Raw genomic sequence first — 144,179 nt, 5'->3', positions numbered from 1 at the left:
AAAGAAAAAACTGAAACTACAGCTGGCCCACAAATATTTTAATCTTTAAATTTGGCTTGCAACTACCAAAAGCCTGTAGTCCTCAGTCCCCTATCTCAGTAATTAAAAATAAATTTTAGTAGCCTGCTGTTCACCATGCACTTTGAACACAGCACAAAAGTGTGTACTCAAGAAATCCTGGTCTTTATGATCTATTGGTCTTAATTATTGCAGACATGAAACTTTGCTAGATGCAGCTAACTATGCTAAAGAGACATAGGAGAAAGTTACTGATGGTAGTACTAAAATACTTTTTTGAAAGCATACATTTTAACTCAAGTGCTGAAAACTTGAGATAAACTTTAACTTAAAATAGTGCTGTCATAGAGACCTTTGATAACAATGAATATTAAATCTTTTAAAGAATTTTAAAACTACTGCAACACACCAAGATATTGATGATTTATTAGGCATTTATGATGAAAACAGTCAAATGTTCCAAGACGAAATATTATAAGAAGCAATTTTTTTTTCAAAGTACAGCAAGCAGTAAAAAAAAGAGAATGATAAGTGCTTAACAGTGGTTCTCAGAATTATAAAAACTGTTTGTAGTGGATCACTGACAAAAATCTGCACTGTAATTCACTTAAATTTATTTAGGTAGATAATTTAAACTTTTTTACTTATAAAAACTTTTTTTTTTAACAATTTTAAACGTTAAGTAGTAAAATTTCGATTTGACTCCAGAAGTCTATCATATAGATAATTTTTTTTTGTCATCATCAACATTTTTTATTATTAAAAAACATATTTAAAGTAGCTTTAGAGTATCTTTTCAATGTTTCTATACTATTTAACACACCTTAAACTTAACTTTAAACTAAAAATAAACCTAAAAATGTGTACTTTTCAAAACCTGGAGGAAATTTTAAAAACCTGGAGAAATTTGCCAAACACATTTAGCAACATTATAGTTTATTGAAAAAACATCAGTATTTGCAAAAGTCAAACAAGCAAGGTTATTAACTAGCTACCTTTGAAAAAAAAAACTTGTTATGCATTATTTAAACATACTTTTTCACCTTTAAAAGTTTTTTCTTTGCGCTTTAAGATATATTATATGCATGCCCAGTAATGTTTACAATGCACAATCGCTTAATAATTGTTCTACTTAAAACTCAAGAGGTTTTTTGTTTTTAATTAACTCAGGCTGAATCAGGTTAGTTTTTATCATTTAAAATGGATTTTTTTATGATTTCATGATATTTAGCTTCTAGATTAGGGTTCTGTGAACTGTGTCCACATTTAAAACTTAGTTTAAACTAGTTTATAACAACGTTTTGCTTAAAACAGTTGTTTTTGACTTTTAGTGAAATTTTTTTAAATTAGTCTCTCCAGGAAATCTTAAACCAGAAGTACAGTAGACTACCGCTTAAGTACGCACTTTTTTTGGTACGCACCTTGCCTTAAGTACGCACTTACCTAGAATGACAAAAAATTTCTAAATTTTCTTAAACTTAGATTTTTTCTAAAGACTTTTCCATAGAATCATTTTCTGACACTTTCCATCCATTTTTATAAATTTTTCTAAAATTTCTAATTTTTTTTTATTCAAAATCTCATATTTAATCTCTAATTTATTTTATTTTATGCAAATATCTCTGAAAGAAAGGCTAATTTTAATGTGACATAATACAAAACTAATTAACCACAAAAACTAGTTATAATTTTTATAAAGTTAGAATAAACATATAAAAAGAAGCAACAACAACAAAAAACTTAAGTTAAAAAAAATTAATGAGCATCTTATCATTGTGCACTTATACTATAAATGTTTCTATTGATATAAACTTTCTTACAAAAACAGTCCTGAAAGGTTTTTCTTTCAAATAAAAAATAATCAAACACTTTTTAGCTAATGGAAAATTATGATAAATGTATTAACTAAACTAAACTTAGCTTGACTATAATTATGTAGAAACTTTTTATAGAAAAAATAAATCATTTTGAAATCTATTAAAAAATTTTGCAGATTAGAATTATGTATGAAATGTTATTTAAAATAAAAAGACTTGTTTATTTTGCTTAATTATTTGGTGGCTAGTTGTAAGAAAACAAACAACCAAATTTCATATTATACTATATTGTCAAAAAGTAGTACGCACTTTTTGGTCGGGTTTAATTTGCGTACTTAAGCAGTAGTCTACTGTATAGCTAGCCTTTTATAAAATATAGGCAAATTTTTTTAGAAGAAGTTGCTTCCAGGCAAAACTTAAAAAATATTCTTCTAAGGTAGCAGTTGTTTAAATCAATTGAAGTGATTAATAAGAAAATACAATTCTAATCAACAATAAAATAAACAATGAAAAGCACTAGTAATTACTAAATATCAAACTGAAGGCCTAGTTATATGATTTTACTACACAAACTTTTAAAAGTAGTTTAGGCTACCATTTGCTAAACCCTGTTTCACCTGTATAACATGAAAATAGAACATTTAGTTGGCCTAATCACTTTTTCTCCATGACTTTGAAAGTCAGTCTAATAGTAAAGATGTTTTTACTTTATGATGTTGGTTGATACTTAAACATAAGACAGTTATTTATTTTTTGTTTGATATTTTTGTAAGCTTTACTGTACAATTTTCCAAAAGCTTTGTTCTTTTTGTCCATTTTTGAAAAGCTTTTTATTATATTCCTCTTTTATAAGTTTTTTTAGGGTACTTATCAATAAAGAATTTTTTTCAAGCAACTTGTGAAGTTTTTAGTATAGTTATTTTAAATAAATTGAAGTATTTTAATATTTTTATAATAAAAAGTAACCTTTTTCTCATTTATATGTATCAATGTTTCAACTTAAAAAAATTTCATAATTTTATGAAGAATAATTAAATGCTTATAAAGATCATAGAATTTTCTAAATAAATAAAAATTAGTTGTATATTATAAGTAAAAAATATGAGATGAAAATATTACTATATTTCTCTTTTATAAGTTTTATTAAGGTACTTATCAATAAAGTATTTTTTTAGAGCAACTTATAGAAGTTTTTAGTATAGTTATTTTAAATAAATTAAAGCATTTTAATGTTTTCATAATAAAAAGTAACCTTTTTCTCATTTATATGTATCAATGTTTCAACTTAAAAGAATTTCAAAATTTTATAAAGAATAATTAAATGCTTATAAAGATCATAGCATTTTCTAAATAAATAAAAATGAGGTGTTTATTCTAAGTAAAAAGTTATGAGATAAAAATATTACTATAACAATTAGAGTGAGAAAGTATGAAAATGAATGTTTAAAAACTGCAGAAGGTAGTTTTTTTGATAAAAAAATAGTCTTTCTTCACTATTTAACTCCAGCTCCTTTAATAAAATACATATTTAACTTCCCAACTTTAATCTCTTTTATCTTAAAAAGTTACTTATTTTTTTAAGTAGTAACAAGCAACTTGTAGATTCTCTAAAAGTCAATAAATTAAGTCTTTGTTAAAAAAAATTGTTTTTTCCCTTGTTTGGCTAGGCCATACTTTTACACTGTTTGAGTTTTTAGTGTATACTATTTAGGTTTAAAAGATAACTGAATATAATTACTTGATAACTACTTTGTAAGAAAAATTCGTTTTTGAACCTAGCTTCTTTTTCATAACTGTTTCTCTAGTTCGGTAATTAAATTGTAGCTATATAAAACTAACAACATTTGCACAGTTAACAGAGAAAAAAGTATATTAGTTAAAAAAAGTACTGTACAAATTGTTGTTGTTGTTGTTGTTGTTGTTGTTGTTGTTGTTGTTGTTGTTGTTGTTGTTGTATATTTCAACAAACTTGTTTTGTTAGGATCAATATTAATTAAATATTAGCAAGTAAATTTTTTAATAACTACACTGTATTTATTTATTTTTATCAATTCTAATTAATAACATATCTCTATTGTTTATTACTGTTTTCAGATGTACAACTGAACGTAATCAATTTGTTAAGATAAGAAAATGGCTTTATACAAAACAACATCTCCTGAATCCTTGCTGTGCTCAGATTTCAATTGTCATCTTTCCACCAAGGACATGAATTACATCTTTTCTCATCTTCCATCACATTCAGTAATACCTCACCAAGTTCACACAAGCAAGCCTTTCAGCTTTTCCGAAGTAATTTCAACTCCACCTCTCTGTGCCGTGTCTCATGGCAGCATTAAAAGACCTCCAAAGACAAATTTTTCTAATTCTTCTCCAATGAGCTACAAGACCTCGCCAGCTTATACCGAGTTTGTAAATTATGACAAGACCAGTTTTGTTGAAAAGTCTTTCATCACCAAACCGCCTGCCAACTATCACATTGAAGTTGCTACGTTGTTTGGGTTGTCAAACAAAAGTGAACTTGAATGTAAATTTACTAATGCACCTACAAACAAGACTAGTAATACAAAAAAAGACAATATTAGAAACTTATCAAGAACCTTGAAAACTATAAGTCATGCTGCTGTTTATAATAAAGGAAAGAAAGTTTCTAAAAGACCAAAGTTTTTATGTAATAGCAAAACTATAGCAGAACAAGATCTACTATTAAGCGTAAACAGGTTTTTGAAGTCATGTAGAATAAAAGATGAATCTTTTTCTGTTTCAAGTTAGCTTAAATTTTGTTATTATTTTGATAATATTGAATAAAATTATAAACTATAAAATTTTTGTTTTAAAAAATACTGAAAATTTATTGTTTAATACATCTAACTTATAATCAAATACAATTTAGGAATTAATATGCTTTTACAGTTAAAATTTGTTTTAAATTTAAATTTCAAAATAGTTTATATATTTTCTAAGTAAAAGAGCTTTTATAGAAAAATATTACTAAATACTATAGTGTATTATTATAGATAACTAAACAAAAAACAGTTTTATAAGTAATTGTTTTAAAAGAAATAACTTTATCTAATGTGTGTTTACAAAAAGTACTACTGTAAAAAAGTTAATTAGTTTCAGTGCTTAGTTATATTTTATGCAAATTATGAAATGTTTTTTATTAAGAGCTTGTGTAAAAAGTATTTTTTTATTTAATATTTTTATACTTTTTAAATTATTATATTTTTGTACTTAACTTTTTTATGCAAAAAAAAGGGTCAAAATTGTTGAATATATAGTTTAAAAATACTTCAAATAAGTTTATACTAGCTTAATGATAAAAGAATGTACATATGCTGTATTTTTTTTTACGCACTTTGAATTTATTTGATAAATTTTAATTTTGTTAAATACTGTTTTTATTAGTTGTTGAATGATAAGTTTTTTTTTTTAAAAAATGATTTGATTTTTATTTGGTACTTTTAAACAGTTTTGGCACCGTTCCATCACATTTTTTAATAAGATAATTTTTGTTCAAGATACTGTTTATAACATAAGAAAAATAGTCATATTTTGTTTAGTCATTCACAAATTAAAAAATATATATCTAAAATTTTTATTTTATATTGTGACATCGTAAAGTTAAATTACTTGATTTAAAATTAAGATTAAATATATTTACATCTTTAGAATAAGTGCTTAGACTTGAACCAAAAAAAAAAAAAAAACTAAATTTGTTGTAAATTAAAAGTAGTCAGTATTTTTATAATTTGTAATTATCATGTTATAGTCAGCTGTACTTTACTAATCATAAGTTATTAAAAAAACATTTTCCTTATTAAAAAAGATATTTTTTTGTATATTTATTCAATGTTTCAAAACTAGAAATTAGGTAGTTTTAAACTCAAAGATAGTTTTTTTCAAAATAAATATTTTCATAGAACCCGACCTGTCGAACGAAGTTGGCAGTGAAACACACAGATACCTAACAAACATCATGACGTTGATGAATGAGAACTTTGCAAACAAATTAGCCAAAGAGCAAGGCTTAACAGAATTCGCAGATGCAAAGTCTCTTTTGCACAAGTCTAGAAACCTAAACAATGGAAGCCTAAATATGTCTTTACCGCCCTCTAATGTCAACATAATTTCTGTTGACTCTTGTCAAAACCAAAAAAACAATCCTAACAACAGCAATAATAGCAAGGATCATTTTGTAATCATTCATGTTCCTAATAACACAAAGCAGAATTTAAATAACTTAAAAAGTAAGTTTGTTGATATACATATTAATACTTATTCAATGAAAAACTAAACTTTAGAAAATATAAAGTATTTATTGTATTTAAACAATTTCAGACTTAGATTATACAGTTAGTAAAAAATAAATATGAAACTTTTAACCTTTGTGAATGACAAATTCGTTGATATACAGTCTGTAAAAATAATCTTAAACTTTTTATGTTATTCTATTTGTAAAAAAGTACATTGTTTAAAATCATACATTTAAAAAGTAAAAATGTAGCATATGCAGTTTTAGATCACTTATTGACTGGATATTAAAATACATTATTTTAGAAATTGAAATTTACTTTAAATCAGATGCTGACCAGTCTCCCTGCGATGATAGTGTTATCGATTTAGATGAAATGGACATAGATGACAACTTTTGCGAGTATGTTAATTGTATATTTTTTATTTAAAAGTATAGCTACTAATTCAAACAAACAACACGAAAAATACATAAACTTATTAGTATTGAAAAACAATTTATTTTTACTTTTGCATCATATTTAGTTTGTTATATTTAAAAATAAGTTTTAAAAGTTTAAAAGGTAAAAATAAAATAGTTGAGAAATTGCTTAAAATATTTATTTCAGTTAGTTTTTCTAATAAGTTGACATCCATGAGTAATGAGTTTTAAGTGTCTAAGTTAATAGTTGATTTATAAACTGCTGCTTAAATTATTGTTAAGAAAATCCTCAACAAATATTTTTTGAACTTTATACACAATATCGTTAGAAAAATAGTCCAATAAGATAAAAAAACAACTAGCTTCATTTATTTAGTGCTTCTTTGTTTTTAATAATAAAAGTATTGATTTGATTAATGCTCAGTTTTATGGTACTATATTAGGTAATTTTTACTTCAATATAACTATTTTTTAATTTCAACTTATATTTTTTATAAAGAGTGTGTTAACTTAAAAATTTACTGTACAGAAAGTAGTTAGAAAAATTAAAAATAAATTGTATGCCATGATATTAGTTTTTTAAATAAACTTCAAATTTCATAAAAATTTTTTTTTTCATTTTGATTAAGGATATTAGGTTCACTAAAAAACTTATAGCTGCTCAGCTATCATAATGACATTTTATTGTAAAATTTCTAAAAGGTTTTACCAAAATTTACACCAAAAAGTAAATTGCTCGTTATCTAACAACACTAACTGAATTAATTAATTTTTCTGAGTAATAGGTTAAACAGTGTAAGTCTTGTACATTATAGGTTAAGCTATTAAGTAATTTTTTCAAATTTTATTATTTTTTCAAAATAGTTACTGCGGATAGGCACTAGATGGTTCACATTACTTGTATAATGTATACTAAGTGTTGATTAGTTTATTGTATAGGGAAAACTTGAGTGTTTGCAAAATGAGTAGCTGTTTTCTAAATTTTATTACTTGTATAATAATTGATCCTTCGTAAATTTGATTGAAACTTAAAGCTACAACCTTTTATGTTTAGGCAAGTATTTAAAGTTTGAACAGTACTTTTAACTAATCAATTTACATCAGTATGTAACATGTATTACAATAATGCTTAGTTATGAGTTATAGTTATGTTTTCTTTAGTGCATAAGTGTATTTGTTAAGTACAAGATACTAAATTGATTAGTTTTTTTTTTTCAGCAGAGATATAATCGTAATTTTTAAACATAAGTATATACGCTTTTAACTTTCTTTTTAAACAAACACCCAGCTATTTAAGTTAGAATTTAGATGCTGAAAGTAAAACTTCAAGAAAATTTTAGAAACATAAAAAAAAAGGTTGATTTTTAGGTTTTAAATTTTTATTTTAAACTTAACATGTATATATATAGAGTATATTATAAACAATTTTTGTATAAAATATGAAAAAAAATTGTACTTGATTTACAAAATATATATGACATTTTACAGTTTCCAAATAATTTACTTATTTTTTTACAAGTATTTATACTTGTACTGCAAATAAAAAGCCATATACAGTAATAAATTAAGTATAAAAAACTATTTTTAAATCAAATTATCTGTTAATTTATAGTTGTTAAAGAATGTATTGATTTTTTCTTACAGATTTATAATGATCATAATATTAGATAATATATATAATATCAACTTAGATAATATAATTGTTTTTAGAATGGGTGAATACGGTGTCAAGCAACCTGATCTGAACTATTCTGAAAATCACAGCTGTAAGTTTAAATTTTGTTTAAAAGAACTGTATTTATGATTTTAAATGAACTTTAAGAATTAAAAACGTTTTGAACGACTTTTATAATAATAAGTTTCCAAGTATTTATATTAACTAAAAGATAGGTGTGTAATTAATAAATAAACTGTTAATTTAATGTACAGATAAATAAAATTAGTTTCTAATTCGATATCGTCTACAAACACTCATCAAAAATTTAAGTGCACGTGAATCCAACAAAGTAAAAGCTGTTGTTTTTAACCATAAAGTACCAACAATACCACCGCCAAAGTACTAACCGTATCACAATGCAATTAGCAACAAGCGCCGCTCGAAACTCGCTGTTGCGCACTGAAGTCGCTTTGAAGCGGCCCACAAGTCGCGATCGAAACCGAGTTGCGTCGTGTGAAGCCGAGAGAGCTCTCGTAAGTCGCCTTTGATGTCGCCGCCGCTTTGTTGCTCGCGCGCTCTCCAATTGATGTATTATTAATGGCGCACTGAAGCCGGCGCTTTGGCGAGGGAAGCTCGGACGGCTTCAATGGGATTTTGTGGCGCTTTGATCGATTTCCACTTTCATCTCTCATCTGCAGCTTTTGCAACTTGTCTTTGATATTCGGCCCGCGCTCACGGCGCTGTAATTGGTTAAACGGTTTAGACGCTAACAGACGTGTCCAAGTTGTTCTTTTTATACTATCTCGTGAGGTAAAGTTGAAATTTCGTTGTTAAAATTAGAACAGCATGAATAAAACTAATGACAGCATAAGTTCAGCTGGATATTTCTGCTGACGAATACCTAATAAATTAATACTCCACTACTTTTTAAGCATACAAGTTGCATTAATTAGTTATTTAAACTAAGCTACTTAATTGCTTTTAATTTTGTCCGTACAAATAAAAGAAGACATGGAAGCATATTTAAAAAAATTATAAACGTTTCAACAGTAATTATGTTTTACTTTATCAATCAATTTGCAGTGTCGACCGAGGTGGAGTGCTTCTACTGCCCTCAGAAGTTTGCCCACAAGGAGGACAGGGCCCAACACATGACCACCCACCTGTCCTCACATCAAATATAACTATAGTACAGGGTTGCCAAAAATCTGGAAATACCTGGAATTCTGGAAATTTTGAAAAAACTCTTGAATTTTGAACAAAAATCAATGAAAGTCTAAAATTTTTAACAATTTTCACATGTAAAATTACGAAACTTAGAGTAGATACGAAAAATCTATCATTTAAATAGCTTTTTTTGTTATATTTAGATTTTTTTATTACAGAACACATTTAAATTAGCATTACAGTATCTTTTCAATAATGTTATACCTTTTAAGACTTTAATCTTAATTTTATTTTACAAATAGACTAGAAAACTTAAATGTTCAAAAACCTGGAAAAAATTTTCAAAAAACTTTTGGCAATCCTGTATAGTATTTCCTGCCTACATTTGTTCTATTTATCGTGTTTATTGTTGGTGCTAATATCATGTTTCGTCAGGCTATTTGTGTTCAGATTATTAGTTTCAATTATGTTGTGTGTGTTTTGATTGGTTACTTCAAATTATGAACTCGGACACGCATTCATAACCACATTTTGTTGCCTAAGTGTTTATCAATGGATTTTTAAAGCGGTACAAAACTGTTTATACACGATTAATTAATAAGTTTGTCAATAGAATACTTTTTATAACTGTCTTAATTGATTATTAGTTCATATAAATGAAATCGCTCGGATTTTTCGCTTTATTTTATTGCTAAACTTTAAAAGTTTTGATACTAAATTCAAAATGACCCACTGGAATTCTTGCCAACTGTTTTTTTAAAGTTTTTGTGCTTTTTTTTTTGAGAAACTTAAACCGACTGAACTAATACGAGTTTTGTAAAATTACTAAAAAAACTATTTCATAGTCCGGCCTTTACTTTGACTAACTGTTTTTTTTTGCCTGATAACATTATTTTATGTTTGCAATCGTATTAGCAAAATAAAATATTATTTACATCAATTTACTGAAGTAAAAATTTATTAATCTAACACAGATTTAAAAAATATTATGTAAAAAGTTATAGTAAATTATTTTTAGTTGTACCTTACTGCTTCTTAATAAATTTAATTAATTTAAACTAAGATTTGGTATTAGTTTCAAACGATGTTAAATCTGTTTAAGATTTTGTAAAGAAACTTAAGAAAAAACTAAGTTTTTAGCAAGTTGAGTTTAAATGTATAGTTTGATTATAGCTGAAAAACAATACATCAGTCTCGGTCTATTTATGATAGTTAAATGTCTCAGTTGTTTTAAGTCAACAGTAAATTAAAATTTAGTTAAACAGTTTGCAAAGTAAAGTTAAACATACTGTAATGAAATTTTAAGTGTTTTTGTTTAACAAACAGTTGATAAAACTATTATCTTTAACCTCGTAAAAGTTTTGTATAAAGTTTGATAGTTTTAGGATATTTTTTAGGCTTCAGAGTTACTACTTTTATATCGAGTTTACTAACAGGATTGATTGAAAAAAAAACGTTTTATGATTTAAACTTTTTAATATCAAATAAAAAATAATTTCATCTTCAAGAAGTTTATCAACCATTTTTATCTTTAAAACTATAATAAAAATGTATCAATATGAAATAAATTATTAATCGCTAAAAAATAGTTTTGAAAATAGTGATCTGAAAACATAAAACCTACTAAAATAAGATTATTTTTATAGTAATTTGTTTAATCAGTATTTTCTAAAAAATCTTTCACAATAATCTCCTAGCACAGTGTTTCTGAACCTTTTTCTAGTGACGGAACCCTTTTCCAAAGTTCAACTTTTTCGCGGAACCCCTAATTTTAATTTTACATAAAATGTTTAATTAAATAAATGCTCTTTTTTAAATTTCGAAAGGCTTCGCGGAACCCCTGAGAGGCGTCGCGGAACCCCATTTCAGAAGCACTGTCCTAGTATACTTTTTTGCACCTCATAAACTGTCCAAAGTATATAACAAGTTTTAATCTGGTACTTGTAGTGCGACTATTCAAACTTTGACAACGACTAAAGATAAAACTTGTTTTTATAGATGTGTGTATTCTTTTAAGCAACAACAGTTTTTCTGTTAATAAGAACAGTTAAAGATTATTTCAACGTTATAAATTAATTTGAATTAATTGAACGGTCACATATAGATTTTTTGACTAATAAGTCAAGTATATATTCATACTTATTAAATTATGAAATAATTTTTTTCTAACATTCTGTCTGAACAAGTAGTTAAAGTATCCTTGGTAAATAGCTTAAGAATAACAAACAGTAATTAAGAAACACTTTAAAAATCTTCTACAAAAATTTAACTTCACAGGATTGGTAAAGTTTTTGTATTAATTCAAACACGGTTTAGTAGCGAAAAAAAAAAAAAAAAACAAGTGAATATTATAACTAAGGAGATTAAGTAAATACTCAAACAACCTTTTCATGCGACATCCATTTCTATGACTAAGAGTTTAGTTCTTTTTCTAGGTTATCAAGCGAGGCACGCAGTATTTTCTGGGATGTTTCAGCCTATTATTTTAGCAGAGATATCTTGTAATCATCAAAATTCGGATGAATAATGTAAGAGACCTTCTATTGCAACTTAGAATACAAAAAAGTCCACTAGATTCAAAACAGGCATTATAGAAGACTATATCTTTTTATTGAAAAATCTACGAAATTTTTATTTTTTATTTTTGAGGTTTTGGATGGTGCTTTTATATTGTTGTAGTGTAAAAAGCTGGTCTTTAAATGTATTTCTATCTTACCTAAAACTAGAGTCAAAATAAACTTAGTCTAGATATTTGAACTAATTTAAACCCTCTGTAGAACGAAAACAAAACATTACGAGCCTCTGGCTTACACCATGAGTTAAAACAACTTTTTTGTCGGCGGGAGATATTTCTCATGGATATATAATTGCTACTGAAAATTTTGCGTCTTTTATTTCTATTTGAAAACAGAAACTCTAATTGTGAGTATTATTTGTAAAAAAAAAATGATGTCTCGCTCTGCCAGCCAATTTTCGAATCTTTAAGGCAAATAAAGTGTGCGGCAGAATTTCTTTTATGTCATTTAGGGAAACAGTTTAATAACATTATTGATGATTTCCTTAATTGAGGTCTTACTCACAAAGAATATTAATCCATCAATATTTATAAATATATTTGGAGCCTTTTTTATCCTTTCATGGACAGCTTTAGTTATATTGTTTATGGTTATCAAAATTTTTTGATCCAGTAGATCACTGATCAAAATAAATCAAACTATATTTTAGTTTTTCATACAAAACTTAAAACTTATGTGTTACATTATACATTCGTTAAGATATTTTAAACCTTCATTAGCTTGAAAGTATATAAAACTTTATGAATTAATAATAGCATATTCAAATTATTCTACAGTACTTAAAAACTAATAAATAAAATTAAGGTCATGTACTGAAACCATTAATAATAAATAGGAATTCAACAATAATAATGGTGCACTTGTTCTGGGAAAACTGTATCCGTGGAGTAAAATTTCATAACCGAAATGTATTTTTGACACCAGATCCTTAGACAAAACATTTTGAGCTTTTTTTGTCGTTCAATAAAAAATAGCAGCTGAAACCGGCCATACTTTGCGTTCTCACAGAATTTGTGAAAAAACAAACAAACACAAAAAAAAAAAACAATGTAAGGTGAAATTGAAAAGTTTAATAAAAAAAGAAAAAACCAATAAGTTACAATAAAAAAAAAATCATAACAAAATTATTTAAGTTGAAATAAAAAAATAAAACAGTTTTATTGTGGTCGTATCATTTAGCAGACACGGTAAACGTCTGTCTGCATGAAATTAAAAGGCTTAAAACTATCACAAACTCTTCCAGAGTGTCAATCTATGTAATAATACTAAATTTTCTGTTTATTTGGTAAATTAGACTAAAGGCTTAAACCTTGAGCAAAGGTTCGTATAGAATTTTGCACTTCCGTTTTAACACAAGTATAGTAAAGAGTTTTTTTACAAGTTTAAGTCAATGTAAAATGTGTAAATGTTTTACCTTGATAAAATTAAAACATAGTTTTAAATAAGTTTTTAGCATCTGTTGACATTAAAAGTATACTTCAACGACAGCTTATGAATCAAACATACATAACACTGGTTTTTGGATTAAAATTTTTACTTAAGGAATTAAATAAACTGTAATAATAAACTGTAAAATTAACTGCAATCGTTCGAAGATCAAAACCAAATGGTCAACAAATATATAAATAAAATAATATTTTTTACGTATGTTTTATCAACATTTTAAATAGTTATAATGTAGAAAAACTAGATATATTTATCTTCGACAAACTTTTTACTAATATATACGTTTGAATATACTTCCTAAATTTGTTACAGAAGAAATCCTTTGGCTGAAGTTTAAGAAATAACTTTATTTCCAATAAGTTCTGCTTTCTAATCTTACTTTGTATATAGTTTATAAGTGGAATTACATGTTATTTGTCTCAATACTTAAAAGTTTTATCTTTATCACTAGCACAAGCGTAATTTTATGTAATAAATATAGAACATCAAGGGAACACTTATAAAGACAAATTCATGATGAATGGCATGCTCCTTTTGTAGATAAGGATTGGACAGCTATAGGTAATTTGACAAATAAATGTTGGTTAAAAAACAACTAAAAAAATGTCTATATTCTTAAAATAAAATAACTTAGCAAGATATCATTCGTTTATCAAAATATTTTTAGTTTTGCTTATTCAAATAGAGTATTGTTCATTTATTAAATGTATTACATTTATAGAAGAAGTAATCCCAAACTTTTAAAGACAGTGAAATACGTAGTTTGTACAAAGTATTAATGTAATATAAAAATTGTTTAGATTATTTACTAAAAGCTAAAAATTAAAATTAACTTAAACTGATAGATATTAAATTTTACTGTAAAATTGTAAACTTAAAGTTTTCCTGTTAAAATAAGGTAATCCAAGTGTTTACAACCTTTTTAATTTAAGTATCACAATTATGATTCGTGTATTTTGTTATAAAATAAAACAGTTTTTTATCTGAAAAATTAGTTTCATTTATCGTAAACGAATAAATTTTTTTTAAGTATAAAACTATGGTAACTTTTTTTTTAAATTAACCATGTTTTTTTGCCTTTTGAATAATCTTTAGGTGTTCTGCTTAATTTAAGTTAAGTTTTAATAGAGTATAATTGTTCTTTGTTCTAAAGAAAAACTATTTTATATAGCTTTTTTTTAAACCATAAAAGTTTGTACTACACTTTTGAGTCACATCAATAGCAGTATGATTTCAACTTTAAATAATCAAATTAATTTTACATTATTATTTAAAGAATTTAGTCTTTAAAAAGGTTTAATTTACCTACACTTAAATCAAATTGAAACAACTTGATCACTGCTTGACAAACTTAAATAATAATGTCTTGTAAATTTAAATTTATACTAAATTTTTATAGTTCTATTTAAGCTTCAAAATTTTGACATTATATGATTGAGCAATTATTCTAAAAAATTTAAACATAACATTTAAAGTGTTAAATTCTAGTAGTATCAATTTAAATTTTCATATCTAAGTTAAAATATTTTGTCATAATGGTTGTTTTAAGAATATAATAACTAAAATTATTTCATAACAAGACTTTAAACTATCCAACATATAATAGACAAGCTAACTTTAGTTCTAATATTTTTTATAAATCCAAAATAACTTTTATAGTGTATCTATATTCTATAGCCCATGTTTTACTCTTTTATAAATGAAATTGTTTCATGAACCTTATATCTATATATAGCATTTTTCATTAAGACTAGTATTAGTTCTGAGAAACACGAAAACGATATTTAAGATTTTTGTTAACCAACAATTTAAAAATTTTCATAGATAATCTTCAAAAATTTTAAAGATAGTTTATGTTTCTTAACTTTGTCAGTTAAATGCACTAAATGTCATTAATTCAATACAACTAAACAGGTGTTAAAATGGTCATTTTGTATTCAAAAGAAGTTAGTCCTCTGCGAATGAAAAAAGCTATAAGGAAGTACAAAAAGACTAAAAAGTTTTTTGAAAAATGTAATGATGACATTCAGAAGATCTGTGATGAAGCGTCTGATAGCGAAGCGAAAAAAGTCTTGACAACTGTAGAGAATCAATCAAAAGAACCTCTAGAGCCTAAAAGTAGCTTTAAGGAAGTATGCACGACTGATGAGAAATTGTTCATTATGTCCACTGATAAACTAATTGATGCTAAAGATAAACCAGCAGCAAAGCCCGAAAAAGAGTCTATGGAGAATAAAACAGGAGCATTAACAAAAAACAAACAACCCGTTGATAAATCGCAAACTAAAGTCAAACAAGCTGACCCTAAAGAGGTAATCACTACTGATAAGAATATAGCTGACGTCAAAAATCCGAAGAATGATAAGTTGAAACAGAAACGTCATGTGAAATCCATACTTGTTCTAAAATCAGCTTTAGAAAGGGTTGATGCTACGAAATTAAATCAAAAAGAGAGTTCAGTGGATCATAAAGTTAATAAACTCAAGTCCACTGATAGTTCTTATAAAGACAAGTCTGAAAACTTACCGAAGAAATTTCGTAGAAAGAATAAAAAGAAAAAGAAAAATATTTCAAATACTGAATTTTCTGATTTTAAGGTTAAACGAGTTAACCCGGAAATATCACCTAACGTCAAAGTCGAAACTGCTCCGAAAACATCGACTAATGATTCGAAAAATGGAGAAAAAGGCAATATTAACACCAACAATACTCCGGAAAAGGATTCAGAAAAGGTTTGCATTGTTCATGGGCTTAATCATATATATTTAGAATTTTTTTTTCAAGATATGCTTCAAAGTATCTCTGAAAATTTACTTCCTACATCAAAAAATGAAAACAAAGATGTTGATCATCCGCAAGATGAAAAATTTTCTGTGATAAAAAATACCCTGAAAAATAATAAACCGGAGGTTAGTAATTCTAAATCTAAAGATTTAAAACGCACTGCTTGGGACATAACTCCAAAAGCAACGATTCAATCGAATTCTAAGTTTGTCAACCAGCTATTTTCAAAATACGTTTCTGCGGACGAAAGTTCGTACAAAGTTCACAACGCAGTCAGCAGCATCACAACTAATTTCGTCAGAATTTTGTGCAGGGTTTGGTGGAACGCTGAAACCCAAGTTAAAAAGTTGAGAGCATCCGAAGCGGAAGAAATCCTCAAAGATGCTCAGCAGGTCACCATATTGCTTTCAATTTACTGCAGCATCATGCACGAAAGCTACAGTTCATTAGTGCAGCTTTGGAGTGGCCACCAAGTTTACATTGATTTTGATTTTCACAAAAGGCTGGATGAAAACTGCATGAAAGCAAACTGTACTTTGGCGAAGGCTTTGGGAGATCCGGTTTTTGAAGAGGAGCTTCGCAAAACTACGTTTGCCAGTTCAGTAGTAATGGGAGAGTATTTGAAGTTCGTTTATGACCTTTATTCAAAACTACACAAAAAAGCTGCTGAAGACGAGTGTGAAAATTCCAATGAATATCACTCTGTTGCATGTTGCAAAGGAAGTGGACAACTTTCCACATCAAACAAAAGCAAGTAGCCGCATCTTTTCTTTTTCTATAAATTTTTTATAAGTGATTTTGAATTATAATTTGTTGAATGTTTTTGTTTATGTTTAACTGTTGATTTTATTTATATTTTTGTACGCAATAAATAACAATAAGTGGAATTATATTTTTTTTTTTTGAGCATTCGGTTTTTCGATACATTATGAATTTGAAATTCTAATTTTTAAAAATAGCCTGATTCTAATTGATTAACCACATAAAAAATATTTTTAAATTGATTAAAAACCAAAACTATTTATACTGTAGTAACCTTGTAATCTTTTATAGCTTGAATGGTTAGCTAAAAAATTAGTTTATGCCTTATATAAAGCTATATGCCTTAAGTTTCGTATGTAATTAAAAAAACTTATTTACTCTACTGTAAACAACTACAAATACAAAAGTACAAAGTTTTTCTAATAAAATAAATTACTTTTCGCTTCTCTATTGTATAACCGTTGTGCAAATAATTCTTAACATTGGTAAAGAATTATCTGACGCTCGAAAATACAGTTTTAACATATCCAAAATAATCAAATGTAAGACTTAATTTGATTATTTTTTTATTCTAACCTAGCATGGGCCAGCCACTTTTTATTATCATCCAAATTTATCAAATACTTTTAAACAAGCAAGATTTTGTAACCGAAAAGTTTTCGCTATATAACGTTATTACGAATATTAAACTAAAACATAAACCTTCGTTAGCTGCACGATTAGTTAACTAAAAAGCGTGAACAGCTTGTGTTCCCATACTGTTTTGAAGCTTAAAAGTTCATACAGTCCTGAATGTTTTCTTCATTCATATTTTTGCAGTTTTCCGATCTCTGATGATAGCTAATGGTTAACAATTCGTTAAGTAAACAAGAAAAATCTACAGTAGTTGCATTTTATTTTTATACCTATAACAGCAACAAGTATTTTTACACCAATAACATGAATAAATAATTTATAGATATTTCTTAATTCAACTTCGATAAATATACAGAATTATTTAGATAATTCATAAATCTGTTTAAATTTCGACTGTTACATTAACTTAAATAAAATTAGATTTTGAAATTTATCAATAATTTTGTGTTTTGTTAATGTTTTGTTGATACTTGGCTCGAAACTTTAATTTTGGATAGATTTTAATTCCACTTAGCTAAATTTAAAGGTAAAAATATCTAAGATTTAAAAAAAAGAGCACTTAATTCAATTATTTTTTTGACTCCTTATATTAATTAAATAAAGTTTTGTTTTAAAATTACTACTAACTTTACCTAAGTATACACTGATAAGCTTGATTTATCGAATATGTGATATTTTAGTATTTTGTTTAGATTTCATGCATGAATAAGTTTTTAAATAACATTATAAATAAGCAACATTTTAATGTGCAGTTTACTATTTTATTTTACTTAAAGAAGTAGCAATTTTTAGTCATTGAAACTTGGTTGTAAATAAAATATTTAATTTGCATATCTTTATCAAAATAAACTCTTTACATTTCAGTAAAATGAGCTATCTTTTTTAGTTAAAACAAATAACTATATACGAATAACATGAAAAATAAATTTCCTTGGATTTTTTAATATTTTTTAATTATTTAAAACTTAAAAATATTTTTTATTTAGTAACACTCAGTAATAATTTTCATGTTTTTTAATTACTTAAAAGACAAGTTCAGTTATTTTGAAAATACCTTATTAGTATATATGTTAGCTCAGTAAGGTGTGCAAATTTCGTTTTCTAAAAAAAAATGATAGTTTTGCGGAGTCTGTAAAGATTATAACTGTATAAAAGAAAAATATGCTTACGAATAAAAATATCTTTTGTATGTACTTGTTAGAACATACAACTACAAATAGTATTGTACGCTTAATATATGTTATTTACTTTACGATTTTTGTTCATTACTATATGTTTCTATATTAATAAGTTGGAATAATACTTTTAATAAAATTATAAACATCGTAAGTCAAATAAAGTATTAATCTACTGGAAAAAAAATCTTATTTGTATTTACATGTCTGAACCAGGGGTGTGTCTAGACACTTTTCAAAGGGGTTTCACATAGGTTTTTGTTCTTTATTTGCCGCGCATTTCTTAGGTATGCACTGCCATTATTGTGGTACTACGCAAAATTTAGCCGAAAAACTCTGTGTTTAAAATGCTTTTTTCTGCTTATAAAAAAAACATATAAGTAGTAATAGAAAAATATTATATTTTTTATTCATTATAATGTATTAAATTTAGATAAACAAAAACTAAAAGAACCAAAACAAAGTTATGAACTTACAAATTGTATTTTAAAATTTGTTATTTTATTTCTTCAACTGTTACAAACATAACTAACTTATTTTATAAAAAATTCAGGGTTGCCACTCACTTTTTCAAAAATTTTTCCAGGTTTTCCAAATTTCTTCCAGGTTTTTAAAAGTACACATTTTTGGGTCTATTTTCAGGTTAAAGTTAAGTATTAGGTAAGAAACTGTTAAATAGTTAAAAAACATTGAAAAAATACTGTAAAGCTACTTTGAATATGTTTTTTAAAACAAAAAAAATTGATGATGAAATTTTTTTTTTATATGATAGATTTTTTGAGTCAAATCGAAATTTTTTGCTGAAAATGTGAAAATTCCAGGTTTTTTTAGTAATTTTTGTACAAAATTCCAGATTTTTTTTCAAAATTTACCAAATTCCAGGTTTTTTTTGCCTAAGTTGTCAAATTCCAGGTTTTTCCAGAATTCCAGGTAAAATGGCAACCCTAAAAATTAACCTTTTTATCAGGAAACAATATTATAAAATAATTAAAACTAGAATAAATTTTTACAAAGAGAATTTCAATTTTGATTTAAATGTTAGTATAGATGGAGTTCTTACAATTTCTTCTTTTAAATTTTAAGCTTTTTACATTTATATATCTATTTATAATAAGAATATTTTTTTCAAATAATTTAATCTATAAAATTTGAAATCTCACTAAATATACAATAACATATACAAAAATAAAACAACTTAAATAAAATTGAAATTTCACTTTAAAAAAATGTTTAGACTTATACAATTGAATTAAAATATCTTTAAATTAGTATTAAATGTTTGCCTGATGGTGCAGGGATTCTGATTATGGTTTTGAAATCTCTAAGACTTGAAAATTTCAAAGTCCACCTCAGTCAAAGACACAAACCAAGAATCAACTTTGTGGCCAACAGATATACAAAAATAGAACAACTTAAATAAAAATATTAAAATACCATTAAATGATAAAAAAATAAATTGCCAGGTGGTGTAGTAGATTTTGATTTGAAATAATGATAATGATTTCGAAAACTCTCTGATTTGAACTCTTTTTAAGGTTTAAAAGCTTCACAAAACATTATTATATACAATTAACTAAGTAAAATAAAACTTTAGTGATTATAATGGACATTTTTTAGGTAAAATTGTACTTACTAGTTGAAAAACAATAATTAATCAAAAGTTATTTAGACTAAGTAACAATTTTTAAATGGAAACTAAGAGCATCTTAGTAAAATGTTTTCTAGAAAAAAAATGCAACTTAAAAACTTTTACATACTATGAGTCACAATTAAAATTTTATTTAAAAAATATTTCAGCTGGGCAAAAACGAGCATTTTTTGTTAAGGAAACCTAACAATCTTTTAGTGTTAAAATTCAACATTCATTATTCAAAGTTCATCTAATAACCAAAACAAAGTCAATAAACAACGTTTTCAATGATAATTTTAATGAATCTTGTTTTCTTTTTTTTTCAGGGGGTTCACAGGAAACAGGAAACCAGTCAAAACACGCCCCTGGTCTGAACTGTTAGCATTTGATGTACTATGGGCCTTGCTTATGATAGTTATTGTTTATTAAGCTTTTTACTTAATAAATTTTTCTAAAGGTCTAGTTTATAAATATTAACAATAATGTATAAAATTAGATATTAACTTAAGAACTTAAAAAATCAAAAACTAAAAGTTTAGAAAAATTGAAAAAAAGTGAAAAAATTACATAAAATAAATCAAGAAGTACCTCCACTCAATAATTTTTTTTTTTAAATCGTCTTAAATTGTGCACAATGTTTTTTGTGATAATTGCCACATGTAAAAAAAAATTCCAGCTAATAAATCTTAGGTCGCACTTTTTGGGACTAATACAGTTTGCATTGGGGTGGTTTTCAGAAAGTCGGATGGTGCCAAGGACAAAGTTTTTGAAAATCATCTAAAATTTTACACAGATTGTTTTTGTGATATTCAAAAAAAAAAACTGAAAACTCAAAGGTCACTGTATTTATATGCACCCTTTTTGACCCAACTACTGACTTTTGAGGAACTAAGAAATTATGATATACTTACTGTAACATTATACTCAAGCTTATATATAAATTTTATATTTTAATATCTAACGATTATGTTCGTAACTATAAATTACAGTTTTTACTTTAAATGACCATTATGATATATAGAAGATGTGAAGCTGAAGCCTTTGCAAGTCAAGTATTAAATGATATAATTAATAAGGGTTTGTACTTAGGGAAATCACTAAAATGTAGCTAATAAATTAAGTTTACAAATAGTGATTACTTGGTCCAGTTACACATTAACAAGCCATACCAGACTGAAGTTACTTTGTTTTGTTTGTAAAGAAAGAAAAATATGTACACACAAATATGGCTTGGTGTGGATAAAGACCTTTCAGTTGTCTAGTCTCACACCATGTTGACAGCTTTGAAAACTCTATGAGTCAAACATACAAAATAGAAATTGAGTGGTTGATATAAAAACAGAAAAAGCAAATGTAAACAACTTTTTAGCTGTTTGAATTAAAAAATTAATTAAGAAATTTAAGATCTACTCGTTTACTATTACAATTTTTAATTACTTACATTTTAGTTATATATTCAAAAAACTAACTTATTCTATACTGTAATAGTTGGGCTTAATCTTGGTCTAAATTAAGACTTTATATTAACTTGAGCTTGTGTGTCTCTCAGCTCACAAAAATTCAGACTTCTGCATTGTAAGATATTTTTTGCTGATATTTTCTTTGATCTACATTGTTAACATTTAAAAGAATGACCAAAAAAATCTTAAGAATTTATGCTATATATTTTTGTCATTGTTAATTGATTTCACTCATTTTATGATTCAGTTCTGAAGTTGGTAAAACCTTAACTGCATAAAAACAAAAACTCATTTAAACTCATTTTGTATTAGTTTAAAATTTACTTTTGTTAATTAAACCTGGGTTTAATTATTTGATTAGTTTTTGTAATACAGTTGTTTCAATAAATATTGTACCATGATTAGGTTTTTTCCTGACAAAAAATGTTGAATAATATTGATGAACACTTTTTTTTTACAAAAAATTAACTTTGGCTTTTATATGAAAGCTTTAACAGGGTTGCCACACACTCAGGGAACTCAAGGAATTCAGGGAAACTCAGGGAATTTTCAATTTATAGAGAATCTCAGGGAAACTCACGGAATTTTGATTTTTTTTAAACTCAGAGAAATTTTAAGATTTTTTAAAAAATCTCAGGGAAATGTTTTTTCTAGATCTAGACTGAAATTTAGTTAATCCAGTTTTAAAATATGTGTATCATTCATGTTGACAACATAAACACAACTTTAGTGCTTCCTTCATGACATATACTTCATTATTTTTGTAAATTTTTTTTTATAATGATCTACAATGATCAAAAATTAACGAACAAGCTTCTTTTATCTTTTAAGTCATTTTGATTTTTCCAGAGAGACGTTTTAAAAATTAAACTAAAACTTGTCAAAAACGGGTTATTCTGATAGCCAGAATTAAGCAATCTTGGATTAGCGCTTTTTATTATTAGCAATTATTTTTATTCTCAACACAAATAGTTGCGTTATCATTTTATTTAGCTTTATATTTTAGCTTAAGATATTTATTTGGAATGTAAATAAAGTATAACTATTACAAATATTATTCTACAATTGTTGATCAGTATTTATCGTCGATAGTAATTAGAAGGTCGCATTGCAGGTTCAAAACCGATTAAAATCTTTTTTTTTTTTTTTTTGATTGAATATTAACTAAATTTAACTTTATGCAATTATTTATGTTGAGAATAAAAATAATTGCTAATAATAAAAAGCGCTAATCCAAGATTGCTTAATTCTGGCTATCAGAATAACCCGTTTTTGACAAGTTTTAGTTTAATTTTTAAAATGTCTCTCTGGAAAAATCAAAACGACTTAAAAGATAAAAGAAGCTCGTTCGTTAATCTTTGATCATTGTAGATCATTATAAAAAATTTTTTTTACAAAAATAATGAAGTATAAGTCATGAAGGAAGCACTAAAGTTGATCAAGTTTCGTTTATGTTGTCAACATGAATGATACACATTTTCAAAAGTTTGTACAAAACAATTAATTTTATTTATTTATAAGTGCTTATTTAGAAAATTTTAAGGCTTGTGGCTAGTTTTTCAATATTCTTAGAATTAACATTGTAATTATTTAATAAATAATATAATTTTTAAGGATTTGAAAAAAACTCAGGGAAGATTTTTTGACCCAAAGAGTGGTAATTCTGCTTTAATTACAAACTATAAGCCAGTTTTTATACAATTCATATATCATTAAACTTTTGAGATATTTTATTTTTTGCAAAAAGTTTCTGATACAAATGTATGGACTGCAAATATTTTGGGTCAATTTTCTCGGAAATTTTAAAAAACACTTAAAAATCTATCTCCTCCTTCATTTTTCAAGCAATCTTCTTTAAATTTTCAGGAAATGTTCCTTACATTAAAAAAAAAACTTAACTTATGAATTTTGATAATATTAAAAATATTTTTTGACAAGAACTTAAAAAAAAAGTCTAATTTTTTCAAATAAAAATTGTTTACTTAAAATTTTTTAGATTCACAAGCAACTTTTTTTGTTATTCTCAGGTTTGCCACTTTACCTGAAAACCTCAAAAAACCTTGAAAAACCTGGAATTCAACAATTTAGGCAAAAAAACCTGGAATTTGGAAAATTTTGAAAAAAACCTGGAAAAACTTGGAATTTTAACATTTTTCACATGTTCAGTAATAAAATGTTGATTTGGCTTAAAAAATCTATCATTAGATAAAAATTTTTGTCATCATCAATTTTTTTTTATTAAAAAACACATTTATAGTAGCTTTACAGTATCTCTTCAATGTTTTTATACTATTTAAAACAGTTTTTTACCTTAAACTTAACTTTAAATTAAAAACAGACCCAAAAATATGTACTTTTAAAAACCTGGAAGAATTTTGAAAAACCTGGAAAATTTTTTGAAAAAACTAGGGGCAACCCTGTATTGTATAAAGATTAGATTGTGAAAGTTTGAAGAAGATTGCTTGAAAAATGTAGGAGGAGATAGATTTTAAACAAAATAGTCTTTTTTTGCTGTTTTATTTTTCACTTCCTATAGGAAACCCATTATGCGGCCCGACTTTGACTGGTATGAAAAATAATTTGAATTTTTTAAAACCATAAAAAGCATCTTAAAGCTTAAAAAAAATTCTATAAAATAAGATTACATTGTAAAAGACATGACTAACCCCCCTATCGCCTTAAATTAATCTTTAATCTTTTATTTTAATTTTTTATCAAATATGTGCTAAGTTTAAATTTTTTTATCTGTAGTTGGGTTTGAAATTGATGTCAAATTGTTAAAAAAGTTACTATCATTAATGTTAGATTGAATGCTTACATGCTTAAGGCCATAGGGGGGGTCCACTTTGTTTTTTACAACTTGATCTTATTTTGTAGAATTTAATCTGAGCTATCAGACACTTTTAACCGCTTAAAAAAACTCAAAGTAATTTTTGAGATATAAGCGATCAAAGAAAGGGCGTTCAATAGGTTCCTTATGGAAGGCAAAAACTAAAAATGCGAAAAAAGACTATTTCACTAAAAATCTATCTCCTCCTTCATTTTTTGAGTAATCTTTCTCAAATTTTTACAGAATGTGTATCATTAAACTTTAAAGAGATCTATTGTAGGAATTTTTTTAATTTTGAGTAAAAAAAAAATTATTGTCAAAAAACTACCCTTTTTTTTAGTTTTTTGTGGATAAAATTTTTATTTTTCAAAATTTCAAAAATTCCAACATTCAGATTCTTCAAAATATTAAAAGGAACATTTCCTGAAAATTTGAAGTCTCTAGGTCAAAAAATGAAGGAGGAGATAGGTTTTTAGTGAATTTTAAAATTTCTGAGAAAATTGACCCCAAAAAATTTGTGGTCCATACGTTTATATTAGAAAATTTTTACAAAAAGTTAAATATCTCAAAAGTTAAATGATATTTTTGAATTCTATAAAAACTAGCTTATAGTTTGTACTTTAAGCTTTCATATAAAAGCCAAAGTTAATTTTAGTAAAAAAAAATGTTGGACCCCCCCATGGCCTTATAGATTTTGCCTTTAATACTTGCAAATAGCAAACTAAATTTTAGCATTAAGTACAAGTAAAAGTGTTTACCTAGTTAAGTAAAATTCTTGAAAATATTTTTCTTATTACAACCAAATAGTTTTTTATAATACAAAAAGAGTTGCCTAAAGTTTTTCAAGAATATTTTATTTAGAAAAAATCAATCCTGCTTGTTGTAAAAAAAATATTTTGTTAATTTTGTATAAAAACAGGATTTACCTAATTTTAAGCCTGTGTAGAAAAGACATACTTTTCATAAAATATAAATTTTTCTTAGTTTTGTTTTCTACTTCTTATTGAGCTCTTTAACTTTGATGGTCTATTATAGCTTCAAAATAACTTTAAATTTTGAAATACAATAAAAAGCAATTGAAAGTTTGGTTAAAATCTGAAATTTAATATGATGTTGTGAAACATATATTAAATCACCACTATATATAGGAGTAAACCTTACTAAACATGTGTACACATTGTCAAAACACTATGAAACACTTTATATTTAAAAGATAAAGAATCACTGCTATTGCCTACTAAATTAGATAAACTAAAAATCTTATTTATTTATTTAGTAATATAAAGTGCTTTAGCAGCCAATTTCATTAAACTTGAAATTGTTATATCATCTTATTCTTAGCTTAAACAATGTATGTATAATCTTTTAAAATAACTAAAAATAAAGTTGTTCATATATTTAAATTTTAAAATATTTCATATTACAATTAGAAAAACTAATGGTTTTTTTGAGTTAAAATTAATGTTTAAAATTTTTATTAAGCATGTATAATTCCATGTGTTTTTTGATTTAAAACTATTAATTTTCAGAATCTATATAAAATGAAAAGTTTTTTCTTTTTGTTCGGTCAAAAAAAACCAGGTGACCATTTGTTTGAATTTTCTATTGGAGAGCTAAAGTCTGTTGCTAAAACTTTAAACATTATTTTAAAAATAAAGGATAATGACTTGAATAATATTAACAATGCTTCTTATGCAATAGTAGAACTTGAAAGTTGTGACCATGTAAAAATGATGCTTCCAAGATTGATTTTGTGTAAGTGTGTAATTGAGTTGTGGGGTCAAGGGGCTTCTTTTCCTGATTTAAATAGGGACTTGGAACAAAATTTAAATGATGAAAAACTTTTGCTTTTAAACAAGAGCGTGTCATTTTGCATGAGGGTTAAAGGTATAATGAAAAAAGTTTCAATGGCTGAACAGAGACAAAAAATGGAAATGATCACAGACGAAGCTTTTCCAGTTAAAGGTAATGTTAACTTAAAAGCTCCTGATCAAGAATATTATTTATTTGAAGATTACACTGAGTTGAAAGATAACAATTATCCAAAGTTTTTGTTTTTTGGACGTTTAGTTGGTGAAGGACCCAGAAAATTGTTGGACACTTATGCTCTGCCAAAGCGTAAATTTATTGGAAACACCTCCATGGAACCTGAAATGAGTTTTTTCATGGCAAATGTGGCACAGGTAGTAAAGGGAAGTTTTGTCCTTGACCCCTTTGTTGGGTCTGGAAGCATATTAGTCTCAGCTGCTCATTTTGGAGGGTATGTGTGTGGAGGTGACATAAACTATAACATTGTCCATGCTGTTGGTAAATCATCCAAACATAATGTAATTAACAGAGCTAAAGATGAGTCAATTCTGACCAATTTAAAGCAGTACGGCTTGCAAGACAAGTATGTTGATATTCTAATTGCTGATGCAGCAAAGCACCCTTGGAAGACTGCTTTACCAATTTTTGATGCCATAATTACAGACCCTCCTTATGGAATAAGAGAAAGTAGTAGGAAGGTTGGGCACAAGAAAGAAGACATGAATGCTTGGGATGATTGCTCACAGCACTATCCAGAAAAAAAGCAGTATCATCTTGATCAAGTTTTCAAAGATTTGTTGAACTTTTCAGCTGCATCATTAGTTGTTGGTGGCAGGCTGGTTTACTTCCTTCCGGTAAACAGAAATAAGTACACTGATGATTTTGTGCCAAAGCATCCATCACTTACTTTGGTTGGAAATTATGAGCAAGTTCTAAATCATCACTCGTCAAGAAGGCTGATTGTTATGGAGAAAAGGACAAGTTCCGTTGAGTCTCATCAATCTTCAATTAATAGTGATTTTTATTCTGTTTCTAATTCTTTTAGAAATTTTTATTTTAATGGTAAATAAAAACTAAAAGTACTTCATAAAAGTTAAAATGAAGTACTCTTTGACACTTATTTTTATAACATGAAATAGTTTTTGTTGTATTTAAATTCCTTATAGTTAAGTATTAGGTAATTTTTAGGAAATATTTACTTAAACTAATTTAAGTTTAGTTTTATAAACAATTTTGTTAGATATCTAAAAGAATACAACTTCAAATTTAATTAAGAATACTAGAAAACTTTTTTATCAACTTCTATAGAAAAACAGTTAAATATTACCTTCTTTAGTTAAAACTCATTAAAAATGAAATTATGAAATGATGTAAAGCTTTATTAGTGTGTTGCCTTAGGCTGATATTTGTTTAATTTCAATAAAGTTTTCACAGTTTTTTTTTAACATACTGATTAAATTAAAAAAACATTACTAATTTAGAACCAAAATTAGTTTTTATTTAAATTACTCTTCTTGAAAACTATTTTTGTAAATTATTAAGTATAAGATTAAGACACTTGTTGGATTTTTGTATTATTTATGTCAATTTTTTTATGTAGCTTATTAAGTATAATGCCTCTGACTTCTATTCCATGGTCTGCTGCAAGTATAACAATTGATAATTTGATTAAAGAGTATCTTATAAAGCGGTCCTTTACCAACACATTGAAGTGTTTCGAGTCTGAGCTTTCATCAGAAAAAGAAAAAGGTTTTCGGGTGAGAAACACAATTTTATTTTATTTTGAATTAACATAAAAACAGATTATTTTAAATATCTCATAGGATTTCTGCTAATCAAGCAAGTTCTAAAACAGGGATTGGCAAGTAGTTGCTGCTCGGGCCAAATTTAAAGTTTCCAAAATCTTGGCGCGCTGCATTTTTAGTTGCATTAATTTTTTTTTGGTTTTAGTCACACTGAAGTAAATTTTAATTTTATTCAGTTTGTTATTTTTAATGACATTTAGCTATGCCAAAAAATGCCTATTTAATTATACATATTCATTGGAATAACATTTAGATTGACTAATATACTTAAGTCTTAAAAAACTTTGTACTATCTTAATCACTTAATCAAGTTAACTTACTGTCTTTATTATCTTACTTACAACTTAACTCTCTATAAAAACCGAGCTTGAAAACATTTATGGGTCACCTTATACATTTTTTTATATTATGAAACACTTTTTCTTCTTTAAAAAACATTAACTTTTGAAGACAGTTTTTGCGTTTTAAATAGTTTAAACTTTAAAAACAAATCAGTAATTAGTTAACTAAACAAAATTAATACTTATTTGTATCGTTAAAAAAATAAAAAATATTTTCTAACATAATTAATGCTCAAATACTTTAAAATAATAGCTTGTTAGTAATTTATTTGTCTTTTTCATGGTTGCCACTTTAATAGCAAAAATGTGTGAGTTATATCGAACAAGCCTAAGTTTATTAAAAGTTGAAAATGCTAAGAGCTTGCTGTTAATCCTTGTTAATTAGGAATTAAAAATGATCTACCTAATTAAAATATGATTGTTATAAAAAAGTACATTATGTTCAAGTAAACTGGAAAAAATAACAATTAATAAACTACACTACAGTCATAAAAACTATTCTGTGAATTTGAAGATTTATCAAAAGTGTTTGTAATGAAAGTTTCACACACCTGAGTTTTTGAAAATGTCTATTACAGGTCTAACTAATCTGATTTTTCAATTTTTGAAAATAGCCTGTTTGTTTGACTACCTATTCAAAATAAACTTCACGAAATAAAGAAATAACAAAATTTATTAACAGTAAAGCAATTATATAGAAAAAAATAATATTTTAATTCAGCTTGAAAGGACAATTAAGTTTCTTAAATACTTTTAACGGAAGAATAAACATTTATTAAGATATTAATTATCATTAAAAACTTATTTTTATTGAGCATTATAGCAATACTTTATCTGCCATAAAAATATTGCATTTAAAAAGAGTAAATGTAAACTTAAAAAACGTTAGTTAGAAGTTATTCGAAGAAACATAAAAAATTCCTTAAGTCAGTTTCAACAAAGCACATGATTATGTTCAGTAACTACAGACTGATAAGAAAAAGTTCTTAAGAAATTTATAAAGTAGCAGATGTAGTTACTGTGCATTACAATAATCATGGTTGCCACTGATCAAGCCGAGAAAAATTTCCTGACTTTTCCTGACTTTTTACCAAAATTTTCCTGGCTTTTCTAAATCATACTCTTAAATTAAACTTATTCTAAAATACATAATCTAACACTTGAAACTATATAAAGCTTTCAATGTGATTTTAATACAGGTTAAAAACAACAGTTTTTTGCTGAATTCTATCAAACTTCCAGTACATCACTTAAACCATCTGTGTATGATTCATGTTTGTAATAAACAGCTCTATCAGCAAAATACTTGTATTATCACATTATAAACACAGCTTGTCTGAAAAAAGACACAATTTTTTAGCATTTCCTAGCATAAAGGTATCTAGATAAATAAATGACATATAAGGAACTTTTACAATTTTTGTTTATATATCACAGATTCACTATGGAAGTGTCCTTGCTACAGATCATCAATACTAAAAAGCTTACAAAATCTGCTCGTTCAAGTAGGGTACTTGTTCAATATGTTAATAGAATATTTTTGCGTTTTATAAAGGATATTTTACTAATTTATACCAGGTGAAGGCATTGGAAATAAAATTAAATATTTTTGTAAATTTCTAGGAATTTTTTTTTGACTTTAACGAACTTTTAATCAATTTTTACCATTTGAAGGCTTTGGAAAACAAGGAATTTTGTAAATTTAAACTGACAAAATCTGATTTTTTTTTAATTTTATAAAATTTCCTGACTTTTCCTGACTTTTTTTCAAAACCCCCTATTTTTACCTGACTTTTCCTGACTTTTGTCATTTTTTAAAATTTTTCCTGACTTTTCCTGATACCCTGACTTTTCCTGACCGAGTGGCAACCCTGAATAATTCTCGTGATAATTTCTGTATAAGGTTTTACATACAGTAACAGAAGATTATACTGCAAAACCATACAAATCTGATTACCTACAAGGAATGTTATAGATAATAAAATTAAAATAGTTAATCATTGTACTTGAAAATTTCATTATTACCTGTTTAAAAAATGTTTTTCCTGTGAAGTATAAACATGAACAGGGTTGCCACTCGGTCAGGAAATCAGGAAAAGTCAGGAAAAATTTAAAAAAATGACGAAAGTCAGGAAAATTCAGGTAAAAATGGGGGGTTTTGAAAAAAAAGTCAGTAAAAGTCAGGAAATTTTATAAAATTAAAAAAAAATTCAGATTTTGTCAGTTTAAATTTACAAAATTCCTTGTTTCCCAAAGCCTTCAAATGGTAAAAATTGATTAAAAGTCCGTAAAGACTTTTTTAGTATTGATGATCTGTAGCAAGGACACTTCCATAGTGAAACTGTGATATATAAACAAAAATTGTAAAAGTTCCTTATATGTCATTTGTTTATCTAGATACATTTATGCTAAGAAATGCTAAAAAATTGTGTCTTTTTTCAGACAAGCTGTGTTTATAATGTGATAATACAAGTATTTTGCTGATAGAGCTGTTTATTACAAACATGAATCATACACAGATGGTTTAAGTGATGTACTGGAAGTTTGATAGAATTCAGCAAAAAACTGTTGTTTTTAACCTGTATTAAAATTATATTGAAAGCTTTATATCAGGGTTTCCCAAACTCATTTACTAAATCGCCCCCTTTTCAGTAACTTTATGAAACTGAGAAAAAAAAAACACTTGTTGAATGCTAAACTGTTTTTTTCACATTTTTAAGCTAAAGCAGAAAAGTCTTTTGATTGTTTTAAATGTTATACAGGGACTTAAAACGAAATTAATCAAATTAAACCAAATTACCAAAAACAATTTGACTTGAAATATATTTTTGCTCAGAAGGCCACATTTACCTAATTGCGGGACACAGAGTTTTCTTTTGCGGGCCGCATTCCACTCAAAAAATAAACGTGCTCGCGGGCCGCAGGTCTTTGTCACGGGTTACAGTTTGCCAATCCCTATTCTAAAATGATAGGCAAATACTTATACATAAATTATCTAAAAAAGTAACTAAAAAAATAATTGAAGATTAAAAATTTAAATAAATTAAGTTATTTGAGCTAGTTAATGATTTTCTATAACAAAACAATATAATACTTTACTATGTTTTCGAGCTTATTGCACTGTTTTGCATAAATTAAAAAAAAAAAGTTTTAAAATACATATACTAAGAATTTATGCTGTTATAAACTAAAAAGATGTGTAACTTAGGTTTAATATGTTTATGAGTTTTGCTGTGTTTTGAATATTTCTGAATTATAGGCAGACAAAGTAGTGCAGCAGATATTAACCTACGTGCATTCCTTTGATGTAGAACAACTTAAGGCTTACTGGAAACACTTACATGTAAAAGTTTTCACAAATGCCTTTGATGCTACGTACACGGAAACAATCAGTAAGCTAGAACTTAGAATTATGCAATTATATCTAGTTAACTGCATCAAGTGTAATAAAAAGGAAAAATGTCATGAGTTTTTTGAAAAGTATACAAAGGTAAAATTGTTTTTTATTGTTTGCAACTTTTGCATATTTTATTTTTTCTATAAATTTGATATCTTAATGAAATTTATTGAAGTATTGTTTTCGGTTAAAATTTCTAATAATGTATCAATTGTTATTTTTGTTAAGTTTAAAAGCAATAGTTATTTAATTTATATTATTTAGGAAATGTCAGAAGAACTATCTTTTTGGTACAAGCTTCCATATACTGCCAATCCTGAGTCAAGTAAAACTTTTGGCGGTTATTTTACTAAGGTTTGGAACGACACCCTACTAACCACTCTTCAAAATTTTATTTCTGTAGCTTTTGCAAGGTATAATCGTAATATAGACTCCTTATAAATTTGTTTATTTAACTTCTTATAATATTTTTAGACAGGAAGCTCCAAAGCTTGTTCAGTGCTATCATGAGTTACAGCAGAAGAATGAAAAGTTAATTGCAGAAAACAACAAACTCGTAAATCAGCTTGAATGTATCAAAATTTCACAACCTCATTTTGTTGAATCTTCGCTTAATAAAGAAAAACTAAATATTTATTCTGAGGCTCCTATTGCTGCTGTAGTACCTGCTAAATTGTGAGCACATGAAATAAATTTTATTTATATGCTAACTTTAAAGATGTATTACCCCATAGTTTTCAAGACTTTTTATCTTGACCATTTAATAACCCTTTTACTTTTTCAGTTCAGTTCTATTTAAACTTAAAAGTTAAAACACTAAAAAACTTCAACGAACCTTAAAAACTTAAATTACAGACCCGAACCTTCGTCAGCAGCTTCTTCTAGCAAGCGAAAACTTGGCTTTAACTTTAGTTTGGGAAAGTCAAAAACAGAAAAAAACTTAGCTACACAACAAACTAATAACAATTCAAGCGGTAAGTTTTAAATTACAAAAACTTAAATGTTTGTTGTACATGACTTGCAATTAGTTTGTTTTTAATAACAAGTGATTTTTGTTTATTTATTAATTTTCATAACTGTTTTTGAACTTAAAAAAATATTAAAATTAGGTTTTTAATTAAATTTTTTTGCTATGTGTTTAAGCTTTGATTTTAACTAACATCAAACGTTGAAAAATATATTACTACACTATATAGTGTATAACTACTTTATGTTTACTGTTTTGTTCCAAAAAATAAAAGTAGTCATCGATTAACAGATACAATTGAAGTTTACTAATTAAATAGTGCTTAATAATTTTTAAACTCAAAAATGTGTTAATTCATCTTTTTTAACGGATACTAGCTACAGCCATTGTTTGTATGATATTAAGTAATTCCTAATTAAAAGTAACATTTAGTTATCAGAATCAACTTTACTTCTTAAAGTTTTTATATGAGAGATAATGTTGAATTAAAATCTATAAGTGCTTATTAGTAAAAATAAAATATACCTAACCTGAAGGCTTACAAAGCAATACTCCAAGCTCATCCGTTTCAGCAGAACACATTTCACCCAATTATTTTAAACCAGCTCTTGATCCAATTTCTTCAATTAAGAGCAGAAAACAAATTGCCGAAGAAAAAAGAAGAGAATTGTTCAGAGCGTCTTCTAATAAGAACTTTGTAAGAATTTTACTTATATTTAAGTACATTTTTTCTGATAAATTTAAGTGTTTTTTGAAATAAAGAACAAAAAATTTTGAATTCTTTTACCGAAAAAGTGTTATGTTATATACGGAATTGACAACATTAAACAAATTATTTACAGTAAGTTTTAACTACTAACACTACTAATTTATGTTTTGTTTTCAGAACCGATCTCTTAGTAGCACTAAAAAAGAAAACAAATTTGAAAGTACATCAGCCTATGATGGAACTAATAGGTAAGAGTACTCTAATTTTGATATTAAAACAAAAATAAAAAATAAAAAATGATAGTATTTGCTAAATATATTAACTGCTAGAAGGAATAATTCTGAATCGAAAGAATATAAAAAGAAAGCTTCTATTAAGAAATTTGCAGTCAGTCAAAAAGATTTGTTGAAGACGGAAAACGAATTGAGTATAAAGCATTACATGTTAGTGAATTTCAAATAGTTTTATTTTATAAACAACTGCATTTCAGCAACATGATATTCTAAAGGTTCAATGAAACAATGGACAAGATAGCAGTTTTGTATGATGAAGGCTTCCTTCAAATGTGGAATCTCTCCGTTCTTAATGAACAAGTTCAGTTCGAAATAATGCCTTCGTTCGATTTCAAGTATAAAGTCTCTGCAATATCCTGGTATCCAAAATCACCAAATAAAGTAATTAAAAAAATTAGTCCTGCTTTTGTTTTCATTAAATACAGCTTAATTTTATACTTAATATTTATAAATGAAGTTATTAAATTTATTTTACAAGGATTACAAGTTGACCATTAAAAAAATAACATAAACGGTTACTTTTAGAAGAAATCATTTATTGTTACATTGGTAACAGTTTTCTTTTCAGTTATTTGTTTGAAACTCTAATTAAAAATGTATAAAGTGGAAAAAGTATTAAAGTTTTAAATTTTCCGAATAGGTATATTTATTATTATATTTAAATTGAAATCTTTTGAAAACCTGAAGTTAAGTCATACTGCATAATTTTTTACAAAGGTCATTCTAATTTTTCTATTAACCCTAGGTTTTTAATAAAAAAAGATTATCTTTGATTTAGTACAGTTATACCTCACTTATCCGGTCTTCACTTATACAGTTATTCGCTTATCCGGCCGATTTAGTCGAGAAGTATATTTGTTATTCGGCTAAAACCAATGCATTACTATAAATCATGGTTGCTCTAGAGCCACAAATCCTGGAAAAACCTGATATTTGAGAAATTTCAAAAAAAAACTGGAATTTTGAACATAAATCACTAAAAAACCTGGAGTTTTAAACAATTTTTACGTTTTAAGTAGTAGAGTTTTGGTTTATACAAAAACTCTATAACAATTTATCTGATTCCGTGAGTTTTATACTGAGAAACAAGAAAGTTTTTCAAACATACTTCCATTCTTTCTTTTATCCGAAAGAGTTTCTACATTAGTAAAACTGTTTACGATGTAGTTTACTTTCTTTAGATTAATATTAAACTTTACAGTAGTTTGTTTCGTTTATTTTTTGTAAGTTTTAATTCTTTGGTTTGTTGGAGAAGTTCAAAAAAAGTAAATAGATAATTAAGTGTACGTTTTATGATTAGCATTGCATATTCCGGCTAAAGACTAATCCGGCCTTAATTACAAAAAAATCTTGTCCAACATGGCCAGGGATAAGCGAGAAAGAACTTTACTATGTAAAATTTGTTTATAATTTTAATTTTTTAAAATCATACATGTATCTGCCTAATAACTTTAATCACGTTAGATTTTTCTAGACTAGGTATTCTCCTAAATCGTTTTCATTATCAAAAACTATCGCATTTTTTATAAGGTATCGTCCCTTTTTTATTGATAATTGGTATAATATTTCAGCCCTTTACTAGTTATTACTTGTTCCTAAGGGGTAGATATCGCCGAATATCTATTAATAAAACGTGCCATAAACTTATTACTTTGTTTTTAGTGAAAAATTGCTATAAGTTCAGCAGTTTTTTTTTTTAATTGAAATGTTTCTTTAGTTGTTCATCGGATCCGACAACGGGTACCTGAAGCTGTTCAACGTGGAAACCCGCCATGGTGTGAGCGAGTCGCTGATCATGAAGCAGTGCCGCAACATCTCCCACATCTGTTGCCATCCCATGAGAACTTCGGTGGCCGTCGCCTCACACGTCACCTCTTACCACTGTGACGTCACCAGCATGGTCATCGTGTGGAAGATTGTCGGTGAAATGGTTCGTGTTTTTGTATTGCTTGTCATCTTAGTTTTGGTCGATTCATTATACTATATTGAGTTATAATAAAGAGAAGTAGTTGTATGAAGTAAATAATTTATTCAAAAAAAAAGTTGTTTACGGAAAAGCGTTTTAGTTTTGATGATTTTATAAATGCCATATAAACTTATCATAAAGTTTGTTAAAATTTTAAGGAAACACACATTAAGGCCATAGGGGGGTCCAACACTTTTTTTTTACAAAAAATAACTTTGGCTTTTATATGAAAGCTTTAAGAACAAACTACAAGTCAGTTTTTATAGAATTCAAAAATATCAATTAGCTTTTAAGATATTTTATTTTTTGTATAAAGTTTCCGATACAAACATATAGACTGCAAATTTTTCGTGGTCAATTTTCTCGGAAATTTTAAAGTTCACTAAAAATCTATCTCCTCCTTCATTTTTCAAGCAATCTTCTTCAAATTTTTAGGAAGTGTTCCTTATATTAATAGGAAAAAACGTTACTTATGAATTTTAATAATTTAAAAAAATAAAAATTAAAAAAATAAAGTCTTTTTTTTTTTCAAAAAAAAAAAATTTTACAAAATTTTTTTTCAAGTCCAAAGTAACGATTTTTTGATATTATATAAAGATTAGACTGTAAAAGTTTGAAGAGAATTGCTTGAAAAATGTAGGAGGAGATAGATTTTAAACAAAATAGTCTTTTTTCGCTGTTTTAGTTTTCCCTCCCCATAAAGAACTTCTTATGCGGCCCGACTTTGACCGACATATCTCAAAAAATAATTCGAATTTTTTAAAACGATAAAAAGCATCTTGAAGCTTAGAAAAAGTCTATAAAACAAGATCAACTTGTAAAAAACATGGCTACCCCCCTATGGCCTTAACTTGAAAATAAAAAAGATATTGTTTTAGGTTTATTTTGTAAAGTATTTTAATATAAACAGACGATAAGTTACCGAGTTGTGAACGAAACGACCCACCGAATCACATCTCTCATGTACGACAGTAATGGAGAAATTCTTGCTTGTCTCGACGACTCCTCCATCTGCACTTTTATCGGTTTGTTTGCAAAAATTTGAATTGTTTGCTGTAACTAGATTAATTATCATAACTTACTGGAAAGATAACTAATCTTATTAATAGTTTACTAACTGTATCAATGTCAAATTTTCATTTATTATTAATTTTCAATAACATGTTTTGCATACTGTAGTTTAATAGCTAATTATTATTTTTTTATTGAAAACGAAATCAGGTTGTAAGTTATTATAAACATTTCGAAAGTGTATATTTGACAAGTTCTAGATACAGTTTAAGTAAAATTAATTAACTCAGGTGCAAACGGAGACACTATCAGATGCTTCAAAAATCCCGATCCAGTTCACAAGTTACACATTTTGAACGACAATTCAAAAGTTTTTTGTATATCTTCCACCGACCAGGTATGAAGTGTCTGAAATAATTCATGCGTGTAAAACTATTTTTTGTAGTATGACGTCATATACAACAATTACCATTTGTTTCTTCCAAATATATTTTATATACAAAACAATCTATATAATTACTAACTGCGCTACCGATTCTGAACCATTATTATTAAGTTGTTGCAAAGACAAATGTTTTTCTTATGAAGTATACATATTTAGAATGAACTTATTTACTTAAAACATTTTGCAAATTATAGTTTGGTTTGATAACAGATTGAAAGATATTTACTAAAAACAATAGGTTTTATTGCTGTTATGCTCAAGTTTAAATAAATAAATAAATATATATATATACATACATTACACTTGCTGGTTTTCTATATAAACTATGTTTTGTAAAAGGTTTCAAAGTTTTTTAGTTTTTTGAGTTGATAGTCTATACTAAATTTTTTTCTAAAAAGGTGATCATCAGTAGTTGGTCCAAGTTTGAAAAAGTTGACGAAATCGATCTGCAAAGTGAGATATCCCATGAATACCCCTGCGATTTTGTAGAAAACAAACAAAAAGTGTTTTTTGTTTACATCTGCTCTGATAATTTTCTTCATATGATTCAGGTAATTTTCCCCATCAAGTTTAATAATATAACATTTATGTTTTAAATGTTAATTTAAAAATATTTACAACTGTACTAGAAAATAATTTACAGATAAAGCAAGACAACATTAAAGAAAAATCAAAAATTAAACTTGAAGAAGACGAAAAGTTTTTGAAATTAAATTGCAGTTTGAATGAAAAGAAACTGGTTATTTTATACAGTGGTGAAAGTAGTGTAATTAACTTTTTGTCTGTTTATGTATAGTTGTTTATTCTACGTTGCTATTGTAGTCATTTAGAAAAAAAATCATAACCTATTTCAAACTACTTGCATATTAACCTATGATTTTCTGATGATATGTAATTAGTTTTTTATGTTGTTTTATGATAATTCTTCTTTTGTAAAAAATATTACAAGCTGTTCTTATAAACATTACCAAAACAAATAGAAATATTATTTATTACAGTGGCTTTTATTTTTGTGTCATTTAATATTCACCAAAAAGTAAAAAAAAAACAATGTACTTAAACTACAATAAAAGTTCAATGTCTTTCAGCAGTTTTTTGAAACCATTATTTAAAAAGCTTAAAGTTTTGTTTCGTTATACTTAGTCTTTTAAAATTATATATATTGTTTTTTTTATAGACTCTAGTCGAGTTTTGTATGAATGTCGTACTTATTATTTTATATACATTTTAAGATAATGATACTTCACTTCAAAGATTAACATCATATTTCTGTGTAAATTAAAGCTAAATCAAAATTGTTTAAGAGTATAAGTGTTATTTTTATTCGTTATAATCATACGTTTTCTACTTTGGGTTAATAACTTATTTAATCATGATTTTTTGGTTGCTGTGTTTAATCGAAAATAAATTATTAGTCTTTAGAAAAAAAAAAAAACCTATTGATCGTTTTAACTATTCTAATTCAGTCCAACCACTATCAATTGTAACCCACTACAATTTTTTAAAGTAGAATTTGCATTTAAGATTAAACGAAAACTCAATAAAGTCAATTTAAAAAATGTGTTTTGTTCAAAATCTTCTTAAAAAATTTCAACCCATGCTCGTAAAACATTTAAAAATCATTAATTTACTAAAGAATAATTTCCTAATTGAGTACGGTAGTTAATTTATAAACATTTAGCAGTATGTAAAGATCATAAATAATCTTCTCTAGCTTCTATTTAAATTGATAATGTTTACGTTAACAAACAAGAAATCTTTAAAAACTTTTTTGTTTAGAGTTTAGGCAGTTTTACAAAGGATTTTACCATGCATATATCAAACATCATTTAAAGTCGATTATCTTATACACGTGATTCTTTTATAGATTTATTAGAAAAACTTTGAAAATAATTCTTTGAAATATAAACTGAAGTACCCTGTTAAGAAAAAAAGTAAAAAATAAACCAAAACTATATTTAAGGTATTAAGTTTAATTTGTTAATTATAAAAGAAAATTTGTAAAAAAATATTTAAAATGTCTAAGAAACGGTAAACAAGTGTAGCAGGGACGTAGCTAGCTCAAAAAAGTTACGAATCTGCAAAAATTTAAACATCTGAAATGACGCGTGATAACGTCCTGGCGGGAACACAGCAACATAAGCTACCTCAAATGTTATTGAGTTTAATATGAAAATATGCAGTTATGTAAATACTTCAAAAATGGAATGTTGAAGTACGAGTGGTTACTGTATACAAGGTAATTTATTTTACTCTACACCCCCTATTACTCTTTATGTGCTGCCACTTGTGTTAACCCATAAAACTTTCATTGAAAATAAGTATAAAAAAATCACAATTTAAATCAAAAACCTTTATATTGTTTTCAAAATCAAACATTTAATGTAGTCAATAGATACAACATTAAATTATGCAAATTTTTGTAATATGAAATTGTATGATTTTGAATTTTGAAGAAAAAGCTGCAGCCTCCATTAGAATCAACTTTGCAATGCAGCTTTTTGACAAATTAAATCTTTAATGCGCTAACTGTATACAATTTAGATGTTTTTAACTCGTTTAGTTTTTACAAAACTGAAAGTGCTAAAGAGTACGTATATATTATGTCAAAATTATCTCTCAGGAGTGCATAACAAGTATAAATGAATACTAAAAGCAGTCATTTTAAGCTGAAATAAAAGCAAGTTTTTTTGCACATAAGTATACGTTTCTGCAGATTCGCATTGATAATATAATGTTTAATTTAGAACATTTTTAATTGTTGAAAAAAAAGTATATATATAACAGGGTTGCCACAGACTCAGGCTAATCCAGCTAGTTTGAAATTTTTGAAAAACCTGAAATAGTCTAGTTTTAACGGTGAGGTGTCAAAAATGCACGAAGGAAAACTTTTGCACGGGTTTAAACTTTGTTTGTTTATTTTTATTATTTTAATTTTTTTACCGCAACTTTAACCCCTACCCTTGGTCTGTAAGCATTTTTCTTCTTATTTCTTAATTATTTATTAATTTTTTGTTAACTTTCTATTTTTCTTAAACTATCACTGTTACTCCTTACCCTTGGTCGGTAACTTTTTTTTCTTAATATTTGTTGGTTTTTTATTTACTGTTATTACTTTGTTTTTTACTATCAATGTTACGTCTTACCCTTGGTCGGTATTTTTTTTTTAATATATCTGTATTTGCTTTTTTTCTCTTTTATTTTTTTAAATCTTATGCAAAAGTGTTTAGTGCAAAACTGACCCGTCTCCAGTTTTAACATTGCTGAAAAACTAAGACTAGTTTACATACTTTTCCTAGGCCTGAGGCTGTTTCTATGACTTTCATTTTTTCTTGAAAGTTATGCTTTTATTGAGTCCTTTCGTTGCTATTTTATGATATTTAGGTAGTCAAGATTGGCTAACATTGTGCTTTTCAGTTTTTGACTCATGAATACTTTTTTAAGTTTCCTTCAAACTCAGGCTAGCTTGATGTAAATTAGGCTAGTTTATGAACACTCAGGAAGGTTTTTTTACTTACAAGAGTAGCAACCCTGTTTTAATGTTATCAACGTAAGTTAGAATAATATTGTTTATTGAACGACAAAAAAAAAAACGCTCAAAAGGTTTGATTAATGGACCTGGTGTACAAAAAACCTTTCGGTTATCGAGTCATACACCGAAACAGTTTAACGTCATGCCCAGGACACTATTTATTTATTAAAAAAAGTTTTAAACCTTTTTTTCAAAAGAGTTTAAACATATGTTTTATCAGTAACTAACACTCAAATTAGTATATTTTGATAAATTAACAATACTAGTTATGGTATAGTGTGAGCCGAATTGTTATAAAATGATCCGATGTGCGTTATTTTAAAGTAGTTTGAAAGAAGCTGAACATCAGTAAAATTTACAGGCACAGTTTAACAAAAGATGAGCAAAGAGTAAATGCCAATATTTCCAATTTTTCCTAAAATATTACTATATTAAGTGAAATAAAAAAGTACCATTTTGATGATAAAAATGTGGTGTTTTAAGTGATATAAAAAGTTTAATAAAATAAAAAATTCAGAAAATTAATGAGTATTGAAGTTAGACTCAGAAAATTGAATCGGTAGTATTAAATTATGTCTTTTTGATAGTCTTAAGGATATGCAACAAATCATACAAAATAATTAGAGTGAGTACAATTGTAAAAAGACAATTTAAAACTATCTATTAAGTTTGTTTACGACTTCAGCTTCAATGATGACAAAAACTAACTACTATGAAATGGAAGCATAACGATAGAAATTTTCAGCTTCAAGAAGGTAAAACAGAAGATAAAAAAATACCATCCGAAAATCGACGAGTTGCTAAAATAAGACTATGTTTAGCAAAAGGGTTGAAAACATCAGTTGTGGTTCAATAACGGCCAATATAAGATCAAAATGGTAGGTAGAAAAAGCTAAAAGTAAGCAAAAGATTCAAGATAATACTAAAACTGACTTCTGTCATTCGTTGATTGTTATTATTATTGCAAGTTTATTGTCCATATGATGGACCTAGGCATCAAAACCTAGGCCACTTAAACAGAAAGACACATAACGAAATAAATCAAAAATAAAAATAACACAAAAAGTTTATTTTGTTTCAAACAAAGATAAAAACATATTTTAATATAATATGTATAAAATTTATATACGGACATAAAAAACAAAAATTTTAACCACAGACTTACACTTATTTACGCTTTGATGTAGAACGATCAACATGAAATATTTAAATGCATTGACTAACAAAAAAAAAACTAAAGCCTTAAACACATTAACAATATACTGGCCAGGTAAATAATCATTTAACATATTGAAAAAGTACTAATCATTAATAGAGGATAGGCGCTGTTAAAAAAACTGAACTATGGACTAAGCTAAGTCTCAGAAATAAATCATCGATTGATAAAAACGACTGATAAATGTAATTTTACTAACAAACATTTTATTTGAATAAAATTTTTTTAACTTTAATTCGAAATTATCTAACTTTTTTTGCAAGAAACTATCCATTTGGAAGTTTGTTCCATTTTCGAATTGAATGATAAAAAAGAGTTATACCAAGTCTTATTATTGAAATGATGTTTGCATGTATTTTTTTTGTTATTTCCTTTCAGTAAGTAATTTTTTCTATAAAGTTCAATAATTAATTGTATATTAATTTTATTTTCACCGTTAACTAGTTTAAAAACACTAATGAGGCCAAATTCGAGCCTCCTGTATTTTGAGGATTTAATATTACTTTTATTAGTCTATCAAGGTAAGACGTATAAGAAATATTGCAGCGGTTCAAGATTAATCTGATATATTTTCGTTGAACAGATTCTATATGATTAATACCTGTTTTTAAGTAAGGAGACTAGATTGGTGTGTCATACTCTAACTTAGGACGGATGTATATGAGAAATAACTTTTTAAGGATGTTTGTATAATGATGATGACTTAAAGCTCTTTAAAACTTGAAAAGATGTAGTTGATGAAATACGGAAAAGGTAACTATTATGGTCATTCCGTTTTAAGTTTTCAGCAACAAAAACTCAAAGATCTTTAAACATTTTAATTGAAGATAAGTTTTTATTGTTTATTTTAAATTCAAAAGTAGAGATACTAGTGTTTTTTGAATATTTAGAACATGATATTTACCAGTGTTTAAGTTTAATTTTCTTTCTTTAAGCCAATTGTAAATTTTATCTAAGGAATTCTGTAAAGTTCTGTTTGAATGGCTAAAGATTTTTGTGTAATCTGCGAAGAGGTTAATGTTGCTGGTTTAATCAACTTCTAAAGCTATATCATTCATGTAAATAATAAATAGTTGTGGACCAATAACCCCTCCTTGAGGGACTCCACTAAAATTAGGTAAATGTTTAAAAAATGTTTTGCAAATTACTACTTTTTGAGTTCTATGAATTAAAAACTCTTTGAACCAACTAACTAGACTGCTATAAATTTTGTATTGCGACAGTATTTTAATTAACTTAATATAGGAGACGGAATCAAAAGCTTTTTTATATGTGTATAGATTACTGTAGACTCATTCCTTAAACAAGACACCAAACAAGAGTGTAAGCAATCTAATAATTGAAAACAGGATGTTCGGTTAGGGGGAAAACCAAAATGTTTAGGTGAAATAGGTTATTCAAAAAAAGATTATCAAGTATTTTTATAGTTCAGAGATTCTGCAAAAGCTACTTGACAAAATAAATTAATGTCATAGATGAGTACATACATTTTTTACAAAAGTTAAAGTTCAACCTTATCTTGATATGTACTATAAAATACTTTTTTGAAATAATAGAATATTTTTAATAATTTCCTAACGTCTTAATAATTTTTATTACACTTATAATGTTGCTGAATTTAGTGTCTGTTATCTTTTTTGTATTGTGTTTGCAACACTAATTTTGTACATGCCCTTAAGTATGTGAAGAGCAACTTTTTAGCTTGCGTTCTAGATTAACTATAAAAAGTTTTTTGCGGCCGCACATGTTTTGTAAAGTACTCACAGGAGCGAAGTTTTGAAAAAATTTGCCGTAAAAACAATATTTTGATCAAAGATAGTATTGGAAACCCGTACGTTTTCCATTTCTTTATTAAGTAGTGTTAGCGCGCCACGTGTTGATTAACTAGGCTGCAAGTGGACTTTTATTGTTTTCCACTTAGTGCTATTTAGTATAAAAAATCAGGGTTGTATATCAATGTTGTACAAGTAAGTGTATTTGTGAATATAAGAAAATATACGTGTAAAACCATTGTTTTGTGATGTATTGAAAATCTTAAGCGAGTAAAAAAATAAGAACTTATACGAAAAGACTATTGAATTTAAAATATAACCGTATCTGCTGCAAATTACATGCAGATTTCAGAAAGTATAACTATGTGAGATGGTCAGCATAAAAATTAATAAAAGAACATATAAATCTGTTTATACTTACTTTCAAATCTAAAATAAGTATTTTAAGGTATCTATATACTTTCAGGATTTGCAATATATGTAATAATATAAAGTTAATTTAGTGAAAGTCTAATACGCTTTTATTCTAAATAATTTTTTTAATTTAAATTCCATATTAGTCAGTATTAGGGCCGTTATTATTCTTAATACATATAAATGACCTACAAAACAACACTGGTCTTAACATCCTCAACTTCGCAGATGACACAATGTTGTACAAAACATATACAAAAGACACATATCTAAATGACAGTAAAAATTTTAACATAGAACTTAAAAAGGTATCAGATTGGCTAATGGAAAATAAACTTAAATTAAATCTTAATAAAACCAGAAGCATGATTTTATATCAATCAAAAAATATTTTTTGGAAAAATAAAGATCCTAATGTAAAAATAGGTAAAACAGTTATATCAAACACAAATAGCTATAAATATTTGGGAATAATTATAGACAGAAATTTAAAATGGTCAGAACATATAGAAACTATAAAAACAAAATTACAAAAAACATTGGGTATATTATATAAAACCAGACACTTCTTAAATGAAAAAGCATTATATTTGATCTTTAATTCTTTGCTTATGAGCAATGTTAGATATGGCTTGTTGTGCTGGGGAAGAGCAAATAAAAAATGTATAAATGATATTAATGTTCTCATAAACAGAGCACTTAGATGCATACATTATAAGAAATATGATGACAGTGTAAGAGAATTAAAATCTCAGAAAAAAATATTAAATGTTGAGAGTCTGTATTTATATGAATTAGGTCTTTTTATGTTTAAGTTTAAGAACAATTTGTTACCAGATAACTTTAAAAATTACTATAAAAGTGTAAAAAATGTACATAATTATCATACCAGGTCTTCAGAAACAAATTTTTTCCTACCTAGATTCAACAGCAAAATAGGTCATAAATCACTATCCTTCCAAGGTAGTAAGTTGTGGACTAAGTTGCCATTAAGTTTAAAAAGTATAAGTCATTTTGGAAAGTTCCAGCATGAACTTAAAAGTTATCTTTTAAATAGTAATTCTCAAGGTCATTAGTGATCATTCCTACTCCCTATTTACTTTGTTTAAGGAGTTAATAGTACTTGTCATTTAATATCCAAATTTTTATAATTTTTTTTATATTTTAGTTTTTTTTTTGTCCTAAAGTTGGTTTGTTTGGTCACAGTAACATTGGTTTAGACTGGATTTTATCATTTTCTATCTAATTATTTCTAAGATTGTAGTTAAAGTTAACTATTTAGTAATTCATTTAATATCCAATTTTTTGTTTATTTTTTAATTTTTTGTTGGAAAGTAGATTTGTTTGGTTACATTAACATTGGTTTAGTTGAGATTTTAGCATTTTCTGTCCAGTTATTTTTAAGACTATTCCTTAAGATACTTTTTTTAATATATACTTTATTATTTTATATTTTTTATTGCATGAAAATGTAAAAAGAATAGTTAAAGATGTTTATATTTTAGCAGAAAATAAAGTATTTAAAAAGCAAGCTGAGATAACTGTTTCAAGCAAATTTATATTAAAGAAAAATCTCTTTTTGAGCAAAGTAAAATTATTCTTTTTTATGTTTACAAATGTTGTTTTCTTTCTATTATTTCAGTTAAGACTTAGACAAGTTTTTCAAAGAGAAAAGAGTTTTTTTTTTTTTTTTTTTTTTTTTTGATTGATTTAGTGGAGAGAAATTTGTTGTTGTTAATATCATTGTTGTTAAAATTATTATTGTTTTTTTTTTTTTGTAACGTACCTTCATGTTTTTATTTATAAAAGTTAAGTTCAGTTATTGTAAAAATCACTTCTTTAATATTCTATAAAAAAAAAATAAAAAATTACAATAGTTTATGTAGCTATTCAAATGTGAAATATTTTTATTTTCAACTTAAATTATCAAAAGAAAAAAAAAAAAAACTTTTTAGCACAAAATACTTAACTAAAATGATATATTTATTCTATACTTTTAATCTAGTTTAAGCAATTTTTTTTATGGATACAGCTTTATTTTACTTTGTTTGAATATTGCAGTTTTACGTTATTTTTATTTATTTTTTCTTCAATGTTATAGTTATATTTTACTGTTACTTACTTTTTGATAGGTTAAAATAAGTTGGTAGTAGAGTCGAAATTCTTAAACACACATAAAAAAAGGAAATAACTTAATATATATATTTTATTTTTCTTAAATTATATAACAGGGTAATTTATTTGCAAAGTTCTGGATTAATTTTAAAATTGAAATTTCAGATAAAAACTTAACCTTTTAACGTTAAGTTAGATATATATTTATGTGTATATAGTGTTAGATATATGAGTGTGTAAAAATTCTTTAATTTTTTGTAAAATTCTTTTTTTTTTCTATTTATTTTTCTTAAGAAAAATATTTAATGTTGTAAAGTTTAATAGAGTCTCTTTTTATAGAGCTTTTCGTTTTAGAGTTTAAATTTTTCATTTTTAGCTCATTATAATATTGATTAAGTTTGGGTATGCAACTCGATGACCGAGAGGTCTTTTTGCTATCCAGGTCATTGAACCAAAACATTTTTGAGCAAAAATTTTTGTTTTTTTTTCGCTTTTTGTTCAATAAACTAACTAACATATAAAGATTTTTATAGAATAAAGATCGTTTAAGATTAAAATTTACTAAACTATCTTTTTGTTGAAATAATCAATTTATAAATTCAAAAACAAATTAAACTTCTAAGTATTGTATTCATAAAGTTAAAACCTTTTATTTAAACTAGTGTTATAAAAAATTAGGCTTGAAATACATAGATAAATGTATATTAAATTCATTTTAACCATAAGCCTTATATCATACTTTCACTGTTCTAATTTGTTTTATAGTTTTTAAGTTGGTCATGTTTAACGCTAGTACGTACAGGGTATTTTACAGACATTTGACTATTTATAAATTCGGAAAAGTTTTCATAAGCTATTTTATTACAGGACTATTTTTTCTTATAACAGAGTTTTTAAAAAATTAGTAGGTATAATACGAATCATATCTAAACTTTTTTACCATTCAAAGAATGTTTACCATAAAAACTCAGAATCACAACAAACTAGTTAGATATTATGCTAAATTGGCCTAATAATAATACAAATTACTCATAGTATTAGAATTACATGACTTTTAGTAAACTTTCAATTTTGTTTAAAAAATGTGGAATTTTTTTTTCAAATAAGCTTGCGTGTTAAATTTTAATTGCTTACAATATTGACCATTAAAGTTTTTACTTTTAACTATTTTGCATGTTTGATATTTATTATGTTATCAGTAGACAAAATGTGTAAATATCTTAAAAACCAGTATTAGAAAAATAAAAAAAACGTTATGAGACAACAGTTTTTCTTTTAATAATTTTAAACAAACTGTTTTTTATACTTAGTAAAATGTTCTGTTTTATTCAACACAATATAGCAAATTGTGTTTTAACCATTCTAAAAGTATTAACTTATTAAAGTGTTTAGTAGCTGGTTGTTTAAATAATTATATTAACGCATTTATATTGTAAAAGTGATGTTATCTAGTTGTTATTGTTGTTAAATGATTTTTTTTATAATTTAAAGAACTGCTTCTAAACTATAGTACGTTACAAACATATACAAAGTATCTTGAAAGTTTATTTTTATAAGTAATATAAGAACTCTACTAGTTTTTATTAAAAGCAATGACTTAAGCTTTTATGTAAGTAGTTCAATTGCTAAAATTTTTATTGTAGCAGTTAAACATAAAAATTATTACGCATTGATATTTTATTTATTGTTTAAGTACTGTTGTTAAAACAAGCTTTAAAACTATTGACATCTGATTTAGGATTTAAAATGTTTAATACTAAAATACTGAACTAAACGATTTTTAAATGCATTGAGCTATAACGGCATAAATAAAAATTACTCTATAACCAAAAATCGACCAAGTTTTTTCAAAAAAGAAATCAATGCGAACAACAAAAATTGATACAACAAGGTATTTGCTTTCACAGTGACGAAATTAATTTTATTCAAAAACACTTGAAATAAAACAGGTTCACAGCTTTCTCTTCTTATTTGTCACAAGCACATCTATTTGAATTGGCTTCAACTTTGTATAAAAGTATTCTGCGTCACTCTGTGTCAGATTAAATATTTAGTATCTGGATCACTTCATTAAATGATAACACTTTAACTTTATTTTTACATATAGGATCTATGAGAATTAAAATAATCCAATCAAAAGCTCTTACCATAAAAAGCATGAAAAGATCTTTACCCATCGTGCCTTCGACAGCTTCCTTGACAGTTGGAAATGTAAGAACGAAGTACTAAAAAAAATTGTTAATTTTCAAGCTGTTAATAAATGTGTGCTACTTACATTTTTAAAACTCAATTTTTTGTTGTTGTTAACACTAAAGATACTAAAGGTTAAACTAAGTTAACAAAATTACTGACAAAAAAGGTTAAATTTAAATAAAATATTTATTTTATACTTTCCAAGCTCTAAAATGTTTTTAATAGAAATATAACAACCTTATAATGACAACCATGTACCTTGTGCACTGTGAGCCTAAAACTTATTAACAAAACAAATCAACTTATCACTGTCCATACTACTTAAACGATTTTTTATATATTAACATTTTACAAATACAACAGCTATTTAATACATGCATTGTATTGTATCTATCCTCAGTATAAAAAATGTGTTTTTTTCTTTATTCATTAGTGTTAATTTGTGTTTTTTATTTTCTCTGCAACAATTTAACAATAGTAACATACTTATTATTCTAAACGTAATCCTTCTATTTTAAAAATAAAATATTTTATTTAAAGCCATTTTAAACTGCAAGGCATATTTTGGGGTCCAATCAAAATTATATTTAAAGCAAAGCCGTTGTAAATGAAGCTTTTACAATTCTAGCGGTAGTAAATTTTTTTTCTACACTTAATTCACAAATATTATGAACATGACATTTAAAGATTAAGAAACCGTAGCATCTACTACAGGGGTCGGCAGGCAGTTGGTGGTCGCGGGCCAAATTTCTAGTTTCCAAAGTCTTCGCGGGCCGCAGTTTTAGTTTTAGTGACAGTTGAATAATCTTATGGTTTTAGTTTTAGTCACACTAGAGAAAAGTTTTACTTTTATTCACCTTATTATTTAAAATGACTTTTAGCTGTACATAGAATGCCTATTCAAATTAATATTCATTAGATTATGATTTACATTGACTAATAGACTTTAATAATTATGTACTAATATTGTTAATAAAATATGTACTTTCATAAGCACTTAATAAGTTAAACTTAATACTTTTTTAATTTTACTAACAACCTAACTCTCTATAAAAACCTAACTTGAAAGACAATTTATGGATTACTTTTATACATTTGTTATATCATCAACACTTTTTCATATTTCTAAGAATATTTACTTCGAAAAAAGTTTTTGCGAGTTAAATAATTTACACTCATTAAGAAATTTAGTAATTAGTTAACATAATAAAGGTAATAACTGTTTGTATTCCAAAAAGCTAAAACAAATGATATAACATAATTAATTCTCAAATACTTTAATAAAATATTTTGTTAGTAATTAGACTTTTAAATGGTTGCCACTAAAGAGCAAAAATGATTGAGATGTATCAAACTAGCTTAAATTTATTAAAATTTGAAAAAGCTTATAATTAGTTGTTAATCAAGCTTAAATACCTAGTTAAAATATCATCATTATCAAAAGGTACAAAAAGTGTAAGAAAACAAGAAAAAAATACAATTAATAAACTACACAACAGTCATAAAAACTATTCTGAGAATTGGGAGATTTCTTTAAAGTGTTTGAAATAAAAGCTTCACACACACCTGAGTTTTCAAGCTTTTAAAATAGCCTGTTTGTGTAGCAATCCAGTTAATATAAAGTTCACTACATAAAGAAATAACAAAGGTTATTAATAGTAATTAAAATACATGCCAAAAATATATAAGTCAGCTGAAATGGACAATTGAGTTTCTTAAACAAGTTTAACAAAAGTATAAAATTTTATTAAGTCATTTGCGAAGTAGAATTTTTTTTATTAAGCATGATAGCAATTCTTTATTTGCAATAAGAATATTGCATTTAAAAATATTAATTGTAAAATATAAGAAGAGCTACAAGAATAAAAAAAGCGTTAGTTAGGAGTTATTGCGAGAAACAATAAAAAAAAAATCACTAAAGTCATTTCCGACAAAACACATTATTATCTTCAGTAACTACAGAATAATCAGAAAAAATTGTTAAGGCAAGTAATAAAGTAGCAAAATTTATTACCTAAAATGAGTTATCGTTTATAATTGAAAACTTTTATAAAGAATTGATGTTGGCGGTAATGAAAAACTTTTGTTTATTTCTCCAATGACAACATGAAGTCGTGTTTAGCAAATGCATTAAGGTTATAAAGTCTCATAAATCAAATTAGGACTTTAATCAAACTGTTAACATGAGAGCACTGATAGAAAAACTATTTCTCATCTGAGAATTTTTATTAGAGATGTTTTTACTAACTTTGACATATTAGTAGAATTTCTTGGCTTAGTTCCAACGCGCAGCACAACAATCGGTGAAATTTTTCAAGTAAAGGTGCAATGTACCAATACGGAGTTTTTGGAAGTACAATTCCTTCTTTTTTTTTAGTATAAAGTTTAATTAAAGTTTAAAAAAATGTCTTAAAACATTTATCAGTATTAAAAAATACTGTAAAGCTACTATAATATATTTAAAAAACAAAACATTTATTTGGTAATTTTTTTTGAGTCAAATCGAAATTTCATTACTTTAAATGTAAAAACTGTTTGAAATTCCAGGTTTTTTCAAAATTTCTCAAGTTCAAGTTTTTTTCTAGAATTTTTAACGGTAAATTCACAAATTCAAAGCTTTTCCGGGATTCAACTTTTTTTGCAACACTGATTGTTCATTCTTTAATGTACACAATTATATAAATAATATTTTGAATTATATCAGCTGCAAGACTTAAAATTTAACATATATTAAAACTCAAACTAACACTGTGGATTGAGCAAAACATACATCATAAGTTTATTTTGCCACTCTCTCAAGCAAAAAAACCAGCCTGAGTCAATAAAAACATTCCTGATATTTTTGTATACAAAAAGCAATTCTAGCCAAAAACTTAAAAAATGGCTTAGTTGGCCTTAGATTTGAAGTCTTCAAATAGTGATAGTCTGAGTGTGTGGCAATGTTTAGTTGTTTATTTGCTTGAATTTAACTATTTTGATTAACAGTGTACAAACTTTATAAATATATCATCCCTTTATCAAGTTTATATTAAATAGGTAGCTCGAAAAAACAGCAATTGTGTGTATTGATATCCAAGGCATAAAAATTAACTTAGCTTGAAATAAACAATGTTTGAAAAATGGAATGTATACAAAACAAAAACTATATTAACTTATGTCATATATATTGTTTTAAATGTGTCTGTACAAATTTAGATATGACATGTATAAATAACAATGTTATAAAAGTATGCATAAACTAAACTTAAACTAACTAAAGTATTAAATAAAAAGTGGTTTAAAATATGAGCATTTTTTAAGTTTGTGTGCATAGAAAACTTATAAAAAATTAAAATGTGTCAAAACAAAAATCAAATGAACCTTATTTCTTATTACTATGTTATTTTAAATGTATATACACTAAAATATTACATTTACAAACAAAAAAATTATAAAAGAAACTGAGGTATAAAAAATATTGAAAAAGAATATCTAAGCTATAAAGAAATGACACTTTAGTTAATTACTGTGCATTACTTTTGTACAAAATGGAAAATATTTGCATTTAGTTTATTTAATAAATAGGTATTATATAACCAACTTATTAAATCCAAGCACTCTTGACACTCTTTTTTCAGATAATTACTTACTGTTGTAAAAAAGAAGTAATTATAAACTGAGAAACATATCCTGTTAGAACGCTAATCTGTCTTTTTCACATTTTTAAACTAAAGCAGTAGTTACTTGAAATTATTTTAAAATGTAATAGAGAGACTTAAAATCAAACTAATCAAATTAAGTCGAATTACCGAAAAAATTTAACTAAAAATATAATTTTGCTCAGCGGGCCACATTTACATTCTCGCGGGCCACAAAATTTTCTTTCGCGGGCCGCATTCCATTCAAAAAAATAACACGCTCGCGGGCCGCAGACTTACCCTTCGCGGGCCGCAATTGGCCCGCGGGCCGCAGTTTGCCGACCCCTGATCTACTATTTTGAGATTAACAAAAACCAAATTACGGAAACTTTGCTGCAAGGTAATACAATGTTAGATTAATCATAACAACCCAACTTATAACTAACATTTGATAAATTTGTTTTATTTAAAAAAAAAAAAAAAAAACCGTTTCAGTATTTAATTAAGTGCAACAGTATTAGTCATACGGTATTAAGTACTAGTAAGCATGTGTTTCAGTAATTAGTTACATTCATACCATTTTTCTTTAATTTGTCATATTATTATTGTTAGTTTATTAATTACAATTACTGTGTACTTTATACTTTAAAGGTGGCAATCAAAGTTCTCAACTTAAATAAAAGGAGAATGATCAATTATAAATTTTAAATTTTATTAACAATATATTTAAATATTATTATCTTATTTAAATAGAATATTTTAAACAACTGAAGATCTCGTTTGATTAGTTTCAAGCGAGTGATACATTGTATTGTTTTTAAAATTTATAATTGATATTACAATTAGCAGATTTTTAATTTGAATATCCGTTTAGTGGTGAAACCAGTAACTGCTAAAGCTAACAACAAATATGTTGTACAACATAAAACAACTATATAAGAAGATACGATAAATAGTGGTTAAAAACAGTATTTTCAACAAAAAAATACTGTAAGTTGTAGAACAATATTTTAACTTTTTAATATATGTATATATTTAAGGTTTAATAATATGCTCATAAATAAAAGAAAAAATGAATTAACAGAGTAATGTTTATGGTCAACTAAGGACTTTGGGTAGGATATGGATCCTTGAAATGGATAGATAAATAATTTTAACTTAAAAAAATAAATAATGCTAAAATAAATTCTAAAAACTATTTTATCATCAATTTATAGCATGGTTTTAGGTTTATGCTAAAAACCATATTCAGATCTGGTTAATTGATTTTCAATAAAATCAAACTATTATAGAACATTTATTATAGAATTTTATTTAGAAAGTGTCATGTGTTTTCTATTCTCCGACATTTCATATACTCACTTTACCCTCCGACTATAATTCTTCACATCTTTATGTGTTAAGTTCCAAGTTTAATTGGAAGCCTGTATTCAAATCACAGATAAACCGTGCTTTTTTACCCACTACGCCCAATAGAGCTAGAGGTCTTTTTACTGCAGTTTTATACTTAGCATATGACCACCTTGTTGTTTTATGTTTTACATTTTAACTTTCATATATAACACAGTTTAATTATTAAATACTTAAAATATCTGTATGGGATGTTTAATTTAAACACCCGACTGCTACTTTATAAAACAACAATCAATTATTTTAATAACTATTATATACAATATATATATAATTTAAGTCATTGTGATTTTATGTATGTCGTTGTAACTTAATTATCGGTCAGTGCTTTGTAAGCTTAATAACAAGTTTGTTTTTCTGTGCTTTGTTTTCTTAAATTTTAAATTTTTACATTTAAACTAAATCTGCTTCCTAATTGTACCTAACTTTGATTTTGTTATAATTTAGATTTATCATTACAAACATTTAATATATAAAGTATACGTTTTATCAAGTTCCTGTGACTTTTACCGTTGTTAAATATTATTGATTTACTAATTAATGGTTGTTGTTTCATTTTTATTCAAAATAGATTACACACTACTTTTCATATTAAAGCGCTTTACAGCTTTCCTAAGCATAAAGACTAAATTAACCAACTTTAAAATATAAATTAAATAGCTGTCTTAATCTTCATACATATTGTGACGTAATTATTGGATGTATTTTATTCAATCATTGACAACAGTATTTCTTTTCATTAAAATAAGTGGTTTGTTTATATTATGATTTGTTATTTTGTTGTGTATTTTAGTTCACTTTACTTAGTTTAGACTTAATAACTACAAATATTATATAGTTTTATAACAGTCGGATTAAACTTTAAGTATTTTACCTATTATTAACTATTAACCTGTAAAAATCTGTAGAAATTATTTAATTTTAATTTTAATTAAAACATGTATACACCAACTTTATTCTATGCTTCTATTGTTACATTACAGTAATTATTTTTTACAGGACCCAGTTGAAGTGTGTTGATTCGTTAACACACAGAAACATATATTGGTACAATAAAGGAAGATTACTGTATAATTTGTTTTTATTTACTTCCAGTGAACTTGCTTCACTAGGATCTTTTGTTAGCAAACGATTAAATCTATATTTTGAACAGTTAAAAATTATTTATTAATTTTACTAACAAACACTTTATTTAAATCACACTTTTTCAACTTTAATCAAAATTCTTCAACTTTTTTGTAAGAAACAAATTCATTTGGAAGTTTGTTCTGTACTTGAACTGACCAATAAAAAAAGAATTATGCCAAGCCTCATTATTGAAATGATGTTTGCATGTATTTTTTTTTGCTATTTCCTCTCAGTAAGTAATTTTTTCTATAATGTTCAATAATTAATTGTATATTAATTATAGTTTCACCTATAACTAGTTTAAAAAAGTAATGAGGTCAAATACGAGTCTCCTGTATTCTAAAGATTTAATATTAAGTTTTATTAGTTTATCAAGGTGAGACGTATAAGAAATATTGCAGCGGTTGAAGATTAATCGGATATGTTTTCTTTGAACAGATTCTATATGGTTAATATATTTTTTAAGTATGGAGACCAGATTGGTGTGTTATATTCCAACTTAGGACGAATGTATACGAGAAACAACATTTTAAGGATGTTATATCCGTAGACTTAAAGCTCTTTAAAACTGAAAAGATGTAGTTGATGCAATTCGGTAAAGGTGATTAATATGGTGGTTCCATTTTAAATCTTCAGCAACAAAAAATCCAAGATCTTTAAACGCTTTAGTTGAAGATAAGTTTGTATTGTTTATTTTAAAGTCGTAAGTAGAGATAGTAGTTTTTTTTTGAATACTTAGAACTTGGCATTTACTAGGGTTTAAGTTTAATTTTTTCTTTCCTTTATCCAACTGTAAATTTTACATGAGGAATTCTGTAAAGTTGTGCTCTATTGGCTAATTTTTGTAGAGGTTAATGTTGCTAATGAATCTTGAAGAGGTTAATTAGTAAAAACATATGCCAAAAAAGTGCATGTTGAAAATTTAGCTTTGAATTTTTTCTATAATACTTTTGTAAATTTAACAAAGACACAAAATAATTTATAATTATTTGTAGAAATTTACAAGATAAGTTAATTTCCTTTCGTTATAAGTATCTTACACTGTATTTTTGCTTGTGCTTAGTGGTTTGCTCAAAGCTTATGTTTTTTCAGGATTTTCATATAGTTTGGTGTGATTACTTTTTATATTAAAGAAGTTTCTAGAAGAAACTAAAAACTATACTTTTACCTATACAAAAGTTATTTTATTTTATTTTTTTCAAAACACGATCCGGTAGAACACTGAACACTTCAATAGTTTCATAAATAAATTGAAAAACTAAAAAAGCTTTAGAAATACGACCATAACCGTTAAGACAAAAAAGAGCTTTATTTTCACTCGAAGCGTTAAAATAGTTTTTAATTACTCTTATTAACTTTCTTTAATCAATATAATTAAAAAATAATTCTACTTTATAAGTTTGACTTCTTAGCTTAGATATATGTTTTATTAAATGACTGTACAAGTTCAAGCCTTACCTCTAAAGTTACGGCGGCTTCTCTCTGACTGCTAAAGTACTCTGAGTTGCCGCAAGCGAACATGAGGTTCTTTATGACGTCATACTGCAGGAAGCTTTCAGCCAGCTCACCGGAAATTCTGCTCAGTATTCCGATGCATTTTGCGGCAGCTGACTGCTTCACATAGGCGGGCAGAGGACCTTTCATCTTGGGAGCAGTTTCCATAGAAACTGTACAAAATTAACTGTTTTAAAAACTAATAAAATACTGTTTTAGTAGACTAAAATTCAAAAAATATATGGAACTATAAAGTATTTTAGAATTTTAATCTACTTGTTAATTTTTAATAATACAAATCACGCAAAGTTTTATTTTTTACACATATATCTTAAGTATTTTAATCATTAAATGTACATTTTCAACGACACAAAACTACTCAAATTTACATAAAAAAATAAAAAGTTAATTATTAAAATTTAATATAAATAATAATTAACTGTAAACAAATATGTAAATTTTACATCTCATCTCGTCCTCACCCCAAAAGGTCATCCAAAACTTATATGTAAAAAAATATCCACAAATATAACAATTGAGTTGTGCAAACAGCTATATAGTTCAGACTTAGAGACATTTAAAAACTAGAACAAAACTTAAAAAAATTGTTCAGAATCATTAAAAAGATCTATCAAAAACTGTAAGCATTGCATGAATGATAAGTATTTGATAGCAGAAGCATCTAATAAACCTGGTTTTGACGGTGTGCACCTGCGCACACTAGTGTGCATAGAAATAATTTACTGAGGTAGAAAATATTAAAAAAAAATCATGTTTGTATTTGTTTGTTTGCATCTTTCAGGAAAAAATAATCACAACGCAAATTAAAAGTACTTAACATTTTATTTGTATATCGTAGCACTCAAAACAAATAAAAAGGGTTTTTGATAATAACTATTAGAAAAAAAAGTTTAGTATGCACAAACTTTTAAAAGGAAAAGAACCACTGTATAATTTATCTGAGCTACGAAGAAAAATGTAAAAGTTTTAGTCTTAGTATCTTACAAAAAAGCACTATTCAATCTTATGCTTCGTGAAAAATATATTGTAATTATATAACTTTGTTATTTAGTAATTTTTGTTATACATAGATTAAATTTTACTTTAAATGACTAGTTTTTATGTTTGACTAAAGATTATTACGTTTAGTTTAGGTTTTGTAGGTTTGTATAAATTTTGTATCATTTCAATTGTACATTCACTGAAGAAAGCCGCTGAAATATATCAGCATAAAACGAAAAAAAAAATATGAGCAATCTATTTATAAACTGTATAAAAAATAATATAATACTCTTTAAGTTGTTAAAATTATGGAAACTAAACTAAAAATAAAACATATTACATAAAAACAATAGCAAATTTAGACCTTTAAGCTCATACTCAAAAGGGTTATGAATAACGTCGTCCTTTAATGGTCTTAAAGCTTTCACCAGACCGCTAGTTATGGCCTCTGAAACATCCTTATGATGTATAATTTCCTTGATGAACTCAATTGCTGAAAATAATTGAGTTAAAAGTTTAGAAATAAATTCAACTTTGCGATATAAATAGTTTAAGAAGTGTATAAAACAAATATTGTTAAGAATTTGCAATAAAAGTAAAGAAAAAGTAACTTTTTATTACTAAAACAAAACAATGTATAAAAATAATTAAAATATTTTCATAACATAACAGGTAAATAAAAATAATTTTTAATATACACTTTTTTAAATTGTTGTAATATTTTCTAGAGTCACTTATAAAATAAAAATTTAAAACTAATGGTCAACTAGTTTATTCTTGTTACTCCATTTAAAAAACTATCAAGCGTTCAATAATCACCGTTTTAAATAAATTATTTTATATTGTGTATATATTATTTTGTAAGACATTTTTATATTTGCTTAAAGTTTATGACAGCAAAAGTTTTACAAAGAACAAAAAAATTGTAAATTTTCAATTAAAAATATTACTTTTTTAGTCTTGGTTAAAAACTTTAAAAAAATTCAACTCACTTATTAAAAATTATAAATTAATAAAAAAAACTTATTTAGATTTTTTTTTACTACTCGGAGATATCAATAAAATTAAAATATCTAACAATAATACAATATAAAAAGTAGTAAACAAATTATCTAAACACAAATCAAGCTTAAATTTACTTATACATAGAGTTTTACTAGCTTATTGAAATGGCTAAACTTTAATGAATAGTTTATGAAAAAAGTTTCAAATATTAGACAATTCTGAAATAACTTTTTCCTGTTTTTACTTACAAAAATATATTCAAAAAACACCTTTAATATGTGAATATTTTCATAGAGTTAACACTATAGCTTAAACTAACCTAAAAAACTTTATATTCTTACGGTCAAACAATAACTGTTCATGTTTTTGCAATTGAAATCGGTTATTTAGAAAATGTTGTTAAAAAATTACACATCAGCATACATGATGTCTTGCGAGCAATTAAAAAACCATAACAAACCTTCATAACGAACTTCGAAATGCATTGTTGACAGCAAGTTCAACAAAGGTTCCACCAAATTCGGATGCGGCTGTTTCACTATTTTTTGAGATATTCTGTGAAATATTAATATGATATAGTTTAAAAAGTAGAACAACAAAGTTACTTTTTCATTAACAAAAAAGTCGTATGTCACCCTGACTTATTACTAGTGAAAACTGATTAGGTTTAGATTAGTTTTTACCAGCTATTACACCTTTTAACATTTTTACGAAAACACTAAAAATAATTCTTCGACTTAGTATAACATACAGTATATCTTAACGAAGTATATTAGTAAATGCAGGAAAAAGGTATTACTATTTAGAAAAATGTACTTGAAACAAACTTTGATACAAAAAAAATGAAAATTTACTCGTTGGAATAAAATATTCAGAGCAAAATTGTCAACAAAAATAGAAACTACAAACACAAACCTCAAGTTTTGCAGAGAAAGCTGCTGAGCCTTGGGCGAAGAGCAGGGCAGGAGAGCTATGAAACTTTTGTAAACTTGCGACTGATACTTTGGATTTCCTTGCACAAGAAGCTGAAAAGTTTCAGTATGTTTTTACTTTTACAATCGAAATTTTAAAAAGAAAATAATCTTTGTTTTATTTTTAAACGCTCCTTTTTATTTTTGAAAAAATCTAACAGGTGAAATTATGCAAAAATAAAAAAAGAATAAGTTATTCCAATATGCTAATTCCAACTATTTGTTTACTTTTTACTAACATGAGATATTGTAATCAGCATGTTTTATCAAAACACAATCCATAAAACATTTTAGTAATTTTAACAGTTTTTAACCAGCATAACGTGGCGGCAGTTTTCTTGGGTCGTCACGTTGTTGGACTTGGCCAAGCACTCAGCTACCGTCCTGATTCCTAAAAACAAAAATAGTCGTTTTAGTGAATTAATTTATACATAATGCTAATAAATGAGCTGATTAAGGTAGGATGTTTAACCAATATCCGCTGATTAAATTTCATGAGGTCAAGTTTTTAAAAATAACTTAATATTAAAAGTTTAATTAAGGCCATGGGGGGTCCAACATTTTTTTTACAAAAATTAACTTTGGCTTTTATATGAAAGCTTTAAATACAAACTACAAGCCTGTTTTTAAAGAATACAAAAATATCATTTAACTTTTGAGATATTTAATTTTTTGTAAAAAGTTTCCGATACAAACGTATGGACCGCAAATTTTTCGGGGTCAATTTTCTCAGCTATTTTAAAATTCACTAAAAATCTATCTATTCCTTCATTTTTCAAGCAATCTTCTTCAAATTTTCAGGAAATGTTCCTTATATTAAAAGGAAAATACGTTAAATTTGAATTTTAAAAATGTAAAAAATAAACATTTTATCAAAAAAACTAAAAAAAAAGTGCTTTTTTTTCATAAAAAAAGATTTACAATTTTTTTTATAAATTCCAAAGTAATGTTTTATTGTTATTGTATAAAGATTAGACTGAAGTTTAAATAAAATATAATATTTCTCTCATGTAGTAATCTATAAGAGATCTTCGATATTTTATTAAATATGAAAAAAACAAATAAATGGAAGGTATTCTAAATCAAAGTTAGTAAATGTAAATAAAATATATAATATAAAGATATACTTATAAAAAGTTTTAAATAGTTATTCTAAGTAAACCTACAATAAATATTCAAGATGCTATTGTACTGTTTTTATTTTGTTTTTTTTGGATTTTAATTTAAGTTTAACTTTATAAAAGTTTAAATTAGCTGTAATAGTTTATAATTGTGCATTAATACTTTTTGTTTTATAGTATTTATCATCGATACAACAAAAGTAACCATGTTTCAGTATTCTAGAAAACTAAAATTAAATTTATATCCTAAATAATAGTTTGAAAAATTTAAACAAAATAATATTTTCAGCATAGTCTTAATTTCCTGTTTTTTGTATTAACACTATTTATGTATAAATTTCAGTATTTATAATTTTTATTGAATATATTAATTTTGATTTATAATACCTTACTTTTATTCATTTAAACACTTCTTTCACATTTAATTAACAACTGAAGATCTCAATTAAAAATACTACTTAAACAACCTTATGAAGTTTACAGGAACTTTTCAACACACTACACATTTTTTTACCTTACTATTTCTGTTTAAATGTTTAAAATTTGTGAAACATTTTGATTTTGTTTCCGATAGTAAAACTTAAAAAAATAACTAACTTAACAAAAAAATCTAAAACTTTCTGTTTAAAAACACGATTAGAATCAGTCCTTTAAGAGTAGTATTGAATATTTTTATATCCTTAATAAAAAGCATTTCTTGAATTTTCCAAATAATATTCCAAGTTAAAATAAAAACATACAAGTTTTAAAGTAAAATATAAAAACATATAGTTTTCCAATAAAAGTAAAAATGTGTAAATATCTTCAAAATAAAATATCCATAAAGTAAAACTAAAAAAAAAATCGTAAAAGAAAGAAAGTATTATAAGTTTTTAATACAAGGTATAAAACTCCAAAAACATTATACTTTAAAATATAGTCATTTTATATTTTAAATAATTTTTTTTATTTTTTATTCTTATATCTACTTGAAAATGATTTTTTGAAACTAGTCATAGATTTTTTTAAGCAAAAATATTGCAGATTTCTTTAAAAAATTTTTGAAGTACAACTTCCTAAATAATTAACTACGATCAAGAAAAAAAGAAATCCAATAAAGAAAAGTATATACTGTGCTGGAAAGATTTAAGGTAATTTTAAAATTAATTTGTATTCTATATTTTAAATCAGTTAGGATTATTACCCATTTACTTTTAAAATATTTTTTAGTAGTTATCTCAATTTTTGAGAAAAAAGAAGAAAAAGTGCATACTTTGAGAAAATCTGCTTCAAATAACATAATTATTTAAACTATGTTTAGATAAAATTTAAACTTTAGCATGATATTAATTTACCTAGAACAACAACTAAACAAACCGTAACATTCACATATAAGTTCTTTATATTGTCGTCCCGATGATGCTATGTTAGCAAGAAGCTTCAGTGACAAAGTTCTGTTGACTGGCTTTGATTGCTTGAGTGCAATGATCTCAAGAAGCGTACAAATTCCTCCCACTTCTATAAACTGCGTCATGAAATGTAATCTGAAAATTTTACTATTTTCAAGAGTGATTATCTAGCAGTTAGCTGATAAATTATAATTTTTATGGAACTATATTAGGCTAATTTGTTTTAGAGAAAAAAAAAACCAATAATAAAAAAATTTAACAAATAGATTTGAAAAGGGGGTATTTAAAAATATTTCCAAAAATATGTTTTTTTCTTAAAATTAATTAAAGGCCATAGGGAGTGTCCATATTGTCATCAAAGCTATCAGAAATTTTTCACAACAAGCCAAATTTCAAAGTAACTTATTTGATAAAAGGGACTAAAGTTGGCAAGTTCAAAATGCTCTTTATACTAAAAGGCAAAAATAACTATTTTACTTGAAATTTATCTTCTCCTTTACTTTTTTAAGAACCTTCGTAAAACTTTTACAGTCTATTCTCTATTTATTCTCAAAATTCCTGAAAATCTAAAGTACGTAGATTGCCTAAAAAATTAAGAATTAGAAATTATTTATTAATATTTTTTTTATTTTAAGAGAACTGGCCATGAAAACAATTTATTTCATACGTTTGTATTGGTAAATTAAAAAAAAGGGTTTTATTTTTTAAATTAATTGTTTGTTTTGGACTACAAAAAGTATATTGTAGTATATAAATTAACCTTTCAAATAAGAGACAATGTTCATTTTTGTAAATAAAAATTTTAGATTCCTCTATGGCCTTAGAATAAGTTTGACTAAATTTCTTTGTTTTCTATGACTGTCTTAATTTTATTTTCTGTTATGCTACAGTTTTATAAAACATAGTTTTTCAGAGTTTTTAATGCTTTTCTGAGTTTATTGTTGTGGTGGGGTATTGATTAAAGTTTTATATTAGTTTGAAATCTGAATCAAACCTTGTACTAGAAACTTGATGGATCAGTAAACCTGTATATACTTAAAAAAACAATATCTACAAAACAAAAATTGAATAACAATGACTGTGAACAATAAACTAAAATTTGCATTTATATTCTTTGCTTAAAAACAACTATTCTTAGTATACAAGAAAATGTAGTGTAATAGAAATGATGTTTTTATTTATGATCTTAAAATTATATTAGATAAAGAATCAAATATTTCTCGTTTAAAAAATCTACAAATTATACAAATTACTTTTGAAATTATTCACTTATTTATCTATTTAATATCATTGAGAAAATCACAAAATAACATTGACTGTGTCCTGGACAGATTTATACATAAAGCTTGGCTTAAAAGTATAAAAAATGTAACAAACTTGATTGATAAAATTAATATAGAAAAAGTAAACTAAGATGAAAATTTTCAATACAAACTTTATATATCTTAATCATTCCTTAAGTTATACAATATATTTGCAGAATAAAAGCATTAAAAAAAAATTGAACAATTACTTTGAGGAAGACTTGGTGCATAAAGCATCAAGCCTGAAACAAGCAAAGTAAAGTTTGTTTTGTATATTATGTACTTTGTTCTATTTTTTCAACAAAGTACTGAAAACTGTAGATCAATTTCTAAATATAAATAAAAACTATTATATAAATAAGCTTTACCAAAAGTGTTGAAAATAAATTAAAAAACTTCTAATACTATATATAAAAACTTATTGCATACCGTTTTGTATTACAAATAAAAAACAAACCCAGCAGTAGCAGTAACAAACACTTGCAGTGCTTTTAGCTGAAGTGATACACAAGCGCCAGTGATGTAAGTCATTCTCAACCAAGACGAAACTCGAGTCAGAAACAAGCTGGCAGACTGGCAGAAGCCATCTTCAATTTCTGGTCCAGTTTTGCCAAAATTATCATCAATAAATTTTTGTAAAATTTCTTTCCTCTGTAACTTTGTACCTCTATCCCACTTTTTCAAAGCTGATTGAACTATCAACACAGAGCGCTGAGAAAGAAGATTTTTAAGTAAAATCTTTTTGAAGTGTAAAAAAATTTTTGTATTTGAATAAAAAACACATACTTCTTTATTATTCTTGTCCTTATCTAGCATAAAAAGTGTATATTCTACGTATAAACAAAATTTATAAGTTAAAAAGGATCACATAATCAAAAAAAAATTGAATGATTTTTTAGAACACCTAAGATTTCTAAATGATTAAGTGATTTTCAAGTATATTTAGTAAAAACTGCCCTTTTGTAGTAAAAAAACTAAGTTAAGAAAATAAGAAGAACCAATATTTAAAATCATGAAAAATGTTGTTGTGCTTAAAAATACTTTTTTAATTTTCAGTAAATACAATTTTACTGGTTGTTCACTGGCCATATGTTTATTGAAACTATTTCAAATGAATTAAAATATAATTAACAGCTTTTAAACTGAGATGTTTAAAGTGTAGAATTAAAACTTTGATAGTATAGTAGACTAATGCAAATGAAATATATGAATTTTCAGATATAGCTGATTTTGTTTTGTATTTTTTTTTCTTCCACTTATTATTCATAAGTTTACAGTTTCAAGTACTTTTAAAGATATAAAATATAAAGGTTACATATTCAATATGTTTATAAAATCTGAACAAGAAAAAAAAATTTGTCAAAAATCTATGCTCTATTCCTTTTTAAACAAAACATTTTAGTTTATTTATAATTGAAATAATGAAATGCAAATATAAATTTTAAAGCATTTTTTAGCACGCAATTATATTGTAGTAAAGCCGATTTTCAATTAAAAGTATTTTAAATAAAACCAAAGTACTTGTTAAACAAAAAGTGTGCATTTGTTCTTTTTTCAAAAGACATTAGAAGTAATATTGTATTTTATTACAATAAATTTGTTCTTAGTTACATGCAAATATATAACCTTTATTGTTTAATGCGAGAACAGAGTATTTTATAAATTTCTTAAAATACATTTTCTGAATGTTTGAGGTTTACAAGTGAAAGATACAAGGTACAAAAGTATACTATTACTATTATTAAGTGTCTGAGATAGTTTACAGGAAATTTTTTTTTTATACTTTTGTGTACAAAGCTGTTTGTAATCTGATCATACTTTTAAAGTTAAATGAAATATTCATGTTGTATAATAAATACTTTGTACATATAATTTTAATTTTTAAGCAGATTATAGTTTTGAATTAAAAATATGACTATTTCTCAAGTTGTTCAAACTTAATATTGCCTTTATTGTTTGCCTTTATAAATAACTTACACTAGTTTTATAAAAAAGTACAGTACTTTATGGTCATAAAAATACAAAAAAATGTTTTTTGTTTGAAAATTTTTACTATTATCCTCAAAAACTAACATAGATTCATGTGTTACTTAATAGTAAAACTAATTATGGAAAACTCTTTTTAATTGTTTTTTAAATTTCAGCAGACATTAGCTTAATCAGTCATTTATAGACATATTTAAAAATAAAATTATAAAATATCTTTATATTTAGGAATGATTATCAGTTAGTGGACTATTTTTATGCAAAACAAAAAGAAAAACATTATAGCAAAACTGTTTAAAGTATATAGAAAAGATATTTCAAAAATATCAAAACTTTAGTTTACCTGGTTCATACTGTTTATTAAAATATTTTTGCTGTTTTATGTTCTTTTTTTCAAGTTTGAATTATTTCATTTTTTTTTACTGCATTATAAGTTTGAAGTAAATAACAGAAGTTTATTAAAATCCAATGAAGTAGCTATTTAATAATATTCAAAAGTAAGCAATCATCAAAATAAACAACTTATTTTTACTTTGTAACAAATGATCGATTTATTAGTACAAAAACTCAACGTATTTAAATACTATGATAATTTTAAATTAGCAAACAAGCTTAACAAGATAAACAATAAATTTGTAATAAATGTAAATAGTATATTAAAGTGTTTTTGAAAGTAATATATTCTTAAAATCTTAGCATTTATTAGTTAGATGAAAGTTTAAAATTTTACACTTTAAAAAGTATCTTTTTTTACTAAACAATTTTAGATTGTTTTTTATCAACTATTATTATTTGAATTTCATTTTCTTTAAAAAAAAAATACATACTAAAACATTTAAACTAAGCAAAATCATAAGAAAAAAAAATTGAAACTTTTATAAATTGTAGTTAATTTACTATATAAAATTTTTTCAAGCATTTTTATGGTTTAGGTGGAATATTTTCTAACAATTGATTTGTTTTTTTAGCAAAAAGTAGAAAACGTTTATCGTTGCAAGAGGTAGAGTTTGAGACTGATGTTTTTTTACCATAAAAAAAAAACAAGTGTATTAAAATTCAAATCCTAAATAGTTCATTTATAAATTAGCATTTTTAGTTACTATGAATATCTTAGCATGTACAGTTACAAAAATGTCTTTTAACAACTAAAACATTTAGGTGGTTTCTGTAAATTTAATAAAAAAATAAAAATTTTCTAGGATAAATATGTAAAAATAACAAATAGCTTACTGAAAACTTCAAATTTTTTCTGTATTTTATTTTCTATTTTTTACTAAGTTTTTTTTATACTAGTTAGCTAAAACGCTTGTTTAACTAATTATGTGTCTAAACATAAGTTTATAAAAACCTAAATTTTTAAAACTACTTTGAAAAAAGTTACTCATGTCAAAAAACTTAATCTAGCTAGTTACTAAGCATTTTTTGAATTTTAAATAACTAGAAAACAGAAAAACGAACATAGAAAAAAGTGTGTAAGCTTTAAAAATAATACAAAAGTCTAGCTGAACATTTTTGGAGATTTTTAAAACAAATTTTTAAACATTTTTTTCCATTTTAAAGCTATTAGTTTAGTACTATTTAAAGTATTACATCATACCAAATATAAAAACGTGTTTTGATTAGACAATATCTAACTGTACTTAGGGTTTAAACTTAGCCTCAAACAGGGAATTAACCAGCTCAAAAACTACTACAATTTCTAGGTACTCTTAATTCTAAAAATACTTAAGAAACTTGATAAAAGAAAGAAAGAAAGAAAAATGTCCCACAACTATGGTCAATGGATTGGTGTGGAGAAAGACTTTTCGGTCATCGAGCCTCACACCATATATTTAATAAAAATTTTTGAGCAGTTTTAATTAAAACAATAAAAAAGAAACTTAAGAACAATTAAAAATCAATATTAACTAATATTAACTAATAAAAAACCACTAAACCTCTGATTTTTGCATATGAGCATTTTAAATCAGATTTTTTTAAAATCTATCTTTCAAAATAGTCTACAAATTTTTCACCACTAAAAAAAAATTATAATTAATTAATACTTTTTTTTTAAAGTATTATTATTTAAATTAACTTAAAACAAAAATATTTTTTTTAAAGAATGAAAGGTGTGCACTCTTTTTTATACCCATTTCTGCAAATACTGACTATGGAAACCAAAGTCTACCATGGGCAGGCACTACACCATCTCCTCCCTTAGATTTCAATTTTTACGGTCATGTACATTCAAATTTTTTTGTTGCTCTTTTTACATGAACTACCACGAAAAATGCAATATAAAATTCCACAATAACATAAAAAAGAGAAGTGGTAAAAATGCTGTGAATTATACTATACTTTATTGAAATCTGTAAATTTTCTTTGTATGTGTTTAAACGTATTTAAAAAAAAAAGTATTTAGTACTTCTAATATATTTTATAGCTCAATTATGATTTCTAATTCTCATTATTATAATTGTTGTAAAAACTCTAGGCAATGTAAATATCTACGTTAAGAAATCTTACCTTTCAATGAACAAATAAAATTAAAAAGTTATCATTTTGTGTCTACAGTTCTAAGTATAGTTTATTGAACAATAAAAAAAACACTCAAAATATTTGGTTCTAGGACCTGGTGCACAAAGAACCTTTTGGTTATCAAGTCTTACACCACGGATACCTTCTAATGTCTTGCCCAGGACAGTAATTTCTTTAAATTTAAAAATGTTCTATTTTAAATAATTCTAATAATATTCTGTAATTTTAAATAGGGAAATAAATATAATTTGTTATAAAGTGAACGTGATTTGTTGTTAAGGTCACAATGACACCTTGTATGATTGCAATTGCCTTCTGACACATAAAAACAATCAATTTTATCAAAATATGTTCCTGCACACTTTTCAGCTCCATATTAAAATTTAGATAACCAAATTAAAAAAAAATCATTCTTATACTAAATGAAAAAAGATTATGTAGTTTGATTGATATTTTTGTACAAAATTTTGTGTAGCCTGATGATGAAGGATTCTTAATGACAGCATTGAAAACTTTTTGAGTTGAGTGTGGCAAGATCAAAACCAAGCAGTAAAATTATTTACATATAAACTTGATATTTTACTTAAATTTGATGTTGTGTTATACTTAAATGTACTTTCAAATGTTACAGTGGACCTAAACTGGAATTTAGAACTCTTGTAAGTTTTTTTTTATGAAAACAGGACTCTAAAGAACGTAGAGCCTTAGACTCAAAAAAAATTTACAACTGAATTTGTGCTCTTGCTGGAAAAAAAATTAAAATCAGTTTGATTTAACCAATTTAAGAATATTTGAACTAAAATTAACTGTATTAGAAAAATTCATTTAATATTCAATTAACTTAAAAATGTTTAGCATAGTTTTTAGAAGATACTCAAAGATTGTTTGTTAAGTTTTAACTAATAAGTTGTTCAACTTTTTTAGTTTAATTTTAGCAATGAAAAGATATGTATGTTTTAAACTTTTATTGGTCCTTAACTAAGTACACCTTTAAAGATTGTGAAAAAAACAGCACATATTAACCATGTCAATGTTTATAACAGTAATTTTGTTTTTGAAGGTTTTAATAATACTGTTAATAATTATAAGTGCTTTATTTTTTTCAAAGACTCTACTTGTCTAAAATTACCTAAATTTATTTTTTTAAAACTGTAAATTAATAAATTAATTTAAGTAGACTGTGCTCTTTTTAAGGATAAAAGATTCCTTTATTTACATCTTCTAAACATCTACAAACTGTTACAACACAAAATAAAAGTTTAACTTGCTACTTTTTTAAGTTAAAAATAAACTTACTTTTTAATATGAAAATGCATTAAATCTTTTAGAACTATTAAAGTCTTATAAACTTTTATTATAAAAAGAATTTAATTACTTGTTTTAAAAATACTACTAATATAATGTTGTCCTAAATTAAAATTTAATTTTTAAAAGATTTCCAAGTGTCAATTTGGACAAAATTTTATTCTCTTTTTTTACATTTTTTTAATTTGCAGGGCAATTATTTATTGTTTTTATCATAACAGTTTTTTGAATTTTAATAAAGAATTGTTATTTAAACTTCAGTCTAATATCTGTTATGAAGTTTTATTAACAAAACTTTTTAAAATTTTATTAATCTTCCTATATTCGTACTGTTATATAATTAAAAAAGTTTAGATAATGTTTTAAAAATTATGAGAGAATTAGATATAAAAAAACTTTTGAGTTACTTAAAAGTTGCTCTACCCTGTCGTTTTCCTGAAAATGTAAATGAGGAGAGTCTTACTATTATAAAATTTAGGTTTGTTCTTTAAAAAGTTTAATTAAATAACTTATGTTTAAAGTTTAAGTTTGAAATCGTTTTGAAATTTAAATAAGTTTATTTTGTTTATTTTCAACTAAATTAATTAAAAAGCAAAAAACTCAATTGTTTTTTTTATAATTTAAGTTTTCATTTCGTTCAGTTAACTAAAAATTTACACATTTGTATTTATATGTTAAATTCTTTGACTTATAACTTTTATTTTTGTAAAAATTTAAACGTTTAAATTACTTTAACTATGGAAATATTAATTCCCCGTGTTTCTGTTTCACTTTAACCTAGTTTTTAATAATTTTACAGTGAAGGTCAATCTAATCCAACATATTCAATAGAAGTTGAAAATAGCACAAAAGTTGTACTAAGAAGAAAGCCTTTTGGGCAACTGCTAAAAGGTGCACATCAGGTAAATTTCGTTTTGTACCATTTAATATTACATAGTTTTATTTTAGATACTTTAAATTAAATTTTTATTGATATATACTTATTAATGTTTCTTAAAGAATTTAATCTCGCAGAGTATAATTTGATAACTGTTTTTACAAATTATAAAAATAAATTAACCTAAATAAATTATTATAAAAACATATTTTCAAATTAGATTAGTCAAATACTTATTTCTTTGTTAGTAGTTGCATTTTAGAAATAAATGATTTCATACCTATACAAAGTGGTTTTACTATTTTCTTAAAGTCTTTTTTAGTAGTTTTCTTAAAGCTATTTAAAAAAGTTTTAATTCAGTAATTAAGATACATAAACAAAACTCTGATTTTCAAAGTCATGTATTTTACAAGCTATATTATTATCTTAAAGTTTCCTTTCAAAGTTTCACTTTTTATTTTTATTTATCAATAATCACAATACAGTGAACTGCACAAACATCAACAACTATTAATTTGACATTAATATGGGATTATAGTAAATACTTGCATTTTACTTTATCAGCCGTAACTTAAAAGTAATGTCTTTTACCATTGTTGGGAAAGCTGAAATTTTTTTCCGCCTTTACATTGAAACTGACAATGTCAAAAAAGACATTAAGTTGTGATGATTTAGCTGTGTCATATTTTCCTAACTAAAAACCATAATCTAATGCTTCAGTGCAAAAGTACTGAACCAAGTTTTGTTTTAATAATATAAAGATTCATTTTGATTATGTCTGGCTAATATGTCCTAACCAGGAAAAAATACAGGTTGTAGAATGTCACATGGATTTTTACTAATAGTTGCGTAGTTCATTTGTATTTATTTAAAGACTAACCTTTAAATATTGTGAGTAGGTCTAATGCTGGTGAAAAGTAAAGTATATTTTAATCTTGTTCTATAACTTTTTATTGTATAATACTTACTTGATTTTATACTTGTGCTTTAGTGTATATAAATTAGTCTTTGGTAAACTGTTTACTTAAGTAATTAGTATAGAAACTTAAGATAAACTAAGCTTTGATAGTTTTATTTACCTTTATGAGACAAAGTTTTTTTTAAATCGTGTGTTTATGAAGTACTATAACTTAAATTTTGTATACAATTATTTAATATTTTTAAAAGGACGATGGAATGATCTATGACAATTACTATACCTAAAGATTTAACAATCTAAGACTTAAAATATTTAAATTATTGAACAAAACTGAATATGTAATTGGAACATGTCTATTACATTATAACAAAAGTGTTAACAGATATTTTATAAAACATCAAATAGTTTTTTATAGCAGTATAAAACATATTTAGTTTACCTTGAAAAACAGATAGAAAGAGAATATAAAATAATGAATGAACTATACAATTATGATTTTCCTGTTCCAAAAATGCTGTGTATTTGTGAAGATAAAGAAATTATTGGAAGCTCTTTTTACATTATGGAATACGTTGAGGTAATCTTTGAAATTGTAAAAATAAAAGTTATTGTTTTAGCAACTCCAGTAATTTTTGGGCTTACAGTTTTCCTAGAAATACTAAACCAGAGGTCGGCAAACTGCGGCCCGCGGGCCAATTGCGGCCCTCGAAGGGTAAATCTGCGGCCCGCGAGCACGTTATTTTTTTGAATGGAATGCGGCCCGCGAATGAAATTTTTGTGGCCCGCAAGTATGTTGATGTGGCCCGCTGAGCAACAATATCTTTTAAGTAATTTTTTTTCTGATAATTTGGTTTTATTTGATTTCGTTTTAAGTCATGTATAACATTTTAAAATAATAAAAATACTTTACTGTATTAGCTTAAAAATGTGAAAAAAACAGATTAGCTTTCTAACAGGGTATTTTCTCATTTTCATAATAACTTTCTTCTTACAACAGCAAAAAGTTATTTGAAAAAAGAATGTAAAGAGTGCTTAGATTTAGTAAGTAAGTTATATAATACCTACTTAGTAAATAAACCAAGTGCAAATGTTTTTCATTTTGCACAAAGGTAATGTACAGTAATTAACGAAAATAACATTTTTTAACAGTTTAGGTTGTTTTAAGGTTTTTTTGTTGTCAGTATTCATTTTAAATGTATTTTATACCTAAGTTTTTTTTATAGATGTAAAATTACTAAATATTAATTTGAGTGTACACAAAAACATTTAATATGAAATAATAATAAGAAATAAGTTTCATTTGATTTCGATTTTAACACGTTTCGATTTTTAAGTAGTTTTTTGCACATGCAATGCACACAAATGTACAAAGATGCTCATATTTTAAACCACTTTTTATTTACTGCTTATGTTAGATTAAGTCTAGTTTGTGCATAATTATCTAATATTATTGTATATACATGTAATTTCTAAGTATGTTCAGAAACATTTAAAACAATATAAAGACACAAAAATAGTTTTTGTTATGTACACATTTTTATTTTTTAAACAATGTTTTTTGGCAAATTTAGTTTATTTTTATGCGTTGCATTCTAATATAAAAAATTGTTGTTTTGTGAAACTACTAATTTAAAACTAACTAGATTTAAGGATGATAAATTTAGTAAGTTTTAATGTTGTCAATCGATTAGTTCAAATTCAATTAAATAAATAACTAAACATTGCTACAAACTCAGACTATGACCATTTGAAGACTTTAAATCTCAGGCCAGTTTAGTCTTTTTTTCAGTTATTGACTTGGTATACTATCAAATTCCATCCGCGTTCAAAATGTTTATTTACTAATTTATTTTATATATTTTTTGAATTTTTATTTATTTATTTTTTATTTTTTATTTGTTTTTACTATCACTGTTACCCCTAACCCTTACCCTCGTTCGGTAAGCGGTTCTCGAATTTGACTGGGTGGATTTTGATCGGGTGGATTTCGAACGTTTCTCATTGACTCGATATGCTTTTTGGATACGAAAATATCAGGCTAGTTTTTTGTCACTAAGGCTGGTTTTTTTCTTTAAAGAAAGGCAAATTAACTTATAATGTATGTTTTGGTCAATACACTGAGTTGTTGGTTTGAATCATAATATAAGTTAAGTTTTAAATCTTGCAGCTGGTATAGTTTTAAATATTATTTATACTACTGTAAATAAGTGTGAATGATCAGTGTTGCAAAAAAACTTGAGTCCCGGTAAATCTTGGAATCTGACAATTTATACTGAAAGAATCTGGAAAAATTTTGAATTTGAGAATTTTTGTAAAAACATGAAATTTCAAACAATTTTTAGATGTAAAGTAATGAAATTTTGATTTCAAACAAAAAATCTACCATATATATTTTTATTAAAAAAACACATTTAAAGTAGCTTAATTTAAGAGCATCTTTTTAAAATTGATATTATGTTTACAAGAGTTTTTTTTTCCTTTAGTTTGAATTTATACTGAAAGTAGAAGAAAATATATATATACCAATATAAACTTTCACAAACTTTATATTGGTGCATTGCACCTTTGCTTTTAAAATATATTTACCTATTGCTGTGCTTTGCATTGGAACTAAACCTAGAAATTCTTCTAAAATGTAGAAATTATTAAAAACACCTCAAATTAAAATTCTCAGTATTTGTTGTATCATTGCTCTAATATTAACAGAGTGATTAAAGTCCTAACTTGATATATGCGGCTTTATAATCTTCAGGTATTTATTAAACACGTTGTTTGTTGTCAGTAAAGAAATAAACAAAAATCTTATACAACCGCCAACCAAATTCTTTAAAAAAATTAAAATTCTAAACAGTATCTTCTTTTTGGTAAATAATTTTTCTACTTCAAAACTTGTCTTAATTTTTTCTTCGATCAGTCTGTAGGTACTGAAGATAATCATGTGCTTTGTTGGAACTGACTTAAGCATTTTTTTTTATAGTTTCTCGCAATAACTCCTAAATAACGTTTTTTAATGCTTATAGCTCTTCTTATATTTCGCATTTACTCTTTTCAAATGCAAGATTTTTATTGCAGATAAAGAATTGCTATAATGCTTGATAAAAAATAGCTTTTCTTCTACATTAAAGCTTTAGTAAGCTTTTAAACTTTTGTTAGAAATGTTTAATAAACCCTAATTTTCCATTGAAACTGATTTTAATACCTTTTTGTTCTATATTTAATTCGCTGTTAATAAACTTCGTTATTTCTTTAATTTATGAACTTTCTAATAAACAGGGTTGCTAAACAAATAGGCTAGTTTAAAAGTTGGAAGAATCCAGACTAGGTTAAACCTGTTTAAGACATTTTTTTAATACTCAGGTGTGTGTGAAACTTTTATTTTAAACACTTTGAATAAATCTTCCAATTCTCAGAATAGTTTTCACACTGTAATGTAGTTTACTAATTGTATTTTTCTTTCTTGTCTTCTTACATGTTGTGTACTTTTTTATAATGATGATATTTCAATTAGGTATTTAAGCTTGAATAACACTAAGTTTTAAGCTTTTTCAACTTTAAATAAACTTGGCTGGTTTGATATAACTTAGACATTTTGCTTTTAAAGTGGCAACCATGTAAAATACTAATTAACTACTAATAAGGTATTTTATTAATATATTCGGGAGTAAATCATGTTAAAAAATTGTTTTAGCTTTCTACAATACAAATAAGTATTAGATTTATTTAGTAAATTAATTGCTTAATCTTTTAAAGAGTGTAATTTATTTTAGACGAAAAGTATTATTTTTAAAAGTAAATATCTTTAGAAACATGAAAAAGGGTTAATAGTACAAAAAATGCATAAAAGTGACCCCTAAAATATTTTTAAGCTTGGTTTTTATAGAGAGTTAGGTTATAAGTAAAATGACAAAAATATTAAGTTTAATTTATTAGTCTTCAAGAAAGTACATAATTTATCAAGACTTAAGTACACTAATCAATGTAAATTTATTCTAATATTTATTTATGATTTAATAATAATTATATGTATATCTAAAAGTAACTTGAAATATCAAAGTGAATAACAGTAAAACTTCTCTAGTAAAACTAAAAGCAAAATATTATTTAAATGTCACTAAAACTAAAACTGCGGCCCGCGAAGACTTTTGAAACTTGAAATTTGGCCCGCGAGCACCAACTGCCTGCCGACCCCTGTACTAAACAATAACTTTTACGAGATGTTAATTTAATTTCAAAGTAATTTTAAGGTAATGACACCCTTTAAAAACCATAAATGTTTGATATCTAGAAATATTATACATTTAAACCAATATTTTTTATTTAATGTTCATTTAAAGTATTTGTTACATCAAAACAAAACCAGTTTTATATACTCACAAATATTTTTTTATAAAATCAAATTATTTTTTATGTTAAATCAAATTATGTTTTCATACTTAAGCAAGGTTATTAGATTAAACAAGAAGCATAACTACTTAAACTTTGTACAGGGTACAATAATGAAAAACGCATTAAAAGGATTACCAACAGATCAAAAAACAAAGTCAATGTTACAGACTATAAAAATTTTAGCTAAGCTTCATAGTTTCAATATAGATGAGCTGAACCTTCAAAGTTATGGAAAACGATCTAACTATTGCAAAAGAGTTGTTAGTTAAAGTATTTTTATTTTTTCCTTTGGATGTATTTAAAAATAAGTATAAAAAGTTCATTAAACATGAAAAAGGATTTTAATAAGTTGTTCAATAAGTCAAGAATTTAATTGTTAAGAACAAGCTTTGAGTATAATTTTATTTAGGGAAATCATAAAGAAGTTAAATTTTATGACATAATAAGGAAAAGATGTTCAGTTTATTATTTAAGGTTGTAGGTGAAAAACTTTAGAGTTTTTTGCTAGTGTTTTTTTAGTTAAAAATTTGAATATGTTCTTTTATATTCTTGATTTTTATTAATCTTTTACTTTAAAACGAATACTGAACTACGTATTCTATCTACAAAACTAATTGAAGTTCTATATTTTTTTAAGATCATACTGTTGTACACTGACTTTTTATCAGCCATTAGTGATTTTTAAGCAAAATAAAACTTTGCCAACCCCAACTTAAGCAGTTGTCTACACAAATTTTCCAATATTTACTTTTAAATTGTATAAGTAACACTGTAAACATACAACGTAATACATATAAGTTTGTTCTTAAAATAACAGAAACATTACAAAAAGTAAAAAAAAAACTTATACATTGTAAAGGAACTGCCAATTCAAAGAACTTTTGAATAAAAAAAAAATTGTAAAATAGTACACTTTTAAATTTCAAGTTCTATTGTAACCACACAGAGTTTGTTTTATTAATTAATTGATTGGTACTACTCATCATAGTTTTACACCAACTCGTTTAATTAAACATTTTATAAATACTAGATGCTGTTTTAGTTTACTTTATATAAATCAGACAGTACAGTTTGAGCAATGTATCTATTATAAAAAGAACCACAAACCATTATAATAAAAACTGTACTTCAAAAATAAAAGTTACTTTTGTAAATAGCTTAGAAATAACAAAATTATTTAAATAACAGTTTAAGTGACACTTCAGCTAGGATATATAATTATTTTGTTGTCTGACTCTATATACTTAACATTTAAAATAATGAAAATGCAAGTAGATGCAGTAGTTTCATTACAATACATTATCATATGTTTTTCTTAGCTTAAAGTTTACAGGTATTTAGTAATCGCGTGCCAAACTTTAAAAATAAAAAGATCATTAGCTGCAGTTTTGATAATAACTTAAGCTTTTTTACTTATCATATTATTACTTCAACAACTTATTATGTATTTTTTTTACTCTTCATCATGTAATTTACTTTAAATAAATTGTGACCTTTTAACATAATACAATGTGACTTTTTTATTTTAGTCTTCATGTGACTAATTTCAACAAAGTTCTTTGTAACATAACAAATAAATAATATACAATTTGGGATGCGCTCAACTTTTTTTCGCAGTTTAGTGTTCACATATTCAAATGCCTTAAAGACCACAGATTAAGCAGGCCAGATTTACATGCTCGCAGGCCAAGGTTTTTGCTTATGCAGGCCGCATTTCATCTAAACTAAAAACATGCTCGCGGTCCACACATTTACCTTTTGCAGGGCGCAGTTTGCTGATCCTTAGTTCACCTTATTGAAGTTCAGAAGTAGTTGGATTTTAAACCACATTTTTTTTTAATGTTTTTAATAAAACAAACTATCAAGCTTTTATGCTTTAAGGACTTTAATATGTTGTAGCTAAATGTTTTAGTAGTCATTTTATAGTTAACTTGTATTTATTTTTATAACTAGGATCATTCATTTTTACTGTAATGAGTGTTTTTTACATACTTTTGATTCCACTAAAATCAGTAATATTTATTGAACAAGTGTATTTGTTTTTATTTTTTGTCAAGTAGTTTGCATGTCTTTTGTATGATTGTTTTTGGGATTTGACTTTTTAAAACACCAACTATTTAAAAAGCTTTACCTTACTTCAAACATTTTTTTACTACAAAAAAAGAAACTTTATAGCAACTTCCATTTTTTATAAAGTGTTTGTTTATCAATTCTATATACTACTATATCTAGCTTTCAACCTGGAGTAAACAGTATAAGTCATCAGTAGATAAACCTCTTAATGAAATGCTAGAGTTGATTGAAAGACTTGAAGATAAAATTGACCATATTGAAGACATGACTTCTATAATTCATGGTGACTTTTCCTTGATGAACATAATGTACAGCTGTCAAAAGGTAACCCTATTATTTTTAGGTAATACTAATAACATTAATCAAAATATATCAATGGAAACTAAATTTCTTTACATAATTGTTTGTTGTTAAGTTAAGATTAAAAACTGTTTCTAAACAAATCAATTCAAAATTTTTTTTTTGCTGGTTAAATACGATTTTTATACTAAATCCTTACTTTGTAGACCTCACTAGTATTTTTTTTGTAAATGAACAAGCTTAATGCTGATGTTGATATTTAAAATATTTCAACTTACTTTTCAATGCTGCTAACAAGTTTCTGGTATATTAAAGACAATTTTTTGCTCAGTTAGTTTTTTATCTCTAAATAGTAGATTTTTTTTCGCTTATCGAGCAGATTAAATAACAAAACTTTGTTTAAAGACAAAAAAAATAAAAACTAATGTTTAATTTATCACATTTTTGTTTTAAATAATGTATGTTGTTAATGAAATTTTTTACTCTTTAATTAGTTTTTATTTTAAGTTGTAGATGTAGATATCAAAACTTAAGATTAAGTTTTCTTAAATTTTTATTTTGTTTTAAACTTTAATCAGTAATAAATAATAAATGTTTTTAATGTCAATTAATTTCTGATAATTTATATTTATTACTTTATTCAAACTTTAATAATATTCGTTGTATCTAACACTTTAAAAAAACCTGTCTTGGAAATTGTTCTAAACTGAAGTAAACAGCAAGTCACTTTATTAGTACAAAAAGTTTTACATGCATAAACGTAAGCTAAAATTTTGAGTTTAGATATATGATGACATAGTTATTAACAAAAAAAAAACGTTGTATAGTTAAAGAGAGTTAATACAAACTATCAAAGTCAAGTTGTAAAAAAAAATGTTTTTTAAGTTATTCAAAATATAAATTTAATCGTTTGTTAACAAAAGATCCTAGCGAAACAAGTTCACTTGAATATATAATAATAACAAATTATACAGTATCTTTCTTTTGTTAAACTAACTCATGTTTCTTTGTGTTAAGGGGTTAACACACTTCAGATACTCCTACTTTAGCTTCTATCCTTTCCTTACAGTATTTATTTTTTTACAGAGCTCCATTTAAGTGTGTTAATCCGTTAAAACACAGAAACATGAGTTAGTGTAATAAAAGAAGGATACTGTATAATTTGTTATTATTATTTTTTAAGTTATAGTTTAATAGTTTTAGTATAATTGAAACTTGTTAAAGATTTAAAAAAACAGTTAAGGTTTTTTTTTCTTGATGGTGAAAAGTTTTATAACTTTTTGTTTTAAAATTTCATAATTTGAATTAAAATATACTTTGAACATATATCTATACAATTTTTTTCTTTAAGAGAGTGTACATTTATTAAAATAACGATAGTAATGATTTGAGGAAACACAAAAAGGTTAGTGATTTTAATTAGTAATAAAAGGCGAGAACCGCTCAGTTCCAACGTGCGATCATTTTCCACTCGCGCACAATTCCCACCAGATCAAATCCAAAAACCGCTTACTGACCAAGGGTTAGGGGCTACAGTGGTAGTAAAATAAAAATAAGAAAATTAATAAAATTGGATGGAAATTGTGCGGGTGGGAATTGTTAGTAAACCATAAAAAGTAATGCTTAGTCTATAAAAAAAGGTCTAAATAAAATGATTAATACCGTGTTTTGAAATAAATTTGTTTGAGCATTGTTGTATAAAGTTCCATGAATATTTAAAACTAGTTTTATAAATCTACAAAGAAGTTTGATGTAAGTAAACGTTTGTCATTGACGAGTTGAGGCTTAAAAATAGTTTTAAAACAGAACAAAGTTTCCGCAGTGTTAGATTGGGAATTGTCAACAATAGGCCACCCGCTCATGGATCTTGCTTACTTCTGCATGTTCTACCACGCTCCCGATGAATACTTTCTCGTCAACGATCCCACTGGAAACTTTAGGTTTGTTAGGAAACTGAAGTACTGTGTTTGTATAGAGTACTGTAAATACACTGTGGTTATCGTTAACAGTATAGAAAGTGAAAAAGTATAATTACTTTAAAGATACTATTTAATTTATATTTGTGTTAGTTTAAAAAACAATTTGATACACTATTTTAAAAGTTGGTTAATCAAACATAGTTTGTATTGAAAAAAACGATTAAGTTTGCTAAAGAGCCATGAATGTTACGTTAAGCTAAAATTTAAAACTTTGTTTTTGATAGTCTAATAAAAATATTTCATTTTTTTTTAGAGAAATTGTAAAAAGTTTACCCGGTGAAAAAGAATTAGTAAGGCTGTATTGTGAGTCACGTGGAATAAAATATCCAATCAAAAACTGGAACGTTTACTTGGCATTGTGCTTTTTTAAGCTTGCTTCAATTATACAAGTTTTTTTTTGGTAGCTTTATCTCTGGACTCTTGATTTTTTATTTATTTTTGAGTTACAAAAGCTTTGTTTTAAATTCAAAAAGTAAGTTTTTGTTTACTGTAAAAGTTATTTAAAAACATTATACTGCTTTATAAATAAAAATTTAGCATATTTGAACGTCAACATTAGGTATATATTAAGTACAGGAAAATGATATATTTAAAAATAAAGTCATTTATATTTTTAGCTATAGAATGTTAATTAGTTTGTTTGATTATCATATTAATTAAAATAGGGCGTGTATTCAAGACATCTGCAGGGAAATGCAAGCTCACCTATGGCAGAAGTTACAGGTCATCTGGTTAAACCCCTGGTAGTAACTGCTCTCAGCATCATTCGCAAGTTAGATTTCATCTTTCAGTAATACTTTTTAAGTTCTGTAAATTACAATAGTAGATTCCCTATTAATTCATTGGATTATTGTCACTTAATCAGTGTAGCTAATAAACCTGTAATTACAATGTAAGCATAATATTAATCAAATGTATTTTTTTACCTGTATTATTTACCTTTGTTTTATTGACAACAGAAGCAACTAAATTTACTGTAAGGCTTTGTGGTAGTAATAGTTTTAATTACTTTAAATTGCTAGTTTAAAATTTTGAAATTAATATTCTCTACTACAACTAATAAACCCAAACAAATTGAAAACTATTTTAAAAGTTTAGACTATAAAAAAAAAAATTTAAAGGTTTAAAATTTACAAAATTAAAAAGTCTTAAAAATAATTCTTTTTAAAGTTCTTAGCTATCTAAAGCAGTAGTTGTTTTGAAGTTTTTATTGATTTTTTTTTATTTAAAAATAACGTATAATTAGTCTAAATATATGTTTAGTAAACATCAGCTTTATTAATAATATCACTAGACAAATAGTTTACCATAATTGTTGTATTTGATGTTTTATTAGGTAATGATTAACTAAAAATAAGCTTCAGTTTTTTATCTTTAGTAGCAATCAAAAGCCAGAAATGATATTATCTCCTTCAACTAAAGGACAGAAAACATTGGATCGTGTAAAAACATTTCTAAGTGAAAATGTAGATCCAATAGAGAGTCAGTTTTCTGTAAGTAATTTTATTCATAAATTATTTGTTTTTTTACGAACTTGTGTTTACATTTTAGAAATACCTTGAAAATGATGAAACTCTCAATAAAGCAGCTGAAATAATGAAAAGCTGGAGGGTGAGTTGTAAATTTTATAAACCACTAAATTAATACCAGTTATATAATTTTTTAGTTTAGTGCGATATTTTTTACTGTGGAATATGATAAAATATAATGACAACAGTTTGACTTTTAGGAATAAAAGATAGAAAAAAGTGTTAAGAAAGTTAATTTGTTCATAGCGTTTTTAATCTTTAAATATGACTTTAATTTAAAACTAGTATTTAAAACTTCAAAGTTTTTACATAGTAATTTGTAACTATTACATGGTTTTTAATACTTGAATTGTTATATACTAGGCAATTGTGTTACGTACCTTTAAAAAAAGTTTAAACTTAAAAAAATATTTGAATTTACCTTCAAATTAAATTTATAAATTTATTGATTAACTTATTACTTGATAAAGATTTAATTTAGTTTTTAAGCATAATATAAGCTTTTCCATTTTTAAAGTTTTAAAATCCTTAATTTATACTTTTATAACGTAACAAAGTGATATTTTAATGAAAATCAGACAAACTAAGTACAAATATACAGTCAATCTAAACTTTCAATATAGTGTGCCTAGTTTAATTTTTGCCTATTATAAAACGAGCAATGAAAACTATCAGGATAAGGCGAAGAGTGAAGGGTTATGGAACTTGTTTCTACCAGACGTTTCAGGGTTATCAAATGTTGACTACGCTCACATTGCAGAGCATCTGGGAAGATGCCCGCCCTATTCTTGGGTCTTCAATTGCAACGCCCCTGGTTAATAAAATTTGTTCACAATTAAAATAGTTTGTTAAATTAAAGTAGTCATTGTATTTTAAATTGAAATTTTTTGAATTGAAATAGGGAATCTATTATGAAACTTATAGATAAAACTTTAAATTTTTTATTTCAGCTTTGATAAAATACTTAAAATTTGTTAAGTGTTGGAACATAAGTGATCAGTAATTATACAATAAAATATACAAGACACACAATTTTAATGAAACTAGATATATTTCGAGCAATTTTCATCAGTAGAGTACAAAGCTAATAAGAGATACGATTTTACAAACTTATATAGTAACCAAGTAATCATAAAGTAATCAAGAGATTAATAAAAAAACCAAAGCAAATAGTGACATTTAAAATCATTTAAGATTACTTACGTTTTAATTAATCTACAGTAAAAGTAAACATCATTATAATGAAAACAATACTTATAAAGTATTACGAAAATAAAGAAACAGTATAGTCAAAATCTTTTTGCTTACATAAAACAGTTTCCTTAACAAAATACAAATAGCTTCTAATTTAATCGAAAACATTACTACAATTTTTAATAATTTTAAATCTATTTAGATTATAATTGTTTGCACATCTTGAGTTATTAACCAAATGTTCTGCAGTAGTTGAACGTTTAGATGCATTTAAAACCTTGACTGGTATATCATCTTTCTTATCTAAAAAGCAAAAATTCTCTACACACTTTGGGATATGCTCTTTTATCCTTTTCCTTAGATGTCTTGTTGTTAATCCAATAGAGCTTGCTTTACAACAGCAGCAGTATTCATAAATTACCATACTTTTATTTAAGTTTGATATTGGATCCTTACCACCTGGTGTTAATAGTGGTTTAGAGGTAAAGACGATTCTAGGGTTTGCTGCATAATAAGTATTTATTATCAATTGTCTAGTTTATTTTCTAACATTTCTGAGCTTTTATTAATAAATGAAATTTTTAAAGTAACTACACATTTTTTAGGTCCTAATGTCTTTATTTTATCCAAATTTTTCAAATGTAATTGAATTTTCATTAACTAACTCTTGTGGGTACCCGTTTTTGTTTAAAAGTAACTTGATCTGTTTGATTTCAATTAGTAGCAACTCTGGGGAACACATTTTATGTGCACGATGACACAGAGTTCTGTTAAGATTCACTTTTCTCTTTAAACTACAATTAGTTTGGAAAATCAAATAACAACCTGTAAAGTAATATTTGTTAAGTTACAAGAAAACAGCTTTTAGTTAATTTTTAAATATTAACATATTACTCAAAATTTTGTGACTAAGTATGTTTTATTTACTCTTATTTTTACTACTTTATATACTTTTTAAAGATACTGGAAATATGGAGGTGCTGCACATGTATGGATCTGAATATCAGAAAAATAAATGGCTGAAGCCTCTGATGAATGGAGAAATTAGCTCAGCATTTTGCATGACCGGTTTGTATGTTAAAATTTTTTCTATTAAGATTAGGTAGGTACTTTTATTAGAAATAAAGTTTATCCGTTTCTTGTTATAACGCTAAAAACATTCTGTTGTATTCTTCTAGATCTCTCACTATATTTAATAATCGAGATAACTTTTTAATTAATAACTGAGAAGTTTTTCTTTATTTGGGCTTTAAATTATAAAATATGCCAAATCAATAATTTAATCGTATAGTTTTAAAGTTACTTAAAGCTTGTCCAAAATATTTTGTAAATCAGATTGTTCGAAGCTTTTATGGTGTAAATTTTCACTATTAATTTGATTAAAGTATGTATCAACACATAATTTTTTAAGCCGTTAAATAGTTGTCATTGTTTGAAAACTGATTTTTTTGATTGTATATGTAATAATATCAGAGTTTTCAAAAGTAGGCAATATCGCCCTTAGTAAGCAATTTTTGTTATCAGGGGGCAATAATTAGCCAAGAGTGCAAAAGTAAATAGTTAGCTAAACAGTAAATAGGCGATAGTTAGTTAAATCGGGCAACTGTTTATAAAAACTGTGCCACGGCTCTAATGTAATTGCTTTGTAGCCAAAATTAGCTGTACATTCAGACTTATTGGTTTATCATGTTAAGTTTTAGTACTTTTTGTCGCTGTTTAAATTTATCATAAACTATCTATTTGATTAAACAGAACTTTAATTCTGCTCTAAGCTTGCAAAAAAAAATTGACCTCATAAATAAATTTTTTTTCAGTTTTCGCGTTTTTACTAAGTTTCACACATTTAAAAAATATACACAAGAAATAATTTAAAGTATTTATTTAAAAAAGTTTAAAATAAGTCGTCTTATTCTTAGTAGCGTATCTTAATGTTTTGTAAGTCCCTTTAATGTTATTTTTTTTAATTTATCGTTTATTACAAAGCTTAATTACACATTAAAACCTAGTGCATGAAAGTTATTCAACCACAGTATAAGCCTGAAGTAATAAATTTAGTTTTTCCTTTTTTAATTACATGTTTTTAAACTAGTTTTATTTTTTTTATTAGAAAAATATATTATCAAACAAATTTTGATTAATGTTTTTTTGTTAAATTTGACAAAGTTAGTTTTATAATTATTTTTACAACGGTCTTTATTTATAGTCTTTTTTTCGATTTGCTGCAATAGTAATAAGACTTAACATTAGAACTGATATATATATATATATTTATTTATTTATAAAATAAAGTTAATGTTTAAACTTAAACACTTTCAACTGAGCCCACTTGAAGGGCTTTTAAATAATTTATTCAAATGGCGATTTTAAAAATTCTGGAACATATGTTTCACAAAGCTTTAATTTTTCATAAAGCTTTGATCATCAGCCAGTTAAATTCAAAATAAAAAGCACTGTACTAAACAAAGATACAAAAGTTATGCAAAAAAACAAAAAACAGTATGACGTAATATTGTACATTACAAATATTCAGTACAAGAATCGATCTACCTTCTAACTAATTAAACAACTAAAATTAACGAAAACAACAGTTAATTGACTATAAAATGCTTCAAAATTTGTTGTGTTTTAAGAGAAGCTTTTTTATATGTCGACAAGACGATATAAATTTGCTTCTCTTATTTAAACAACCTTCCTTTTTTAACGCATACATAACGGCTGTTGATTCTTTTAAGCACAGCCTACAAACAGGGTTGTTACCATCTGCTATTGGCTGTGCTCTTTTTATCACCTCCCAAGTTAATTTAAAATCAATGTTTTTGCGCTTAAGGCCGCAAACATACTTCGAAAGCTCAGTTTCATTTTCGTATACACCACCTTTAAAGGATTTTTTATGGTTGGCATACCGAAATCTGAATTGAGTGGAGCATAAGCCGATGTAGAACTTCTTTTCAAGGTCAGAGTTAACTGTTGCCTTGTAAATAATGTTCTCTGACCGGCAATTGCCCCCCTTCAAATTGTATTTACAGCCACCGGCGCAATTACACTGATTTTTGATTGAATTACTTTTGTTTAAAATTCTTTGATTATGTGACTTGATTAATCTCTCCAAATTCGCCATAAATGCTGTAAATACAATTTGAAGGGGGGCAATTGCCGGTCAGAGAACATTATTTACAAGGCAACAGATAACTCTGACCTTGAAAAGAAGTTCTACATCGGCTTATGCTCCACTCAATTCAGATTTCGTTATGCCAACCATAAAAAATCCTTTAAAGGTGCTGTATACGAAAATGAAACTGAGCTTTCGAAGTATGTTTGCGGCCTTAAGCGCAAAAACATTGATTTTAAATTAACTTGGGAGGTGATAAAAAGAGCACAGCCAATAGCAGATGGTAACAACCCTGTTTGTAGGCTGTGCTTAAAAGAATCAACAGCCGTTATGTATGCGTTAAAAAAGGAAGGTTGTTTAAATAAGAGAAGCGAATTTATATCGTCTTGTCGACATATAAAAAAGCTTCTCTTAAAACACAACAAATTTTGAAGCATTTTATAGTCAATTAACTGTTGTTTTCGTTAATTTTAGTTGTTTAATTAGTTAGAAGGTAGATCGATTCTTGTACTGAATATTTGTAATGTACAATATTACGTCATACTGTTTTTTGTTTTTTTGCATAACTTTTGTATCTTTGTTTAGTACAGTGCTTTTTATTTTGAATTTAACTGGCTGATGATCAAAGCTTTATGAAAATTTAAAGCTTTGTGAAACATATGTTCCAGAATTTTTAAAATCGCCATTTGAATAAATTATATATATATTTATATATAAACTTAGTTAATTTTATATATATCTATATACTAATGTTTTTTTTGTATCCAGAACCGGATACAGCATCCAGTGACGCTACAAACATGAGGTTGACCATTTCACAAGATGGTCCCGACCATTACATTGTAAATGGCAGAAAATGGTGGAGTACTGGTTTGTATATATTTGCTAATATTAAAAACAGTTTAAGTAAATAGAACTGGAGAGGAGTTACTTTAGTTTTTAAGTACCAAAATATCATACAAATTATTTGAATTTATTCGAAATTAGCGACAGTTTTAGACACTTTATTAGTCACTTTCAAGCTTTACAACAAATAAAAGAATAATAATAATGAAGTGCATTAGTAAGTGGAGCATGTTGAAAACATTACAGTCACATTTACAACAACAAAACACAATTATATGTAAGTACTCTAATAATAAAAATAAAACACCACGTATATTCAAATCTAAAGTAGTCTATAGGTGTCAATGTTTGAAAAAATGTCTACTTAAAAGGATTCACCTGTGTTTGTTTGAAGAGTAAAAGAACATCTAATGGGTAAAACTGATGTGTCTCATAAAATTTAAAACTGTAATGTTTGTAAAAATACAAAGATAACTAACTGTTAATAACTATAAAGTTTTAAAAGAGTTTCAAACAAAACTGGAAACTAGCATATCTTAAGCTATTTTAATAAAAAATATTTAATTTATTTTGAACAAACAACTTATAAAACTAGGAGCTATCTATACTTTCAGAACTTTTGGTTAAATTTTCTAGTTTGTTTGTGTATGATGTATTTTGTCATGATTCTTTGTAAAATGTGTTAAATTATTTAGTTTGAAAATATTTATTTATTTGGTATAAATATTTTTAGTTACAGTTCATAGTAGATTAACTTTGAGTTGATTGTATATGCTTGGATTTACTAATGCACACTTATTACTATAGTTCTTATAAAGCTTGAAAATATCCAATGAAATGCAGGGTTACCACAAAACCTGGAATCTTTGAAAAACTTGGAATTTGACAATGTAGGCTGAAAAACCTAGAAAAACATGGAATTTTAAACAATTTTTACATGTTAAGTAGTAAAATTTTGATTTGACACCAAAAACCTATCATAGAGATAAATTTTTTTTGTCATCATCAATTTTTTTTTACTAAAAAACATATTAAAAGTAGCTATACAGTATCTTTTAAATGTTTTTATACTACTTACCACAATTTTTAACCTTAAACTTAACTTTAAACTAAAAATAGACCCAAAAAAGTGTCTTTCAAAAACCTGGAAGAAAATCCGAAAACCTGGAAGAATTTTCTTTCAAAACCAGTGACAACTATGTAAGATGTCGAAATGTTGTCGCTAATTTTCAATAAATTTTATTACAATGTGTTTGTTATGCTGTTGGTGTTTAAAAATTTTAATTAACACATACTTTCATAATTACTAGTGCGTTTTAAAGTATCGATTAACCAAGGTGCTGGCAACCCGCTTTGCAAGTTTGGTATTGTGATGGGAAGAACGAGTGGTGATGGAAGCAAGTACAAGCAACACAGCATGATAGTGGTGCCTTTTGACACTCCTGGCGTTAAAGTACTCAGAATGCTACAAGTTTTCGGCTATCATGGTTTGTATGAATAAATTTCACCTTTTTCTTTTTCTTAAATAACACATTTTTACTGAGTTAGTAGCATGTCGAAAAATTATTTTATTTATTAAAATCTAAGTAATGTATCATTTAGTATTCACATAATTTCATTGCTTAAAACATACACTTATAATAACTCATATAATAAACCGTTTCTTTAGAACTATTTTTTAGACGCACCTTATGGTCACGGTGAGATTTTGTTTGAAAATGTTCGAGTTCCCAAGGAAAACTTAATTTTGGGCGAGGGAAGAGGATTTGAAATTGCTCAGGGAAGATTAGGTCCCGGAAGGATTCATCACTGCATGAGAGCAATAGGTTCATTAATGTCTTAAATTTGCAAAAGTTTTCTACTGTGATCTGTCGTAAACACGTTTTTTTCATTGAGTATCTTTATAATTTTTTTTCTATACACATTTGCATAAGTAAATGTAGACTTGCAAAAGTTTTGTTCTGTTTTCTGTTTTATATATACGAACTTATTTTCTGTTTCTTTCTGTTCGTTGAATGCCTTTATAGTTTATTTAACTGTATACAATTGTACGCAGGTTTGGCTGAGAGGTGTTTGGAGCTGTTTGTAAGTCGAACAATGCAGAGAAAAACATTTGGAAAAGAAATACTTCGACACGTAAGTTGTTAATTTTAATAAATTTTTCTTGCGTAAAAGAATTCGTTTAAGAAGCTGATTAAATACTAGTTTCAAAAACTTAAGTGAAATGTGTATTTGTTGAAATTTTTACACAAAAATAACATATTTTACAGTAAGACCAAGTTATTTAGTTGCTGAACCAATAATTTTCAAACTTAGTTTTGTTTATGGAGTAAATTGATTTGTAAATCACATACGAACTAATTTGAAGAACCGGCTTAGTTTGTTTATACCAGGGTTTCCCAAAGTCATTTGCTAAATCGCCCCCTTTTAAGAAATTTGAAAAACAAATCGCCCCCCATGATTTTATGAAGTATTTTTTCTTCTTGAGTACGCACTTTTGAGCCATAAAAGTTGTATACAAAATGTAATTTAGTCTGGAACTTCTTATACACGCTTTTTTGGGCTGTATTGAAAGTAATTTACAGGGCTTGAAAAAATAATTTACAGTTATTATCTTATAAGTCCAGTAAAGTTCATTAAAATATTTAAATATTAAAAAGCCTTTTGTAATCTGTAATCAATTCTATTTAAATATGAACTGTTTTGAAACTAGTGAAACCTTTAGGTTAGTTGTTGACAACATTCAGACAGCAAGTCAATTTTACTAAAAAATCCTTTCTAGTGTCGACTTGTTAAAAAAATGTACTTGCGGGCTGCATTATTTAAAAAACTGGAGCAAAATTGTAATAAATTGATTTACTATTATTGTGATCTAGGAAGTACTATTGTGAACTGAAAATTAAATTAAAAGCGTATTTCAAAGTATTAAGTATCAAAAAGCTAAACTTCATTTGTTTTGCACAAGTAGTTTTCAAGTTACTTAGCGCGCCGAAATTTGACTGGATCTGGACCATACGTTACCCATCTAAAACTTTAACTGAAATCTGACAATATAATAATCTCTTATATAACGAATTTCGGACATTTAGATGTGAATGCTCAGTTACTTATTTAAGTCGCACAATATACTTAAATTATTTTATAAATAGGCATATTCTAAAATTACTTTACCATAGATTAAAAAACTACAAAAGAATGAACAGCTTATTTTACTTATAATAAAATAAATATTAAAACATCATTGCTGATCTATTTTAAGGAAATTTGGTCGACTGGTTGATTATCTCACTTATCTCACATGAAAAGTGGTTCTATCAATAACTTCTGTTAATGCAGAAATTTTTTTAATTTCAATGCTAAATCAATACCATAGATTAAAAAACTACAAAAGAATGAACAGCTTATTTTACTTATAATAAAATAAATATTAAAACATCATTGCTGATCTATTTTAAGGAAATTTGGTCGACTGGTTGATTATCTCACTTATCTCACATGAAAAGTGGTTCTATCAATAACTTCTGTTAATGCAGAAATTTTTTTAATTTCAATGCTAAATCAAAGTTTAGTTTTAAACATTTTAAACGATATGTTTCGTAGTAGAATACCATGATTCAGTATTTGACTTGGAATAACCTTTAAAAAACTTAACCTTAATCCTAACAATAATTTATTTACTTTATTTAAATTTAAAAAAATAGAAATTAAAGGTTTTCAGTTAATTTTTTGTGAACATAAAATAATCAATGAAAAAAAAATTATTAGATTATAATTTTTTTTTTTAACTGTAGCAGTCTTTTCCATGGCTTATTTAGTTCTGTTAAAAAATAAGTTTGTTTTCTAGCTATCAACCTATAATAATTTACAGAGGAAAATAGTGAAAAATAAAAAGCTAGGGTTGAAATATTAAAATAAACAACACATTTTAGTTGTCAAAATATTTTAAATTAAGATTAAACAAAACAGTTTTACTAATAATTTAAAATTTCTTAATTTAAAGATTTTTTAACATTAATAATTCAAGTTAGTAAATAAAAGTGACTTTAAGAATCTTTATAGTGAAATAGTTTAAGTCATTTCAAATAGAGACCTCAAATTTATACTCTTTTAAAGTATAAAATCTTTTTTGAAATAAAAACTTTGATGGTTAACAATATTTTTTTACTTATACAGATTAAACAAGTAATAACGAAATCATTCAAATAACTTTCTTTTAAAAAAATATTTAATTCAATATGCTACAAAAACTTTTAGTTTAATGTAAAACGACAAATATAAACTACAAAATTAACCAAGTCAAAACATAATTTTTAAATTAAAGCTTTAAAACATAAACCACTACTTAAAAACAGTAGACATCTGCTTGAAGTTGCACTTTGGACAAAATCAAAAAGTACAAACTTAAAAATGCAGCATCACTTTTTTACAAAATGGCAAACGTCAATATGTTATGCTGCAATAATGTTATGAATAAACGGAAAAACCAATAAAACATAAAGTAAACATTCATTAAAATAGATTGATCTATATATGCTATTAAGTATAATAAAATTTTACTTTTATTAATACTTAGTAAGTTATATACTTTATTTAAGTTAAGTTTAAGAAAATATAAATTTGCACTTTTTTTGGGTAAAAATGTGCGAATTTAAGAGGAAGTCTACCGTAATTAATATTCTTTAGGCATTAAGCAAACCTGTTGTAGAATAAATAACTTAATACAATTGTTATTATAAAAAGACTACTTAAATACAATACAAAATAGCGTAAATAAGAAATATTTTGATAAATCAACTAAAATTGAAGTCCTTAAAGAAAATAATTTCTGCAATTGAAGTCTTATCTAATGTGAAGGATCAGCTTCATGACTGCTTGCAAGTTTTTCTATACCTGGTGCTAAATCAGTCAAATAAAGCCTCAAGTCACCTCCTTTACAAATACTCAGATTATGTCTTTTGCACAAGATGTTGACAACTGAACTGAAAGCTTTTTCAACAACATAGCAGAAGGAAAAGGTATAAACAACATTCTAACTTCCTCTAAAATGATTAAATACTTTTGCCTTAGTTTTTGTTGAGTCCAAAAGCTTTCATATCGTTCTTTTGAAAAATTTACTTTAAGTTCAAGATCAGGTTGCGAGTTTAAAAAACTTTCCTGTAAGTCAACGTTTACTTCAAAAATATCTGCTTCGAAAAGATCCATAATCCATTTCGGGACGTTTAATTGAAAAACGTCAGTAAATCGTGTATAAATATCACATTTAAGCTGTTCCAGATGAGATGAAAATACTTCTACTTCACCTTCACTTATTTAAAGTTTTAAGTTTTCCAAACTTCCAAACTGTGAAAGCTGATAATTTTAGAAATAATTTCCATACAGTTCAAGTTGGTTTCTGAAACTGATTATTTACTTTTGACTTTTACAAGATTCAAGGTTTTACCTTGTTAAGTTTTTTTCAGATTGTTGATCTTACCATATAAGTCTGACATGTAAGCAATGTCTATTTTTCTTGTAAGAAAACTGTCTGCCAATACCTTATCATTTTCAGAAAAAAATCAATAACTGAACTAAAAACAGAAATTGTTTTTAGGTATTTTATTTACTTAAAATATTTTTTATTTTTTCAAGCACAAACCTTCCTGTTCTATGCGTTTCCATTAGTTGGGAGAACGCTAGTTCTTCGTATGTTGTATCATCATCTATTAAACGCACGCAAACAATTTTTCCGGCAAAGTGGAATCGTGAACCTGCATTGAAAAAAAAGTATTGCACAACACTCGAGCTAACTTTTGTTCAACACATTCTGACATTTCATCTATACGTCTTTTCACGGTGTTGTTGCTTAAAGAAATAGAACTTAAAACATTACTGGTGTTTCTATAATGAATGACTTTTTTCAGAACTATTTTTAAGACAGGAATAATTTTTTTTCCCAATGGTGTGAGGCAGTCCTTGTTTAGCAACTATGAGAGACAGATAATAAGAAGCTAATTGTCCATCTTCAATACTAATGTAGATTTGTTGAATATGTTTGTGATTTTACACCGTTTTGTTTTCTCATCTCAACGTTTTCTGAAAAACTCTACATTCTTATCTATGTATTCGGAATGAAATATGTACTTAACGTAAAAAAATGGACTTATTTTGTTGATGTTTTACCTCAGGGTCAAATATTTAATACCAAGCTAAAACTATTAAAATAACAAGAAAGAAAGTAAAAATTATAACTGCACAAAAATAATAAAATCGCCCCCCATTCGCCCCCTTACTAGTTATCGCCCCCCTTTTCGCCCCTTTACTAAAATTCGCCCCCCCCCCCAACTTACTAAAATCGCCCCCAGGTGGGCGATATCGCCCACTTTGGGAAACCCTGGTTTATACTAATAAACCACTATTAGTAATATTGGTTAGACTAAGATATTCTTTAACAAAATGAAACTTATAATAAACTTTTATTATTAATACAGCAAGTAGTGCAGCACCAGCTGGCGGAGAGCAGAATTCGTATTGATCAAGGAAGATTGCTCACTTTAAACTGTGCCAACGCCATCGACCAACACGGAGCGAAAGTTGCGAGAAAGCATGTTGGTAGTTTATTTTATTCTAATTAATTCAACTTTTTTTTGTTTTGATACAAAATATTATAGTAAGTTTATTAAAAAAATAGTTTGTATAATTATATTTGTTTTACAATAAAGTTCAATGTTAAATATTTTTTTAGTAATAATTAATTATTTACATTTAAACATAAAAGTGTGATGAAACACAAAAAAAATAACAAAAAATTACATGCTTTATGGTTTCAGATTGCAATGATCAAGGTGGCAGTGCCAAGAATGCTTTGTGACGTCATAGACAAGACAATACAGGTACACGGTGGTGCGGGGGTTTGTCAAGATTTTCCTCTCGCCCAATGGTTAGTTTATTTCGATTGATTTGTTAAATTAGTTTGTTTCGTAATGCTAACAACTTTTATAATGTAGCACAACAAAATCTACAATTAATATTTATTGTTTAATATTGCTAATAAAGTATAAACTCATGTTAGGTTTTAAAATTATAAAACACTCATTAATTGCATAAATTCCATACTTGAAGTACTTATATATTTATATGTGTTCAGAGCTACATCGAACTTTGTTATAAATTTAATAAAGAGGAACGTTAATAGTTTTAATCGTCTAAGTACTTTTAAAATTCTTGTTATATATATTTGTTTTAAGAGAGTCTTTATATTTTAACAAGAAGACAAACAAAAATTATTTCTATCACAATTACTTATCTTTGCGCATAAGCAAAGTTGCTTTGCAAACATATTCTAATTATAAAAGCAATTTTTTTTATGGGTTGTATAATAGTTTTCAATTAATAGATCGATAAAATATAAGTTATGAATTAGATACTAGTAAAAGTTTTAACCCATTTTTATAGTTTAATCCAAAAACTAAAAAGAGTTTTAAGTAACTGAAGACATGTGAAGCATAGTTTAACATGTTTCAAATATTTGAATATTTTTTTTTAATGTTAAAGTTCAATCACTTTATAATAAGCTAATATAACTTTGATCAATTAAAAAGTTAATATACTTTGATATAAAATTCAGTTATTTTAAGTTTTACAATAAACTCAGAATCACTGAATCTTATGAAAAATGTTAAACAAGTAAATTGAAAAAGTAATGACAAGTATTTTGTTTGGTTATAAAATGTTACTAAGAAATTCGCTGAGTATACTTTTGTTTATTAAAACTTGTTTATTTTCAACCTTGTACTGAATTAATTATAAACGTAATGAAGTAACAATCAATTATGATTTTTTATTCTTATAAAGGTACGCGTTTGCAAGAACATTGAGACTTGCCGATGGTCCTGATGAGGTCCATCTGGACACAATTGCAAAACTGGAAATCAGAGACCAAATGAAAAAATCTAAGTTGTAAAATATGCAGTTGAATGAAAAAAAAAAACATTTTGATTACTTCTACAATATTTAAAGTTCATTTGTCAAACTTTTATTTTTAATCTTTTTGTGCGTTTTTCTGTATGGTCTAGCTAAATTATGTAAAGTTAATGATTAACTTCTTACTTAATTTTGATTTTAATATCAATGTTTAGTAGTGAAAAACTAATATTTTTAATTTTTATAACTTATTTAGGGTAAAGTATTATTTTAAACAAACGTGCCAAAGTCTCGTTGTGCAATATTTTTTAACTTGTTTAAGTACAGAGTAATTTCTTTCTAATTTTTTAATCAAGAGTTTTAATACTAGTTATGTTTCAATATTTAATAGTGTTGATATTTTCGTATTGACTATCAATAATCATAACTTTTTTCTCTTTTGTTTATTAATAAATCTTTTTATTAACTTATATTGTTTCTTATTTTCAAAAGTAAATAAAATAATAAATAAAATTTATATAAAAAATTAATATACACCTATTCAAATGAGTTTTAAAGGTGTTTTCAATAGCATTTCGCAATTGGGTAACTTCTTTAATGTTGTTATAGTAGCTGTAACAACTAATTGAGACAACTTTTTTGAATTATGATGCAGTCATTTCAGTATAAAAAATATTTCGCGTACAGCAGAAATTTTATAACACGTTGATTTTGTTTAAGCAAAAGCTTTGAAGTAAAAAGATAGTTTAACATAAAAATAAATTAATAAATATATATTTAATTTACAATTTAACTAATAAGGTTAGATTTAAATTTAGTTAAAAAAATTAATTTAGTATTTATTAGAAAAGTTTTGTAAAAAGAATAGTGAGTTTTCTGATAAGTTTGGATAACTAGTCTTCAAAAAGATATAGTTAGATATTAATAAACACACAAGCATTTTTTTAATAAGTTTGGTAAACATACTTTAAAAGATTTCGTTGTTTAATTATATGATATTTAGGAGCTTAAGAAATTCAAATAAAAGAAAAATTTATTCAAAAAAATAAAAGCAGCATAAAATAGTTAGAATGAAAACTTAAAAATTATAGTTTTAAAAGCTAGAAAAAAGTTATTATATTTATCTGTTCTGAACTAAACCTAAATTAGCTCATTTTAATAGTTTTAAAAGAACTCGGATGCGACTTAATCTAAACATCTAAGGATTAAAACTTATTGATATCATCAAAATAAAACTTACAAATCAGAGTTTTCTGTAAATTTGCATATACAAGGTTTTTTCTGCAATGTCTTCGCAAAATATAAGTTTGAAACAACTTTGTGCTGGAATTCCAAACCCATTACCTCTGTTAAAGGAAAGAAGTGACAAAGTACCTCATGCACCTTACAGAAATCATCAGCTGTCTGATGAGGAGAAAAAAGTATTTTTAGTTTTATTATTTGCACTTAACAATTTATAAATAAAAATACACGAAACAAATATAACAGGCAAAAAATAAAAACTAAAAATCAATATATTATCTCATTTAAAAGATAAAAAGTTTATTATCAACTATATTATCAGGTGAATCATGCTTTTCCTAAACAACTCACTGAAAATTAAAGATATTGCCGTTTAGATCTAAATATTTTTTTCAAATAAAACAGACATCTATAAAAAATGCTCTTCGCTATTTTCCGAGCAATCAACATTCAATTTTAGCTGATGAGTTTGCAAAGGAACTAGCGGATTATGGTCATATATACATGTACAGACTAATTCCTAACATTGAAATGAAGTAGGTTTTTTCTAAACCTAAAGTATTTGAAAACAAAGCTTTTATTCATAACTGCTTGAAAATATGCCCAGATTTGAACAAAAACTTAGTTTCAATATCTAATTAAGTATGTGCTGAAAAAAATAAAGCTAATGATGTACATTTCTTTAACGACTTTAATTAAAGTCTTTGAAGCATAAGGTGGAAGACTTCATTGTAAATAACTGTAAAAATAGTTACAAACAGTTTTTTAGTTCGAAAGTAAAAAGCCAAGCTTGTTTATATCCTTTTAATTTTTTCGTAAAATCTAGCCTTTTACGTAAATCAACTACAATTTGTTCTTAGAGCATATCCAATAAACGAGTATCCTTGCAAGACGAAATCTGCTGCTGCAATAATGCTGATGATAATGAACAATTTAGACCACCGAGTCGCACAGGTAAAATTTTGCTTTCTGAATGTTGTTTAAAACAAGCTAGACTCAACTCAAAGACTACATTGTTTTTCTGGACGTTTTTTAGTTTATTTTGAAAGTTTCTTAACTTAAATAACAAGAGCAACAGTTTTTAAACTTTTGATATTATCAAAAAAAAGTACCATTTAAAAAGTTCTGCAAACAACAGTTTTAGCTAAAAAATTAAAATTTGAAATTTGAAATGCAATAATAGTCTAAAATAAAGTTGTTGTTTAAATTTTTAAAGCTTTTAACTTTATAGGTAAAACTTTAAACTGTATCAACTTATTTTAAAATAAAACTTTTAGAGAAACTAATTAATGAAAAAGCTCTTGTTATTATTATACAAGCATTGAACTATAATATTAATCAACAGTTTCCCCATGAGCTAGTAACATACGGAGGAAACGGTCAAGTTTTTAGCAACTGGGCACAGGTTTTTAAACTAATTTAAAAAAAAGTTATTTTATACTAGGATAAAACTTGTTTTTAATGCAAACGTGAGTATTTTTAATATTTAGAATTGTAAAAAAAATATCTTAAAAAAATCGAAATTCGCATAAGAATAACTTAAGCAAGTGTTTATGTATTCGTATTATAAAAAATAAACTCTTATGTGTTCAGTTTTTGATCGCAATGAACTACTTGTCAAGAGTTAGTGAAGACCAGACTCTTACAATGTGCTCCGGACACCCTCAAGGGATTTTCCCTTCCTCGCCAACTGCCCCAAGACTTGTAATTACAAACGGTGAATCATTTAATAAAAAAATTGCAAACTTTCAACAACTTTCTAAAATATATATTAACCATTATTACTTGAGTTTGAATTAAATAGAATTATCGCTATTTTAAAGTTATAATATTTAATTTTTTTAAAATCTTTTCTTAAAACTATTATAAAGGAAAACACAACAGGTACCATAAAGAAATAGATATTGAATTTGATTATATTTAAAAAAAAAAGAAAAAAAAAAATTACAATAACACTTCAGGAATGGTGATACCAAACTACTCGAGTCCAGCAGATTACAACCGAATGTTCGCAATGGGAGTGTCCATGTACGGACAGATGACAGCCGGTAGTTATTGTTATATTGGTCCCCAAGGCATCGTTCACGGAACCACAATAACCATTATCAATGCTGGTATGAGTTGTAAAGCGACAAAAAAAATAATTAGTGTTACATAAACTACATTTTTTTTAAGCTCTATGAGTAGAATAACAATAAAGTAAGCTTACTGAAATTATTTTTTTTCTGAATTTTGATTAACTTGTTTGCTTAAAACAATAAAATTAACAAGTATTAGACATTACATATAAATAAATAAAACAAGTTAAACGATCAAACATAGGCATCTTAAAACACAGCAAAAATTATAACATTTTGTTAATGATTAATTTTTTTTTCTTAATTTTAACAGCTTTAGTAAACAAAATAATTTGCTTTGTATTCTACAACAATCTTCTTTACTTGGTTTAATTTTAAACAGGGAGAAAGTATTTGAAAACAAACGATCTATCAGGAAAAGTATTCATAACAAGCGGATTGGGGGGTATGAGTGGTGCACAGGGAAAAGCTGCTGTCATATCTGGTTGCATCGGAGTGATTGCTGAAGTTTGTCTCTTAATAGCCATTTCTATTACATAGTAGTTTAGAAACAAGTTTTACTTGCTAATAAAAATAAATTGATATCCTAAGCATAACTTAGTTCTGAAAAAGTCAATCTTAAAGACTATTCAATAAGCTAATAGAATAAACACTTTAAAAGATACTTGGATCAAGTAAAAAAAAATACCCCGGGGTCATTGATTTACTTAATAAAAGCTGAGGTATTTTTTAGATCTAAACAGTTTTTTTAAACTTTAAAGTGAGTTATAAATATAGATTGTTGTAAAAAAAAATTGTTAAACATTAAAGTTTTATTCTTAAAATTATATTTTAAAATTCTATTGTATTCATGTATATTAAGTATAAAAATATAGTTTGTGCGAATGTGCTGTACAATGTTTTAAATATTGTTGTAAATTATGTTTTAACCAAGTTATGTCCATAAGTCTAGCGTGCAGTAGTCAAAAAAAATGTTTGTTACGTTTTTAAACTTTAGATGTTATCTGGAAATAAAATTTAAAACTTTTGTCATCGTAACTTTCTACTAATACTATTTTGTAAGCACTATTTCATCTTATAAAAAATATTTGGACTTCTAATAATAAAATTCTACTTACTGATTAAAATTTTCTTCAAACTAAACTATATTTGATCACAATGTTTTCTTAATTTTCATCTTACTAACATACCGATAACTTAAATAATAAATGTTAAATTTTCTTCACTTGCATGACTTGTAAAATAAAACAGATTGATGAAACAGCGTTAAACAAGCGTTATGTTCAAGGATGGATAAACGAAAAGACATCTTGTTTAGATGAGCTTGTAAGACTCATTAAACATTACAGAAAAACTAAAACCGCAGTTAGTATCGGCTACCACGGACATATAGTAGATGTTTGGTTAGTGTTTGTTCCCAGAAAAAATATTTGTTTATTTTAATATATAGTTCACAAAATATAGTTTAGATATATTAAAGTTAAATCTATTTTAAACGTATCATATATTCAGAAATAAAGTCTAACCTTTAAAAAACTCATGAACAGAACAAGTTTATATTTTAATGATTACTAATCACATATTTACAATGTAAAAGCTTTGAACTAAAGCAAACAGTTAAAGTTGAATTAACAATTGTTTTTTCTAGATAATAATTAGTGCAGAGTTTTGCCATTTTCGTCAAAAAAAATTGTTTTAAGATTTGTTTTCGCGTACTTTTTTATTGTAAATATTTAAGTACATATCCTAAGATTTAATACAATAAACTTCTAATTTGCAAGCTATAAATAATAAAGTGTTTCTTTTATATGTCTATTTGTTTCTTTAACTTTAAAACTATTTTAAAAATTAAAGAAAATAACATTATTTGAATATGTTTTGGTTTACAGGGAACGAATGGTAGAAGTTTACAGAAGAGAGGGAGTTTGCCTTGTAGATCTCGGATCCGACCAAACTTCTTGTCACGTGCCTTTTAACGGAGGGTATTACCCTGTAGGCATGTCTGTTGACCAATCACAGCAACTTATGCACAACGATCATGCTCATTTTAAAAAGCTTGTGCAAAAAACGTTAGTTGGATGTATACTGTTTATGTTCTATACTTGAGTGATACCCGTACAATAATGTATAATTTATTTAAATTTTTATGTTTGTGATTTGAAATTTGTTTTCTGTTCACAAAATTTATTGATAATTTCTAATTTTTTTCTGAAGTATAAGTGTAGTATTGCTTTTTGTTTCTTTAAGACTAGTTTTTATTAATTCAAAAATGTATCATCTAAATATAAAGACAGCTGATTGTTTAAAAATATATTTTTAGTAGTAAAATCGTGTGCAGTTTAAGTTATACAAAATTTTAAATGTCAATTTCAGGTTAGTTCGCCACGTAGAAGCAATAAACGAGCTGAGTAAGGCAGGCATGTACTTTTGGGATTACGGAAATGCGTTCTTGCTTGAAGCTAGCAATGCTGGGGGCAAAGTTTTGAAACCAAATGCAAGCTCGCCCAATGATTTCATATATCCTAGCTACGTTCAACACATAATGGGGTTTGTACAAATCTTAGCTAGAGTAGCGTTTTCATATTGTATAAGATTTTGTTATAATTTAATTTCATTACCGTATAGATTATAAGTATTACTTACTAATGAACTGCGAAACATATTTAAAAGTTTTGAAAATAGTTTATAAAAAAAAGTATTTTAAGTCACCTACTATAGATGATAATAACAACAACGTTATTAATCTGTATAATTAGCCAATAAAGTGCTCAAAAATTTCTTTCAGGCTAATAAATAATTACTTTAAAAAGTAAAACGCAATAAAGTAAAAAAAATTAACCAAAGTTATTTCAGTAACCGTGTACCATATAGATAGGCTAATATTTTGATTTAAAATAAAAGAGCAGTAATGCTTTTGTATATTTTAAAAGCCTCAAAGTTTAATTCTAAACTGTAATGAGTTTAGTTGGACTTATTCATGTTAAAAAAAAAATTGTAAATGTTTTGTTTGTTAATAAAATTCAAATACTAATCGAATACACTACATTTTTGTTGAAGTTTATTAAATTTGATAAAAGCTTTTTAACGTACACAATAAGTTTATGTGAATGTAAAAGTAATAAGTAGAAGTAAATGTAAAGTTTAAATTTTCAGAGATATTTTTTCTCTTGGTTTTGGTCCTTTCAGATGGGTTTGTGCATCAGGAAGTCATGATGATTTACTCAAAACTGACAAAATAGCAGCTGAAGTAATAAAAAAATTAATGAATGAAGTAAGTAAGAATTTACATATTTAGATTTAATTTTACAAACTAGAGTTTTAAGTTTTTTTTTTTAATTTTTTTCACAAAACTTATGAGTTTTTAAATAGATCAAAACCAAAATTTCGCCTAAAAAATCCCTAAAAACTTTTGATTTTAAAAAGATTATTGCAATAATAGTTTTTCTTACAAATTATTTTTCAACCACAGAAGGGAGTGAGTAGTAAGGAAAGAGAGCAATACGAAGACAATCTAAAGTGGATCGAGCAAGCAGACGAACACAAATTAGTGGTCGGATCACAAGCAAGAATTCTTTACTCAAATCAAAAAGGACGAGTCGCAATGGCAATTGCTTTTAATCAAGTTTGAATAGAAATTATTAAGCTTTTTAGTGTTTGATTAATTTTGTCTAAACATAGATACATTTTTGTATGCCAGTTTTTATTAACAGTTCTAGTACAAAGTATTTTATTTTACGAAATAAAAGCTTATTTTTTTGGGAGTCTGGTTATGGTTGACAATTTTTAATAGAGTTAATTATAATACAACGCTTAACACTTTTTTTTAGTTTTAGTTTCCTTTTGTTTTTCTAGCATAAATTTAAAGTTTCTAATATTATACAGCTGTTTATAAACTATTAATTATTTACAATGAGTTAAAACTAACTTTCTGCAATATATTAAAAGCTTCAAAATACAAAAACCAACAACTAGACTTGGTGGCATAAATGTTATTGGTAATAAACTCTAAAGAGTTTAACTTTTATTTATTTTTTTAGGCAATAAAAACAAACAAGCTGTCAGGACCGGTAATTTTGAGCAGGGATCACCACGATGTCAGTGGTACTGACAGTCCGTATCGTGAAACTTCAAATGTATATGATGGATCGGCTTTTTGTGCAGGTAGTTTAAAATCAACCATAGTTGTACAAATACAAAAAAAACAGTTAAGTATTTAGTTTCTATATGTTAGAACTTCGGTCAAACTCTAACTGCTAAAATTTTTAGTAGAATATTTTGTTTTTCTTTTGCAATTTTGTAAATATATCAATTAGAAATTCATCTTTTACTCGTTTTAATTTACAGATATAATAAGTTTTGTAAAGATTTAATATCAAAAATTTATAAACTTAACACCTTCTTAATAAAAGCAAAAGCAGCCTATACAATCAAAATATACAACAACTATGACAATTTGTTTTATTCAATTTTGATGATTTTAGGCTTATTTACGCCTCTTAAGAAAATTATCTTAAAGTCATTTTTATTTTATTTAGCAGTTCTGTAGTGCTTCTATAGGTTTTCAATAAAATAAATTATACTCAGTTTTTAAAAGAAAAGCAAAGGTGTTTTTTAAATTTCAATTCAAAATACCTTGCATCGGCATCAACAACTCTTGCAGACATGTCGGTTCAAAACTTTGTCGGGGACTCGTTCAGGGGCGCAACTTGGGTGGCGTTGCACAACGGTGGGGGCTGTGGTTGGGGTGAAGTGATTAACGGGGGGTTCGGGCTGATTTTGGACGGAACGGACGTGTGCGAGAGGAAAGCGATCAGCATGCTCAACTGGGATGTCAGCAATGGAGTGGGTTGAATGTTTTAGTTTAAAAAAATTATATTTGCTCATCATGCTACCGTATATATTAAATTTGTTATGAACATTTTAAATATGTCTAAAAATATTAAGTAAATTTTATAAGCTCTAGTTCAATAGTTAAATATAATAAAAACAACGTTTTGCTAAGTATATATTTTTTTAAGTTTTGTTTACAAAAAAATATGTTTCCCTTTAATTAATTACCTTTATTAATTTAGCCGTACTAGATTTTAATAAAACTAATATACTTACAGTTTATAAAAAGTATTATACAAACTTAATTTTTGATAAATAAGAGTAAAGTACACAGTTTGAAACATCATTATTTAACTGTGATTAAGGTTGCTCGTAGAGCTTGGACTGGAAACCAAAACGCCCTCGACACAATTAAAAAAGCGATGGATCACGAGGACAAATTGGTTGTTACAATGCCTCAGCAAGTCCAAGATGAAAACTTAATTGAACGCTCATTGAAAAATGCTCAACTTATTTAATTGCTTACATACTTGTTTCACAAAAGTTATTTGTAAACTAAACTTCACACATATGTTAACATTCAAGTTAAAGCCTAACAGTTACCGACACTATTTTTTTGTTTGATGATATTTATCATTTGTTTTTTAACTTGTTTAGCCTAAAACTTTAGCTAGCTTGTTGAAATAAATGTGTACTAATTAGTAGTATGTACGTTTTCTAGCTCCTTAATTAGTTTATAGCTACATTTAGACAATAATTTTATATTCAAAAAAATATAGGCATTTTAAAGTTATTTTTATCTTTAAGGTCTTCAAAAATTTGAAAAAAATTACACAGCTTTTACTGATCAAAAAATGCGCACGTTATATAATCAAGTAAAAATTTATTGCAAAATATTACTATAAAGTTGTACTTAATTGAATATAACAAAAAAAATGTTTAAATAAGTATAAATATCAGTATTTTGAATATCTTTTACAAACCAATTAGAAGATATATCTATATCTCCTTACACTTTTTGGTAAAAGTTTTTTTAGCTCATTGAAAAGGATTGTTTAAAACTTAAGTGTTTACTCAGGAATTATATCTAAACAAGGTTTCAAAAAATTAACTTCCATTTTTTTAAATCTTATAAGTTTAGATTATGACAAAAAAGTAACTAAAAAAAAACTTTATGATGTTTGAATAATTTAAAGTATAACCTTATCTTCTTTAAATAGGTTTAACTTAATTAATTTCTAGAAAAACTAGCTTTTATGTAAACATCAATTAGCTTTCACAAAATAATTTGTTTAGGAACACTTTGAAAAGTTTAGAGAAAATTTTTCAGTACTAAGAATAAAAAATAATAATGAAAATTTGGTTATAAAACATTAAATTAATTATTTTTGTATAAAACTTATGTAGTGTTCATAAATAGGCAGAGCAAGTTTTTTAGTCACAGTCGATAAATTTTTTATATACGAATAACTAAAAGTCATTAGCGGCAACGCCTAACGGAATTTTAGCGAGCACCGTCTTCTCCAGCAGCATCCTCAGCAAGCTTCGATTTCTGTAATCCAGCTTGACGCGGTGGCAGGCGAAGTCGACGGAAAAATCGCAAACCTGCCACGGGTACAGTTTGAATCTGGGATCGGACTTGGGCGAAACGCCAACTTTTTTCATCAAGACGCCGACAAAAGCGTCGTCGATGGGAAACATCGGAGTGGTCAGGGTCGCCTCGAACAGGCTGAGTGCCAGTTTTCCGGTCATGACGAAACCTCCCCCCGACACGTACGGTGGGTAGAAATCGCGCGGGTACAAGTCGCGGGAAACGTAATACTTGTCCGACACGTCATCGACGCGCTTCGACTTCTTCATCACCCACCCGAGCATGAGTGACGTCATTTCTTCGCGCCTCACGTTCGTCACCAGGTGCTTGATCAGGTTCGGCGTGTTGACGAAGACGTCGTCGTCTCCTTTGTAGATGAACGGAACTTCCCTGCAGTTCCTCGCGACCCACTGCAGGAAGAGAACATCTTTCAGAGTGACCATCCTGAAATTTTCTGTAAAGTCCCACTGCAAAATGTCGTTATGTTCCCGGCTTTCGCGTTCCAGTGAATTTTCTTCTCCTCTTTCGCTTGATTTTCCCTCTTGGCAGCTTCCCAAAAGGAATATCAAGCGAACGTGGAAGTGCAGGAACTGGCGGGCCCAAGGTTCGTTTCCCCAGGTGGCCCTGATGGCGGCCCTCCTGGAACGAAACTTGCAAACCGATTTGACGACGAGAAGCAGAAAGACGTCTCGTTTGACGTCAAACTTTTCTCCTTTTCGGTGAGGTGGGTCGCATTTGTCCGTGACGTCGAGCTTCATTTTGTAATCTATTTTTTGTGGGTAAAGGTTGTTTATGCGCTGGTTAAGTCTTGGCAACTTTAAATGCTCGTTCATAGAGTTATGTCCTTCATTTTTTAGATTTGTTTCAAAAGTTATGTTCAGTTCTTTTTGGCTCAGTTCAGTGTAGTTCTCCATTTGGTTTTCGTCTGAAATATTTAATAATAAACTTTGGTTTGATAATACTGTATTGTAAGTTTCGGTTTGGTATCATTATATCTACCACACCTTAGAATAAGTATTAATCTACATTATTTTAGAAAGGTAAATAAGCTTATTTCGAAAGAAATGAAATATAAATTAATTCAAAAAATTTATCAAAAGTAAAACAAAAAACTCAAAAATACTTACTGTAGATAAATGTTGGTCTTCTATAAAAAGTTCTTTGAATCTGATACCACATTAAAAAAAGCCAAACTGCTCCTAGGAATAAAAGTTTCCTAAGCATACATTGCTTTCTATAAAACTTCATTATACATGCATAAATTTAATCTGAAAATTAAAAACTTTTAATGATCGTAGTCATGCTTTCAAAGATAAAAGCTATTTGTTATATTTTCTAAAATGTTTTAAGACACTTTAAAATAATTTAAATAAGCTATTGTTACAGATGTGTATATCAATATGAGGCTGTATATCAATAAAAAAAAGTTAACTATGTCATTAAAACTTTCTGCTTCCAAAAACATTTTTATAAAATTATCAGGGGAACCATGAAATACAGAAAATCCTTATTATTTGTTCTTAAAATTGTAACTTAGTAATTTGCAATAAATTGAAAACGGAATCTGTAAAGTTTTGTACTACTGTTTTAATCTTTGTTTTTATATGTTTTATTATAGTTTTATGAATAATTTTCTTATATGCTTACTATTTCAGGGATCGGCAAACTACGGGTCGCAAAGAAAAACAATCTGGGACTTTCGATGTATTTTTCAGCAAAAATATGCTTTTTTAAAACAATGAAAATACTTTTTAAGTTAAAAACTTAGAATTAGACTCTTAACTTAATAATTATTTATAACTTGTGCCATATAATTGCTTATTTTATCAAATATTTGTTTCAACTAGTATTATCATATATATTACTGCAATTATTTTAAACTGCTATGGCCCGCTGAAGATTTTTTGTATAAAGATTGGTGGCCTGCAATTAATTTTCTATCCGAAAACTTAACCGCAACTTATTAAACTGATATTTAACTGTTTCTTGGCGTATGACTAGATAACCGAAAAGTTTTTTCGTACACCAGGTCCTTAAACCAAATTTTTGAGCGTTTTTGTTTCGTTCAATAAACAATATTAAAGATTGCTGACTCTTTTGCTATTGTAAAATTCAAGATGTAAGTAGTATTGGTAGAAAAATTATGATGTAATAATGATCCGAGATATTTTTGACTTATTTAGTTTATTATATGCTTTGATTTTTTGAAAACAAAAGAAAAATCTCAACTTTTAGAGGAGAAATGATATATTTATTTAATTCTTTCAAGGTTTTAAATGCAAACTTTATTTAGTTTATATTTATCTGACCGAATTACTATTCTTCATTCTATTCTAATATCTATACTTGTTTCAGTATTTTTTATTCTTTCAAGACTTAATATGCAAACTAAGTTTCAGTCAAAGACCTCGTCAGTGCTTGTATTCAAATATAACAAATGTAATATATTTCTAATACTTAAATATTTTAAATTATATTACAGATATCATGTACTTTAATTTCACGGTTTATACTATTAAAAAAAAAGTTTTGTAGATAAAAAAAGAAGTTGACCTAATATTAAAAAAAATTGTTGAAGATTAGTATAGTTTGAGTTATATTTTGTAGTTGAAACACTTCATCAAACTTAAAACTGTGTTATTTGTCAACTTAATTTAAAGCTGAATTAGTCAACTTTGAAACTAATTTAAAACAACCTTTTAAAAACAAAGTTGTAGAAGCTAGTTATTTTATATAAGTCTTATATTTTATAAGAAGATTTTATATAATCTTAAGTATTTCATTTTGAGCAATAAGTGCATATATCCGCTATAACTTTGAATCTATTTGTTTTAAACTAAGTTGTTTTCTTAAGTTAATAAACTACGTTTTAAGAACTAAAAATACTAACCGTATAACAACTTTTAATTATCTTATTGTTATCCAATACATTAAAATATAAAGTTTTATTTCAAATTATATTTAATTTTTAAGAATTACTCACTAAGAATAGGATTAGTTTTCAAATATTCAAAAATTAGCTATGCTTAAAATCTCAAAACATGAATTGATATATAATGATATGATAGCACAGAGTGTCACTTTAGCACGGAATGACACTTTAGCACGGAGTGACATTTTAGCACAGAGTGACAGTTTGTCACAAAGTGACATTTTAGCACATAATTCATATTGCAATTATTTTTCTATGCTTAAATAACATAGGTACTGTTATGTTTAAAAATCTAAGAACGAACTATGCAACATGTAAACCAAAAATTAAGAAACTTTAAATGAGCTGCAAGTTTAAGCTTTAGTTAAAACAAAAACAAAAGTAAATTTAGAAACTTTATTTACTTGTATTACTATTCAATTTTAAATGAAAATATATTGATACTTTTACTTACTTTTCGACATAAAACTATTTTTATAAGGCTAGCAATGAATACAAGCTTTGAGATTATTAAAAATATTTCTATAAGGCTAAACTTTAAGCGTAAGTTTTAAAAAAAAGCTAAATAAATAAAAATTAAAAACTTACTTGTTTCATTTTAAGCTAATAGTAAAAACTTTATTAATGATTTTTTAGACAATATTTTTAAAAGTGTTAGAACTTATTTTCACATTTATTTATCTGTTAAGTTAATAATTTAAAACCATTTAAACATTATTTAAACGAACATTTTAAAAGATTTCAAATTATTACGTGCAAAAATGTCACTCCGTGCTAAAGTGACGCCGTGTCAAAGTGTCCGTCCGTGCTAAAGTGTCACTGCGTGCTAAAGTGACTCCGTGCTAAAGTGTCACTACGTGCTAAAGTTATGCTGTGCTTTCTGACACCTGCCCCAATTTAATGAAGGTACATTATAATTTTTACTTTACTGTTACACTACAAAAGACTATTCTTGTTTTCCAAGTTGTGGTCGAGAAATAAAAGTTTTTCACCGGTCTTTGGAAGCAATCGATTGCTCTTTTGCTCGTACAAATTCCCAGCTTCAGAAAATAATCTTTCAGGATACACAGAAGATGATGGTGCAGCACGATATTTCCTTGCAAAACTGGCAAGATGTGGGTATTTTGTTTTGTTAAAGTTCCACCATTTTAAGACTTTATCCTCTTCAGTTTCTGCATTCAAATTTTCTGTATTAAAAAAAGTCCTTTATTTCTGCTCCAATTTCTTCATCAATAGAATTCTGTTGCTCGTACTCCTATGTAGCTGTGTTTGATTCTATTTTAAACAAAGAATAGTAAGTTGAAAACTTCTTCGGATCAAAATTTACAGAGTGATGTGGTTTTGGTTTCTCTGGTGACAATATAGGAGAATCACCACCTTGACTAGCTTCGAAACAGATATCGAAACAGCGTTTTAACATTTAATTTTAGCAGCTATTTGACTTCATTTTTGAGGTAGGAAGGGAAATCGAAAAGACAATATCGCGGATCAACAGCTGCTGTGACTAACAGTAGTTTGTTGTCAATCAGGCTTAAGTTGTTATTGTTCATTCTTTCGCAAGCCTCTCCTATATTTTGACTAAAGTTTTACAAACATTTGATACTTCTTCTGAATTTTCATAAAAGTTAACAAACTTTGTCAGTGATTTTGCATGCGGGATCACGCTGTGCTTTTCTGACACCTACCCATAGAATATTGTCTTGTAAAAATTAGTACATTAACGTCATAGATAAAAATTCACAAGCCTTAAAAATTTAGTGCTTATCATAATTTATTTTAATTTAAGTTAAATATTTAGGATTGTATATAAATACATACATATTTAAGGAATTATTTAACTAGAAGTAAGTAGTTGTATAAAGGTGACAAAGAAGGTTGAATTTAATTAGGCATGGAAATAGCACTTAGTTTTTTTGATTACTATAAATGTTTATCTGGCATTCTAATAATGAATATTAAATGAAACAATAGTTCAGTTATCCATTTTTTCTGACAATGGGGTCTTTTTTGCAGTGATAAAGTTATATTAGATAATTTTACACAATGTTTCATAATAATAACTATCAATAAAGTACGAACGTTTTTTGTTATGAAACGCAAACTTTATATGTACAAAATTTTTTAAACTAAGCAATATTTACTTTTAAGTAATAAAATGAATATCATGTAAAACTTTGCAGCATATTTATATAATATATTGTTTATTGAACGACAAATAAAAGCCCTCAAAATGTTTGGTCCTAATACCTAGTGCACGAAAAAACCAGTCGGTTATCGAGTCTCATATATGATATATATGAAATAATTAGGAGTAAATGTATGGTATCACAGATATTCAAAATTTGAATATCAACAAGTTCTTTACTTGTTTAGCTATTCTTCATAATTTTGACATTTTAACCAAACATAAAACTTGGAAAATTAAACAAATTAATTAATGAAACTATTCTTAAAAACAGTCTTAATTAGTCTTTGTTAACTTAACATTTTTTTACAAGATTAGTGAGATAAAACGCAATTTTTCTTTGACAAATTACTATTTCTATCCGAGATCAAAAGCCCATTAAAAAAAATTAACCAGTAAAAGGTTTCAAAGAACTATAACCAGTAGCTTTTCTTTCATAGCCTCAAAAGTACGTTTCGATTGCTAATTTTTTGAGATTATGTCGTCAGCTTAATATTACGTTGAAAAAAGGATCACTCTTTGAGTTTGTGCCAGTTTTTTTTTCTGGGAGTTGAATCACCATAATTTTCCATGTCTCTGCTGCCGAAAGCATCTTTTTCACCTGATCTCAGCATTTTTTGTCAACATTGGAAGAAAAACTGTCCTGGTTGTACGAATTGTTCGTAATTGCGCTTTCTTTTTTGTTGAGAGGTGAACCGTCCGAACTGCTACTGCGAGCATATCCAAAATAATAATCAGAAAAGTTTGCCTTTCCTGACTGTACGTCTTCGCTCATTCCATCATGGAAGGTTCAATTGCGACCATATTCTCTTTAATTGTCTAAAATCTTTTTGACCTCCAGTGGCCTCACATTCGGTATTTGCAACGTCTTTATTCAGTTCTTTTGAGTTCAATTCGTCTCACTTTTAGTTCACCTTCTTTGACATTTGTCTTCCTTCTGATCCCAACTGATTACCATCGCTATCTTCCTCAATACGGTATGATGCTTTAAAATTTTCTTCATTCATGTTTAGCTGTGGCTACAAAAACAACTGTAAAAGAAAGTTGGTATACTGAACATTTTTGAGGTTTGTTTTGCATCAGTTTTTAGTTTGTCTTAAGTTTCAATATTGATACCAATAAATAATAAGAGACTAAAAATTGAATGAACAGTTTTTAAAAAGATATTTAATGCATGTAAAAAAAACTTACAGATAAATGTTTTAAAATAGGAAACATCATGTAAAACTTTTGTTTATTTGACTGGTTAAAGTTAATAAAAAAATCGATAACTAATTACTAAAGTTTATATGTGATCTCTTTCTAAACAATCATGATTTTTTTTCTTTTTAAATTATTATAACTGTAAAAATACTCGATCTAATTAGTAAAACGTTTTAGAAAGTGATTTCAAGTTAAAATTTTATTCTAACACTTATTTTTTTATTAACTTACTCATAAAGCAATTAACAAAACATCTACTACTCAAAACATTTTTAAGGAAAGTTTAATTAAAAGAATAACTGATTACTTTTAAAAAGTACATTTACTTACATTTCAAAAGTTGTGTTATATAATATAAATCAATGTTTTGTTTTTAATATAGCACAATTTCAAACACTTTTATGTATTAAGTTAAGTGGTCATTTTATCTTTATTTTCACCTTACCAACAAATAACTATTTTTTTTTTAAAGCTTTAGTTACTAATCTAAATATCACAATTTTGTTTAATTTTTTTTTTATCAAAAAAATTATGGATATCTTACGCAATCACTAGTTGTACTTAAAAATTAAGAAAATTGTTTACAGATCATAATAAAACTTATACTACAGGTATATAATAGTAAAGATTTTTAAGTAAACAATATTTTTATATAAATTTTTTTAATCATTCATTAAATAATAAGTACAAAAAGGATTAAAAAGAATAGGAACACACAGAAAATAATGTAAATAAATATCATTATAAACTATTTTCCCCCCCAAAAAAAAACTACTTTTTTTTCAACAAATATAAACACTTTTAATCACACATGGAAGTTGTAAAATACCATTATTAAGAAAAAAGTATAGCTAGCTTTAGGTAGGTGGAAAAAATTTAAAGTGTAAATTCAAATTTACGCTTGCTTAATCTTTTGAAAAGTTTTATTATAAAAATTAAAAGCTTAATTTCTAGAGGTAAAGTTTTAAAAGAATAAGCTTAATTAAAAAAAGTCTTCAAAAACTTTCGCGCAAGAGTCTACTTAATTTAGATTCATTCGCAATATGTTAAAGTTTTTTTAATAAAAAGTATTAAATTTCTATAAATTAATAAAACATTTGTAGTAGAGGTGAACTTTTAGTTGTAATTTATTTTTGTTATATTACTTTTTTACTGCATAAACATAGTTCAAAGCTTCTACTTGTTAATTTTGTAATTATCAAGTAGATTTTGGTTAGTCATTTTGTATGGGAAGTTTTTAATATATTTTTGACTAATAAATTACCACTTGGTTATTTTAATCTAGATTATTTTTTTCGGTTAAATGACTATTCAAACTCTGACAATTCAAATTCCGACAACTCACATTCCGACAATTCAAACTCCGACAACTCACATTCCGACAATTCAAATTCCGACAACTCGAATTCGGACAATTCAAATTCCGTCAGTTCAATTTCGGACAATTCAAATTCGGAAAACTCAAATTCCGACAAGTGAAATTCGGACAATTCAAATTCCGAAAACTCAAATTCGGACAATTCAAACTACGACAACTCGAACTACGACAACTCAAATTCAGACAACTCAAATCCCGACAATTCGAATTCTGACCACCTAAATTCCGACATTTGAAATTTTTAAACTCAAATTGTGACAATTTATATTTCGATAACTCTAATTAGAATAATTTAAATTCCAGCAACTTAAACTCCTACATTTCAAGCCCGACAACTTTAATTTTGATAATTCAAATGCCGACAACTAAAACTCCGATAAGTAAAAGCAACAACATAAAATAAAGTTTCAAGAATTATTTATTATTATAGCAAGTTACCTCTTTTCAGTTTTTGCTATCAAAGCTTTGACAGCATTAATTGTTTTATTTATTATTATCTAAAATTATATAATTTAATTTCAAATTAAATACATAAGATAATCAAAGTAAAATAATGTTTTATAAATGGGTTAACAATAAGAATTTATTTTTATTGTAATTTTTAATTGTATACCTCCATACTTGTCGTTTTTCAGCGATTTGTTTTAAATTTGTTAAGTTTTGTTCTGAAGTCTTCAATATGTAATGTAGACTTTTAATCTTATTTTCATAGAGTAGGGTTTGGCAGCGTACGGCCCGAGGGCCGGATCCGGCACGTCAAGGTCAATATTACAAAACTTTTATAAAACTTTGTATCTTAATTTTATAAAAAAAATGTAAGAGTTTGACTTTTATGTTTTGGAAAACATATTTTAGAAATTGAAAGTTTTAGAAATTTATATATATTGATAAAAGCACCATTTACTGTCGTAAAATTTGGTTTAGTTCAAAATCAGCGGTAATATCTTTACTTATATTAAACTTACATTAAATTTATATTAAACCAATCTAAGAGATATGTTTGGTTATATATACGCGGGCCTGGCGGTTACTGACTTTAACGCGCTACAAAATGATAACCTTAGGTAGTTATACGCTACTTTTGAGACTAATCTCGTTAATTACTAAAATAGGAATATAAAATAAAAATTTGACTTATACTATTATTCTAATAGATTATAAGTGTTGATTGAACCTAAACTGCTGTTTATAGAAATAGTTAGGTTACTTAAACTATTATTTATTGAAGTAGTTTTAAAAGATTGTTAAAAAGCTTAAAATACTTGTATAATGAAATCTAGTCATAAGTTTGGACTGTATTTACAATGAATAAATGTGCGATAAACTACAATAAACTGTACTAACAAAGTAGTTCGACATGAAATGTTTAAGATTTAATGAAATGTTTAAAATTTAATTTAATTTTATCTGTTGATAAAAATAATTATTTAAGTTTTATTTTCTAATTATGTTAGCCTAAAAAATAAAATAATAATAGTATGGTAAAAAAGGTTTATCAATTTAATCTATAAGATATCAAAATGCTGTATTGTAATACTCGTTTTAGTTTTTGCAATCAGAACACGGGCTTGTAACCGTGACTCGGTCCTTAATTTCTTGTTATTGACTACATTTAGTTAGTAATAAACTTAGCTTAAAAAAAATGATTTTTTTTTAATGAAATTTAATCTAAATAAATCAATTTATAGAACTACGCTTTACAAACAGTAAAATTGGTTCAATCGTTACATAAAAACTTAATGTTATTTTTTAATCGGTTTATTCTAATGATACTTTATATACTTAATAAAAAAAATATACATCTTTTAACATTACTTAATTTTTATGTCTAAAATTATTCTGAATATTTTAAAAAATTTCTTAATAGTCGTTTATTTCTATAAAATAATTTAAATTCTAATTTTTTTATTTTTTTAGTCAACTAAAAAAACAATTATATAAAAACTTTAATATCTCAAATCTAAATGCAACATTTAATAAAAATTATAACTCTCATTTTGTTATTTATTGTAACATATGTGTACATTTTAATCGCTTTAATTCAAAAATTCAATTGTCGTAGCTTGAATTGTCGTACTTTGAATTATCCGAATTTGAGTTGTCGAAATTTAAATTGTCCGAATTTGAGTTGTCGGAATTTGAATTGTCCGAATTTGAGTTGTCGGAATTTGAATTGTCTAAATTTGAGTTGTCGGATTTTGATTTGTCCAAATTTGAGTTGTCGGAATTGGAATTGTCGGAATTGGAATTGTCGGAATTTGAAGTGTCGGAATTTAAATTGTTGGAATTTGAGTTGTCGGAATTTGAATTGTTGGAATTTTAATTATCGAGTTTGAATTGTCGGAATTTGAATTCTCGGAATTTGAATTGTTGGAATTTGAATTGTCGAGTTTGAATTGTCGGAATTTGAATTGTCGGGACTTGAATTGTCGGAATATGAATTGTCAGAATTTGAATAGTCGTGCACCCAGTTTTTCCTCAGGCCATCCATGCTAATTCCGATTAGTATGACAATTTAAAAATAAATTTATGTCATGTTTTAGTTTATAATTTTTATTTTTTTATTAGAGTTCAAATCTGCTGACTTTATCAGTAATTGCTAAATTAATAGTAATATGTTGAAGTTCTTATTAAACGTGTTGCTTAGCACTTGCATTATTTTATTTGTCTTTGTTAATTTTGATATTAGAAAATAATAAAAATTATTTAAATTGAGTTAAGTCTATCTTAAAAAACGTCTAGTCCAACAATATGTGGATCAGTTCTTAACTAATCTAAGTAACTTTTTTCAAACTTACTTAGCTTAATTGCATATCTAATTGCTTGCAAGTTTAATCATTTATAATGCTAAGATGTATCTGTTAATACTTCTTTAAAATAATTTACCTCAAAAACTTCCTGATTAACGTAAAAAAAAAACAAAAGACTAGTCAACTAAACTAATTAAGAAAAATAAATACAAAGTTATTTACGTTTAAATAACAAAATAAACTTCAAGCAGAAACCATTTTGTTAGGTCGAAATCTGATGCTCCTAAAACAGCCCAGTTAGTATTAAAACCATTAAAAGTAAAGAAAAAAAATACATTTATAAAAGAAATAGTTTACTAGAGTACAAAAGAAAACAAAAGTTTAGCTTTGATAAACTTTATTGAAGTTTTTTAATTTCTTTTAGCTTTATAATAAATTTTTAGTTGATTTTTATAAAACTCAAAACTTATTTAGAGTGTTTATAAATGATAGCTATTTCTGTACCACATATGCACACATATCATTTAAAGTTAAACAGTTTGAAATTTTTCTATCTAAATGATTAAAATAATAACAAGTATAAAGTAAATGTTTTTTATAAACTCAAATTTGTTTAAAACACCTAACATAGACTTAAGATGTCTTTTGAACTTTAAAACCAATTATTTTTAAAAGGCCATACTTTTAGTCTTTTTTATAAACTACTCTTAAATTACTTTTTATAAGGTCATGATGGAAGTGTTTTTATTTTCGAATAAAATACTAAATAAAAAAGGTTTGTTCAGTTTTATTTAATTTATTAAAACGATTAGTAAAGAGTTGTTAAAATGAAATAGTAACGAATAAGAAAAAAATGCAATCAAAATACTAGTTAATTAAAAAAGTATGTTAAAAAGTCGTCTGATGTTATTTTATTTATTTTAATTTTGCTGCTTTAAACAAATATTATTAATAACGCTTAAAATCTGACCAAGTTAAGGGTTAAATTCAAAAAATTTTCATCATTATTTTCTCTCCACAGATCTTCATGTAAATAGAAATTAAGCTCAATCTTTCTTATCCCTTCATTTTTCACAACTTAGATTATTGAGAATTTAATATATCGTGTGATCACTATGTTATTAAGAAAACTTTAAAAAAGATTTAAACTCTTAAAAAAACAAAGTTGCTTTAACGTTTATTTTACCATAAAACTGTGAATCAATTAAAAAGATTACCCTAAAAAATTGAAAAGTAAAATATGAGCCCAGGGAAAATTTGGATCCAGTAAAGAAAAAGACCTTAGTTTTTAACAGGTAAAAATAATGACCCGGGATCAATTTTTTTACTTGATTCGTAATTTTGTTGTAAAACCAAAATTTTATAAAAAATCAGCAAATATTTTCTGACTTCATATTTGCTTAGATAAGTTTTTTATGAGATTAAAAAAATGCAACTATTCTAATTATTTTTTTAAAGTACTTAACTATTTAGTGATGGATGGGTAAGGATAGATTGATTTTACTACAACATTTGCTTAACTTTAAATGAATTGCTCCAAAAAGTATGTAAAAAAAAATTGTTATTAAATTCTTGTATAATCATAGTTAATAACCTATAAATTTTTTATATTATTTAAATCTATCTCGTTGAAATACTTTATTGTTGTTATAATAAAGATAATATGAAGTATTTGAATCTTTTGAAAAACATTCTGTAAGACAATTTTGTTTTAGTTAAAAAGCTTCTTCTTAATTCGTTATCTAAATAAGTTTGTTGTACGTATTTCAACGTCTAATACACTTATATATAGTATTTTTTTGTTCTAAAACAAAAATTTGAAGTAAGTTTATATTGTTTTATGCTAAAAAAAAGCACTTTTACCCCTAGCCCTTGGTCAGTAAGTGTTTCCTTCTGCCGGCTTGGTGAGCGGCGGTTGACGATTGTAGCAGTGACTTAACAAGTTATCCGTGCAAAAGTGACACCCTTACAAAAGTGTCTTCGCGCCAAAGTTAGTGAATTAAAAGAAAAAATAAATAAAATGTAACTATCATACAAGAGCCTAAAATATTTAAAAACCAAATTTTAAAATAAAGCGTTAAAGAAAAACTATAAAGATAAACTGTCTTTGTTTTACAATTTTATTTAAAAGCTTTTTATAAACGAAGATACATAAAGTATAGTATATTTTAGTTTAATTTAACGCAAATTAAACAAAAACCGTAGGTATGAGATCATCTTTCAGTAGATAGAAAGTATGATGTATCAATAGTTATATTTATAATTTTATAAATATATGTAAAAATTTAATACAAATTAAATAAAAACGTATGCAAGAGATCAGTTTACAGTAGATAAAAGTATTATTTATAAAATAAACAAAGTAAAATAGATTTTAGTTTCATTTATCAGTCTTGAAAATTTAATACAAATAAACAAACATCGTAAGCATGAGGTTAGCTTACATTAGATAAAAAGTAAAGTATGCTAATAAGAATAATAATACAAATAAAAAAAGCTTAAGATGCGATGATTTCAATGCTGAAACATGAAGCTTTTTAAAAATATTTCTAATATTGATTAGTAGTTCTTTCAAATAAACGAGTATAATACTTCTGCCAACCAAGACTATTTTTTGTTATTTGTTTGATATTTTTTTCTAAACAAGATAAATTCTAACTACAAAGGGAAATTGTTATGACATAAAACATTTTCCTATTTAGTTTAAAAGTAAAATGTATAGTTGATTTAGACCTATCTAAAATTATTTGTTAGTGTATTTACCTTCTAAACTGCATTTTCAAGCGTATTTTTTTTAATTTAAAAAAACTTACTTTTTTTTTACTAAAACTTTTATTAGTATCGTGGTTCTGTTTATCATAAAAGTAAAATTAAAAAAAAAATCATACAAAGTTTAAGATATCTTGAAATATTATACACACCATTATAACAAATATTCTAAAGTCTGAACTAAGTAACATTTTTTTTATATAAATTTTAAAATAATTTTGTTTTGTTTCTTATGTTGAAGGAATAAATCTTTTATTAATCTATCTGATTTAGTTTTCAAACTATATTTTAATATTTACAGTACATAGTTAAAAGAGTTTTTTCTTAATAAAACTAGATAATACTGCTTTCAATGTTTGCGTTTTAACTTATTTAAAACAAATTTTAATGTCTGTATAATATGTTTTTATATAAATGGTACACTACTAGTTTATCTATAAAACCTGTTTACGGTTGTTTCAAGGCAGAAGTACAACTTTTTCAAAAAAACTTTTACATCAGTAACAGTAAGTAGCTCTAAATTATAAAACTAAAAAAAGATTTTTTAAAGCACTTATCTTTAGGCGATCTATATTTTTTTCGAAACTTAACCATAAAACAAATTAAAAAATTAGTAGGCGTGCGTTTAAAGTATTAAATATCACACAAACCATTAATTTTACTAGTTTAAGACTTCTTTAAAAATAGCTTAGTGTTTAAATTATAGAAAAAAAAGGTATATATAAACAGAAAACTTTGTCTTTAAATTATTTAGGTTAAGTTTTGAACACTAGCTGTTTTATGTATTATCTAGCAAGTGATTTAATTCCGTTAATAATTGAAATTTAACTTTTCAAGTTCTGCCATCTAAAAGTTTACCTAAGGTTGTAACATGTCAATAAAAAAATCTTCATAATAACAAAATGGTGTTTTTTGAAACTGTTGCTGTAAATTATTTGCTATTGAAAAGTTACAACGTTTTGTAAACTTTAGGAAAACATGCTAAACAGTTCAAACTAAAATCGATTACAAAATTAAGTTAAATGGCTAGATAGTACAAAAAATAATAAATGATAATAAACATAAAACAAAAAGTAATTTCTTAAATAGTTAGATCGATTTCTAAAGTAGTACTGTCAACTAGTAAGAAACATAGAACCTTTTTTGGTTAGTTTTTAAAAAAAAGTTGAACATTATAATAAACTTATTCAATTGGTTAAAGTAATGGATTTATAAAATGTTTTTAAAAGTTATTCTAAATATTTGCTTTCGGAATAAAAGCACTTGCCTTTTAAATACGGTCTAGCTTCAAAATCAATATATATATATATATATGTGTGTTTAAACTACTTAGGTTATAAATCCAAAAGGTCTTTACTTAAACCAAGATAAAAATTATTTTCATAGCTTAAAGATAATAAACTTTTGAAGTTTTGCAACTAAAAAAATGCAATTAATAAGTTTTTAGAAACTATCTTATAACTGTTATAAGTAATGTATACAAGCTATAAAAATAAAGTGTTTGGTATTGTTTCGTGATAACTTTAATAACAAAAGCATAAAACTTTTGTGGTTGTTCAAAGAAAATTTAATCAATCTAATTCCACACACAACACAAACTCCTCAAATTTACTGTTCGGCTGTCAAAATGTCGAACGTCGTCGAGTGGGCCATATTCGCCTTGTCGTGCGTCAAAACTGCGTGCTGCCTGGTGTACATGCTGCGCAAGATCAAATCGAAGCAGCTGAAGGAGAACTGCGTGGTTCTCCTGTGCTCCGTGGCGGAGTGCGGCAACGCCTTCTTCTACTGCTACTACGATCTTTACTACCAGCAGCACTTGAAGTTGGGAGTGGGAGCCATATGCATTGTGATGCCGCTCGTGTACAAAATATCCATTGCTATCAACAGGTTTTTTTTTAATTTAATCAAAATAGAAATTTCTTTTTCAAACCTAAAAACACTAATCTGTTTTCAACTTGTGACTAACAAAACTTTCATTGGAACGTTTGAACATTTTGAACATTGCTTATCATAAAAAGACAAAATTGTTGTGTTTTCTAATAATTAAGTTAGTGTTTTATCAACAGTTTGTATCAAATCTTAAGATTTTTTCTCTTATTACCATTTAAACATTAAAAAAACAAGATTAATTATTTGTTTATAATCGTAATACTACAAATAACTTTTAAAATACTTTTTATATACAATACCGAATTTATTCAACAGGTGCTGTTGCAACCTAATATTCGCCTACCGCTACAAAACTATCAACAAAATAAGCTCGATTTTCGCAGCCAAGCGCGCCTACTGGTTCTCGATAGGCATCGTATTATTCTCAGTAGCTCATACGGTAGTCGACTGCGTATACTTCACCGTGATTAACCCTAAGCGGGTCGACTGCTTCAGCTTATACCTGGAAGTCAGCGAAAAGTACGGAGGTTACATTTACGCTGTGAACGGCAGCTACTTGGTGATTGCTGTTTTCCAAACCATCATATTGAAGGAAATAATTAAGCCCATTTACAACCACTGCACTAGATTGAGCAACTCAACCATTTCTAATGACAGTATTAGGTGATCGACGCTTCTAAACCAAAAATATTTATCAAGAATCTAAAAGTTATAATTCTAGAATAACTTATTTAAGCAATTATATTTCTACCCAATGTACTACTTGTACTATTTTTGTATTTATTTCCTTAAAAACCTTTAAAAGCCAAACAAAACTATTAAATCTTAATTACAAAAAGCTTTCATCACATCTACATGCTTTAAAATAATGTCTAATGTCATTGATAGGTCGTCGTTGTACAGAATTGTCCTCAGCACTCTGGTTTTCAGCCTCAGCGATTTCAGCGTCCTCTTAATCCACGTGATCCGAGCTGTGACGCTGCAAACCAGGTCGTTTATGACTTCATATCGACGTCTATGTGTATTTGAATAATTATTTTGAAAATTCGATAACCGTATCCGAACAGTTCGGCCTCAAAAATTACTAAATTACTGAGCTGTTTTCAAACTAGTATAAGAATTTATAAGTTTACGTTTGAATGAAAATGTTGTAGAAGTTGTTAAAAAAAGTAAACACATCAAAAGTTGAAAAAAGGAATTCAAGAAATATTAATAAGCGTTTAAATTCGGCTTTGAAAGCTTTTAAATTCTCAAGCTTAAATTCAATTAAACATATACTAACAAAAACAAACAATAAACACACCAAAGGTCGCCCATGACGTTTCTCATCAACCTGAGCGTCAACACCTTGTCGTTGATGTGTTCTTACGAGGACTACAAATTCAGGTTGTTCCCGTTCGTCGCATGCAAAGCAAAGGAGGATGCCAGTAGGACCAGGAGGAGTGGTAGAGAGGTGGTTGGTAGGGAGGCGCGAAAGGAGGAAGATAGAGTGGTGGAGTTGTGAGAGAGGAATAGTTAAAAAGCTCAAAAAACTGAGATTTTTTGAATGTTTTTTTCTTGTTTTTGTTTTAAGATACTTTAGTTCTGTTTCAGTTATTTTGTTTGAGATGATAACAATTTTTTGCAAAATTTTTCAGTTGAAACTGAAATAAAAATTGACCAGGTACTAGTAAAAGTTTTTGTAAAGGTGTAAATTGAAAAAAATTGTTACCAAAATTAATACTTTTAAGTTATGCGAAAAGATTTAAAATACATTAACATATACACCTGATTTTAATTAATTAAAGAATCATTTCAGCTCAGTTTCAATTATTTCTTTTTAGTTGTTAAACGTTTTGTGCAAAATTTTTCAGTTGAAACTGAAAAAACTGAGTAAAACTTAACTTTGATCTGTCCATGTATATGATTGATTTTTACGCTTGTACAGTTAATTTCTTAAGGTTTTTATATTACTTTCATAAGTTTTAATCTTAAAAATTTCTGCTAAAACAATAAATTAGTAGTCATAATTATACATAAACAAATAAGCTAAAGGTTAATTTAATTGGCTCTTTATTAATTTAAGAAAAACTTCACTATCTTAATAAGCTTAAATGAATTCTTTTTTAAATAAATTTCATCGATTTATTTATATATTTGTTTATTTGTTATTGAAATCTATTTTTAAAACAATATTAGATAGCGCTTGATTGCACCTTGACTAAAACGTAATGAAGTCGTTTATTTTTTTTATGGATGTTTTATATAGATTGTTATTAATTTTTACCTACGTAGATCTATTAATGTTACTACTAATAAAAAATGTCTAAAAGTAATTTCATTTGAAGAACTTAGCAAAAGTTCAAAATTTGCGAAGCGCGAAATTATGTTTAACTTTAAAACAAAATTAATTTTAGGAAGTTTTACAAACCTTTTCGCAAAATTGCCCCCGAAGCAAAATAGTAGGATATAATACTTCTGAACAGATATGCATTAATTACAACCAGTGGTTCAAAATACAAAATAACTATCATTTTTTTATGAAGAGGCAGTTTAACATAAAAATAAATTTACAGTCTAAGAACTCTCATAAAGCTTAACTACTTTGAATTTAAAATTCTTGTTTGTTTATTTCCGACGTTCTATGTTTTTTCGTTGCTAAAGAAAATACATTACAGATTCTTTTGGTTAAAAAAGTAATTTTGTCTCCTTTTATTTCGATAATATACGCAATAACTTAATAAAAACAAACGCCTTTTTGTATTTAAAAATAAATGCACCGTTTTTGTAGTGGTAAGGGTACATTTTTTTTTTTTAATTTCAAAGTAAATTTTTTGTTAATGTGTTAACTTTATGTTTTAAATGCTAAATTTTGTATCATGTTTACGTTTGAGTATAACTAAAACACTTTTACATTTACTTTTATTTTTTAAGCTTATACTATTTTAATTAAGTTGTAGTAATAGTCTGTTTAAATGAAACTTTATTATTATTGTTTTAAAGTTTAAAGCTAGGTATAAATGATACCATATAACTAAAATATATTTTTTAAGGATTGCAATATTTTTAAAACATGACATAGTAGAACTTTAATAGCTCATTTCATTTTGTATGATACTACTACAAAAAACTTGATCTTAAATAGTAAGACTCATAAACTATGACAACTTTTTAAATATTAGTTGAGTAGGTTGATTAGTAGATTCATTAGTAAACTAAAGTACAAAAATGTGTTATTCTGCGCTAAAACGCGGAAAAAGATAGTGGTTATTGAACAGTTTATAACTTATCAATTGTTAACAGTCTGCTTTTTTTAGTTATAACTTTAGTTTTTTCAACTATCAACATTTTTATACAAATCAAATTTATAAACAACACAGTAAATTTCCTTGACCCAGACGTTTTTTGTCACTTGGCTGCTGTTTGGATAGAAAGAAGCCGTTCACGCATTTGCAGTTCTTTCGGTTATTTCAGTTTTTCCGCTTAATTTTTTCGTGTTTTATGATTTTGGAATTAAGCTGCACTAATTTTTAATTTTCGAAGTCAGTAAAGTGTTTGTTATAAAAAAAACGCCTGTGCTTTTCTGACCCGTTCCCATTACAATAGTCACTGACTATAGTTTTTAAATAAGTTTTAGACGGAGTTGTAGGATATAAATGTAGGTACAGTATTAGGAACGAGTCAGAAAAGCACGGGCGTCACTTCAGCACAGAGTGACACTTTAGCACGGGGAAAAAATTAGCAGTTCCGTACTAAAGTGACGCTGTGCTTTTCTGACACCTACCCTGAAAGGACTGTTATAATATTTACCACCTAGCATGTACCGAAAAAAAAGGACTATTAACTACTTTATACATTTACTTGAAAAATTAAACCTAGCATTTATCTAATGTTTTATGTCAAATAAACATAGACTTTTGAATTTAATTTAAAACTTAGTGTTTTCTGGAAATTTGTCAATATCATTAAAAATTGATGGTAACTTTTTAGAATTGATTTTACATAAACTGATACTTTATTTATAAATACTGATATTAAAGAACTTATATTTAAAAAAAATATCTTGATATATTTTCAAGGAAATGGTAACATACCCGATTTACAGTTTATTTAAGAAAACGTAAAGTCAATGCAATTTCAATATTAAAATCGAGTTAGCAGATAAATGATTAAACAACTAACAAGTTTACAGATATGCCATTTCGATTTTTGGAAGTCTGTTTCAAACTAAATATTATCTAAAAAAATTATAAACATATATTTAAAACACTCACAGTTATTAGCAACAACACACATCTTGTTTAGGACTTCTGTTACTTATTCTATGTATTAAAACGCTCTAAGAAACTCTATACATATAGACCAACTTTTCCGCAAAACCACGAAAAAAAGGATGAAAAAGTTCCTCGAAATCGCCGTTTTTGTTTTGTTCTTGAGCGTTGCAGCTTGCTACGGGGACAGGTCGCAATATTCGCAGTGGTTGGATTATCATCATGTAGACGGTCACCCCAAAAGAAACTTCGAAGACGACCCTTTTCTGTTTCGCGGCGGCGTCAAAGTAGGAAAGACCGGACATTTCGGTTGACTGGTGTTAACCTGTTTAATGATATACAATAAAAACAATATTCTTTACATTGCAGGTACTACCAGCCAGTGGCGTCGCGTGGTATTTTTCCAAGGTGGTGCAGAAAAAAAAACCAATTGCCGGTGCTTGAGTTGCCTATGTTTGTGTCGCTTCAACTCGAGTTGCTTCTACTCGAGTTGCTTCTGCTCAAATTGCTTCTGCTCGAATCGCCTCTGCTTGTGTTGCTTCTACTCGAGTTACCTCTGCTCTGCTTAGCTTTGTTTTAATTTTTTGTTTACAATAGCTTCTAGAATGATACTTAAGTCTGTACTGTTTTAGGGAACTTTCAACTTAGCTTACTTACCGCAAGATATTGATTTTGCGGTAATTCTTGAATAAATTTTGCTTTTTTGAGTTCATTTGCGGCAGTCAGCTAAGAGTTTGCGGCAGTGAAGTGAGCAAAATGGTCGTTTTCTAAATTGGAGTTTTATAAGAGATTTTGTTCTAAAAAATAGCGAAAACGTTATATATACTTAACTTTTTCTTACAAAATTTTAAGGTGGTGCAACTGCGACAGTGCAACACCCCACTCACTCACGTCACCTGGACAGGGACTTTTACGGGGGATACAGACTGAGCGTGCTTCCGCTTTTGGGAAACAAAGCACACGAGAAAAAAGAACAGCTAATTAATATTACCGAGAAATGTGTGCTGGCGACAAAAAATCCCGCTCGAAATAAACACCCAACCAGAGTTACTAATATGTAAAAAATAATCAAACAATCAACGTTTCCGCGAAAAAAAGAAACGACCGAGTTGACAAACTGCGTTATTGTGGAAATAGTTTTCGGAGCAGTAGTGATTTTTTATTTGGTTTTAGCGAAATTTTTTTTAAATGCACTCTTCGAAAACTTGTCTCGTCGATCGGTACAAGCAGTTGTGAAAAAAAAACTCTAACTGTGTCTGAAAAAAGGCTTTGTCAAGTCTGATTACAATGTGCACGATGAAACTCCGAAATTTAGCAATTTAAAAATAACTGCTCGAGCAGAAGTGTTGACAACCGATCAAACGATTCAAACGGTGTTTATGTGACTCCGATTGGTTATCACGTTTACAATACTCCTTCGAACGACAAAAAGTCTGAATTTTTTTGAAAAGAACTTTGAAAAGAATTTATTACGTCTTAGAAAGCAATCCTGATGACGTACTTCAGTTGCATGGTGTTTATGACGTCATTGAAAGCAATCCAGAGGATGTTTAGTTGCAAAATATTTATGGTATTTCGTCAAATCATTACATCGTATACGACGAGATTACGTTTAGTGACTTACAATTTTTCTATTGTAAATGTAAATTTTTTTGAATCTCTAAAACTTTCTGATGTGCAGTTTTAGCGTTTTTGAACCTGAGTATGCTTTGGTATCTAAGCACTGTTAAAAGATTGTTATTTATAATCAAAGCATATTAAATAGAAATAATGAATTTTTTAAAGTCATTAATAATATTTCCATTTTTTGTTCGTCGCGATTAAATTATAATTTTTGTAAAGACTAAATAAGCTATTTAACATTAACCTTATTTCTTAATTTAACCAGTTTTAATGTGTATAAACTTTTACCTACAATTTAAACTTGTTTAATATTTTCGATTACTATGTGATTTTTTACTAATTAAAAAATAAGTTTAAAATTAGTGATCTACTACATCCAAAAAATTAAAATCCCGCTGTATCCGGATATAAAAAGACATAATCCGACCGGATACGAACCCGGATACTAGTTCCGGTAATTCCGAGTGTGAGAAAATGTTTAAAAAATACTTACCATTTATAAACAAACAATAAAACTATCATTGATGTTTATTACTGATATTAACATGTATATAAACAAATAATAACATACTTAATAACAAACCATGACTAGTATATTTATTATGTGCTTCTGAAATTTTATGTTTATTGTATTTTAAAGAACTACTTTTACATTTATCAAAAACACTTTGAAATATTTTTTTAAAGCCGACGAGCTGAGTGAAACTTTATTGAACTCTAGAAATTGTCTTAAGTTTTTAAATTTGAAAAGATCACGTGTTCAGTTTGGTGACTTTTAGAGTGAGCTTCGTTCATAATTACTTTTGATATTTCAAGCTAAAAGTAAATAAAATCTTTGGTAAACTTATAACGGACAAGAAAAACTAGTGTTTTTAAGAGTAAATTTAAAACAAGTTAATGTTGTAGAATATCAAATTCAATATTTGAAAAAAAATTTAGTTCTTTTAAAAAATATTGTGTAAAATTTATAAAAAAAATTATAAAAATTGGTAAAATTAATTGATTTTATTAAGGTTCTATTAATACTTAAAGGCTTTCTCAGTTTTATCAAACTTCCATGCCTAAAAAATATTTTAGTTTTGAATGCTGCAAATTATTTTAATATCTTAAGGTAAAAAGGAATTTGAAAAGTAAACATTAATTAAAAAATCAGTTAGTAATAATGAACTAAAAGTTTTAAAAAGTAGACTTTAATTTGTATTTAAGAAAGTTTTGCTGACTTGTATTGTAATTTTTTTTTTAGAGATATCAGCTTTGTTTAACATTTAAAATTTTCATAACTATATTATCGTATTGTTCAATTAGCTTAAAATGATTATGATTATTAAGTTAAAAACCTTAAAATTTTTAGCTTGATATTAAAAAAAAGTTAAAAAAGAGCAATTACAACTACAAAGTGATACTTAATATTTATTAATTCATGGTTATTAAAAATTTAGATATTCATTAGAAAAATAAATATAAAATATAGTTTTAATTGTTTGCTAATAAAAGATCCTAGTAAAGTAACTTCACTGGAATATAAATAAAAACAAATTATACAGTAATCTTCCTTTATTCTACCAACATATGTTTCTGTGTGTCAACGAATCAACACACTTCAACTGGGTTCTGTAAAAAAATAATTACTGTAATGAGAGAATAGAAGCATAGAATAAAGTAGGTGTATATATGTTTTCATTAAAATAAGATATATTCTACAGATAATAGTTATTAATAGGTGAAATACTTAACATTAAATCCGACTGTTATAAAATTATATGATATTTGTAATTATTAAGTCTAAAATAAATAAGTAAGCTAAATTACACAACAAAATATAATATAAACAAACAACTTACGTTAATAGGAAAGATAACTAAATCAAAATTTACGGTTGTTAACTAACGAAAAAAATACATTTTTACAACTAATAATTACGTCACAATGTAAATGAGGCCACCTAAACTATTCAATTTGTACTGCAAGAACATTAATTTTGTTTTTATGTAATCCATTCTGAACAAAAATAAAACATTAACCATCAGTTAGTAAATCAATAAAATTCAATAAAACTTAACGGCGCTGAAGGCAATAAAAGTCACAGAAACTCGGTGTAACATGTATATTATATATTGAATGTTAGTAATGATTGAATCAAAGTTATATAGAATTAGAAAGCAGATTTAGTTCAAATGTAAAAATCAAAGAGTGAAAAAATTAAACTTTAAGGAAAAAAATTAAACTTTAAGGAAAAACAAAGCACAAAAAAAATAATTATTACTAGGCTTACAATGTACTGACCGATAATTAATTTACAGCGACATACATAAAATCATAGTGACCTGAATTAAATATATATTGTATTTTATAATTAATAAAATAATTAATTGGTAAAGTAGGAGTCGGCTGTTTAATTTAAATATCCCTTACAGATATTTTATATATTTAATAAGTAAATTGTGTTATATGTGAAAGACTATAATTCTTCACACCTTTATATGTTAAGTTCCAAGTTTAATTGGAAGCCTGTATTCAAATCACAGATAAACCGTGCTTTTTTACCTACTACGCCCAAGAGAGCTAGTAGGTTTTTTACTGCAGGTTTATACTTAGCATATGACTACCTTGTTGTTTTACATTTTAACTTTCACATATAACACAATTTACTTATTAAATTAAAATATCTGTAAGGGATATTTAAATTAAACAGCCGACTCCTACTTGACCAATTAATTATTTTATTAATTATAAAATACAATATATATTTAATTCAGGTCACTATGATTTTATGTATGTCGCTGTAAATTAATTACCGGTCAGTACATTGTAAGCCTAGTAATAATTATTTTTTTTGTGCTTTGTTTTTCCTTAAAGTTTAATTTTTTTCCTTAAAGTTTAATTTTTTCACTCTTTGATTTTTACATTTGAACTAAATCTGCTTTCTAATTCTATATAACTTTGATTCAATCATTACTAACATTCAATATATAATATACATGTTACACCGAGTTTCTGTGACCTTTATTGCCTTCAGCGCCGTTAAGTTTTATTGAATTTTATTGATTTACTAACTGATGGTTAATGTTTTATTTTTGTTCAGAATGGATTACATAAAAACAAAATTAATGTTCTTGCAGTACAAATTGAATAGTTTAGGTGGCCTCATTTACATTGTGACGTAATTATTAGTTGTAAAAATGTATTTTTTTCGTTAGTTAACAACCGTAAATTTTGATTTAGTTATCTTTCCTATTAACGTAAGTTGTTTGTTTATATTATATTTTGTTGTGTAATTTAGCTTACTTATTTATTTTAGACTTAATAATTACAAATATCATATAATTTTATAACAGTCGGATTTAATGTTAAGTATTTCACCTATTAATAACTATTATCTGTAGAATATATCTTATTTTAATGAAAACATATATACACCTACTTTATTCTATGCTTCTATTCTCTCATTACAGTAATTATTTTTTTACAGAACCCAGTTGAAGTGTGTTGATTCGTTGACACACAGAAACATATGTTGGTAGAATAAAGGAAGATTACTGTATAATTTGTTTTTATTAAAAATAAATATACAAATTTTTAAAAAAAGTTTTAGTTCAAACTTAAACTTGTCTTATTGTTTTCTATTTTCTTTATTTTGTTTGAGTCATTATATTTAAACAACAAGTAATTTTGTTCTTACAATTATATCTTAGGCTTATATTCAATATAAATAAAGTTAAAGTAGCTAAAGTTCAATTTGGTTCTTATGACTCTTTTTTTCAATTATTCTTAAACTAACTCCGGTTAGTTTAATATGACTTATGTTTTTTTTTTCTAATTATAAACTGAATAGTCTCAGTAAAATTCTGAAAGTGTCTAAATACTGATATATAAAATATATTTTTTACCTCAAGTTTAGGAAAAAAAAGCAAATTGAATGTAATGGATTTGATTAAATTAAGTTAAACAAATACTTTTTTTCATCAAAGTTATCATGTTTAACCATATTTACGCAGATTGAAAACTTTCTCATTAAAAAATACAAATGATGGTTTTATACACTATGTGTTGTAAACAAGTAGTGTTCGTCTAATAAAATTAGTTAACTTGTTTTATATAAAGTACAAATATTTTCAGAAATTTTGCGTTTTCTACTTTATTATAAAAATAATCAGTCGCTTTATAATTTTTTAACTAGTACTTCACATATAAAGTAGTTTAATAGTAGTATTGAATATTGCTTTTTTAGTTTTAATTGTAAAATGACTTATAGAAAATTTTGAAACAGTACAACAATTATATTTTAATGAATTTAGATTTAATTCGCACTGTAAAGATATAAGTTATACTCAATGTAGGTTAGTAATATAAGTATTTTCAGTTAAGCAAACCAAGATGACGGCAAACTAGTTTCACAAATGAAGTTGTCCAAGTTTTTATTAAAAAACAAAGTGAGCCATAGAACTTGCGAAATAAACAAAGAAAACTTGTCTACTAAAAATTCTGCATTTTTGTACCCGTTAGCATGTCTTTTTAATTTAACTTGTCTCAAAAAAGCATCGTTTGAATATTTAGAACGCTTCTTTACTATCATAGTTGATGATAAAAACTTTATTGAATTAGAATATACTTATATTTTAAGTTACTTAAAAGTTCCGCACTTTTAATTACTACAGAAATTGAAGTTTATAATACTCTTAAATACTAAAATAGTTAAACCATAAAAATGATGAAAGTAGCAAGTATGCTAAAAATATTTTGTTAAAAGTTTGTCTTGAGTTGCTATTAAATGAAACAATACGGCATTTCCTAAGTGGATCGGCTTATTTTTCTAGAGACGATACTTGTTCTATGTTATTGAACTAATTTCTGGAGTGTAATAACAGTGTATACCTTAATAGTTTCAACATTCACAATTAAAGTAGACACTGCAGTTATAATAAATTTAAAATTTACACTTTCGGAGATTTAGACAGAAAACTAATGAGAAAATTCAATGATGTAAACTCCGTAGATGTTTAAAGTAACGTTATGTCTTTCTTACGGTGGGAACAGAACGAAGATTTTCGGGATCTTCGGGAGCGGTTTGTGTGAGCGGTGACCTGTATGTTTTTCGGTGGGTCGGATAAAAATGACCGTTAGGTAACGTCAGTTTAGAAATATTCAATTGCTTCTAAAACCTGGAGCCGAGTAGCTCAACCGTATGGTAATCGCCTGCGTTTCTGTGTATGTGCATTCATGGATAAAATTTTAATTTTTGCAGTTTTGAAAGAGCTGACAATATCTTTTGTTTATAATTCGATACAAATAGTTGCAGTTGGAAAAAAATTCCGGAATGGTTCACTATAGGTCCTGTGCAGCTTGTGCAGTTTTTAAGGACATAATTGTGATTTGTCGTGGTTATAATCATACGATGTTGAGGGGCGTGTTTTGACTGGTTTCCTGTTTCCTGTGAACCTCCTGAAAAAAGAAAAAAAAATTCTTAGAATATTACTAAAAACGTTGTTTATTGACTTTGTTTTGGTTATTAGATAAACTTTGAATAATGAATGTTGAATTTATAACACTTTTAATTTATAAGTTTGCGTAACAAAAAATGCTCGTTTTTGCCTAGCTGAAATAGATTTGAATTAAATTTTAATCGTGACGTAATTATAAGTAAAAGTTTTAAAGAAGTTTTTTTTCTAGGAAACTTTTTAATAATATGCTGTTAGTTCCCATTATAAATTATTACTTAGTGTAAATAACTGTTGATTAAATATTGTTTTTCATCTAGTAAGTACAATTTTACTTAAAAAATGTCCAATAAAATCACTAAAGTTTTGTTTTACTTAATTGATTGTATATAATAATGTTGTGTGAAGCTTTTTAACCTTGAAAAGTTCAATAGAAAGAAAATTTAGAGACATTCAAACATTCAATTATAATTTAAAGATATTTTAATTTAATTGTATAAGTCTAAACATTTTTTTAGTGAAATTTATTCTTTTATCATTTAAAGGTATTTTAATATTTTTATTTAAGTTATTTTATTTTTGTATATCTGTTAGCCACAAAGTTGATTCTTGATTTTTTGAAATTTTCAACTCAGTGAGATTCCAAAACCATCATTAGAATCCCTTTACCATCAGGCAAACGTTTAATTATAATTTAAAGATATTTTTATCTAATTGTATAAGTCTAAAGATTCAAATTTTATAGATTAAATTAATTGAAAAAATATTTTTATTGTAAATAGATATATAAATGTAAAAGGTTTAAAATTTAAAAGAAAAAATTTTAAATTATTTCTATACTAACATTTAAATTAAGATTGAAATTTTCTTAATAAAATTTTATTCTAGTTTTAATTTTTTTATAATATTGTTTGCTGATATAAAGGTTAATTTTTTATAGAGTATATCAGTTATGTCTGTAACAGTTGAAGAAATAAAAAACATTTGTTTTATAAACCTTGAATTGGAAGAAAATAAATCAAATATTTTGATATACAATTTGTAAGTTCATAATTTTTTCCTGGTTATTTTAGTTTTAGTTTACTTAAATTTTATAAAGTATAATAAATAAGAACATATAATATTTTTCAATTACTACTTATATGTCTTTTTATTTCTAAGCAGAAAAAACATTTTAAACAAAGTTTATCGGCTAAATATTGCGTAGTTCGCACAATGTGTACTTAACTAGCAGTGCATACCTAAGAAACGCGTACTTAAGCGGCAAGTTAAGAAAAAAAATTGTGAACTCCCTTTGAAAAATGTCTAGACACGCCCCTGCGATGTTCTAACAGATAAATGGTCACCAATACCTAATATTAACACTAAAAAGTTAGCCATAGTTTATTTGTTGCGAAGAATAAGTTGTTTGTGATTTCTAATTCACCACCTACCTGTGAGGTTTTTAACAACTTTTCTAATATCTTTATTGCTTTGAACCCCTCTCCGATATTGACAAGATTTATTAGAGCTACTGCTATCGGAAATAGAGTGCTTATCTTTCAATATAACAGCCGAAATTTAATATCTTATGACGTTGATAAAAATAAGTGGTCAGAAGAACTATGTGAACTTACAAAAAAATCTCCAGTTTTTTTCGTGTATTAAAGTACTATGTTTAAAGTATTTACTTTATTTTTGGAATTTTTTACAAACGTTACAAAGTATTTCTTTAAGAAACGGTTAGATCTACACAGTTATAAAGGATATTAAAAACCAAAGCATAAAAATATTAATATTAGTAAATTGTTTCTCAACCTCTAAACTAACATAAGCATCGAAATGTTTTTTCGTACAACAGGTTATTAGACCAAAATTTTTTGAGTATTTTTTTTTGTCGCTCAGTTATATGAGTTGTAAAGGTTTTTTTACAATTTATTTTATATGTTTTAGAGTGCTTCAATCTTATTGATCTATTAACATTGAAAATAAATTTTACTAGTCATACAATGTTTTTCTAGCATGAACTAAGTAGTTTATTCATGATTTATTGTATATTATTTCTTCAAAATTCATTGTACTATCGTTGCTCAATATTTTTTTTCCTATTAGCAAAGCTTTTTAAATACTTGTTACTTAAAAATCTCTGAAGATCCTTTTAGGAGAAACAGTGTTAGCTTAAGTGACAATCGTTGAATAAAAAGTACCTAGGTTGAAACCTACGAACATTTAATTTATATCCTGCACACAAACTGCAATAACTTTTATTTTTTCAATTTGTTCAGTTGCAAAGCAAAAAGTTTAACTAGTATAAGTTGAAAGTCAACTAAAGATGTCAACGAATTTTACATATCTTTACTTTTTATTCAAGTTACTTTATTTAAAAAGATTAGGAAAGGTAAAAAAAAAACATCATAAAATAGCAAATCAATACGGTAAAATGAAGTGTATTTATTATATATAGCAAACAAAAAGAGTAGTACTGTTCATTATAATAATTTAAAATACTTATATAAACATGAAATTAATGCTAAGTTTATAAGAACTAATTGTTTAAAAACTATACCTGATTTCTGAAAACCTGCTTTGTTCTACTTCAGTTTTACACCCTGAGCTGTTAAATCTAGCTCTGTTAGCTACAACTGATCCTTTTAATTGTCCTCTGCTAGAATTAGATTTCAAGTATAGTTCTTGTTATATAATTTCCAAATTAGTTCTAATTAGATAACAATTTAAAATACTTAAAATCAAGGAGAGCCATAGTTTTCTGCTTCATAGAAAGTGGAAACTTTGATGAAATACCATAAGAAAAACTATTCAGTACTACTTAATAATCGTATAAGTTTTTCTTATGGTATTTCATCAAAGTTTCCACTCTCTATGAAGCAGAAAACTATGGCTCTCCTTGATTTAAAACAAATGTTATCTTTTGTACAAACAAAAGTGACTATAGGTAGTAAAACTTTACTATAAAGTACATAGTATAATATAATAATGAAATATTTATAGTTGTATATTGTTGTATTACAAAGTATGTAAAAAATAGTTATACAAAATTGTTGTTTTGTAATATGAAAGAAAAATTTTCAAAAGCATTATTATTCATTAAAATGTTGTTATACTTTATTGATGCTAAGATTTGTCAAACACTACCATACGAATATGTCGAGTACTGGAGTCAAAATATAGCCATTTAAAAAAAAAGTATTAAAATAAAGTAGGTGTAAGTGATACCATAAAACTAAAATATATTTGTAAAGGTTTGTAGACTTTAGTTTTATACTCTTTGTAGTATTTTGTTACAAAAATAGATAAACATTAAAGTAATAATAACAAATTAAACAGTATTCATTCTTTATCACACTAACACATGTTTGAACACACAGAAACATGTATTAGTGTATTAAAGAAAGAATACTGTTTAATTTGTTATTGTCATATATTCCAGTGAACTTGTTTCGCTTGGTTCTTTCTTAACAAACGCTTAAGTTTATATTTTTGAGTAGTTAAACATTTAAGTACTATTTTAAAGTAGTAGTTGCTAATGAATATCAAAGTTAATTTCAAAATCTGTTCAAAAACTCATTTAAGTCTAAAAGTTATTAAATAGCTTTCAAACTGAGAGTATTAAAAAAGTCTGAAAAAAAGCAAGTTTTGTAATTTTCATTTCATTAAGTATTTTTTGATTTGAAGTCTAATATAATCATTTTAGTTTTATAGTTCTCGATACATACATCAAGCAGCTCAGTTATTAGTTATGTCTTAAAGTTACCTAATAGAACTTTTAGGACATGTAACGCATGTTAAAAAACTTTAAAAACATTGAAAAGTAGGCATATAATATATCTTAAAGATTAATTCACAATTCAATACTTAAGCTAAAAGCAGTTATAATTATTGTTTTAAATTTTACAAGCTTTGCTTAGAAGTTCAGAGCTTATCTTTCAGTTAAATACAAAAATTTTCTGTCTACATTTTTATGAGTAATTTTAGTTCAAATAATTATAAATCTTTGTATAAGGTATATTTTAAACACACGTCATACGTCTTGCTTTCAAGCTGTTATCACTTGCACCACGAAATCAAAATGCAAGCCCTTAAAAACCGATAAAAAACAATGTTTAATGAAAAAACTTTAGATTATAAAATTAATTAATTATAACCTTTTAAGATCTTGCAAAAGTGACGCTCCTTGTGTTTTTGACACTTATTCATTTTTATGATAAAATTACAGCTTACATAGAGGCATGACTCTACAACTTAAACACAAACACATTTACAGTTCCGAAGCTTTTTTAGTAAAACTTAACGATTAGTCCAACAAAATTGAATAGTGGTTTTGAAGTTAACCGCAGATAAAAAGTCAACTGAATGAACAAAAATTTACTTTATAACTAACACATTACTGACTTCGAAAATTAAAAATTAATGCAGCTTAATTCCACAATCATAAAATAAGAAAAAAACCAAGCAGGAAAACTGAAATAACCGAAAGAACTGGAAATGCGTGAACGGCTTCTTACTTTCCAAACAGCAGCCAAGTGACAGTAAACTTCTGGGTCAAGGAACTATACTATTGTATTTTTCTGTTACACAGTAAACTAAAAAAATTAATAAGAGTTTGTGTCAGAAAACAACCATGTATTTTGTTTATAAATTTGATTTGTACAAAATTCTTGATAGTTGAAAAAACTAAAACTGTAAGTCTAAAAAAAAATAGACTGTTAACAAAAAATAAGTTATAAATTATTCAATTACTATATTTTTGTACTTTAATTTACTAATGAATCTACTCTTCTGATATTTAAAAAAGTTTTCATAATTTATGAGTCTTACTTATTATTAGATCAAATTTTCTGTAGTTGTATCATACAAAGTGAAATTGGCTACTACAGTTATACTATGTCATGTTTTAAAACTAATATAATCTTTAAAAAATATATTTTAGTTGTATGGTATCGTTTATACCGACGTTTTAAACTTTATAATAATAATTATAAAGCTTCATTTAAAATTATAATAAAATTGATGACAAAATCAGTTTTACAGAACTAGTGACGCTAAGATAGTATAAGGTTATAAAATAAAAGTAACTGTAAAAGTGTTTTAGTTATACTTAAGCGTAAACATGATACAAAACTTAACATTTAATACATAAGTTAACACATAAACAAAAAAAAAAAACTTTGACAGAATTTCGTGGCATTTTATAAAAAAGGTGTGCCCTAACCACTACAAAAACGGTGCTACAAACTGGTTTCATGATTTGAAAAGGAAGATGGCAGTGAAAAAGAAACGGTATCAAAAGTCGAAATCAGTTTTTAAAGGCGTTTTTTTTTTTATGTTATTAGTTTATTAAACGACAAAACAAGACGCTCAAAATATTCGGTCTTAGGAGCTGGTGCACGAAAAACCTTTCGGTTATCGAGTCGCACACCACGTCTTTTCCAGGACATGCATATAATATTGAGATAAAAGAAGAAAAAAAAAATATTTTTATCGAAAGAATCTGTAATGTATTTTCTTTAGCAATGAAATAACATAGGACGTCGGAAATAGATAAATACGTTTTTGTAACAAGATCTTTTTAGATTGGAAGTAGTTCAACTTTATAAAACTTCTTAGACTGTGTATTTATAATTATATTTGACTATCTCTTCATCCAAAATGATAGTTATTTTGTATTTAAAACCAGTGGTTGTAATTAATATATATCTGTTTAGAGGTAGTATATCCTAATATTTTCCTTCGCGCGCAATTTTGTGAAAAAGTTTATAAAACTTTCTGAAAAGAGAAATATTAACTAAGAAAACTTCGCTATCTTCAAATTTTTTAATAAAAATGAAGTATAATTTTGCTTAGGTCTTCAAATGATAAATATTGCTTTTATAATTTTTTTAATGAGTAGCAATATTAGTAGATCTAGGTAAAAATTGATAACAATAAACGCTTTTCACTACGTTTTAATCGAGGTACAATCAAACGCTACCTAATATTGCTTTACAAATAGATTTCAATAACAAAAAAAAACAAATTTATAAATAAATTGATGAAATTTATTTGAAAAAAAATTAATTTAAGCTTATAAAGGTAGTCAATTTATCTAAAAGCAAATAAAGAGCCAATTAATTTAAACTTAAGTTTTTTGTTTTTATATAATTATAACTATTAACTTATTGTTGTTATTAAGTTCAAAACAATTGAGATAGAATATCGATTGTATATGCTTAACTTTGTGTATTTTTGGTTTAAAACTACTAGTAATAAATAAACTACCCCATTATAATAATTTAGTTCAAGAAATATAAAGCTTAACATGTTTTATTGAGAAAATTTTAAAGATATAAACTTATGAAAGCAATTTTAAAAGCTTAAAAAAATATTTGTACAAGCGTAGAAATTAAACCATAGGCATGGACAGATCGAAGCTAAGTTTAGTACAGTTTTATCAGTTTCAACTGAAAAATTTTACACAAAACTTTTAACAGCTAAAAAGAAATAATTGAAACTAAGCTGAAACAAACCTTTAATTAATTAAAATCAGGTGTATATGTTAATGTATTTTAAATCTTTTCGCATAACTTAAAAGTATTAATTTTGGTAACAATTTTTTTAAACTTACAGTTTACACCTTTACAAAAACTTTTACTAGTACCTGGTCAATTTTCATTTCAGTTTCAACTGAAAAATTTTGCAAAAAACAGGGTTGCCACTCGTTTTTTCAAATTATTTTCCAGGTTTTCCAAATTTCTTCCAGGTTTTTAAAAGTACACATTTTTGGGTCTATTTTTAGTTTTAAGTTAATTTCTATTTAAGAAACTGTGTTAAATAGTATAAAAGTATTGAAAAGATACTGTAAAGTTACTTTAATGTGTTTTTTAATGAAAGAATTTTTGATGATGACAAAAAATCTTAATTATATGATAGATTTTTTGTGTCAAATCAAAATTTTACAACTGAAAGTTTTAAAATTAATAAAAATTCCAGGGTTTTTCAGGTTTTTTTCAAAATTTCGCAAATTCCAGGTTTTTCCTGGTTTCCAGGTAAAGTGGCAACCCTGAAAAAATTGTTATCATCTCAAACAAAATATTCGAAACAGAACTAAAGTATCTTAAAACAAAAACAAGAAAAAAACATTCAAAAAATCTCAGTTTTTTGTGCTTTTTAACTACTCCTCTCTCACAACTCCACCACTCTATCTTCCTCCTCTCGCGCCTCCCTACCAACCACCTCTCTACCACTCCTCCTGGTCCTACTAGCATCCTCCTTTTCTTTGCATGCAACGAACGGGAACAACCTGAATTTGTAGTCCTCGTAAGAACACATCAACGACAAGGTGTTGACGCTCAGGTTGATGAGAAACGTCATGGGCGACCTTTGGTGTGTTTATTGTTTGTTTTTGTTATTATATGTTTAATTGAATTTAAGCTTGAGAATTTAAAAGCTTTCAAAGCCGAATTTAAACGCTTATTAATATTTTTTGAATTCCTTTTTTCAACTTTTAATGTGTTTACTTTTTTTAACAACTTCTACTACATTTTCATTTAAACGTAAACTTATAAATTCTTATACTAGTTTGAAAACAGCTCAGTAATTTTTGAGGCCGGACTGTTTGGATACGGTTATCGAATTTTCAAAATAATTATTCAAATACACATAGACGTCGATATGAAGTCATAAACGACCTGGTTTGCAGCGTCACAGCTCGGATCACGTGGAACAAGACGACGCCGAAATCGCTGAGGCTGAACACCAGAGTGCTGAGGACAATTCTGTACAACGACGACCTATCAATAACAATAGACATTATTTTATAGCATGTAGATGTGGCGGAGGCTTTGTGTAATTGTGATTTAATAGTTTTGTTTGGCTTTTAGAGGTTTTTTAAGGAAACTAAAGACAAAAATAGTGCAAGTAGTACATTGGGCAGAAATATATTTGTTTATATAAGTTACTTTAGAATTATATTTTTTAGTTTCTTGATCAACACTTTTGGTTTAGAAACGTCGATCACCTAATACTGTCATTTGAAATGGTTGAGTTGCTCAATCTGGTGCAGTGGTTGTAAATGGGCTTAATTATTTCCTTCAATATGATGGTTTGGAAAACAGCAATCACCAAGTAGCTGCCGTTCACAGCGTAAATGTAACCTCCGTACTTTTCGCTGACTTCAAGGTTGAAGCTGAAGCATTCGACCCGCTTAACGTCAATCACGGTGAAGTATACGCAGTCGACTACCGTATGAGCTACTGAGAATAATACGATGCCTATCGAGAACCAGTAGGCGCGCTTGGCTGCGAAAATCGAGCTTATTTTGTTGATAGTTTTGTAGCGGTAGGCGAATATTAGGTTGCAACAGCACCTGTTGAATAAATTCGGTTTTGTGTATAAAAAGTATTTTAAAAGTTATTTGTAGTATTACGATTATAAACAAATAATTAATCTTTTTTTTAATGTTTAAATGATAATAAGAGGAAAAGTCTTAAAATTTGATACAATCTGTTGATAAAACATTAACTTAATTATTAGAAATCACAACATTTTTGTCTTTTTATGATAAGCGATGTTTAAAAACTTTTACGCAATTGAAAAAAAAATTGCAACGAAAGTTTTGTTAGTCACAAGTTGAAAATCAATTAATGTTTTTTGGTTTAAAAAGAAAATAAATTTTGCATCAAATTAAGAAAAAAAAAGCAAAAAAAACCTGTTGATAGCAATGGATATTTTGTACACGAGCGGCATCACAATGCATATGGCTCCCACTCCCAACTTCAAGTGCTGCTGGTAGTAAAGATCGTAGTAGCAGTAGAAGAAGGCGTTGCCGCACTCCGCCACGGAGCACAGGAGAACCACGCAGTTCTCCTTCAGCTGCTTCGATTTGATTTTGCGCAGCATGTACACCAGGCAGCACGCAGTTTTGACGCACGACAAGGCGAATATGGCCCACTCGACGACGTTCGACATTTTGACAGCCGAACAGTAAATTTGAGGAGTTTGTGTTGTGTGTGGAATTAGATTGATTAAATTTTCTTTGAACAACCACAAAAGTTTTATGCTTTTGATATTAAGGTTATCATGAAGCAATACCGAACACTTTATTTTTATAGCTGGTGTACATTATTTATAACAGTTATAAGCTAGTTTCTAAAAACTTATTAATTGCATTATTTAAGTTGCAAAACTTCAAAAGTTAATTATCTTTATGCTATAGAAATATTTTTCATCTTAAAGAAAAGACCTTAATAATTTATAACCAAAGTATTTTTATTCATTAAATTATTTAAAAGCCCTAAAGTGGGCTCAGTAGAAGGTGTTTAAGTTTGAATATTAACCTTATTATATATATATATATATATATATATATATATATATATATATATATTTATTTATTTATTTATTTTGAACCTAGACCGTTTTTAAAAGGCAAGTCGTTTTATTCCGAAAGCAAATATTTAGAATAATTTCTAAAAACTTAACTTTTAACTTTTGATTTTAAATTTAACTAACGAAGTTTTCTATGTTTCTTATTAGACTGTTGACAGTACTACATTAGAAATCGATCTAACTATTCAACAAATAACTTTTTGTTTTGTATTTATTATCATTTGTTATTTTTTGTATTATCTAGCCTTTCAACTTAATTTTGTTATCGATTTTTATTTGAACTGTCTAGCAGGTTTTCCTAAAGTTTACAAAACGTTGTAACTTTTTAATAGCAAATAATTTGCTTAAACAGTTTCAAAAAACACTATTTTGTTATTATGAAGATTTTTTTATTAGCATAACCTTAGGTAAACTTTTGATGGCAGATTTTATAAGTTAAATTTCAATTATAAACGGAACTAAATTACTTGCTAGATAATACATCAACGAGCTAGTGTTCAAAACTTAGCCAAAATAAATTAAAAACAAAGTTTTCTGATTATATATACCTTTTTTTTTTTAATTTTATTATTAAACTTTCTTCAAAGAAATCTTAAACTGGTTAAATTAATGGTTTGTGTGCTATTTAATACTTTAAACGCACGCCTACTATTTTTTTTGTTTGTTTTATAGTTAAATTTCGAAAAAAAATATATATCACCCTAAATATTTAGCATTTCTTACATATTATAAAAACGAATATCTGAGTTTAATTAAACTATTATTAAACGAATATAAGTGTAGCAAAAACATTTTTTTTTTCGTTTAAATAAATGTTTTACGTAAAAAACTAAACATAATTGATTATTAACAAAAGATTAAATTTTATAGTAAAATTGTAAAAGTACTTTAAAAAAATCTTTTTTTAGTTTTATAATTTAGAGCGATTTACTGTTACTGATATAATAGTTTTTTTAGAAAAGTTGTACTTCTGCCTTAAAACAACCGTAAACAGGTTTTATAGATAAATTATTAGTGAACTATTTAGAAGAAAAAAAAACATATCATACAGACATTAAAACTTGTTTTAAATAAGGTAAAGCGCAAACATTAAAAGCACCATTATCTATTTTAATGAAGAAAAAACTCTTTTAATTATGTACTGTAAATGTTAAAATATAGTCAGAAAACAAAATTTGATAAATTAATAGAATAGTTATACAACATGAGAAATAAAACAAAATTGTTTTAAAGTTTATTGAAAAATGTTACTTAATTTTTAATTAAAAAACTTGTAATAACTTGTAGTAATGGTATATAACATTTCAAGATATCATAAAATTTATATGAGTTTTTTTTTTAGTTTTACTTTTATGAAAAGCAGAGGAAAACGTTACTAATAAAATTTTTAGTAAAAATAAAGTGAGCTTCCTTAAATTAAAAAAAAAATACGCTTGAAAATGCTGTTTAGAAGGTAAATATATAATTTATAACTTTTGATATCTCTAAAACAACGATTAAATTTTACTTTTAAATTAAACAGGAAAATGTTTTATGTCATAACAATTTCCTTATGTAGGTAGAGTTTATCTTATTCAGCAAAAATTATTCATCAAATAAATCACAAAAAATAGTCTTGGTTGACAGAAGTATTATACTCGTTTAATTGAAAGAACTACTAATCAATATTAGAAATACTTTAAAAAGCTTCATGTTTCAGCATTGAAATCATCGCATCTTAAGCCTTTTTTATTTATTTTATTATTTATATTATCATTAGTATACTTTACTTTTTATCTAATGTAAACTAACCTCATGCTTACGGTTTTTGTTTATTTGTATTAAATTTTCAAGGCTATCAAATGAAACTAAAATCTATTTTACTTTGTTTATTTTATAAGTATATTATACTTTTTATCCACTAAAAATGATCTCTTACTTACGATTTTTGTTTTACTTGTATGAAATAAAACTAAAATATACTATACTTTATTTATCTTAGTTAATAAAAATTTTAAATAAAATCTTAAAATAAAAACAGAAAGCTCAAATTGAAAAATAGTAGACCAACACCAGATATTTCTACTATATAAGACTGCAGTTCAAGTGGTATGAAGTTTTTATTTTTAATATTGTTTATATTTCAGATTTTCTTCATTTGTCAAGACTTATTTTTACAATTTTATATTTTAATATAGCTAAATAAATATAGTTTTAAGAAAAAAAAAAACTAGCATTTTTGATCTTTCAAAAACAATTTGAAACTTTCAATTGTAATACATTGTGTATATGCATTGCATTCCAAACTGAAAATTTTGCATTTTTGTTTAAAAAGTTAAGAATAAAGATATATAGGTATATATATTAAAAGCTACTTTAGATATTTATATTTTATTGTTAGATATTACCACATATAGTAGTTTGTTTTATAAATTTTATGCTTTGTCTTCTAAAATTACTTTTTATCTTGTTATTATCTTTAAACATATTTAGCTATTTTATATAGAAAAAAATCGCTTTCAAATATTAATAACTTTGGTATTGTTTTTCAAGTGAATTGCTATAGAAAATATTTTAAATAGAAAAATTTTTGTATTTTTTAATTCGTTAAAATTTTTTTTTTATGTTTTTTCCTCTATGTCTTAAATTTTAGATTTGTCGTATTAAATATGTTTTTTTTTGACAACTTTTGATTTTTATTTAATTGAAATTTAAAGATATGCAATATGCTAAGTTCATCTTGCTTTAACTCTGTTATAAATCAGTTTTATTTTCTAACATCAATACCTAACCTACATTAAATAAGCAAGCAATCTATTCTATGTATAACATTTTACTTTCTTTTATTCAAATCTAGTTTTGTGTAATATATATTATGTGCAATGAGGTGCTGTTATCACTGTTATATTGTATATTTAAGAGATTGATATTTTTTCGTTAATGAAACAGATATTTTCATTTATATTTATTTATACATATTTATTTTTATAGATATAAAGTCACTTTTGCACAAGTCATGAATTTTACACAGAATCACTTTTGAACGGGTATCACTTTTGCACGGTTAACTTGTTTAAGTCACTACTACAATCGTCAACCGCCGCTCACCAAGTAGGCAGAGAGAACCGCTTACTGACCAAGGGTTAGAGATAAAAGTTTTTTTTTACATATAGCAATATAAAAGTACTTCAAATTTTTGTTTTAGAACAAAAAACTGTTTTATATATTTAAGTTTATTAGACGTTAAAATACGTACAACAAACTTATTTAGATAACGAATTAAGAAGAATCTTTTTAAGTAAAACAAAATTGTCTTACAGAATGTTTTTCAAAAGATTCAAACACTTCTTTTTTTAAATTTTTTTATAACAACAATATAGTATTTCAACGAGATAATTTTAAATAATATAAAAAATGTAAAGCTTATAAGCTATAATTATACAATTCATTGACCCCGAGTCATTATTTCTACTTGTTAATAACTAAGGTCTTTTTCTTTACTGGATCAAATTTTTTCCTTGCTCCATATTTTTTACATTTTCAAACTTTTGGGGTAATCTTTTTAATTGATTCACAGTTTTATTGTAAAAAAACGCTAAAGCAACTTTGTTTTTTTAACTGTTTTAACCTTTTTTAAAGTGTTTTTAATAACGAAGTATAGATCACACGATAAATTTAATTCTCAATAATCTAAGCTGTAAAAAATGAAGAGATTAGAAAAATTGAGCCTAATTCCGATTTACATATAGATCTGTGGAGAGAAAATAATGATGAACAATTTTTGAATTCAACCCTTAACTTGGTCAGATTATAGGCGTTATTAAAAATATTTGTTTAAAGCAGCAAAATTAAACTATAACAAAATAACATTAGACGATTTTTTAACATACTTTTTAAATTAACTAGTATTTTGATTGCATTTTCTTTGTATTCGTTACTATCTCATTTTAACAACTCTTTACCAATCGTTTTAATAAATTAAATAAAGCTGAACAAACATTTTTTATTTAGTATTTTATTTCAAAATAAATAAACTACCATCATGACAGTTTTAAAAATAACTTACGAACAACTTATAAAGTAAACTAAAAGTATGGCCTTTAAAAATAACTTGTTTTTAAGTTCAAAAGTCATCAAAAGTTGTTAGGTGTTTTAAACAAATCTGAGTTTATAAAAAACATTTACTTTACACTTAACATTTTTTTAGTCGTTAAATAGAAAAAAATCAAACTGTTTAACTTTAAATGATGTGTGTGCTTATGTGGTACAAAAATAACTACTATTTATAAACACTCTAAATAAGTTTTGAGTTTTATAAAAATCAACTAAAACTTTATTTTAAAGCTGAAAGAAAACATCAAACAAATTTAGAAAAAAAAATATTTTTTTTTTTCTACTCTAGTAAACTATTTCTTTTATAAATGGTCAATTAAAATCATTGCAAACATGAAAAAGAAGATTTTTTTTATTTGATTTTCTCAAAAAGAGATTTTTTAACATAATTTTGCTTGAAACAGTTATCTTAGCTTATTATTTAAATATCTATTTTTCTGTTAATGTATATACATCTCTAACTTTCTTTTCTTACATTGGCATGCTTAAAATATAAAAAAAAATTGTAATTATTATGAAATTAATTCAAAACATTAATCTTAAAAAATAATCTAAAGAATAACCAGATAGAAATTTCTGCAATCTAGA

The 144,179-nt window shown here is 26.1% G+C and overlaps 6 protein-coding genes and 1 pseudogene across 7 annotated transcripts; 5 read left to right on the top strand and 2 right to left on the bottom strand.

Annotated features, from left to right (window-relative positions):
- The first annotated feature begins 3,934 nt into the window (after window positions 1–3,934).
- LOC145831647 (uncharacterized) lies at window positions 3,935–10,211 on the top strand. The gene is made up of 5 exons (XM_082938956.1): window positions 3,935–4,602; window positions 5,759–6,085; window positions 6,420–6,492; window positions 8,221–8,276; window positions 9,251–10,211. The coding sequence occupies exons 1-5, from the start codon at window positions 3,969–3,971 to the stop codon at window positions 9,349–9,351; spliced, it is 1,191 nt and encodes a 396-aa protein (XP_082795082.1). The 5' UTR covers window positions 3,935–3,968; the 3' UTR covers window positions 9,352–10,211.
- A 15,957-nt stretch (window positions 10,212–26,168) lies between these two features.
- LOC145831844 (tRNA (guanine(10)-N(2))-methyltransferase TRMT11 pseudogene) lies at window positions 26,169–27,512 on the top strand (annotated as a pseudogene).
- A 543-nt stretch (window positions 27,513–28,055) lies between these two features.
- On the top strand, window positions 28,056–38,401 carry LOC145832373 (WD repeat-containing protein 91-like). The gene is made up of 14 exons (XM_082939691.1): window positions 28,056–28,199; window positions 31,848–32,078; window positions 32,250–32,398; window positions 32,460–32,660; window positions 32,841–32,959; window positions 33,489–33,649; window positions 33,839–33,909; window positions 33,991–34,104; window positions 34,170–34,335; window positions 35,672–35,884; window positions 36,831–36,945; window positions 37,222–37,328; window positions 37,775–37,927; window positions 38,020–38,401. Exons 1-14 carry the CDS (start codon window positions 28,056–28,058, stop codon window positions 38,170–38,172), a joined length of 2,097 nt encoding a protein of 698 aa, XP_082795817.1. The 3' UTR covers window positions 38,173–38,401.
- Window positions 38,402–48,170: 9,769 nt separating this feature from the next.
- Window positions 48,171–65,493, bottom strand: LOC145831545 (armadillo-like helical domain containing protein 1). The gene is made up of 10 exons (XM_082938830.1): window positions 65,388–65,493; window positions 63,516–63,769; window positions 61,723–61,889; window positions 59,560–59,636; window positions 59,190–59,299; window positions 58,735–58,829; window positions 57,634–57,762; window positions 56,232–56,440; window positions 48,573–48,650; window positions 48,171–48,457 (listed from the first exon to the last, which is right to left on the bottom strand). The coding sequence occupies exons 1-10, from the start codon at window positions 65,394–65,396 to the stop codon at window positions 48,377–48,379; spliced, it is 1,209 nt and encodes a 402-aa protein (XP_082794956.1). The 5' UTR covers window positions 65,397–65,493; the 3' UTR covers window positions 48,171–48,376.
- A 3,738-nt stretch (window positions 65,494–69,231) lies between these two features.
- LOC145831946 (acyl-CoA dehydrogenase family member 11-like) lies at window positions 69,232–94,276 on the top strand. 2 transcript variants are annotated; one of them, XM_082939302.1, is made up of 19 exons: window positions 69,232–69,347; window positions 69,669–69,771; window positions 71,117–71,242; window positions 75,153–75,311; window positions 77,284–77,448; window positions 79,231–79,364; window positions 79,657–79,792; window positions 80,069–80,175; window positions 80,785–80,896; window positions 80,955–81,014; window positions 81,608–81,746; window positions 83,087–83,194; window positions 86,004–86,105; window positions 87,419–87,568; window positions 87,764–87,907; window positions 88,138–88,217; window positions 92,549–92,665; window positions 92,888–92,997; window positions 93,912–94,276. In XM_082939302.1, exons 1-19 carry the CDS (start codon window positions 69,241–69,243, stop codon window positions 94,018–94,020), a joined length of 2,268 nt encoding a protein of 755 aa, XP_082795428.1. In that variant the 5' UTR covers window positions 69,232–69,240; the 3' UTR covers window positions 94,021–94,276. The 2 variants fall into 2 exon arrangements, with proteins under 2 accessions (XP_082795428.1, XP_082795427.1); XM_082939301.1 differs by having other exon boundaries at window positions 80,782–80,896.
- Window positions 94,277–95,204: 928 nt separating this feature from the next.
- LOC145831919 (urocanate hydratase-like) lies at window positions 95,205–102,837 on the top strand. The gene is made up of 15 exons (XM_082939272.1): window positions 95,205–95,401; window positions 95,628–95,758; window positions 96,083–96,176; window positions 96,568–96,627; window positions 96,816–96,939; window positions 97,184–97,336; window positions 97,683–97,807; window positions 98,552–98,703; window positions 99,190–99,369; window positions 99,674–99,847; window positions 100,454–100,571; window positions 100,770–100,922; window positions 101,338–101,461; window positions 101,961–102,142; window positions 102,496–102,837. Exons 1-15 carry the CDS (start codon window positions 95,267–95,269, stop codon window positions 102,646–102,648), a joined length of 2,058 nt encoding a protein of 685 aa, XP_082795398.1. The 5' UTR covers window positions 95,205–95,266; the 3' UTR covers window positions 102,649–102,837.
- Window positions 102,838–103,600: 763 nt separating this feature from the next.
- Window positions 103,601–104,635, bottom strand: LOC145832372 (UDP-GlcNAc:betaGal beta-1,3-N-acetylglucosaminyltransferase 7-like). Its single transcript, XM_082939690.1, has one exon. The coding sequence runs from the start codon at window positions 104,633–104,635 to the stop codon at window positions 103,601–103,603; it is 1,035 nt and encodes a 344-aa protein (XP_082795816.1).
- Between the last annotated feature and the right edge of the window lie 39,544 nt (window positions 104,636–144,179).

The sequence above is a fragment of the Thalia democratica genome, chromosome 3 (genome assembly GCF_965202585.1).
Source record: "Thalia democratica chromosome 3, ktThaDemo2.hap1.1, whole genome shotgun sequence".
NCBI classification, from domain to species: Eukaryota; Metazoa; Chordata; class Thaliacea; order Salpida; family Salpidae; genus Thalia; species Thalia democratica.
The sequence above is the reverse complement of the archived record's forward strand: the minus strand, read 5'-3'. Positions and strand labels throughout refer to the sequence as shown.

What these genes read in the sequence shown, in the direction of transcription:
- LOC145832373 (XM_082939691.1), top strand. Translation starts at nt 28,056, where the DNA reads ATGCCTCTGACTTCTATTCCATGGTCTGCTGCAAGTATAACAATTGAT. An exon ending in GCTGTAGTACCTGCTAAATT is followed by an intron (nt 32,661 to 32,840) that starts GTGAGCACATGA and finishes CTTAAATTACAG; the next exon opens with ACCCGAACCTTCGTCAGCAG. An exon ending in AACTAATAACAATTCAAGCG is followed by an intron (nt 32,960 to 33,488) that starts GTAAGTTTTAAA and finishes CCTAACCTGAAG; the next exon opens with GCTTACAAAGCAATACTCCA.
- LOC145831545 (XM_082938830.1), bottom strand. An exon ending in ACTGCCGCCACGTTATGCTG is followed by an intron (nt 59,300 to 59,559) that starts GTTAAAAACTGT and finishes GAAACTTTTCAG; the next exon opens with CTTCTTGTGCAAGGAAATCC. An exon ending in TTTTGAGTATGAGCTTAAAG is followed by an intron (nt 56,441 to 57,633) that starts GTCTAAATTTGC and finishes AATTTTGTACAG; the next exon opens with TTTCTATGGAAACTGCTCCC.
- LOC145832372 (XM_082939690.1), bottom strand. Translation starts at nt 104,635, where the DNA reads ATGGAGAACTACACTGAACTGAGCCAAAAAGAACTGAACATAACTTTT.
- LOC145831919 (XM_082939272.1), top strand. Translation starts at nt 95,267, where the DNA reads ATGTCTTCGCAAAATATAAGTTTGAAACAACTTTGTGCTGGAATTCCA. An exon ending in GCATCGGAGTGATTGCTGAA is followed by an intron (nt 97,808 to 98,551) that starts GTTTGTCTCTTA and finishes AAAATAAAACAG; the next exon opens with ATTGATGAAACAGCGTTAAA. An exon ending in GGACATATAGTAGATGTTTG is followed by an intron (nt 98,704 to 99,189) that starts GTTAGTGTTTGT and finishes TTTGGTTTACAG; the next exon opens with GGAACGAATGGTAGAAGTTT.
- LOC145831946 (XM_082939301.1), top strand. Translation starts at nt 69,241, where the DNA reads ATGAGAGAATTAGATATAAAAAAACTTTTGAGTTACTTAAAAGTTGCT. An exon ending in ACATTATGGAATACGTTGAG is followed by an intron (nt 71,243 to 75,152) that starts GTAATCTTTGAA and finishes AACTTTGTACAG; the next exon opens with GGTACAATAATGAAAAACGC. An exon ending in ACAAGTTTTCGGCTATCATG is followed by an intron (nt 87,569 to 87,763) that starts GTTTGTATGAAT and finishes ACTATTTTTTAG; the next exon opens with ACGCACCTTATGGTCACGGT.
- LOC145831647 (XM_082938956.1), top strand. Translation starts at nt 3,969, where the DNA reads ATGGCTTTATACAAAACAACATCTCCTGAATCCTTGCTGTGCTCAGAT. An exon ending in GAATTTAAATAACTTAAAAA is followed by an intron (nt 6,086 to 6,419) that starts GTAAGTTTGTTG and finishes ACTTTAAATCAG; the next exon opens with ATGCTGACCAGTCTCCCTGC. An exon ending in ATAGATGACAACTTTTGCGA is followed by an intron (nt 6,493 to 8,220) that starts GTATGTTAATTG and finishes AATTGTTTTTAG; the next exon opens with AATGGGTGAATACGGTGTCA.